The 122,351-nt window shown below is 44.1% G+C and overlaps 1 protein-coding gene, 3 long non-coding RNA genes and 1 other non-coding gene across 9 annotated transcripts; 2 read left to right on the top strand and 3 right to left on the bottom strand.

Moving 5' to 3' along the window:
* Nucleotides 1–7,393: 7,393 nt before the first annotated feature.
* On the top strand, nt 7,394–11,553 carry LOC132692521 (uncharacterized). Of its 5 annotated transcripts, none has more exons than XR_009616406.3 (5): nt 7,442–7,657; nt 7,868–7,949; nt 9,662–9,796; nt 10,417–10,547; nt 11,229–11,553. It is a non-coding gene; the product is annotated as an uncharacterized LOC132692521 (long non-coding RNA). The 5 variants fall into 5 exon arrangements; XR_009616405.3 differs by having other exon boundaries at nt 11,226–11,553; XR_014137574.1 differs by lacking the exon at nt 10,417–10,547 and having other exon boundaries at nt 7,394–7,506; nt 11,226–11,553.
* Nucleotides 11,554–14,124: 2,571 nt separating this feature from the next.
* LOC132693108 (uncharacterized) lies at nt 14,125–16,589 on the bottom strand. The gene is made up of 3 exons (XR_013555282.2): nt 16,184–16,589; nt 15,776–15,913; nt 14,125–14,904 (listed from the first exon to the last, which is right to left on the bottom strand). It is a non-coding gene; the product is annotated as an uncharacterized LOC132693108 (long non-coding RNA).
* Nucleotides 15,374–15,495, bottom strand: LOC132693489 (small nucleolar RNA SNORA26). The gene has a single exon (XR_009616856.1). It is a non-coding gene; the product is annotated as a small nucleolar RNA SNORA26 (small nucleolar RNA).
* Nucleotides 16,590–29,926: 13,337 nt separating the features above from the next.
* On the bottom strand, nt 29,927–36,764 carry LOC144616184 (uncharacterized). Its single transcript, XR_013555283.1, has 2 exons — nt 36,441–36,764; nt 29,927–32,189 (listed from the first exon to the last, which is right to left on the bottom strand). It is a non-coding gene; the product is annotated as an uncharacterized LOC144616184 (long non-coding RNA).
* Nucleotides 36,765–48,612: 11,848 nt separating this feature from the next.
* Nucleotides 48,613–110,637, top strand: USP46 (ubiquitin specific peptidase 46). Its single transcript, XM_060655046.3, has 9 exons — nt 48,613–48,788; nt 73,190–73,270; nt 76,294–76,507; nt 77,950–78,179; nt 91,296–91,372; nt 100,109–100,192; nt 102,254–102,451; nt 105,606–105,684; nt 106,725–110,637. The coding sequence occupies exons 1-9, from the start codon at nt 48,753–48,755 to the stop codon at nt 106,824–106,826; spliced, it is 1,101 nt and encodes a 366-aa protein (XP_060511029.1). The 5' UTR covers nt 48,613–48,752; the 3' UTR covers nt 106,827–110,637.
* The last annotated feature ends 11,714 nt before the right edge of the window (nt 110,638–122,351 follow it).

The following is a 122,351-nucleotide window of genomic DNA, read 5'->3' as shown; positions in this document are numbered from 1 at the left end:
TCAAAATCACCATTTTTATTAAGTGAGACGTTTATCAAGAGGGGTATCATTTGTATCTGACTTGATAATGCTTTTAGTGTTCCAAAGAGAAAGATGAATTGAATGGAAGCATCTCTGATTGCTGTCAATTTTCATGAGATAAATGAGGCCATTTAGAAATGGCCTCGACTGAAAGAAACGGATCACAATATCAGAGAAAGGCTCTGATTCACAGTAGTTGTGATGATGTGCTTCAACAGAAGATACGTGAGCTTTCTTGGCTTGGTTTTCCTATGCAAAAGAATCGTATCCCAAACCCATGTTGGATACAAGTAGCAAATCACTAATACTTAGAATTTCTAAATTTTGAAAGATGCGGTGTCTAGATCTATCATAGATACTTCCTCACCAAGCAGAGGATTCTAGAACTGCACTGTCCAGCAGCATGCTCCTGAAACGTGGCTAGTGCCACTGTATGAATTTCCTACAACTGCTGTAAGAAATACCACACATGCAAGGGCTTAAAACAATGCATGTTTATTGTCTTACAGTTTGAAATCAGTTTCACGGGCTAACACTAAGCTGTCTGCAGGGCACACGTCTTTTGTTGGCTCTAGGGAAAAAGCCATTTCTTTGGCTTTTCCAGCTTCCAAAGCTTCCTTCCCTGCAGTCCTTCCTCCATCTTCAAAGCCAGCAGCATAGCCTCAGCTGGAGCGCTATTTTCTTCTGTTCGGCTGTCCAGTCACTCTGTGTCTCCTTCTTATAAAGACACCTGTAATTACGTTTAGGGTCCACTCAGATCAGCCAGGATCATTTCTCTGTCTCAAGATTTTTAGTTTAGCCACATCTGCAAAGTCCCTTTTACCACATAAAGTTCACAGGTTCTGAAGATTAGGATGTGGATATGTTTGGAAGCCATTATTCAACCTACCGTATCGAGAAACTGCACTTTGAATGGAACGAAATTTGATTTTATTGGCCATGTGGATAGTGGCTACCACATTGGACAGTACATTTCCAGACTCACCATAAGTTCTATAGACCCCGCTGCTTTACAAGTCATCTAAAAGCCAATATCAGTTATAAAATAAATAAGTCACAGAGATGAAAAGTACAGCATAGGGATTATAGTCAATAATATTGTGATAATGTTGTGTGATGACAGATGGTACATACACTTGCCATGGTGAGCACGGTGTAATGTATAGAATTGTTGAACCACTATGTTGTGCACCCCAAACTAATACAACATTGTATGTCAACTATACTTAAATAATTAAAAAAAAATGTTTCAAGCTACTCATGACTGAAATGGAAAAAAAAAAAGGGGGGCCAATCCCAGATGCTTCATTTCATAGCCATCTTAAGTTTATTGTTGGTCTGCTCTTCAAAAAAAAAAAAAAAAAATCTACATAAGTGTATTCTTCAGAGATTTGGAACACATCATCCCATCGATAGAATGAGGAAAACTCTTAGTGATCCTTCACCATTGAGCAAAATTTAATGAGTATTTATGATGGGCCAGGCACTGACCTCCAAAAGTAGTTCACAGTCTACAACGTAACCGATCTACATTGTGATAGCAGGAAGCACTGGGAGCATGAGATCAGAAACTGACCCCAGGGAGGCCCAGGAAGGAATTCTGGAGGATGTGAAACCTAAGTAAAGGGATGGCCAAGCCAAGAAGGATAAGAAAGAACACAGGCAGAGAGAAAGGGGTGAGAAAGCTACTACGAGGAGAGGAGGAAGCACGCCCAGAGGAGAGGTTAAGAGAGGGATCTGGGAGGACAGTAGTGCTATATGACTGAATGTGTGGGGTCAGAAGGGGCAAGGCAGGAGAGAAGGAGGGGGCCAAATCTTGATGGGCCTGGTAGGTCATGATGAGGAGTTTGGACTTTATCCTGAGTGTCAGTTAGTATTGGCTTTAATGCAGATAAGACACAGCCAGTATGTGCCTAAAACAAGGCAGGTGATTATCTTTATAGACACCAAGGCTGGTGGGGATTGTGCTCCCTAAAGCACCTCGGGGGCTCAGATTCCTTCCACCTCATTTCTTTGCCATCCCTAGTGTATTTATTTGTTAGGGCTGTCATAAAAAAGTACCACAAACTGGGTGGCTTAAACAACAGAAATTTATTGTCTCACAGTTCTGGTGGCCAGACACCCAGGATGAAGGGGCTGACAGGGTCAGTTTCTTCTGAGGACTATAAGGACGAATCTGTTCTAGGCCTCTCCCACAGCTTCCGGTGGATCTCTAGAAACCTTTGGCCTTCCTTGGTTTGTAGAGGCACCTCTGCTTTCATCTTCATGTTCATATAGTGTTCTCCCTGTGTGTGTATGTCTCTGTGTCCAAATTTCCCTTTTATATAAGTACACCAGTCAGATTAGGATGATACTTCAGTACAACCTCATCTTAACCAATTTACATCTGCAATGACCCTGTAAGATCACATTCCAAATAAGGTCACGTTCTAAGATACTGGAGGTTAGGACTTCAACATATAAATATGGGGGGCAGGGGATGGACAGAATTCAACCCATAACACCTAGGATGTGGTCCTTATCCTTATGGTCCAAGATAGCACCAGAGACCCAGCCACTATGTTCAGAGGCAGAATCTCCTTTAAGGGCCCATCCTTGCGGGTCCTTTTTCCACATTGACTCAGAGATTTGCTCTGGAGGTACTAACAGATTCTGGTTCTGAGCGATCATTGGAGTGTTGTACTCCTAAAGAGGGCACTGACCATTTGTTAGCAATGCCTCTTCCTCAGACGTAGGGTCAGAGAATAGCTTGGCTGCAGAATGAAGACAGGGAGAGGAAATGTTACTTCTCAGATCATCCTAGAAGGAGTTCAGGAAGAAGAAGAGATTTCAGGACACATTCACAAGACCAAGTTGCTGGGCAATGTGGCTCATTTCCCACAGGTTGACTACATGTACATCCCCCTGCCTTTTGTAATGTCTGTTCTCCTATGGGTTGTGGTTATCATGTTTGTCTCCTTTACAAGACAAGGTGTTCCTTGAGAGGAAACAAAGCTCCTTTGAAGTCTGAAGGGTCTCACAGAGGTGGGAGAGAGGTTAGGGATTCAAAGCTTAAATCTCAGCTCTAGCACCTACTGGCTGCAGAAATTTGACCTCCCAAAACCTTAGCTTTATCGCCTGAAAAATGAGGTAACAGTATTTACCTTATAGTATTGTTATGATCATTAAAAATAACAAATGCAAGTGTGAGAGCTCTCATAGATGCTCAGTGGTAACTATTATCTATTATTCATCATAGTGTCTCTCCAGGGCCTCTCTCAGGGCACCTCGCAGAGTAGGTGCTCCATAAATACTCGTTGCCCCAGTGGAAATGTAGACTGCCAGTAAAGCCCTGTGCTATACTCAAGTCTGGAAATTGAAGACAAATTAAAATAACCATCACAGGAGGTACCTGGGGGGCTCAGTCAGTTCAGGGTCCAACTCTTGATTTCAGCTCAGGTCATGATCTCATGGGTCGTGAGTTCGAACCCTGCAATTGAACTGTCAGCACAGAGCCTGCTTGGGATTCTCTCTCTCTCTCTCTCTCTCTCTCTCTCTCTCTCTCTCCCTCGCCTGCTCACACACACATTCTCTCTCTCTCTCTCTCTCTCTCTCTCTCTGTCTCTCAATAAATAAATAAACATTAAAAAAATAAAATAAAATAGCTATCACACTACTATAAAACAAAAGACATTAAAAAAGAAAGTTTTCAAATTCAAGCATTGTAGGGAGAAATAATACATCTACTGTAAAAAGTAACACCTGAAGTACATAATAAGTACATGTGCATCATTTTATGTCACAAGACTGGTGGAATAAACAGGACAAAATGGTTTGAGGAATTCCTTACACACAGGAGCCGGATCTGACTCAGCCTTCTGATGGCAGGTGTAAGGGCAAACTCTCTCAAACACAGCTGTGACAGCCCAGAAAAGACCTCTAAAAGAGAATTAAGTGTGACCTTGGACCAGAACAGATAGTAAACTACATGTAATGGTGCTACACAGGTATCTTTTCATATGATTTGGGGCTACATATTTTATGGTGTCTCATCATAGGAAATGTCTCCCAAAGCATATTTTCATTGCTAAAAGTGCAAGGTCAAAAGAGCTGGGTGTCTTACCTACATGTGGGAAGATGTGTTTTGAATTTCTAAAATGCGATTATACACAGATATTTTTGAAGAGCAGTCCAGCAGTAAACTCAAAATGGCCTATCTGATACGGAGGATCTGGTATTGGGCTCTGGATGTCTTCCAAAGCAGTACTATCAACAGGACCTCCCATGGGGATGGAAACGTTCTGTATCTGTGCTGTCCAATTTGGTGGTCACTAGCTACATGGCTAGTTAGATCAAATTTAATTAAATCAAAATTTCAGTTCAGTGATGTACTATAAAGGGTCATTATACAGCAAATAGTAATGAAGACTGGGTGGTCTTGATGCAAAGATAGACAAAGCAAATGGATCAAACACAATAGCAGTGCAAAATAAGTCTACACATGGCTACCTGATTTATGACACTGCAAGTGGGGAAAATGATCTTTTATTTTTTTTTTAATTTTTTTTAACGTTTATTTATTTTTGAGACAGAGAGAGACAGAGCATGAACGGGGGAGGGGCAGAGAGAGAGGGAGACACAGAATCTGAAAGAGGCTCCAGGCTCTGAGCGGTCAGCACAGAGCCCGACGCGGGGCTCGAACTCACGGACCGCGAGATCATGACCTGAGCCGAAGTCGGACGCCCAACCGACTGAGCCACCCAGGCGCCCCGAAAATGATCGTTTAAATTAACACGTTGGATTAATTGGATATCCACATGGAAAAAAAAGCATCTGGATCTACTTCTAAATCCCACCACTTACAACAGTCAATTCCAAATAGTTTACTGTTCTTAATGGGCAAATTAAAATAGTAAAATTTTTAGAAGAAAACACAGGAGAAATCTTAATGACCTGGAGTAAGCAAAGACTTCTTACATCAGAAACAGTCAACATAGAAATCAACAAACTGGAAGATTACAATGAAGAACTTGTTTATTTCTCAAAAGACTTCATTTACTAAAAGAATGAAAAGAAACCCAGAATTGAAGAAGATATTTGCAACACATATACCTGACAAAGGATGCATACAAGAAAACCGCTTACATATCAACAGACTGTGGTATATGTGTCCAATGGAATACCACTCAGCAATTAAATAGATTACTGACGTATGCAACAACATGGAATGAGAAATACAGTATGCTGAGTGAAAGCAGGCTTACACAGGAGTACACACTGTTCAATTCCAGGATTATGAAATTTTGAAACACATAAAGCTATATAGTGGAGAATAAATCAGAATGGAGGTTGTGCCCAGGAAAGTGGAAATGAAGATTGACTGGGAGGAGGCATAGAACTCAAGACTCACTTGCTCAAAACTCAGCAAATATACAATAAAGATTTGTGAATTTAATTTCACGTAAGTGATATACAGGCTAAAGTATTTAGAGGACATGTATTGCTATCTGCAATTTACTTTGAAATGCAACAACATTCAGATGGATAAAGGATAGAAATTTAATAAAGCATGTTTCATAAAATGTTATTCATAGGATCTATATGGCAGATTTATGTATGTTCATTGTAAAATTCTTTAAACTTTGCTAAGTATTTGAAATTTTTTGTAATCAAACGTTAGGAAAAATACAAATAAAAAAGACACTCAGCTGACAAAAATGAGTAAAATTTTAACAGACACTTCATAAAATTATAAACAACTAATAAACATATGTAAAGGTGCTCAACCTCCTTAATCATCAGGGAGATGCACATTAAACTCGCATGAGACATGATTATCATCCACCAAAATTGCCAAAATGAAAAAAGATGAAAAATACCAAGTGTTGATGAGAATGTGGAAAAGATGGAACTGTCATATTTTGCTGATAGGAATGTAATTGGTGTACTTTGGAAAAGTTTAAAAATACCTAAATATGAACACGGCACAACCTATGGCCCAACATTTCCATTTCTAGGTATATATCCAAGAGTAATGCATTCATCATGTTCATCAAAAGATTTCTATTACAATGTCCATAGCAGCAATATTTTTAATAGCACCAAAATATACCCTATTCCAATGTCTATCAACAATTGATTGGGCAAATTGTGGTGTATTCACACAGTGAAATGCAATACAGCATCCTCATGAACAAACTATAAATGTAGTTAACGTATGGATGAACCTGATGAACATAAAAGTGAGTTAAAGAAACTCGACATAAAAGATTACATGCTGTAATGGACCCCTTTGTATAATGTACAAACACAAGGTTGCTACTCTACTGACCACTTAAACAATTCTAAGGATAGTGGATAACTCTGAGCAGGGAAGGAAGTGGTTAGTGATTAGAAACACTTCTGGGATGCTGGTTACATTGTTTCTTGAGCTGGCTGCTAGTGTGATCTATTTGTGAAATTTTAGCAGGCTGCACATTTATGATTTGTGTACTTACCATAGATATGTCATATTTTGATAAAAAGCAGCTTCTGCCAGAACCTGTGGACAACACAGGGCCACAGAAGGATTGACATTTGAGAGACCTGAGAAGGATTTGAGACATGATTAGATTTGCATTAGAAAGTTTAATCCTCGGCTTTGTAGAGGATAGCAAGAAGAGGAGCTAAGGGGCTGTTTGTAGAAGTAATCCAGGCAAGCAATTATGAAGGCGTGAATTAAAGTAGAGCAAAAGGGCTGACAAGGACAGTAATAGTACCTACTTCACTGGGGCTCTTCTGATGAGTTAATGGGAAGGCACAATGGGTTTAATTATTGTTCCAAATCAAACAAACAAATCAATGCTCCTTGCATACCATGCAGAGCAAGATATAAGGTATTCGGATTAGAAAGCTTTAAGGGAAACATCTTAATTAGTCCATGCAACCTTGCCTTCTTTCAAGCACAGGTAAAATCACCTCCCTGCCTAAGACCGGATAGTGTGGAATACAGAGTAAATGGCCGAAGTAAGGAATACCACGGAACATGTCAGAACCTGAGCGTGACCTGTTCCTATGGTGCCCCAGGTAAAGGGTTAGGACCATTCGGGCGCCTGAGCTCCAGCACCTGGAGCCCAGCGCTACTGTAGGCGTTTCCCCTCCTCCCTACCCACTCAGTTCAGAGGTGGGGCCATTGAAGGGGGCGGGCATTCCGGTCGAGGGGTGGAGTTGGGGCCAGAAAAGATGCCAATGGGACGCGAGCTTTCCCATGGTTAGCCAATTGAACGCGCCCTGGGACCGCCCCCATCCGCTGATTGGCACGACGAACCTCCCAGGAGTCCTGTGTCTCGCGAGAGTCCCGGTTTTCGGCGGTGCTTTGTCAATTGGTCTGGCTCCTCCGACACTTGGAGCCTTTTGCCGGGTCGAGGCTGAGTGGGGGGCTGTCTGGTGTCGTGGGTACGGCCAGGGACCTTGACGAGGCGCAGGCTGGGAGCTGCGTCTCCTCCCACCCTGGAGCCCGAGGCCCAGGTGAGGCGCGGCCCGGGCACTGGGTTCTCGGGCTGGACCTTTACCTGCCTTCTCCTCCGCCAGAGCGGAGATGGACTGGCAGAGACGCTCTGCTGCCACTTGGCAGAAGGACGCCGTGGTAGGAAAGCGAGACCCGATTAAGCCCTGCCAGGTACTGACTCACTCCACCTATGTGGAAGGGTGTGCAACCTTGAAAGGAACATTTGGATTAAAAATAGTGGGTGAACTTGTGGTTCTAATGCTAACGCCCTTTTTTAGTTCATGGAGTATACAGTACAGTATACTATGCTTCTAGGGTTTAACCGCCTTACTTAAGTGTCCCAGCCCGTTTTTAACACGTGCTTTTTCTGCTAATTTACAGAGTTCAAGTGGAGTCACACTTACATTTTGAACTTCGTTTCTAATGCAGACACTTAAAGCAGCTCTATTCACCTCCCAAAAAGGTAATGCGGATTCCTCCAGTAAAGGAGCATGTCAGTATTTATTGAATTCTTGTGCTTGTCAAAAACCACAACATTATCTGTGTTTTCACTGAAGGAAAAGCACTGCCAAAAAAGCGGGGGGCCTGGGGAGATGGGGAGGCAAAGGAGGATTGGGAAGCAAATACTTAACCCTATAGATACCGGAATTTTCACCCACCGGTGTGAAAGTTTGTAGAAAATAATTGTTGGTGAGGATATGGAGGAATTGGAACCCTTGTGCATTGCTTGTGGGCATGCAAAATGGTGTAGTTGCTTTGGAAAACAGTTTGATGATTTCTCAAAAAATGAAACACAGAGTTACCATATGATCTGGCAATTCCACTTACTGGTATATACCCCAGAAAACTGAAAGCAGACACTCAGTTACTGGTACATCCATGTTCACAGTAACATTGTTTCTAATAGCCGAAGGGTAGAAACAACCCAAGTAAATGTAGAAAGGAATGGATAAACAAAATGTGTATATACATGCAATGGAGTATTTAGTCAACCTTAAGGAGTCAGTAATACCTGCTACAACATAGGAGAATCTTGAAAACATGCTAAGTGAAATAAGCCAGACACAAAGACAAATACTGTATGATTCCAGCGATATGAGGAACTTAGTCAAATTCATAGAGACAAAAAGTGAAACAGAGTTTACCAGGGTCCAGGGAGAGGAGAGAATGGGGAGTTACTATTTAATAGGTACAGAATTTCCGTTTGGGATGATGGAAACGTCCTGGAAATGTGATGGTTGTACAACATTATGAATGCAAGTAACGCCTCTGAATTACACACTTAAAAATGGTTTATGGCCTGTGTATTTCACCATACACACACACACACACACACACACACACACACACACGGCAGAACTCATCAAATACAGTCTATATTTGCAACCAATCATTGGATAACTTTAATTCCAGCATTTGGGTTGTACAAACATAATTTGTGAAACCTTTCAAGTTTTGATTTGAGAACTAAATGAGAGAAATTCATGTTCAAAGCTTACAAGATGCTGTTTTTCAGTGTATGTGTGTTTGTTTTAAATTCTGAATACACTAGATAGTATGTGCAGGATGAATATAGGTAACGATGTTTAAATGTTAGAATTCCTAAACACTCAACTACATACATTGTATTATACACACTGGAGACAACCAAATCTATTCTCATTATGTACTTGGAAATAAACTATTTTGATATCTTACATTTGACCTATCAATCAACATCATTAGAAAAACCATAATTTCAGGGCACCTGGGTGGGTCAGTTGGTTAAGCATCTGATTCTTGGTTTCAGCTCAGGTCATGATCCCATGGTCATGAGATCAAGCCCCCATCAGGCCCTGGGCTGAGTGTGGAGCCTGCTTAAGATCCTCTCTTTCCCTTTGCCCCTCCTCCCTGCTCGTACTCAAAATAAATAAACTTAAAAAAATAAAGTGTTAAAAACAAACAAAAAAGCCCCATAATTTCAAACTAGCTCTTTCTAAACATACAGCCAAGACAAATGGCATCTTCCATACTGTTATTAGGATGGATTTTATCTTAGGGTTTTTTTGGGGAGGTGGGGAGGCTAAATGCTCCCTGCGCATAGTTCATATATTTCAAATACCATTTTCTTAGCCATTCGACAAGTAAGAAAATGCTGATTTATTTTCTCCCCTTTTGTATATGGGAAAATACAAGGTGTTCAAGCTGAGATGGTATATATATGATGCTGAAACCTTCATCAACTCCTCCAAAGATTGTTTGCACTCTTCTGTTTGGACTGTTTTTCCATGTGTGGCTTGTGAAATCACAGGAGGAGTGACTGTTGCCCAGGTATGTGTTTAGCTGGCACAGCAGTGCTTTCCAGGTTGCCCACTAACCTTGTGAGTACATGTGAATAGAATTATTCTTTTTTCCACCATCAAAATGAGTGACCGTTATTTAGAGCAACCAATTCATGTTAAGTTTTGTGTAAAGTTAAATAAATCTGCAAGTGAGACACTTGAGATGTTAAAAGTAGTTTATGGTGAAGAAGTAATGTCGAGAGCAAGAGTTTTTGACTGGCACAAAAGGTTTAAAGAAGGCAGAGATGATATCCATGGTGATGTGAAAAGTGGCTGTCCAGTTATCCACAGAACACAGGAAAACATTGAGAAGGTCAGAAATCGGGTTGGCTCAGATAGCTGAAAAGTGAAATGTAGACTAAGAAACAAACTCATGCTGAAAGAAAACTTGCACATGAGGAAAGTTTCTAGGAGGATTATATCTCATTCTGTTGTGGTTCAGGACCCTGCCGAGGCCAAACGATAACAGAGCTGCACATGAACCTGACACTTGGGTATATATTCAGGGCACAATCCTACATACAGTTTAGTTTCACGGGTCTTGGAGTAACTTGTATCTGAATCTCAAGTGAGCTGAGCTTTTTCAAACGTGTTCCGTTGGCTTTGTAGGTACATGATTTGAGCAGAGTCAAACCTGTGGAGTTGAGTGTGACAAAGGAGAGAGCGTGGAGCCTAGAGGTTTATTGGGAACCTGGCCCTCTGTTACCGCAGTACCTAAATTTCTACCTTGTCTTTTCAGGGTGAGCTCATTTGAATAATCAGTAGGTTACCTACAGTGTGGGCAGTTAAACTTTCAACAGGGAGCTGGACATCAGTGTTACTCTGTATGGAAATACTTCATGTTATTTTTTTAATGTTTATTTATTTTTGAGGGAGAGAGTGTGAGCGGGGCAAAGAGACAATGGGGGGACAGAGGATGCAAAGCGGGCTCTGCACTGACAGCAGTGAGCCCGATGCGGGACTTGAATTCATGAACCGTGAGATCATAATCTTAGCTGAAGTCGGATGCTCAACCAACTGAGCCTCCCAGGTGCCCCTTTATGGTACTGTTTCAACAACGATAAGAAAAGAATGGCCATCTTTAGGCAGAAATATTCAGACGTGTAATAATGGAATTTTTGTGGTGGGAGATTGAGGTCAGATGTTGGAAACTGGAATTCAAATCTGTCAGCAAGAATGAAACAGAAGAGGCTGTAGGAATAGTGGGCAGTTTTAGTAAAAATATACTCTTCCCTTCCACTCCCCCCACCCCCAAATCAGGACCTGATTTTGGTCAAAAGCCCACAAAACTTTCTATTCTTTATGTAATCTAAATTTTAGTTTCAAATGGATTCTTACATATAAACTGTTTGGGTCTGGAATTTGGTATGAAGGGTAGACAAATAGAGTTCAATTTTGTTCCTAACTTCTTTCACCAGGAGAACGAGATTCCACGCTTCAAGTTTTGAAAGGCGTGACTACAATTAGCAACGTATGAATAACAACATACACAATCTCTTCATCAACAACAAGGAACTGCATTCTGACCTTCACATTGTCTACGTGTGCTACTGAGCGTGGGGTCATATCCTAAGCTTCAGCTCTAATAAGCATTCATCAAAGGGAAGGTATGATCTTGGATATTCAGTTGGCCACAAATAGCTTTAAGTACATTATGGTCAAGTCCAATGGTAGCTTTGCTGAAACATTAATAGAAAAGCATTGGTAATTCATGTCAGAATGAGATACAAAATAATAGGTGAAAAATGATTTCACATAAAAGAAATTTTGATAAACCTAGAAAACAATTTATTTTTGTCCATTAACATTAGCATTTTAGTTTAAAGAGCTACTTGAATCACATGTTGTTCCTTCCCATAAGAAGAGATTTTGAGTACAACAGGATGAATTTCTCATTGAGAAACTTGTTTTTGCCCCAATTTCCTTCTAGTCTCCAGTAGGACACTGTCATCATTCAGTATTGGTATTGTAGCAACTTAGATGCACCAAATTGCAACATATAGGACTTAAGTCAGAGCCCCATGGCAGTGACTCTGAAAAGATTAGTTTTGTTATACTATTAAGGGTTTTTTGTTGCTGTTTTAAAAGACTCCCAGAGGGGCGCCTGGGTGGCTCAGTCGGTTGAGCGTCCGACTTCAGCCCGGGTCACGATCTCGCGGTCCGTGAGTTCGAGCCCCGCGTCGGGCTCTGGGCTGATGGCTCAGAGCCTGGAGCCTGCTTCCGATTCTGTGTCTCCCTCTCTCTCTGCCCCTCCCCCATTCATGCTCTCTCTGTCTCAAAAATAAATAAACGTTAAAAAAAAAAAAAAAAAAAAAAAAAAGACTCCCAGAAATCCAAATTTACATTTTGTGGAACATGAGCCAAAACTAATTGAGGTTGTTATGGAAAAATGGTCTCATTTTAATGGTCTATATTACCTCTGGGACCCTGCTGGTCAAAGCTGTGTGGCCCACAAGGCAAAAATTAGAATGATGTTTTTCATATTATCTTAATTTTTTATTACTTTGTTACAGCTTGATCTTTGGAGGTGCTTTGTACTGTGTAAATGAAATTTACTGAAAATGTACATAAATAACTGACGTCCCAATAAACCATAAATTGATTTTTATATTAGTGTTGATCATCTGTGTTGTTTTATGAGGCATTTGCTAATCCTCCATATTTTAGCCACCTGCTCAGGTCTCTAATGGTTTTCATCTAAATAAAGTTTAACTTCATTGCCATACCTCAAATTTTTTAAAAATCGACTAATGGATAGATAAGATCTAACCCCCCTGACCCGCAGACCCATAACCCATAATAAAAACACAGCGTAGGAGGCAATGTGGTGAGGTTCCAGCTCCAGCTAGACTTGTGATCTGAAGCTTTCAGTCTAAAGTATTAGTTACCAGAGGCTAGCTACTGCAACCAATTACAAGCTCGGTGGCTTAGAACAACAGAAGTTTATTCTGTCAGTTTTTGAGCCCCAGAAATCAAGTATATGCTCTGGGGAGGAGGGGGTCAGTTGCTTGAGTCTCCCAGTTTCTGGCGGCTGCCAGCCTTACCTAGCCTGAAGTTGTATCTACATCATCTTCAAGGCCAAAATCAGATTTTTAAAAATTTTTTTTTAAATATTTATTTTTGAGAGAGAGGGAGGGAGACACAGAATCCGAAGCAGGCTCCGAGCTGTCAGCACAGAGCCGAGGTGGGGGTCAAGCCCACGAACCATGAGATCATGACCTGAGCCAGTCAGTTGCTTAACCAACTGAGCCACCCAGGCATCCCTAATCTCTTTCTACTTGTCTTCACACAGCCTCCTCCTTTGAGCATGGAATCTTCTGCCTCCCTCTTACAAAGGCATTTGTGATTAGACTTAGGGCTCACAGATTATCTAGGATAATCTTCCCATCTCCAGATTCCTAATCTAATCACATCTGCAAATCACCTTTTCCAAATACAGTAACATTTACAGGTTTGAGATTAGGACTCGATTATCTTTGGGAGTCATTATTCAGTCCACTATCCCATAGATTTTTTTCTGTAAAACACCCTATAACCTCTAGAACAGTACTGCCAATGAAACTTTCTGTAGTAATGGATATATTCTGTATCTGTTGCTAGTACAGTAGCTTCTAGCCACTTGTGACTACTGAGCATTTGAAATGTGGCTGACACAACTGAGGAGCCACATTTTTCATTTTATTCAGTTTTGATTTAAATTTAAATAGCCCCATGTGACTAATGGCTATCACACCGGACAGTGTCTACAGTTCTAAGTCCTGGTCTCTGTGGCACCTTAAAAAAAATGAGTTCCCCATTTTTCCGCACTGTTTCACTGCCTGGCTTAAGACTGCTTACATTTTTCACCCAACTACACACACACACACACACACACCCACATCATCTCCTTCAGGTTTTTTATCATCAGCACTCCCTGGCCAGCCCTGTCTGAACTTATAAATGTCCTCCAGTCAGTGCAAATACATGTACTTCCTATCCCCCCTCCCACTTTTTCCCCTCTAGCAATTTTGGCCTTCTAACACATTTGTTGTGTAAATTACCTAAAAATCACAAGGCTGGGTTTTACAATGTAATAGGTAATATTAAAAAATGCAATTTAGATACAAAGGCTGCAACAGTGTTATGAAATAAGCATTAAGAGGGATTCCAAGGTGGGGATGTCCGGGTGGCTCAGTGGGTTCAGCATCCAACTCTTGATTTCGGCCCAGGGCTGTGGGATCAAGCCCTGCATGGAGATCCGAGCTAAGCATGGAAAGTGCTTGAGAATCTCTCCCCATCTGCCCCTCAAAAAAAAAAAAAAAAACCAAAACTCCAAGGTGAATATTAATTATCTTTATTTAAAATTACTGGAAAATGAGGTATTTACAGACAATCAGGGCAGGTCAGAAGGAAGAACTAGCTGATACTAGGCTCTGTTCATCTTGCTACAGTTACATTTCTCCCCATACAAAACCTTCCCCCATCACTCCAGTGCAATACTTTCACGTTCTAACAATCTAGCACAGTCCTGCCCTTTAAATCCCCCCTTCATAGCCGTTCTGCTCATTCATCAAAGCCACCTAACATGCTGACAGATGCTCCCTTTGTGCCAAATTGCAACTTCTGTAGGTTCAATGTAACTAAATACTATGAAGAGCTTATATTCTTAATACCTCTGTGCTCTCCCCTGACCAAACTGGCCTCATCTGTTTCAGCATTTCTACAGTTACACTACAACATGAAATGCCAAGAGAGGGAAGTAACTTTCCAAGAGGTCACATAGCCAGAAAGTTACATGAGGATCCGTGTTCAGGGCTACACATGTGACAGGACCTTGAGTCAGTACCTAACCTGTGGTTGCTTCCATCTGTAAAATGAGAGCACAGCGTCACCTTCACAAAGTTGTAAGAACTAAATGACAAGATGAGAAATCGAACACCTGCTGTGCTGCCCTCACTGCCAGCGCTGTCCTGCACTGGATACATGGTTGCTACAAGTGAAATATTTGACCTCATTAGAGGCATGTGTATGTTGTAAACTGCAGAGTTGGGATAAATCAGTTAAAATACCAGCATTAGAGTATTCCAGCTTCCATGGCTTGTGCCTGTAGTTTTCAACCTACAAAAAAGAAAAATTTTCAAATGACCTTTTACATTTTAAACAGAAAGCAAATTTTGAGGTACATTCTTTTCAGTTTGTCTCAAAGGTGGCGCAGGAAAAAGCCTTGTATGCACTGTTCCAATACCCAGGTTTCTCACCTTTAAAAATAAGCTGCCCTTGGGGCACCTGGGCGGCTCAGTTGGTTAAGCATGGGGGTCAAGATTTTGGCTCAGATCATGATCTCACCATTTGTGAGCTTGAGCCCCACTTCTGGCTCTGCGCTGGCAGCGGAGAGCCTGCTTGGGATGTTCTCTCTCTCTCAAAATAAATAATCGTCAATAAATAAATAAATAAATAAATAAATAAAAGGCATCTCTGAAGGTATCGTCAAAACTAAGGTTAAGGTTAAATTTATCACTGTGCTATTATTAACCGTATAAAAATATCACAAAGGTGCTGAAACTTCAAGAAAAATTTCCTCTGGTTCTGCTGTGACTCCAGACAGGATCCAGAGAGGAGTTTTACAGTCTCGTCCCCGGGTTTTATGGAGACTTACTTTACCCTTCTGTGTTAGCCTCTTAAGGCACTGCGTCAACCTTAAAAGGGCACAGGAAAGGGCGGTCTGGGGTTTTACAGGCTTCTCTACGACCCCTGCTCTCCTCTCCCGACAACACCCCCTGCACCTCAGCGGTTTCTGGGGCCAAGTCCGAAAACCCACCGGAAGCAGTTGTCCTGCGTGGGGTGGGGGAGCCGGGAACTTACATGCCCTCTATCCGAAGGGGCAGCCAATTGGGGGGCTTTGGAAGCAAGCACGTGGGAACCCCCGGTCGCCATTGGCCACGTGCTCCGGGCCGAGCGCCTCGCTTTTCCCTCCAGGACGGGGACATACCTGCGCCTGGAAGTCAGGCCGCTGCAGCCCCGCACACGTCGGAGACCGACTCCGCAGGCCCCGGGTCGGGCTCCCGGATTCGCAGGCGGGGGCCGGGCCCCGAACCCGCCGCAAAGCAGCCGCCACTGCGGCCGCGCCCTGGGGGAGCAAAGCGCAAGATGGTTAGGGCGCCCGGGCCTGCCCGCGGGAAGCCTCCCGGCGGCTCTGCGCGGCGTCTGTGCCTCGCGCGGCCCCGGGACGGGCTGGACCGCCCGCCCCCCGGGCCGCCGAGGGCTGCTCTACCCCTCCGTTCTGGCCGCCGGGAGCAGCGGAGCTCCGGGCGGGCAAAGCTCGAGGGGACGCGGGGCGAGCGCAGCCCCACCCGGGCCTGGAGGCCTGGCACCCTCCCCCATGCCCACCGACACTTACGGCTCAGCTCCGCGGGACTGAAGCCGACGCCTCGCGTGCGGCACAGAGAACCCGGCGGTGGCGCGGCGACGAGGTCGGCGGCACAGCGGGAGGCGGGCAGCCAATCCCCTCAAGTCTCCGGCCAGGGGGCGGGGCGGGCCCGGCCATTGGCCCCCGCGGTTCTCGGCCCGCCCCGGTCTTTCGGGCTCCTTCGGGCTCCTTCGGGCTCCTCCGGGCTCCTCCGGGATCCTCCGCGCTCCTCCGCGCTCTTCCGCGGGCGGAGGATGCGCTAGGCCTGCAGGAGCATCTTTCTCGGAAGCTCCGGAGCCCTAGCGCCTCCCCTTGGCCCTGGGGAACGTGGTTCTCACAGGCGCTGTGCCTTCCTAGGGGCCCCTCCTAGGGAGAGTTCGTGGTTACTCTAGGGCTGTGCCAGGATCCAGATTCCCTTTCCTACAACTACACCAGTCCAGTATGTGTCTTGAGTCTGTCCTGCTAATCTGGAAGCTTAAAGAGAACCCGGACCTTGTCTCTTTGACCAGGCGCACCCAGCGGCTCCTCCTAAACCTGAAAGGACCACTGTTCCTTCATTTGTTAACCGCGTTCAAAGAGCGGACTTCAATCAGCAAGCGGTTGGGAAGCACCATAAACCTTCCCTAGGTGACAGACTCACACTTGACAAACAAGCGGAATAAAATCGGAGTATGTGCTAAAGTAACTTGTATTACAGTCCTGAGTTTACCATCCGTTGTCAAATTTCGTCCTCAAAATATCTTATCAGCCCCACATTTTAAGTGGATAAACAGACACACTGAGTAACTTTCCAAGGTGACAAATTAGCTAGTAAGTGGTGGACCGGGGATTTCAACTCAAAAAGTCTGGAAGTATAGCCCCTTAAAACACCACACTGCCTTTCCACAGGTGTGTAAGGTGGGGCGGGAAGGCAAACGTAGCATCTACATTTGATGGGCTGATCAAGATAAGCCGCCTATGTGGTTGGGGTCCAACAGGCACAAAGAACAGCTTGTGGAAGAACAGGAAAGCACTTGACCCGTTTAGGGAGCCCAGAATGTAAATGGAACTTAAGGATGTAGGAGCAGAGTGGTCTGAGATGAGGGTGGCTCCGGCCAGACGAAGCTTGAGGCCCTGGTGGAAGGCATATTACATGCTAAGAACAATGGAAAGCTGTTCTAGCAGTTTTTAGGAGTGGAAATGATAGGATCTGATGGAGGGTGTGGTTTGAGAGTCAGTAAGTTGCTTTTGCTGAGAAGAAAAGGAGTAAATTTTATTAATAAATCGTGGCAGCCAGCCACTACTTTGCAGATATTCATAAGATCAATGTAAAATGGGTTAAAGTGGCAGAGGGAACACCAGTTTGCTTGTGCGTTTACCTTTCTTATCTCAGATTCTTATGAACATGTCTCTGGTTTCAAACCTGTTCTTGTTTTAGTCCTTTTGGATGTCTGAGAGGCATTAACCTTTCCTTCGATTATGTATGTCAGTGAATGTGGACAAGTTGCATGGCAAGAATCTTAGGACAGAGAAAGAAAATCTCAATAAAGAGACTAATGTAGGAATCCAGTGGCGATCTAGTGGGGTTGGCAGTAGTTGTGCAGAATGTCTTCCTCCCCAACCAGGTGATAAAAACTGAAAGAGGTTATGAAATCATTACAAAGAGTGTTTAACTTGAACTTGGGGAGAAACCCACCTCAGTCCGAAGGCTTCACACAACTCTGGCCAAATGACAACTGCAGCTCATTGGAGAAGGCGAAATCATTCATTTTGTGTAGAGGAAAAATGGCTTCTCAACTATTAAAAAAAATTAATTAATACAGAGACGATGGAGTAAAATTAACTCATTGTATAAGTTCAGGGTAATCTGTATGTGGTATTAAAAATGCTTCTAATTCGGTTTAAAGAAAATGGAACCAATTGGCTTTATTGCCAGATCTGATTGAGAGAAATCTGTCCCATCTGAGAGAACTTAGCTTGATCCAGAGGACCAGGGACCCAGGTGGAAAGGCACAGGAGAACTGATGGGCTTCTGCTGTCTTCCTAGTTCCCCAAACTCCCTCCTCAATAAATAGGTTCATCTTCCCTAGACCACCCTGAAGTCCCTGCCCCTGAGCTCCAGGCTGCATTCTTGCCAGCCTGCCACAGCCTCACAAGCTATCCATTATTTTGGGGTTTTTCCCCTTCCTGTCTCTTCTCTCACTTCTGCTTGGCTCTTAGCTTCTCTATGTATATATACTCTCTCTCTCCCAACCTGAATAAACCTTCCCTCCATCAAATGTCCCCCAGTCCCCCAAACCACACTCTCCTCTCCTTCCTAAGAGACTTCAGAAAGACCACACCAACACAGGTCTCTAGCCTTATTCAGCCTCAGCCTCATGCAGCCCTCAGGTCAGTATAGTCTGACTTTCCTCTTCCCAATTTCCCTGACACTACTCTCCAAGGTCACCAGTGACCTCTCAGCGACCAAATCCAATGCTCCTTATCTCCTCTAGCTTCTCTGTGGCATTGGGCATAGCCGACCACTCCTTCCTTGATTCCTTCTTCCCTCTGATTTCTAAGTCTCCACTCTTCCCTGCTTTTCCTCCTACACCTTCCTCCTCCCTCTTTTGTCCTACCCTTTCCGGCGACATTCTCTCTCAACTCTCTTGCCTTTTCGCTGTTTGCTCTTGCTGACCCACCTCCCAGGAATGATAGTAATACAACTCATTAATTGAGTATCAGACACTTTATACATGCCATCTCTAATTCATAAGACAATTCTGCAAGGGAGATAATGAGAATATTATTAGTATCACTGAATGAGCTTATGAACCAGTCATAGTGTTTAGTCTTTTACATAAAAATATCATTATCATCACTTTAGAGATCATAAACGGAGACCAAGAAAGCTTGAGTGATTTTCCTAGACTGCACAACTTTGGCAGAGCTAGGATCCCCATGCCGGGCTCCCAGCCTGCCTGCTTCCCCCCTCACCCCCCCCCCCCCCCCATGCAGAGGTGATCCCTCAGCCAAGACTGCTCTCCCCAGCTTCAGGTACCAAATACCCACAAGCCCTGCACACATCCTCATCCGGTGGACCCAGAGACACCACAGATCAGCTTGTCTCAAGCAGTTCATTCTCTTCTTCCAACCCCACACTTTTGCGTCCTCTTGATGAATAACACTTCCTTAGCCCCCGCGGTCCAGGATTCAGCCCAGATGACTTCCTCTTTCTGCCTCCTCTCCAATTCTCAGCACCCTGCTTCCTCACCTCCTTTCATTCGGTCAGTTCTCTCTATGGATCATCCCTTGAGTCTCCCCTCTTGTACCCACTCCCTGTTAAACTTTAGTTCTAGCTTACATCATCTGCTTTCTGGCCCACTGCGGCAGCCTCCATTCAGCCTCCCTCCCTCCAGTCTTCCCTCCCCCAGTATAATGCCCACACTGCTATCATCTCCATTGGAAATCCTTAAATGGCTCCACACTGCCACCAGGATCAAGACCAATGCCCTATCTTTCGACCTCCCCCCATCCCACGCACCTGTTATGATCCAGCCATACTGAACTATCTGTATTTCCCTGAATGTTCTGTCCAGCACTGTTCCATACAACTCTCTGTGATAATGGAAATGTTCTGTAACTGTGCTGTCCATTATGGCAGCCACAAGTGGCTAGTCAGTCCTTGAAATGTGACTAGTACAACAAAGGAATGATTTTAAATTTTTATTTACTTTTAACTGATTTATTTTTAAATGTTTTTGTTTATGTTTCAAGAGAGAGAAAGCATGCAACTGTGTGAGCGGGCCAGGCGCAGAGAGAGAGGCGGTCAGAGGATGCAAATCAGGCTCTGCACTGTCAGCAGAGAGCCCAATGCGGGCCTCGAACTCACAAACCATGAGATCGTGACCTGGGCCAAAGTCAGATGCTTAACGGACCACCCAGGCGCCCCTACTTTTAACTAATTTGAGTTTTTTTTAACGTTTATTTATTTTTGAGAGACAGAGACAGAGAGCCCGTGGGGGAGGGGCAGAGAGAGAGGGAGACAGAATCTGAAGGCTTCAGGCTGTCAGCACAGAGCCCAATGCAAGGCTGGAGCCCACAAACCTTGAGATCATGACCTGAGCTGAAGTCAGACGCTTAACCGACTGAGCCACCCAGGCGCCCCTAATTTAAATTTAAATAGTCATGTGTGACTGGTAGATACCATATTGCATAGCACAGCAATTTATATCTCAAAGATGTCCAGCAGTGTGGACATCACCTGAAATCTTGTCAGCAGTAAAGGCTCTCAAAAAAACAAACAAACAAACAAACAAAAAAAAAGGATCTCAGGCCTGATCCCTGATCTGCCGATTCATAATCTGCATTTCAACCAATGTAATTTATATGCACGTTGAAGTTTCAGGAAGCACTGCTCTAAGAGCTCTTGCTTCCTTGCCTTTGCACATGCCGTTTTGTCTGGACTGCCCATCACATCTCCTCCTTTGTTCCTTGATTCCTATTTGTCCCTCAAGACTCATCATCTGCAAGCACAACCTATTCTTAGTATGGTTTTCTGGAGGACAGAGAGTGGTGGGAAGGAGTGAGAAGGAGAGAGAAAATGTCTATGATAAAACTACATGTGTCTTGTAATCCCAAGTATCTATGTATCTGTATCTATGCTCGTATATACACATATTATATATAGTCCGTGTGTCTACATGAAAAGATGGTTACTGTTGGTAGTGCTTCTCTCAAGATGGTGGGATTTCACGTAATTTTTTGCTTTCAAATATTTCCGAGGTGTCATTCAAATTCTTTACAATGAGTATATATTATTTGTAATCAGAAAATAAAATAATAATCAGGGGGTGCCTGGGTGGCTCAGTCGGTTGAGCATCTGACTCTTGGTTTTGGCTCAGGTCGTGATCTCATGGTTCTTGAGTCTGAGTCCTGGGCTCTGTGCTGGCAGAGTGAAGCCTGCTTGCGATTCTCTCTCTCTCTCTCTCTCTCTCTCTCTTTCTGCCCCTCCCCCACTCGTTCTCCCTCTCTCTCTCTCCTTCTCTCTCAAAAATAAATATTAAAAAATTGTTTAAAAATAAAATAATCATTTTCATTACAGAAAATAAAAGAAAGCCTATTTTACCCTTCTGTAGACACCTGTATGAACGTGATATCAGAATAGAGTACAGTGGAACCTTGAACGATGTGGGGGTTAGACGCACTGACCCCAGCATGGTCAAAAATCTGCATATAACTTTTGACTCTTCCAAAACTTAACTACTAATAGCCTGCTGTTGACTGGAAGTCTTACGGATAACATAGTCAATTAACACAATCCTGTATACTATAGGTTTAAATATACTGTATTCTTTTTTTTTTTAATTTTTTTTTAACGTTTATTTATTTTTGAGACAGAGAGAGACAGAGCATGAACGGGGGAGGGTCAGAGAGAGGGAGACACAGAATCTGAAACAGGCTCCAGGCTCTGAGCTGTCAGCACAGAGCCCGATGCGGGGCTTGAACTCACTGACTGTGAGATCATGACCTGAGCCGAAGTCGGCCGCTTAACCGACTGAGCCACCCAGGCGCCCCTATACTGTATTCTTAAAATAAAGCTAGAGAAAAATGTTACTAAGAAAATCGTCAGGAAGAGAAATACGTTAATAGCATCACACTGTATTTATCTTAAAAGTCCACACAGAGGCAGCCCTGGGCAGGCCAAACCTGTGTTGGTGAAGGGACACCTGTATAGTGCTTTTCAAAAGGACAGCTGACACCTTCCACAGTTAGAGACGCTCATTTGATTAATGGCTGGGAGCAGCAGGGCAACCGCTCACTGAAATCAGATGAAGAAAACATCATGGTCTCCCTTGCGACGCATTTGCTGTTCTGTCTCATGTCTACCCTTGTGCCCCAATAGACATGATCCTAACAGGATAAAGACAATCACTGCATCCCCTGCCTGGGTTCCTCTCTATGGCTGCAGCCTCAAAGCGGGGTCAAGTGTCCCGAGAGGGTCACCTAGACTCATTACAAGTATCTGCGGAGGCATTTGGGCACCTTGGGTGGCATCTTAGCTGGCCCGAAGCATCACGGATTTGCTCTATTAAGAACCGGTGTTTTTGTATATTGCATTCCATTCTTTTCTAAGTTTTGGCGATGTTTTCTTCACTGGAAACAGTGTGACAGTTACCTATAGAGGTTATTTTAAATTCGTGGCAAAATGTGTTTGCTGAGCAGTGGGAGGCAATTTCTGCAAGGCTTAGTGGGATCAGCTGTGGAAATCAATGGGGTCCAGTTATAGAGTAGGGCCACAAAAAGCCATCAGCGCAAACAGAGGAGGCAACATAGCCTGGGGCCAAAACACTCTGCACAGCAATTTATCTGCAAAGTCAGAGAATATTGTGAAATTTGATTAAGCAGCAAGATGAGGTGGCATTTTTTAGACTAGAGAGCTACCTATTTAGGGTATGATGCAAACATTCATTCAATTCTAAAGACAGATTAGAAGAAAATTTATAGTCTTTGTTTTGGAGCAAAGGTGTCTCATCTAAGCGAATGACACCATTTAAAGTCAGCCTTTTTAACGTGTACGATCATATTTATGAGTCTATACCCATTTATCAATTTCCCTGCTGTCAGCACCCATCTGGCCAGATCGTGGTTGCTCCAGAGATATAATATGACTTGGGTACCAGATGGAGCCAGACTTTAGGAGGCCTGACAATGAGACAATTTGAGTGGTCCTTCTTAAGGAAAAGAAGGCAAAAACATCCTACTCTCAGGCATTGAACAAAAATACTCAAACATGCGAACACATCGTAGGGCCCCTCCCAAGCCTGGAACCTAAACTTTAGCAGCTTCATTCTAAACCGGCCTGTGTTGCTCGGACGCGTGAGAAAAGGTAAGCTGTGGCTCTCCTTCAACAACATCCCTAGCACGGCACAGCTAGGCAGAAAATTCTGTGTTCGTACCGCAAGGCCTTCTTGCTGAATCAGCAGAATAATGGCCAGCTTTTATTGCACACTTATTATTATGTGTCGGGCACTGTTCTAGGTTTTTGATATATGTGGTCTCCTTGAATCCTCATGCTAACACCGAGAAATAGGTAATGTGATGGTTTCATTTTATACATGTGGAAACCGCGACCCAGACAGGTGATCACTTGCCCCAGAAGATGAACCAACTGTGTGTTGAAACGCAAGTAGAGGCGGGAACTGGTTTCTAGCTTTGGGATTCCTGCTGCAGTGCTCTCTCTGCCTGACTCCAGAACTGGTGGGAGAGAGCACACTGGGTCACCACGCTGAGATTGACCACGTGACCCTGGCTCTAGGAAGAATTTGGTAAGAACGGGCAGGTCTCCAAGTGACCAGATGGGTCACTAGAAGGTGGACCCAGTTACCGGAACTGGGCAGAAGGTCTCAGCCAAGTTTGGAGGGCAGGTGTGGAGAAGCTTGGTTTTGAGCTCCAGGAATCTCTCCTACACAAAATGAGATTGGTTTTAGAGGCTCCGAGAAGATGAGTCAACCTGCAGAAAGGTTCCCTAACAGCCACAACCTCAAGCATAAAAATGGTCAACTGCCTATACTCTCTGAACAGCCACCAAGCCCTCTGGATAAAAAAAGCTGCTGGGAATGATTGGGGAACAGTCTGACACTGCTTTTCTCCGCCGTTTGGGATGGAACATACCTCACACACTCGTCTTGCATGCACGTGCGTGCACACACACACACACACACACACACACACACACATTACTCTCAAACCATCTCTGTAAGGCATGCTTTTGGTTTCCCAATGTAGGAAAGTCCTAATAATATATCGAAAGCCCTCTGAGTCTTGCTCTCTCTCCATTCTTTTTTTTTTTTATGCTTATTTATTTTTGAGAGAGAGAGGGAGAGGGACAGAGTGAGTGAGGGAGGGAGGGGCAGAGAGAGAGACACACACACAGAATCTTGAAGCAGGCTCCAGGCTCTGAGCTGTCAGCACAGAGTCTGACGTGGGGCTCGAACTCAGGAACCTCGAGATCACGACCTGAGCCGAAGTCAGATGCTTAACCAACTGCGCCACCCAGGTGCCCCTACATTCGTGACATTTGTGGTAAACCCCAGCTCTGTTCACAGGTGATAAATGTCAGAAGGGAGCCAGACATCCATATATAAAGGAAGAAGGCAGTACTACAAGTTAAAAAGTGAAATGGTGTTACCCAAGTACTTGAAAACAATTTGTAGTTATTTGTAATATTTTTTGTATTTGTTTTTGTATTTGCTTATTTGTAATTTATTCCTTCTTTCTTTCTTGTTTATACCCCCATGTTAGTCCAAAGAGGACTTGGCTGTAAGTTTACAAGAATACATTGCAATGAGATTTAAAAAGGAAAAAAAAAAAGTGAGGAAATCGGAGTGGGGGGTCTAGCACACAAAATATACCCATGAGGCTCTGTACACTTTGCTGGAAAAAGGCCAAAAATTTTGCTCTGCACTGCCTGGCAGTTGATGCAAAAATCAGAAAATAGAAACCATTCACTCAAGAGAAACACAAATATTCCTGAAACAATTTCCTCCATGGCTCTTCATAAAGAGGGCACTGGAACCAGCCTCCTCAGTATCAATAACCTGAAAAGAATGTTTATGAGCTCTCAAACTTACACATGTCCAAGATTTTTGGTGTCCAGGTAGAGTATTTCCTAGTCGATGTTTTTTTCCAAAGCCTAATTAACATGTGGCAAGAGGGTTATCAGTCAGGCCAGATGACATTGGAGAAGAATCTGGGATTTTGATTACGAAGCACATAGGCCACCCTCCCCTGGCACACTGAAATCAGGGGCTGAAGACACATGGTATGCTCCCATACGAAAGATATGATAATCTGGGTGAATTCCCTGGTCAAAAGCCAGCCTTAAGTTATATATATATACATATATAATTTTATATAATATTAAGTCATATATGCGTGTGTGTGTGTGTATACAGTGGCAGGCAGATCTTTGAGGCATGTAAATGTCTCTAGTAAGACTGTAAGAGTAAAATTCAGTTCTGAAGCAATCGATCACCACAGGAAGTCTTACACAATAAAATGTGGAGCCCAACCAATTAGACACAAATTGATTTTCATGTGAAATTAACTCGTTGCTTAAAGTATCAACTGAATAGTTAACAATAATTTCATCCTCTTAGAACTTCAAGAGGCTTGGGAGGAATGTGAATAGGTGTTTTCTTTTTTAAAATGACCAGAGAACTTTGAGCCCAGTGCCTTTCTATTTTGTCCATTCATTTCTCTGAATTCAAGGAGGTATTCAAATTCTCCCTTTGGCCTTTCCTTGCTGGAAAGTTCAAAACTAAAGACTTACCTCTAATATTTTCCCTTTAATCTCATCCTGACACTGTAGTGTGTAATCCTACAACTGAAAGTTTTGGAATCAAAAAAAGTGAAGATAATCAAGAAACCCCAAGTTCCTTTATTCTTAACTTTTTATCGTGAAAATATCCAGGGGTGCCTGGGTGGCTCAGTCAGTTGAGCGTCCCACTTTGGCTCAGGTCATGATCTCACAGCTCGTGGGTTTGAGCCCCGAGACGGGTTCCGTGCTGACAGCTTGGAGCCGGAGCCTGTTTCAGATTCTGTGTCTCCTTCTCCCTCTGCCCCTGCCCCCCCTTGTGTGCTCTCTCTCTCTCTCTCTCTCAAAAATAAATAAACATTAAAAAAATTAAAAAAAAGAAAATATCCAACTATGCACAAAAATAAAATTCAACACACCCCTGTGTATTTATTTTTCAGTCAACAACTATCAACTAAAACCATTCATTTTGCAGGCTAATTTGCAAAATTATTTTAAAGAAAACCCAGATATCATGTTATTTCACCCCTAACTATTTCAGTATTCATCTCAAAAGAAAAGACATAATCATACCTAACAATACCAGTATGATTGCTAAGAAAATAAACAATAATTCCAAACTATATTCAACTTTCCCCATTGCCTAAAATTGTCTATTTTACAATTTGTTTGGATCAAGATCCAAACAAGGTCCACTCACTGTATTTGGTTATATTTTGTTTCTTTTAAGCCTCCTTTAGTCAAGAAAAAAAAAATGCCCTTTTTTTCCACAGCACCTTTGTCAAATGACAAAATCAAAACAATTTATTTTTTCTAACTTTTTTTAAACATTTATTCATTTTTGAAAGGCAGAGAGAGACAGAGTGCAAATGGGGGAGGGGCAGAGAGAGAGGGAGACACAGAAATAGAAGCAGGCTCCAGGCTCCGAGCTGTCAGCACAGAGCCCGACGCGGGGCTTGAACTCATGGACTGTGAGATCATGACCTGAGCCAAAGTCGGCCGCTCAACCAACGGAGCCACCCAGGTGCCCCAAAATCAAAACAATTTAGTAACAAGTTTGATGTCCTTTGTTCAAGGGAACACAGTCCATGGTTTGGGGGAGTACAAGAGTGGGGCACTCTTCCCAAAGGATTTTGGGCAAAAGTGAGTTTTATAGAGCCTTAGAAGGGGCAACAGAAACAGGGCATGAGTGGCTAGGAAGTCAGAGATTTTAAATAAGACTAGCAGGTCCTATTTTGTAGGATAAGGTAAGCTCACTGAGCCCGAGTTGGAGGGTGATGACTAGAGTGGCCGTTTACGTTAGGTTTCTTTGACAGGTGCTTCCTGTAAGTGCAGGTTGACCTAGGTTTTGATTCATGAGGAGGGCCAGGCCCCTGGGGTGGCTTCCGTTCTGTGGGTCCTGATATAGGAACCAGCTTTATCAACTTCGGCTTTTCTATCGAACGGTTTTTGAGACATAACTCAGATACAATAAAATTTATCCCTTTAAGGTGCACAATTCAGTGGGTTTTAGTATATTCATAGACGTGGGCAATCATCAGCATTATTTGATTCCAGGACATTTTTAGCACTCCAAAAAAGAGACTGATCCATTAGCAGCCACTCCCCAGTCTCCCTCCCCGTGTCTTCTGGCAACCACTAATCTACTTTCTGTCTCTATGGATCTATGTCGGACATCTCGTATATGGAATTACACAACTTGTGGTCTTTGGTGTCTAGCTTTTTTTACTTAGCCTGATGTTTTCAAGGCCCAACAGACAGGAGTACCGCTAGGCAGTGCTGGACTCCTTCATCCCTACCGATGGCTGCGTTGATTGGATATACGGCATTTTCAAATGTATTTACCATGTTGTATGGAAACCAATTTGACAATAAATTTCATATATTAAAAAATAAAAATAAATAAATAAATAAATAAATAAATAAACAAACAAACAAATAAAATGTATTTACCAGCCGGTGGCTATGCCTTTGGATTTTTCTAGAAACCAGGCCAGTTGTCTTGCAGAGTGTTCGGCCAGCTGGCTGACTGCCTCCTCTTGATACCGGTTCACTTGTTTCTCTACCCTCTGTTCTTCTCATAAACTTGAAGAGCCACCTCCATTCTGGAAAGTCTCGTTGTCAAATTGTGTGTGGAAGAACCACCGGGCACTCTTGCTTTAAGGAGCAGAAATCTAGGCCCCAGCAGCAGCAGAAAGTCTCACTTAGTAGACTTGAGAGGGGGCCCGGTTCTGCAGATTTGAACACACTGGTTGATCCCGATGAGGGTATTACCAGAGCACATTCTGCGAAACTCTGCTCATGTCCTTAGAACTTGGCTTTAATGGCACTGGATGCCATAAAAGCAACCGGTAGGTCATTGGCTGAGATTTTTAAAAAAACAAAGTTGGAGGTATTATGGAATTGCTCAAAAGAGCCTAGGTTAACATCCTAGCTGATGTCTGGTGGCTTGGAGATAGGCATTTGAAGGAATCCTGGCCAAGAGAATTGTGCTGTGGGTGTTAATTAGCCGCCCCGAGTGAGCGAAGCCGCCAAATGTGGCTGGAAAGGCAATGAGTGCCAGAGAGCCTTTCAGAATTAAAGTACTGCACGCATCTTTACAGTATTGAGCTCAAAATTTACAAGTGTGCCCAGATAATTAGAGTACTTTTTGGTTCAGGGATTTTTAATTCTTAATCTGAAGCTATCATCTTTTTGGTGACCAAGAGGCAAGTCCGTTGTGTATATTCTAAGGCGGCTCTCCGTGTGCTCTAGAAAAAGAGCTACAACAAAGCACGAACACTTTTGCTTCACTCTTTTCATTATCTAGTGCATTTTACACCCAAAACTCCTGAGTGGGAAGAGTTGTCTTCCCTTAACTTAATGATGAGTTTTCTTTCACTTAACAGATGAGTGATGCTTTTAAAGGTCTTTTAATGGTTCTCTAGCAGTCAAAGCAGCAAATGAACTTCCATTTATGCTCTTCGTCTCATCAAGCTATCACAGAAGAGGGTAATGTGGCCGAGGAAACACCGCTGTGCTTTGCTGGGCTGTGAGAGGGGAAAGAAAATGGACTTCTGGATATGAAAACTGAGTTTTCACTTTCAAATGCCCTTCTAAGAGCGTTTACAGGGGAGTTATCCTTAGAAAGGAATGTTAATTCCTAAATAATAATCACCCCTGCTTCTTGACTTAGTAGCCTGACTTATAGGGGGTGAGTGCCGACAGTAAAAGTATGAGTTTTTTTTTTTAACGTTTATTCATTTTTTTGAGAGATAGAGACAGAGCATGAGCGGGGAAGGGGCAGAGAGAGACAGGGAGACACAGAATCCGAAGCAGACTCCAGGCTCTGAGCTGTCAGCACAGAGCCCAACGTGGGGCTTGAACCCACCAACCACGAGATCATGACCTCAGCTGAAGTTCTATGTTTAGCTGACTGAGCCACCCAGGCATCCCAGCAAAAGTATGTTTTTAAAAAACTTTTTATGGTGGAAAATTTCAAGTATTCCCAATAAGGAGAATATTGTAAAGCTTCACATACCCAGCATCAGGCTTCCGCAATTAGCCATGTTTTGCCAATCTCGTTTCATCCACCCAAGGATTTAGCTTTGCTCAAGCATTTTCAGGAAAATCCCACACATTGTGTCATTTCACTTATAAAAACTTCAGTATGCATTTCTAATCTACAAAAACATTCTTTTTTTTTTTTTTTTTTTTTTTTTTTTTTTTTTTTTGAGGGAGAAAGAGACCGAGTATGAACAGGAGAGGGCCAGAGAGAGAGGGAGACACAGAATATGAAGCAGGTTTCAGGCTCTGAGCTGTCAGCACAGAGCCTGACGCGGGGCTTGAACTCACGAACCATGAGATCATGACCTGAGCCAAAGTCGGACGTTCCACCGACTGAGCCACCCAGGCACTCCTCGATAAAAACATTATTGAATGTAATTGTATGTTACTTCCACACCTAACCGTACTCATTTTTATCATCGAATACCAGGTCCATACTTAGATTTCCCCTATAGTCTCTGAGTAGTCTTTTTACAGTTAGCTTCTTCTAATCAGAATCCAAACACAACCCATTTGGTTATGTCTTTAAGTCTCTTTTATTCTATAACAATCCTCCTTCCTCACCTGACCGCTGATTTGTCACAGAAATTGAGTAATTTGTCCTGTAAAACGATGGCACTTTCCGGATTTGTCTTCTTTCTTCCCTTTGGTGTCACTTAACTTGTTTCTTTATTTCCTATAAACCGGCTTGATGAGATTTGAGTTGAATGTTGGGGCAAGAAAGCTTCACACTTCCTAGTGCATCACATCATGAGGCACATAATGGCACAGTTGTGCCATTTTTCTAGGCTTCCTTAGTGGGTCCGGATGGTGTCCATGCGATTCCTCTGTTACAAAGTCAACAATCACCCTTTACTTCATGTCTTAAGCTCCCACTTATAAAAAAACAGTGCATACAGGAAAGGCAGGGCACGTTCTTTTTCTTTTCCTTTATTTTTCGAATTTCAAAGTAATACAACCTCTAATAAGAATAAGAAGGTTTCATACTATTATGAATTCAGGATTTTTATGTTTTACATTTCTTCAAAAGTAAGTTTTTAAATTGTTGCTGGGGATGGAATCCTGAAATGTGGGCATCAGCCTTCTACGATAGCATTTCTTAAGGTATGGCCACAGACCATACATACATCAGAGTCCCCTGGGACATTATGTAAATACCTGGTCCCCACCAAGACCTCCTGGGTTCGAGTCTTTGGGAATAAACCCTGGAATCTGCATTCCTAAAAAAACTCCTCTAGGGATTTCTAAAATAGCTATGGAATGGATAGCCTTTTGGGAGCACCTCATCAGAGTTTGGGGACAAAGCATCAAAGTGGGTACACACCTAAGCAGTTACTCCAAAATAAGAGCATGAGATTAACCACTGATAATTCAGGAGAAGGGAGGGTGGGATAAATTAAGTCCTTGAAGAAGGGCTCGGCAAACACGAGGAGTGCTATGCAGTGCTGGCCTCCCTACACAGCTTTATCTTGGTTGAGACAGTCTGGGTTCAGACTACACCTTATAATTAGGACTCTGGGAAACTTTCATAACCCTAAATCCTGTACAGTGTGGTTCTACATGGCATTGAACTAATTCCTCCTGTGGATTCCCGTGGACCTCTGTTGTTCACACCCACAGCCTCAGATCCTACACAGCTGCTGTCCACTGGGCCCCCGAGATTCCCCCTGTGTGATTTGTGTCATCTCATCAGGGAACACAATTCCTCATCCATTAGGACATGGAGTGCCATTCATATTTGAAGTATCAATTAGCACTGTCCTCATATGTTCTATTTTTGAATTGCTCATCTCCTCCAGGGAACTCACTTTTAATATTTTATTAAAGTCCCCTAGTGCCTGACATTTTAAGCAAAACATTTGTTTAGTTGGTTTTCCATAAAAGTGATGATCCATTTTTGTAATTTCATTTGCCTCGATTTATTGAATATTAAATAGCGTTGTTGAATGCACTGACCCACGGGGCAGAAAATACAGATGTTTGAAAGAAGAAGCAAACTTGCCTGTCAATTGAATTTTTCTGCAGATTTGGAGACCATTAAAACACATCACTCAGCACTTTTCTGCCCTTGTATCTGGAAAGAGAGAATGGGAATCAGGGTCCTAGAGCACAGTGGAAGTCCCAGATCTCCCTCTGAATGAAATCCCACTGTATGCCGGTGAAGCTCTGTGTTGTGCCAGTATCCTGCCAACAGAAAGGGTGTGGCAAAGGACAGGGTTGAGCGATCCTGCAGGGAACCAGAATTATTATATGCAGCCTGTATGGAGATTCTTCCAGCTGCTGCCCATGTCTAGCATTGTTGCCTCCAGGCAGAATCCTGGGCTTCGGAGGCTATTTGATGAGGGCAGGCTTCGCAAACCCAAATGCCTATGGGGGCCAGGAATAATGGAAAGGAGTGAAGAGACTTGGATAGGAGACTGGTGAGTTATGGAGACTTGTCTCTGCTGAAGTGGGTTACTCCATTCAATTTCTTCTGGCTGTGGCCCGGAATGTGGACCCTGAATGGCTAGGGCTTTTGACATTTTGAGAGGAGCCAATAAGCTGAATTTTTATGAGAACTGTCTAGATTTCAAATGTTGGCATTAATTCAAACAGGTTTTAAACATAGCGATGATTAAAGTAAATATACCCATGGGCCACTATTTTCGGGCTTGTGATTTAGGGGATACAGTACTTTGAATTAATACCACGGTGAAACAGAAGAGAACTTATGTTTCCCAGATCAAGACGAGTAAAAGTTAAGAGTCTAAAGCCAGTTTGCTGATGCCATTAGCAGAGACTTAAACCATAAATCTTATAGGGATAAATTAGCTCTATTCTGGTCAGTGGCCAGAGGCTGGAATTTTGCAGTTGTGTGCCATTTGTCACCTAGAAGCTCTGGATGAATGCTTATGGATCAGGGCAGAGCCACGACTCAAAGTTCACACTCTAATGATTGTGGGTCAGGGGTGACCTCTTCCTACAAGAAAGCGATCATTACAGAGCTGGCCCCCCTTTTTGAATCCTCGCAGGAAAACAGAGCTGAGCATGTAGGCTGCTTTCTTAAAACCCAAAGGTCTGACTTGCAGGAAAAGAAGGTAGTGGGAATTTAGACGGGAGTGCTTTCCTCTTTCTGAAGAGTGAGAGCCAGATAGCGTATTCTGCTGGGAGTAGATTTCAGGGTCAAGTTGTCTTCTACTTAGTCAGAAAGAGAAAGCATGACTATATAATTACTGCATATGGACTGTTCAAAAGAAGCAACAGGTCCAAAATGGAGTCGCTAACATTAAGCCCCACCAAGACTTAATACCTTAATACTTAGTGCAGTTTTGGCCTCTCCTTGGAGTAGAATTTAAAACTCATCAGTCTGGAATTTCCTGATCAGCATTAGTGAGGTAATCTGCCTAAGACCTCCTGTTCTTCTCCCTAAGGGAAGGTGACCTTGCCTGAAACAATCCTTTTTTTTTTTTCTTTCTTTTGCAGATAACTTTCTTGTCCTGCCCTATTTGTGTGTATGAAAGCCTTCCATTTTCTATAGCTCCTTGGAGCACCCTTCTAAGGGATGCTGCCCGATTCATGAAACATTGAATAAATCCAATTAGATCTTTTAATTTACTGGGTTGAATTTTTATTCTTTAACCGATTTGGTGGCAGGGGTGGGACTGAAGAGAACTGGCAGATTTGGGAACAAGAAACACAGGCGTGGCACCTGCACACCCTTTGAGTTCTCCTCCTGTTTCCAAGGGCTGTTGCTAAGTTCTCTGTTCTGATCTCTTTTCTGTTTGCATTGAGCTCCTGATCTAATTGACTTTTCACAGTTCTCTATTTGATTGGAAACCCCAGTCCTTGGTTCTAGCCCTTGACCCCACACTGAGACCTGTTGGTGGCAGCTGTCTGGAATCAGTCCACAGTCCTGTTCTTTGGGATCTGCTGGTTCAAATCTTTCCCCGGTTCCTAGGTTCCATACACGAAACTGTTACTGGTTACCAACCAAAGTTGGACTGGGTCCAGGATCAGACTGGGTCCAATTTGGGCTAGACTGGGTCCAGTGGGAGGCCTTAGGTGAATATTACACAAGGGCTAGTTGCTAATGGGAATTTCAGAAGTCAATAAAGTTGGTGGGCACAGATCCAGCATGTAAAGGTGGTTAGAGGATGTGCCACCTCAAGGACTCCTATGATAGACCCTCTTCGGTATTAGTTTGGCTCCAGGAAATACAAAGACCTAGCTAAATTAAGAAACGGGATCCTTGGGATGCTTGGGTGGCTCGATGGTTTAAGCATCCAACTTCGGCTCAGGTCACGATCTCGTGCTTTGTCAGTTTGAGCCCTGCATCCAACTCTGTGCTGACAGCTCAGAGCCAGGAGCCTGCTTCAGATTCTCCCTCTCTCTGCCCCTTCCCTGCTTGCACTCTGTCTCTCTCTGTCTCTCAAAAATAAATAAACATTAAAAAAAAAAAAAAAGAATTTAGAGTCATTATCAGGGTCGATGACCCCAGGTGTATACAGCTCGTATACATGTTGGTAGGACGTGGTAAAGGCCAAATATGGATGCAGGAAGCAAGATGGCAAGACGCCAAAGATGATATTTGAGATCTTTGGTCTACAAGGTCTCAGGGCCCAGCAAAAGCTCACAAAATAGCAGCTGAACTTTTACAAGCCACTCCTAGAGTCTTTCCTGCCCGTCCTCATTGGTCTATTATACAAACTTGCAAACCAAAAAAAAAAAAAAAAACCCAGTGAATCTCTGGCAGACTTTGAAGGCTGTAGCTCTTTCTCTATGGCATTTAGGGTTCCATGCAATAAATAGGGTCACCCAACCTGTTTTGGCTGCCCTCTTTGTACATGGATTATCTCTTGAGATTAGCGGATCAATAAAGAGGCAGAAAATAGGAAGGGAAGCCACTACTCTACCTGAACTCATGACTATAGCTGAGTATTTTGAAAGCACCCTGGAGCAAGATCATCAACAGAAATCCACCAAGCGATTAGCTTTACAGCTCCAAGGCCAGAGACCCAAACAACACCTGGGCGTCTAGCACTGCACCTTCCTAGGGGTCCATTATCAAAATGCTGGTCCAAAGATTGATGTCGCAGCTGTAATCAACTGGGGCACTGGAAAAGAGATTGTCCTCAAAGGTCCCATGCAAATTCTTCTCAAATGCCCTCATACTTACCTTCAAAGGGGGGCCCCTCACAGAGTTGAAGGGACTCTGAGGGGTTCTCTGCTAAACTATTACCAGAAATTCCCTTAAATAGCCAAGGGAAAACTAATGTTAAAATTAATAGGAAACCTTGCCAAATTTTAATAGATACCGGAGTTATACGTTATACCTTAAACCCTACCCTCAAAGCAAAGAGGAGGTTTCCACAGTTGGAGGAGAGGGTGTCTAATAAAGTTCAGAGAGAATTTTTATCTCAACCAGTACAAATGATTCTGGGACCTTTTACTGACAAACATTCCTTTTTACTGTGCCAGTCAGTTCCAGATAATCTATTAGGTAGGGCTCTCCTTTCTAAACTAAAAGGGCTAATATATTTTGCCTCCAATGGAGACTTTGTCTTAGAATTTCCTGACCCACCAGAACCTGATCTTTAAATTTTTTTTTTTTTTTTTAACGTTTATTTATTTTTGAGACAGAGAGAGACAGAGCATGAACGGGGGAGGGTCAGAGACAGGGAGACACAGAAACTGAAACAGGCTCCAGGCTCTGAGCTGTCAGCACAGAGCCCGACGCGGGGCTCGAACTCACGGACCGTGAGATCATGACCTGAGCCGAAGTCGGCCGCTTAACCGACTGAGCCACCCAGGCGTCCCCAGAACCTGATCTTTTATGTTCCTTATAGTCTGTCCTTGACACAGAAAAGGAAGAATTCCAACAAAAGTCCCCGAATTTAATGGAGGAGCCCGAAAATCTGTGGACTACTTCTGATACTGACACTGGAAGAATAAGAAGTATAGAACCCATAATGATTCAGACAGGTATAAATAAAACTCTCCCTATGTTGTCTCAATGTCCCTTCAAGCGTGAGGCCATCCAAGGCCTCACCCCACCTAACAGAAGGCCTAACTGCCCAGGGGCTAATCATTCCCTGTACCAGTTACTATAGATCTCGTCTGTTCTGAAACCCCCAACGGACAGAGAGGGCAATTCGTTCAGGATTTGAGAGCTATGAATACGATGGTCATTCCTGGTTTCCCAGTTGTGCCAAACCTGAACACCCTCATGTCCCAAGTTCCACATGACTCTGTTCATTGCTGCTTTTGGGGCATCTCTAGAGACATCATCAGCCAGTTATCTATTTGCCTTTACCTGAAACTATCAACACTGGACCCGGGTAGTTATGCCTGAAAGGCTCACCCAGGCCCCTTATTTCTCTCAACTAGCTTCACTGAGCTCTAAGTACCCTCCAGTTCCCCGGGAAACCGAGCCTTTTATGGTATGTAGACAAACTTTTTGCTGTGCGTGGTTACCAAAGAGGGATCCTCTATCTATTTGCTGCAACAGTTAGCTGAAAAGGGACAGCAAGTCTCTAAGGAAAAATTACAACGATCTCTAGACATTGTTTAGTACCTAGGTCATGATCTAAGCTCTGAAGGAATTCAGCTGTCTCCAAAAAGAACTAGGCCAATTCGGGAATCTTTTAGACTTACAAGTTAAGTGACAGCTTTGTGGATTTATTGTAGACTGTGGGTTCCTAATTATCCTCTTTTAATTTCTCCAACTCCGTGAACTCCCTAAAATTTCAGTCCCTGAACCCTTTGCTTGGAAAGACAAATGTGAGAAGATTTTTATAAGACTAAAACAAGCTCTGTAGGAACCGCCTGCCTCAGGGTCACCTAACTATTCAAAACACTTCACCTTATTTGTACAAGGAGGGGATAATGAAGTCGTGGGAATGCTCACGCACGGACGTAGTGGTAACGTAGGCCTGCCGCCTATGACAGCATACAGTGTGGCTCAGTTGCTCGCCCCTGTCCCAGCTGATGTGAAGCTAGAGCCACAGCTGCTAGGGGAGTGGAAGCCTGCGTGGGCCTGACCCAGGGGAACGACATCTACTTGGAAACTTCACACTTTGTCCAAAGTCTTTCTCGCTCTGCACTGACTCAACGTTTCTCTGCAAGTCGACTGACTTCCTGAGGTCCTTCTGCTTTGACCACCTAAACTACATCTTCTACGTTGCGACACCCTTAATTTGGCTCCGTTACTACGTCTATCTGATGAAGGTGAGCCCCCGGACTGAGGTCTTAGCTCCCGTTTTGTGACGCCTCATCCTGACTTACGAGATGCCCCTTTAATCCTGATCTAATCTCGCTTAATTGATGGGTCATCCCGTAGAGGCAAAAAAGGAAATTTTCATGCAGGTCGTGCTGTTATTCCTCAATAGGACCAACCAGAAAGCAGAAACCTGTCACAAGCCAAATCCACAGAGCTCCACACCTCACCTGAGCTCGCCAGTTATCCGAAGGACAAACTGTTAATATTGATATGGAGAGCTGGTGTGCCTTTGGAGTCATCCGTGATTTTAGAACGTTCTGGAGACAAAGGGATTTTTCTTGCGTCCTCCGGGACTCCGGTCAAAAATGGGCAGCCAGTAAATGATGTTCTTAGTGCTTGCTATTCTGCCATTCTCTTACCTTCTGGAATTGCTGTTGTCAAAACTGAGGCTCACTCTGAAGGCAGGGAGTATTGGAGCATGCCCTGGCTGGCTCTCGTGCAAAGGCAGAAGCAGCTGAGTGTACAGATTGTGGCACATGTGGAAGAAGTCCATTCTGGGGGCGCCTGGGTGGCGCAGTCGGTTAAGCGTCCGACTTCAGCCAGGTCACGATCTCGCGGTCCGTGAGTTCGAGCCCCGCGTCAGGCTCTGGGCTGATGGCTCGGAGCCTGGAGCCTGTTTCCGATTCTGTGTCTCCCTCTCTCTCTGCCCCTCCCCCGTTCATGCTCTGTCTCTCTCTGTTCCAAAAATAAATAAAAAACGTTGAAAAGAAGTCCATTCTGCTTCTGTGAAAAATGGCTCGGCATTGCCATAGTTTTGCCATCCCGATGTCCTTGTAACATGGCAGCGGTCTGCTCCTGAGTCAGAGAAATGGAGATGGGTAAATGATGGCTGTAGATTAAACAAACAGTCGGAGCTAAATAAACCAAACCCCGTTTTTCGGTTTCTGTATTCCTTCGCCCACCTTAGCGCATTTAGGATGACTCAAGTTATAGACTGATATTGGTAGGGACGCTTCTGCAAGATTGCAAAAAACAGTCTACCAGCAATGCCTGGCCTGCCACGGCCATAATCCTGGCAAGATATTTTTGTCCCCGGAAGCCTCAGCCCTCCTTCCTCTGGACTCTGAACACCCGCAGCTGCTCTCCATTCAACTGCTACTTGGTACGGGTTATCGATACGTTGTTATCGTAAGTGTGTTTTCCAGGTGTGAGGAAGCCATCCCCTGACATCGGTTGGTGACCTCACAGCGGCAAAGAAATTGTTGGAAAGTGTGTTTCCCACTTGGGTTATACCTTCTATAACTCCAGTGATCGAGGCACCCACTTCACTGGGTAAACCATATGAGCCTTAATGAATACCTTGCAGACCTCTTCGGATACCACTGTCTCTATCCCCCTCAATCGTCGGGCAAGGTTGAGAGAATCAATGGATCCTCAAATGTAAAATGTCTAAACTTGCAGAAACCACTGGATTTCCATAGCCTACAGTATTGTCTTTGGTCTTGCTGACTGTTCACAGCACTCCCTTCGGGAAAATCCGTCTACACAAGATAGTCATCGGCAGACCAGTGTCTATTGTTATACAACCTTCTGCTGAAGATACACAACTTTCAGGCTAGTATGACCAGCCACAGTGAGTCTTAGGTTTGTCTTATGTTTAAGCATATCGTCAACAGATTAAAGAAGCTTTCCCGGATCCCATTTCAAGGGATCCTGTAGTTCACAGTCTAGACCCTGTTGATTATTCTGGAAATGTCATCAGAGGAAGACAACCCCATTGTTCCTCATTGGAAAGGACCTTAGCAAGCGCTCCCAATCACACACTACTGCAAAACTAGAACACACTGAGCCTTGGGTACATGTTTCACCGATAAAGAAGGTTCCGCCTGACATGTGGGCAGATGATGCAGACCTACAAGTTGACTTGACAAGGAAGAGAGGTAGCTGACATGGAGGTAGACTGCCTTCACTTCACCCAAGACGCTGGATCAAGATTTTATACTTTAACTAAACATGAAACCCTTTCTCCTTTTTCTTTTCTTTACTCTGGCATTGGCATGGAGAGACAATGCTCTCATTCGTACCCCCCAGGCCATTGCTAAGGGGGGTAAACTCTCAGACTGCAACATTTGTCATGATGCAAGAGATCCTCCCTGTGACCAATTTCTCTTCAATTCCCAATGCCAATGCAAACTATGTCTGAGACACCCCCCTCCCCCACCACTTAGAAGTATGTACCAATTAGACATGTTTACCTATGTGAATCTTAGCACATTTGGACCCTATGTTCCCATGATTATCTAGACCAGATCTGCCCCCGGTCACCGAGAGATCTCACCAGCAGCACCTGTCTTTCTAAGGCACTTAGGATGACTATTTCAGGGTTGGAGATTCTCTTCCCACACAGGCTAAAAACCTGACTGACCCCTAGTTTAGGAGTAAATACAAGAAAATGGTTTGAGCCCTCTCCTTAACTCTTAGACACACTGTAGATTCTGTTGCTAAGATGCTAGCTGCCCAGCAAAGACCCTTATACTCTGGCCAAAGCTCTTCTGAGCAAGGAGGTGTCAGTGCTGTAGCCAACACAACGTGCTGTACCTGGATTAACACTCCTGTGGAGGCTGCAACTCTGTTATGTAAGATCAGTGGGCAAGCCACATGGCTTAAAAGGGGGACTTCTTGGGGCGCCTGGGTGGCGCAGTCGGTTAAGCGTCCGACTTCAGCCAGGTCACGATCTCGCGGTCCGTGAGTTCGAGCCCCGCGTCGGGCTCTGGGCTGATGGCTCGGAGCCTGGAGCCTGTTTCCGATTCTGTGTCTCCCTCTCTCTCTGCCCCTCCCCCATTCATGCTCTGTCTCTCTCTGTCCCAAAAATAAATAAAAAACGTTGAAAAAAAAAATTAAAAAAAAAAAAAGGGGGACTTCTTCAACGGGGTCATTCTTTGATTGGTTTGGTCTTGGGGACCATGGCTCTGAAGTGCACTCCAAATGTTGGGACTCATCCTGCTTAGAGTTATAATGATCTCCCTGTATGCTTCATCCTCCTGAAAGACTTCCATGCGTTTTTGCAGCCACTAGCCACCAAGGAAACGATGTCCCTAAGATTGGGATAACAAAAAAGGAACAAAGAAAATGAGCAACTGGAAAATCGCGAGCCTGAAGTCATGACCTGTGAGTACCACAGAGTCAGCAAAATCCAGGATGAATGAACGCTTCGAGAACTAGAGCGGCCACTGACAGAAGCGCTAATGCCTTAAATTTTGATCACCTCTCTCAGTGGGGCTGAGAGTTTGATCAAAAGGGGGGAACGGTTAAAAGGAAGCAACCGGCCCCAAATGGAGTCACTGGTGTTAAAGCTGCACCAAGACTTCATGTCTAACCTGCCGTTTCAGCCTCTCTTGGTTTTAAACTCAGTCTGGAATTTCCTGATCAGCACTAGGGAGGTGATCCACCTAAGATCCCCCTGCCCTTCCCCCTAAGGGAAGGTGACCTTGCCAGAAACAACCCTTCCTTTTCTTTTGGTGGGAACTTCCTTGTCCAACCCCGGTTCTGCCTATCAAAGCCTTCCATTTTATGCAAGTCCTTGGAATACCCTTCTGTTAGTTAGATGGGATGTGAATCTTAGATAAAGCCACGTAGATGTTTCAACTTACTCCACTGAAGTTTGTTCTTTAACAAGATGTGGTGGTCTTTTTCATGGTTAACTTAGCGCACCTAAGAAATAAATCTGAAGTTGAGGAAATCAAATTTAGTTCAAAGAGAAAGTATAGATTTCAGAAAGTACACTAAATAAAATTCTAGGTATCCTATAAAAGGCTAAGGGTGTACGGACCAGAATTTTACTTCTGGCTCTGTCTGCAACTGAACCAGAATAGTAACAAAACAGCATACAGCATCTTTAACTATTTACGTAGGACTCTTGAAAGTTTTGAATTCATTTGCTTGGTTCATGCAGCTTTTGAAAGGTCTATTCGATGAATACAGCATTCTAAGCCAAGCAGTTGCTCACAGCCTATCTCTTTTAGGCCATCCTGATGGTAAGTGATAGGTAGGATGTGGACGGTGTTTTACGAGGTAACAGCATCACATCCACTGCCATGCTGCTCAGGTGGCTTTGTCAGTGGCACCCTGAATCTGGCCCTCTGACTCTGTTCTCCAAAAAAGGAATGGAAGAGTAGAGTCTCTTTGTCCCTGAATGGGGACCAAGCTGTATAGTAAGCGAGTTCAGGATGGTCGTGTCTTGTTTTCAGTGGCTGCCAACTCTCTAGAAGGACAGGACCAAAGAGGAGAATTATAGGTACTGCCCCTTGAAAGGAAACTCATTTCGGGTGCCACACGTGAATCCCTGCCCTCCTACCAGGTGGTGGTGGCAGTGGGGTTTGTTAAAGCTATGGAAGTGATCACATATGGGCTGCTAGGGCAGGAGGGTATAATTTGGCAAAAAGACCTATGTTCCCTTTATTGAAAATAGTGTTTATGAATGGAAGGGATGTAAATGCTCCCAAAAAAAGCCTGTGCTAAGTCTGATCAGACTATAGAACAAATCACCTGACTTCAAGAGTCCATACTTGGACTTCTTCCAGTCTTCTTTCACACACATTCAATCCTATCCCCATTCAACACTTTATTGATCACCTACTATGTCTGGTACTGTTCTGAGGGATATGGCAGTGAACAAAGCAGTCAAAACCTCTTAAAAGTGATGGAGCTTATATTACTCCTTACTTCACTAAGAAGATGGGGGTTATTTCATGTTAATTTCCGCAACCTAACAGATGGATTTTCCAAAGCCCTAAGGCTTCTGATCTGTCCCTCTACCCTTCTAATAACTACCTTCATCAAGCTGCACTGCTGGGTTCACTAGCCCCTCATTTTTTGATGACAAACATACACAGGGTCTCCCCAGACTAATAGTCATGAAAAAAGGGACAAATAATATGATCGAAACTTTCCACTGTTCTCTTGCCTCCCTTAAGCTGCTGAGATCTCTCCTTATTTTATCACCAAATCTCTCTAGAAAATCTCTTTTCTAAGGGAGGCTCATTTGCTTCAACTTCTTTACTGCCCACTTACCTTCCAAACTCTGTCTTCGCCGCACCCAATGAAGGCTGTTGGTTCTATAGAGTTCAGATCAGAACCTGGAGAAAAGAGAAAACCACCAGGAACACAGGATGGTGAGGAAACAGTTCTGACCAAGTGAGCCAAGGGTTTCAGGTAAAACAATTACCTGCTAATTATCTGAGAGCCTCCTGTTGTATGCCAGGCATTGTGCCAGGAATGTTAGGTTTCTAGCGAAATACAAAAAGTGACCTTTGATGAAAAGTTACAAGGAAGACGCGGCTGAGAAGACTTCCTCTGGAAGTAAGGTTCGAGCTGAGTTTTTGGGAATGGGTGGACTTGAAACCGAAAGAAGAATAATTGGCTGAGGGAGGGTAGAGGGGAGCCATGAGCCTGAGGACCTGGAAGCAGGAAATGGGAATGCTGTGCTAGTTTGGTTTAAAAATTTGGCAGAGGCACATTAGGAAAGTCCTTGCAAACCAGGCACAGCCACTCATTAAAGGTACCTTTGAGCGCTTCAATCTTCTACTCCCCCATCTCTCTTTCCCTTCAAAGCCAAACGTCTTTGTCTTCTCACTTCCCTTTCACTCACCACCTGGTTCCAGTATGTGTTCTCTGCTAATCATTCCCTGCAAACTGCCCTTGAGACAATTCAAAGGACTCCTGAGTAACAGGTCCTGCTGAGAGAATACGTACACGAATCAGGGCACATTACTTAACACTCTCTGAGCCTCAGTTTGCTCTAAAATGGGAATTATAATATTGCCTTCCTCAAAGGGTTGTCGGAAGGATTAAATATATCTTAAAGCCTTGCTCAAGAATTGATCATTGCTACTATTTTTATCTTCCTTGATCCCTTAGCTATCTCTGATGCATTTGACTGCTCCCTCCATCTTGAAACACTCTTTGGCTTTTGCAATGTTGCACATTTGTTTGCTTTCCCTCTACCACTTTAGTTTAGTTTAGTTTGTGTTAGTTTTCTTTGGGTCCTCTTCCTCCACCTGGTCCTTCCATGGTGGAGCCCTTCCTGACTTTCCCCTTGTCTATTCTCACTCTAGACACTCTCCCTACACAATTTCACCCATAAATGCATGTCCTGCATTATCTTCTATGTATTAACTACTTTTAGATGGATCTCCTCCAGTACAGACATTTCTTCTGAGCCCTGGATTTGTACTTGATACAACTATTCAGGTTTTTCATGGTTATCTGAAACTCAACACCTGTGAAACCAATGTCACTTCTTCCCAACCATCTACCCCTGAACCTTCTCCTTCAGCACTCCCTACCGTTAAAAAAAAAAAAAAAAAAAAAAAGACATTCTTTTTCATCCTGGTCGGAAACTTGGGACCCATCTTTGACTCATCCTCATCTCTCATCCCAGTCTATCACCAAATTCAGCCGACTACCTCCCAAAAGCGTCTGCAATCTGTCCACTTTTCTGTTTTTCCACTGCTGCTACTTACGTGGACTCAGGCTACCAACAATCTTCTTGCCACAGATTTCTTTTCTTTCTATCTTTATTTTAAAGTTTATTTATTTTGAGAGAGAGAGAGAGAGAGAGAGAGAGCACATGAGCAGGGGAGGGGCAAAGAGAGAGAGGGAGAGAGAGACCCAAGTAGGCTGTGGGCTGTTGGCACAGAGCCCAATGCTGGGCTTGGTCTCATGAACCCTGAGATCATGACCTGAGCCAAAATCAAGAGTCAGATGCTTAACCAACTGAGCCACCCAGGTGCCCCTTGCCACAAATTTCTAAATAGCCTCACAAAGAGAGCTTTTGCTCTCCTTCGACCCTTTCTCCAGATGGTAGCCAGCTTTCTTTCAGTCAATCAAAATGTATAAGCAAATAGCAATCTAATCTTGTTCCAACCTAGTTTAAAAATCCATCCATGGAGTTTTCATTTGACACTTCAAAATAAGCCAGTTGTTCCAAAGGCTTAGGGAATCTTAACCACCCACAGATACACTCATGATCTTCGATGCACTTTCCCTCTTGTAGAAACTCTAAATTGATCTTCACTCCAAAGTTAGCTTGTCCTTATGTTATACTAATTGCATGCAAAAAGTAACAAAGACATCCATAAACAGTGCCAATGAACACTGCATTAGAAATCAAACAGTGCAAACACTGTGACTGGCTTCTTTTATCCTAGGATCACCAGTGGCTCACAAAGCTTTTGGCACAAGGTATGTGTTTAGTAAACAGGTGTCTGATACATGGTGAAAAAGGAAAAAGGCTGCCATAAAGTTCCTCACAGAACTGAAATATAATCCACAGAAACCACTTTGGTTGCAAACTCTACAGGCAGCAAAATATTTTCCCCGTGGACAGCCAAATGTTTACTAGCATTTGCATAGCAAATGAGCTGCAATAACCTATTTGGCAATGAGGAAAAAAAGAAAGGAAAGAAAGCACCAGGCACAGTGCCTGAGGCCGGATGAGATTTTTACAAACTTGCAGACGAGCCTCCTCCCCTCCAGGAGCTTCCAGACCACTTGGAGAGAGGCAATCGCCCTAAAATTTAATATTCACTCTCTTGACTCTCCCTATGGATAAGGCATTGTGTCTTTCTTTGGGTGTAAAATGGTGAATGAAAACAGGTCTGTCTCTCAGTCTCCTTGTGTCTGATAAGGATTGGGAATTGGACATTAATCAAATAATCACATGTGCAATAATAGCAGTTATTCTTGGCATGGTGGTGAGTATGTGCCAGGCATATTTTTAGTAGTCTACATAAATTAATGCAGTCACAGTCTATGAGGGGTACTCTTACCACCTTCATTTTATAGAGACAGAAATTGCAGCAAAGAGAGGTGAAGAAACTTACCCAATGTCATACAGCCAATGCCATACAATGTCCAGGCAGGCTGGATTCAGGGCTCATTTTTTTTTTAATTTTTTTTTTTTAACGTTTATTTATTTTTGAGACAGAGAGAGACAAAGCATGAACGGGGGAGGGTCAGAGAGAGGGAGACACAGAATCTGGAACAGGTTCCAGGCTCTGAGCTGTCAGCACAGAGCCGGACACGGGGCTCGAACTCACGGACCGTGAGATCATGACCTGAGCCGAAGTCGGCCGCTTAACCGACTGAGCCACCCAGGCGCCCCAAGGGGTCATTTTTTTTAGCCACCCATTCTACTGCCTCCATGCTGTGTGCTATACAGCAAAGACATATTTACAAATATGAGGTCCATGAAGGGAAGATGGATGGTGCTATGAGGACATGTAACAGGGCATCTCAATTTTTCTTGGCTTATCTGAAGGCTGAGTAGTGGTTGTTTTTTAAAATTTAAAAATTTTATTTTTAGATAAAGAGAGTGAGAGAGCACGAGAGGGGATAGAGGGGGAGAGGGAGAGAGAATTCCAAGCAGGCTCCAAGCTCAGTGGCAAAGCCCCATTTGGGGCTCCATCCCATGGCCCTGGGATCATGACCTGAGCCAAAATCAAGAGTGGGAGGCTCAACCGAGTGAGTGGCCCAGGCACCCCTGAGGGCTCAGTAGTGTTAACCAAGCAAAAAGGGGAAGTGGGAGAGGGAAAGACATGAAACTGGTCACAACGGAGGGGAGACTATGGAACCACCTGGATATAGTGTGGTTCATTGGTAGCAGTAGTGGGTGGGAGGAAGGGATCTGGAAGGCCTCATGGAGGAGGCAGATCTGAAGGAAGACCTTGAAATATTGGTTTAGTTTGTAGGGCAGGGAAGAAAAGGAAACATGAATTCAGATTGAACCTAATTAATTTGGGGGACAGGAAGACACTGGTTTTTAGGATTCTTTCAGTTGTGAATAGCAGACACTCAATTTAAACTGGCCCAAGAAAGCAATGGCTTTACTAGCCTAAGTTGCTGAATAGTCCAGATTATAGATCTAGCAGCAAGTAGATAAAGATGTTGTTAGGATCTCTCTTACATTCCTCAGTTCCATTTTTCTACGTTGGCTTCAGTCTCAGGCATGGAAATATGGAAGCTCTAGACTTTATCCTATCAGTTCAGCAAACTCAGGAAGGGGAGCCCTTATTTTTCCAAAGGCCCGGGGTAGACTCTCATTGGCTCCGCATATATTACATTCTCCTTGTTGAACCAATCACTGTGGCTGGGCCATGAGGCGCTCTCATTGGCCAGCCCTGGATCATGTGCTTTCCTCTGGAGCCAGGGGGCAGGGGCAGCCACAGTTGAACCTTAGGTTCTGAAAATGAGAAAGTTTCCCGAAGTAGAATCTAGAAGCTGGACAGGTAAACACTGGGAATGGCACCACAAGTGATTGGCTGGAGCAGTGCTCCTCACACTTCATTTATTTAAAAAAAAAATTTTTTTTTAATGTTTATTTATTTTTGAGAGAGAGGGAGACACAGAATCTGAAGCAGGTTGCATGCTCCGAGCTGTCAGCACAGAGCCTGTCGCGGGGCTCGAACTCACCAACCGGGAGATCATGACTTGAGCAGAAGTTGGACACTTAACCGACTGAGTCACCCAGGCACCCCATCTCCTTGCACTTTATATGAAGAGTCTCATTTAGTAGGTCTGGGATGGGAACCTAGAGTCTACACTTCTTTCTAACAGCCTCCCAGGTGAGACTAGTGCTATTGGTTTATGGACCACACTTTGTGGAGCAGGGCCATACGATCTGGAGTGACTGCCTCCCTCAAATTTACTTAGACTGTTTAGGACTAGCCTGTATCCCATCCTTCCATTTGCCCACTCTCCTGTTTTAACTCCATACCTTCATATTGGCTGGCCTATATGTGAAATGCTTTTCCTCAAATTTCTCTCATTAATTTGTCAACATTTTTATGACTTTACCTCTATCACCTCCAAATGTCTCCTCGATGAGTGACGCTGAGGTTAGGATTCTTCTTCAACTGATGCCTTTTCCAATTTAGACCTGTGAACACTAACCTTGTGGCAGTATAAAAATACATTTAATTATTCATGAGTCTGACAAGATCTGCGGTGTTCATTGATCTGTTGTGTATGTAATTCACTGCCTGAGTTTCAATCTGGGTGTTTGTCTATATCGAACACTTCGGTTTTAGGCTATAGGCTGTTAAAAGGCATGCAAAAGATCCTTGGAACTTGCTGATATAGCACTCAGTAACCGGATGATGTTCAATGCTCATTATGTCATTGGTGTTTTCAATCCTCTGGCCTTTGCAATCCACTGTGCCGATGTTGGCAGAAATAATGCCTCTAGTATGGTATAAAATTTCCATATCATTTAAGGCTTTGGATTAATGCCTTTAGAATGGAATGTCTGTGAAATTGAGTCCTGAGGCCTGAGTTTTAGCCTCAAGTGTGTTTCGTGCACTTATTTTGTGACTTCCTCCAAGCCCTCAAACCTCTTTAGGCCTTTTACCCAACTGGCCATATTGGGTGTCTTGTGGTCCTCTTCTCTCCCATGGTGCTCTGCCAGCTTTTCAGACCTGCTTCATTTGTAACGCGTGGGTGACACCACGGCGGTAGGATACTTGACCCTCTGAGTCTTATTTTACCCACTTGCAAGAGGCAATAATAATCATCTGATAGCTATGGTGGTGACTGACGGCCATGACTGCATGGAAGATCATGGCTGACGATGGTACGACGTCATGGTCGGCTATTGCCATCATCAGGATCCGTTTGGAAGCAAGATGCTGCCAGGATGACTTAACATAAGCAGGAATATTATTCCTTAAATCCACTGAAATATACAGAGCGGGGGGAGGGGGGGGGCGCCTGGGTGGCTCAGCTGGTTAAGCATCTGACTTCATCTCAGCTCAGGTCATGATGTCACCACTTGTGAGTCCAACCCCAATGTCCGGCTCTGCCCTGACAGCCTGGAACCTGCTTGGGATTCTGTCTCTCCCTCTTTTTCTCTCAAAATAAATAAATAAATAAATAAATAAACTTAAAAGAAAAAAAAAAAGAGAGAACTAAACAGAGCCAACAGGATCCCACAGAACTTCAGGCAGCAGTTGTCTGTGTTCTATTTCCACCTCAGGTCCTCGAGATCCCAGCCCTCAATGCTCTCATCCCTGGCAGCGAAACACTACCGAAATAATGGAGGTTTGGAGGCATGGTATTTTGCCAGTATGTCAGCCTTGGTTAGTAAAAAGCTACCTTCAATTGTATTCGTTTCTCTTCTAATTCGATCTGTCATTAAAATACATCGGTTTCAGAATTATCACGGGTTCCACCTCTGTAACTTCTCTGTTGAAAGCACTGAACTGCAACTTTGTAGAATTGTTTCACTCATTCGGAAAGCGGCTCCCCCACTATAGGCGAACAAATCGGCTAAGCGGTGTAGATCCGCATTTTGAGCCACCAGCCACGACCTTTTATGCCGGAAAGGAGGCAGCACCCTCACCAAAGCCTAAAGAGGCTGCGTGCCCGAGAGGTCTGTGTTTCCTGAAGATGCGTAAAAGTTTGGTTCCCATTCTATCCGTATTCAAATCGCTCCTTGGGCAGTCTCTAGTCCTCGGCCAGAACCCAGACTTCTCTTTTGTACCTGCTAATGTCACAAATTGCCCGAGCGCGCCGTGGCTGGCCTCCGCCCAGCCCCAGATTCTTGTCCCCTCCCGGCGCCTTTTACCAGGCGGCCGGCCCGCTGCCGGCCAGGGCTTTCCAACAACCCCATGACCTGACCCCATTTACTTCTTGGGTCCCCGCCGGTGCCATCTGGCTGGAACCATGGGGAGAAACCAACAGTTGGACGTGGTCATCCCTGCCCCTGGCTTTCTCCACTCGCCCCAAATGAAAAACCCGGGGCTGTTGGGGGGGGGGGGGCGAGCGGCAGGAAGGAAAAAGCGAAGACGGCAGACGGCCCCGGGTCCCCGCCGGCCCTCTAGGCAGCCCCCGCCTCCCCGGCCCTCGGACCGCGGGAGGCGCGGCCCCTCCAGGCGCCCAGCGCCCAAGGCGGTCCCCGGTTCCCCGCGGGCCCCGGACGGCCGCCCCCGCGCCGGAGTCAGCCCGGGGGACCCGCGCGGTGTGGTTGCTGCAGCCACGCGAGCCAGGGCCTGGCCGTGCGCTCCAGCCCAGAGAGGGGGAAGCCGGAAATAAAGAGGCCACGAGAAAGGCCGGGCCGGGTGGCCGGGGGCGCGGGCGGGCGGGGGAGCGGCGCGGGCGCGGCGGGGGCCGGGGCCGGGCGCGCGGCGGGAGCGCTCGGAGCGCGGGCTGCACGCGGCGCGTTCGGGCCGCCCCTCCTCCCCGCGCCGCCGGCCGCGGCCCAGGCTCCCTCGCTCCGCCACTCCCCGCCCCTCCGCTCTCCCTCCCGCCTCCCCGCCTTCCCCGCCCTCCCCGCCTCCTCCTCCTCCTCCCCCTCCTCCTCCTCCTCCTCCTCCTCCCTCCCGGCCTCCCTCTCCCAGCCAAACTGCTAGCCGGACCCCAGGCCGCCTCCCCGCAGCCGCCGCCGCCCCGCCGCCCGGCCTCCCCGCGAGCGCTCCACCATGGACAGTCCTGTTTTCACCTTATAAAGATGGCGGTGCGGGATCGCTGCAACCTTTAGACTAATGACTGTCCGAAACATCGCCTCCATCTGTAATATGGTGAGTGGCGGCCACCGCCGCCTCGGGGGTCGCGCCCGAGGCGCGACGAGGCGAAGAAAGGAAAGCCCGAGCCGCACACCCGCGGGGCGCCGGGGTGGGGGCGGGGGGGGGCGCGCCGGGGTCCGTGCGGCGCGGCCAGAAGTTCCCGGCCCCTGCTCTCGGCCGGCGGGCCGCAGCCCCCGGGGCGGCCGCGGGGGAGGGGCCCGATCCCCCGCCCCCCTCCCAGCCCGGGGACCCGGGAGCTCGCCCGCGCCGCCGTGCCTCCGCCCTCGGGCTGCGGTGGAGGCGTCTGGGGGGGGGGGGGGGTTGGGGGTTGGGGGGATATGCCGGGGATCGGAGGCACCCATCCTGCCCTTGCGGTAGATAAAGCCCTGCCGGTCTCCCTGACCGCCCTCATCTCATTTTGAGTTCACTCCTTCAACTGTATTTAAAATTCACTTTGCAAAGGCAGCCGGTTGTATCTGGAGAAATTTGAAATGCAATAAAGCTGTAAAGAAGTGCAGAATTGTAGGTACAGAAGTGAACTTCTACCTGGTTGGGAAAGCACGGTAATTTGTGGTGGATGCCTCAATTTCCCCACCTGTGAAGGAGGGTCAAGGTTATTGGCGGTAACGCGTGGAGGCCCAGAGGGTGGGGCGGTCTTTGGGCCTGGAGGAGGTCTCCAGGGTTATCCTGCCAGATGCACTGCCAGACCCAGTAGAGGCTGGTGAGCAGGGGCGCAGGGCAGCAAGGGGACGCCATTGGGCTCTGGTGGGGCTGGGTCCATGATGTGGTGCTCACTTTAACTTGGGTTTCTCCCTTGGCTCTCCCTACCTTTTCAGTTTCTGTGGGAACAGCCTCCAGCCCTTTGGGTGCCCAGGGTGCGTCCTGCTGGCACCCCCCACTTGTCAGAGCTTTGCGAAGCCTCAGCTTGACCCCTGGCATAAAGCATTGCCCTCCTGTGCAGGGTGAGAGACTGTGCTTTGCTTCCATTCTCCAGGGTCCCCTTCCCTTCCATCAAAGCGTCTCACCCCCCCCCCCCCCCCAAGCTGGAACATGTGTTCTTTTAATGCCAGTTGGGGGAGAACCTCCCTTGAAGCTAATAATACAGGCCCCTAAAGGGAATCTGAGAAGGCTTGATTGAGAAGCCTTGGGGTAAGGTGATCTGGCTACCCTGCCCCCGTCACACAGCTTTTTAAATTTTCTGTCCCACATTCTCCTACAAGATTAACACATGGTCAAGGAGCATTACGGAGCCCTGGGTTGTTAGCTCAGGACCCACTGGCCCTGGCTTCGGTTTTCAGCACCGTTGGACGTCGCTGCTGCCTTGGCCAGCAGAGCAAAGGCTGGGGCTTCCCAGAGTGATAGCTGCAAAGGTATTGGCGCAGGACCAGTTAGATGTGGTGGGTGGCCCCTGAAGCCGTTCCATTTCCTCCCTTTTCCTTCCTTCTCCACGCAGAGATGGGTCTCCTGCTCCTTCCTGTCTAGTGGCATTAACGTTGCTTGGTGCAGTGGAAAGGTGATGCCTTTCTTCTCTGTTTCTCTCTCTGCGAAGACCAGCTCCTGAGGGGAACTGTGAAACCAGAGCAGCTCTAATACTCTCTCGTGCTTGCTGTGTGGCCTCGGGCTTACAGGGCAGTGAGGCATGGTCCCAGCCCTTGGTGGCGTTCCTCTCCTGCTTGGATGTGGTGACACCTCTCTGTATTGAAGTAGGCTGGGAACTTGAGAGCTTACATGTCCCAAGAGGAAGCCAGCCTCCAGCTTTCCTCCCTCCCCCCGCCCCTCCGTGCTGCTGGGGCTTCTTGGCACACCTGGGTGGAATGTCACAACCAGTTTCCAGTAAAACTCAGGGAGGCGGATTGCAGGGAGGACGTGAGAGGTGCAGGCCAGTATTGTGTCTGGAGAGTCGACACCGTAAGTGCAAACAAAGGCATCATCACCCGGGTGAAATGAGGATCCGGTAATTCCTAAAAAAAGGATTTTTCCGCTCCTGTTTAGACACTGTCTTGAGCGAGTGCAAGTCCTGGCTCTAACATGTACCCGTTTTTTGTCCTTGAATGAGTTGCTGTCTTCCTTATCTAGCAAAAGGGGATGACAGTGGCTCCTACCTCATCAGGCGTTGTATTAAATGAGCTCCTGCACTACACGGCCTGGTACCTGGCAAGTCCTCAGTGAGGGGCAGCTGCTATTATTAAGCTCTTTGTCGCTATTATGGCACCTTCCAATGGTTTAAAAGACCAATGAAGATGATGCGTTCTTGGACCTGGTGGAAGCAGCCACTACTGTAAACGAGCCCCAGGATCATTTATGCAAACCAAGCCGAGAGACTGTATGGGAAGGCTGGGATGGGAGTCCTTTACCCCGCCCCTTGTAAAAGGCTGCTCAGATCACCCCTGTCCCTCCCAGTCTTCCTTCCCACGCGAAAAGGCTTGCTGATGAGGCGGCTGCTGTCTTTTCACCTGGCCGCACGTACCTTTGCACCGGATCCCCCTTTAAATTCTTCACGATTATGAATTGTTTCCAGGTAGGTGTTGTCTGAATCTCTCTTCACTATTTAGCTTCTCTCTGGGGCTCTGACTGGTCTTTTCCACTCCGAACGTGGCTAGGTCCTCGCTGGTTTGAGTAGTTGTAGTAAGAGCAAGTGGCAGCTTCATTTTTTTTTTTTTTTTTTTTTTTTTTTTTTTTTTTTTTAGCAGGTCGTTTGGCATATTTTAAACAGGCTGATGTGTCTAGAAAGGGTGTTAAAAGATACCATCCATCCAGGTAAGACTTGAACAAGCCAAAACCTAGCACTGAAAAGTAGATTTGTTTCCTCTACCAGACAAGAAAGGACCCAACAGAGCAGAAACTAAACTTGGAGCAAATCCTTTATGTGATTGAGAAATGATCACCTTCTCTTTCCCCCCGCACTTCTCATGCCGGTTTTAGATACAGGCGTTCTGGAGAATATCCGCACCCCTCTGCCTGTCTCCTTGCCCGCTGAAATTTTATTGTCTCTTGCAAGTTTCATGCTAGTTCCTATTTGTTTTCCTTTTACTTCCATGTGAACTCCTGCCGTAGTGATTCTTGATCAGCTTGCTTGTGTCAGCTTCGCCACACCGCGCATCTGGTTCAGAGAGAGTAAAGCTTGTTTGGCTGGTGTGTTGTAATTTTGAAAATGTACTAGCTGCTGCCAAGCATGAGGAAATGTCCCTCGTTGATAATCCTCTGATTTTTATCCAGATCAATGGATTTAACTTCCTGTGTATTTTTATGGCTCTACGAATGGAAAGGTTTGGTGTGGGTTTGTTTGTTTGTTTTTTTTCCTGTTTTCAGTTTGAAGAGCTTGAGAAATTTTTCTAAAGAGGAAGCATTTGTTAGGAGAAACCAAATGTGCCCTCTAGAAATGGGACTTGTACCGATGCAAATTGGTCTGAATCATTGAATCTTCATTTGTTGGGAGCGCTCTAAGATGTACCATAGAGAAAATGCTGTGTGTCAAATAGACTACAGTTTCGTTCGCATAAGCAGCCATTTGTTGAGGACCTGCTATGTTTGGGTTGGCATAAACTATGTGTTGGTGCTTCATGAATGAGGGGAGTCCCTATCCCCACAGAGCTCAGCAATTTCGTATTTTGTGGGCATAACATTGGTAAAGATGAAACAATTTGCATACGGTGTGGTATCTGCACAGATGAACGTTGAACAGAATCTCAGAAGCAATACAAAGAAAAGGCTGATGAACACAGCAGGATGTTTCTTTAACGTAATTTGCATTTGACCAAAGTTGGGTTATTTTTTATTTTATAGTAGCGTAGCTTAGACCTGGCATCTGTTCCATGGCTGTCTCTTTTTTTAGGCATGAGTCTAAGGGTGCCTTTGGACAAGTTGTCGTATTTCTTGGGACCTTAGTCTTTCTCACCTTGTAAAACTCATACACTTTTTGGGGTTGTCCAAAGCTTCTTAGTGAACGGTATTTCTTAGAGTCTTTATAAAAAATCTCCATCTCCTAATTGGTTAGCAACCATTTGAGGACCGAATCAGCTTATTTAAAACTGTGTGGAATTTACCACATATTAGCATTTTTGTATTCATTCAACAGTCCCAGGATATTATTGGACACCATAGTGAGTGCCGTATTTGAATTGTTTTGAATAAATGAAGTCACCTTGTTATGAAGGGAAAGTAAATTGAGTAGCAATTTGGAACAGAGCTAGAGAATTTTATAGAGATCATTTTATCTTGCAAGTCAATTGCCTGAGGCAGTATTTTGAGACTAGTTGGAAAAAATTTTTTAAACTATTCAAAAAGTATGTACATCTTATAATATGGGAGAAGACATAACTTATCTTTTCCTCTAGTACTGTTACTGTTGTTTCCCCTTCCCAAAGAGAATTGAAGACTCAGTTTAATATTAGCTAGGGGTCTTTAAAGTCGTGTGTGAGGGTCTACTCCGATAGTGGTCAGAGTTTAGAAATTGCAGTCTGGGGTGGGGTGGGGTGGGGTGGGGTGGGCTGAGGTTTAAAAAAAATTCTCATCTTCTGGCCTCTTGGTCTAGTATGTAGATGTTTGTGTTGGATCAGGACCTGACAATTAGGCCTATAGATTTTTCTCTGTTTTTTCTTGGATTCCTATATGAAAACAAACTTGAATGCCAATATTTAGTTAGCGTTATAGATTATAATATTATTTTCTAAATATCAACTTTGTGTTCCAGTTCACCCACAGAATAAAACCTGTTTTTTCTTTTAATGTTTATTTTGAAAGAGAGAGCATGAGTGGGAGAGGGGCAGGAAGGGGGTGGGGGGGGAGAGAGAGAATCTCAAGCAGGCTCTGTGCTATCAGCACAGAGCCCAACGTGGGGCCTGAACCCGCAAACTCGAGATCATAACCTGAGCCGAAATCAAGAGTCAGTCGCATAACTGACTAAGCCACCCAGCCGCCTCCAAACCTATTTATTTTTTAACTAATGTGGAATTTGGGTATTTGGGGTTGTAATTGAAAGTATTTTTCAATTTTGATTCTCTTAGCAATTAAGAGAAATCTATAGTCACATGTTTCCTTTTTCCCCAGCTTGTTTGTTTGAATGACTTCAGGCTTTATAATCGTGTTCAATTCTGTGGTATCATCAAAAGGTGTCTCTGGGTGGTTTTATCTCTAGCCTTCTCATGGAGCTAGCCCAAAGCAAACAGACTGGAAGAGTTTGGTGTATTTTAGTCTAGTTAGTGCTCTGGACCAAATATTTTAATGCAAATTAAATTGCAATTGTGGTGAAACCAATGCTAATCTAAGGGTTTGAAAGGCCTTGCTGATCTTTTAAGAGAAAAAGCCACTCCATCATGAACAAGCAGATACTTTTTTGAGACAAATAAATTCTGTATCAACAATCAAACCTGGCATTAAAGACTTTTTGGAATGTTTGTGTTCGGAGATTGTTGCCAAGAATTTTGGGTATGTCATAAGTCCTCTACATGAGATGTTACTACAGTTTTAAGAATGGTTATTTGTGCTGGATATTTTTAAGAGCGTGTGGATGGAAACCTTGTTGGTTCCCAAAGCTTCACGTTTCACCTGTCGGTCCATTCTTCTCCCGCCCGTCCAGTTTTCATGCCACTTGCAGAGCCTGAAAATGCTTTAAAGTTGTTCAGACTTGGGACTCTTTTTCTGGGTGCTTACCTGGGTGGTAAATTTCAGGCACACAGAAAAATACGGAGAATACTAGAGTGAATGCCCGTGTGTTTCCATCCACCACCCAGTGAAGAAATAAAATATAAATACAGGCAAACCCTTCCTCATTTCACTCCCCCCTGCTCCAGATGGTGACCACTCTTCTGCATTTGGTGTTTATCCCCCGTTTGTATACTTTTACTAGATACGTGTATGTTCATCAACCACATGTAGTGTCACTTCCTCATGTTTTAAACATGCTCCCTGATAGTGAGATTGCTTTTGTTTTAAACTCTGATTTCGAGGGGCGCCTGGGTGGCTCAGTCAGTTAAGCGTCTGAGTTCTGCTCAGGTCGTGATCTCGCGGTTTGTGAGTTCAAGCCCTGTGTCGGGCTCCGTGCTGACAGAGCAGAGCCTGGAGCCTGCTTCAGATTCTGTGTCTCCCTCTCTCTCTGCCCTTCCCTAACTCGTGCTCTTTCTCTCAAAAATAAATAAACATTAAAAACAAAACAAAACAAAAAAAATAAACTCTGATTTCGAGATTCATCCATTAAAGTCTACGTGATTCTAGGTTATTAACTGCTCTCCATGCGTATGCTACAATATACTCACTTTATTGTTGATAAGCACTTGGCTTTACACTTTTCTGTGTTTGTCGTGACATTTTGAACTTGTCTCCCTGTGCATATGTTTGAAGTTTCTCTGTGGCATATACGTAGAAGAGAGATTGCTGGGTCAAAGGAAATGGGCATCTTCAACTCTTAATATATTGCCTGGTTGCTCTCCAAAGCAGTCGTGCCGATTTGCATTCCAACCAGCAGCGCTGGGGAGCGCCAGCGGCTGCACGTGCTTTCAAACACCCGACATTGTCAGACTTGATGTTTTGCCAGTCTGAAGTGGGATCTTTGTGGTTTAAAATGTGCACTTTCCTGTTTACTAATGAGGCTGGACATCTTTTCGTGTGTTTATTGTGCTGGGTTGTTTTTCATCCAGCGACTCCGGGGCAGTTTTCCAGGGCTTGAAAGTCAGGATTGCATTGGTTTTGTCTGAAAATAGGGAAAGGGAGGATGCAGGGGGAAAGTGGGGAGATCAGAGAACAAGTTGAGAACGGTACGGGTGGAATGGAAGATACAGGTTGACGGAGTGATAGAAAGGGGCTGAAGACTTGCAGCGACAAGGCTACAGACTAGAAGGGAGAAGATACGTTGAGTGTTGAGAGTAAATTCGTGATACGTCGCCGGTGAGAACGACAGCGAGGCTGGACTTACAGAGTTTTCCTGTTTACCCAGTTGCTTTCGGAAGTTCTTTTAGAAAGGCGGTGTATTTCTCTGGAAACAGTGCTGCCGTGAACGTGCTCACGCCTGTCTTCTTTGCACACGTGCCTTCGTTTCTCCAGGATGTAGGCCTCGAAAGGAAAGTGCTGCTCTCGGAGTGCCCATCCGGGGCTTTACTAGGTGTCGCCAGATTGCTCACCAAGGTGGTTGCATGAAATGGAGCTTTTTGGATGTGTAGCTTCTGGGGCCCTAGTCTCAGAGTTTGTGACTGTACAGAGGTGTAGGTAGGTCCGCGGTGGGTTTTAATCACCCGCGAGTTTTTTAAGTGCCACCGCTGATTCTGAGGAACATCCCAAGCTTAGACACCAGGGTGTTAGATTGGCGGCTCCTCAAGGTTATCTTCTTCACCGGCATTCAGCGCAGTGCCTGGCACATACGTGCCAGAGGCTCAACCAATGATTCCTGGCTGATCGAATGAAGAGCTGGAGCCTGGGAGAATGGGAGAATTGCCTTGGAGGGAGGTAGTGCTCCTCGGATTTCGGATTCCATCGTCCACCGGAATTCGGAATTCGCTGGTGAGCTTGTTAAAATGCAGATTCTGATTCAGGAGGCCTCTAGTGGGGCCTAGATTTTGCATTTCTAGCGTGGCCAGATTGTCCTGGTTTGGGAAGCAAGTCCCCAGGGAAAAAAAGAAAAAAAAAAAATTTTTTTTTTTTTTCTAAAGTGAGGAGTTTGGGATTCGGAATCCTGCTTGGTAAATTTCAAAGCCTGTCTCCTCATCTCTTGATAACACAAAAAGGCAGGTGATAAAGTACCTTTCTCACAGCATTCTGGGGAAGAATCAAAGACGATCTTGCTGCCTGTGGAAGCATTTTGTGAACTGCGATGCCCTCACACATTCTACTTTTCATAATTATTCTCGTTCTTTTAGGGAATTAATGTTTTCCCTCAGGTTACCCAAAGCACAAAGCTGTTGTTAAAAGAAGTTGAACGGCTTTAGGGAAAGCAGCTGATAAGTTCAGGTAGTTTATAGATACACTGAAAACCACAAAGGATAACACGCTGACGTCTGAGAATCACTGGTTTGATGGAATTCTGCTCTCATTTGACCTGCTGTCTACGTTTAGTGGGCATTTTGGGAGGAGTGGAGTTGGGGGAAGGAGGTCAGGCAAAGAGCAGAGGCAAAATTCACCTTGTGTGGTTCTGACTGCGGTGCTGGGATGTGGGGTTCCCTCTTCACTGGTTTGTGGTAGGGGGAGGAACGGGACTAGAGAGAGGCCCAGAACTCTCTCCCACTCAGCTCTGCACTGTAGCAGGTGATAGGACAGTAGGGAGGCTCTCTAGTTTATTTCCCCAAGTCAGACACTTCTTACAGTGAGAGGGGGATGCTCTAAATAGCTATTAGGCATTAATTGATTTACTGTAGGTGTAATCAAAGCTATTCAGGGCAAACCAGGCCTTGTGGTCAACCCAGGGTTAAGCCACCAAAGGACACTGTCATTTAAATGCAGCATTTCAGGGTGCTTTATTTATTGGGGATACTGCCTCATCCACCTGAGAAGAGGCAGTGTGGTGTAGAGAGAGGAGGGCAAATACAAATAAAATAAAAGGGACATTCAGAGCTAGTGTGTATTGTATACTGCAGTTTTTTTTTGTTTTTATTCGCAGTCTTCACTGTATCTTTTTTTTTTTTTAATGTTTATTTATTTTTGAGAGAGAAAGAGAGAGCGAGAGAGGCGGTGGGGAGGGGCAGAGAGAGAGGGAGACACAGAATCCAAAGCAGGCTCCAGGCTCTGAGCTGTCAGCACAGAGCCCGACACGGGGCTTGAACTCACAAACTGCGAGATCATGACCAGAGCTGAAGACAGACGCTTACCAATCGAGCCACCTGGGCACCCCTTCACTGTATCTTTGAACCACTTGAATTTAGTAGTAGTTTTCCTTGAATCTGTCCAACTTTTAATTTGGTCTCATTCTGTGCTAAGACATCTGTGAAGTAATGGGTTTGGTGAGCTAGTTATATGCTTTTGTAATGCATATCAGAAACATAATCGCTATAGATACAAATATCAGATCATTATGTTGTACACCTGAAACTAATTTAATGCTGTATGTCGATTATACCTCAATAAAAAATGCATAATTGCTAGAGTTAAAAGTGTTCATAGTTGTGCCACCTAAGATTATCTAACCTCCCACTGGGATTCATGGTTCCTAGTTTGGGAGGCATTGGCTCAGATAAGAGGTTCTTTATGGTGGTTCAAATAACCGACTATTGGAGGAACACTTGTGGTTTTGTTGTTGTTGTTGTTTGTTTGTTTTTTAAGTAATCGCCATGCCCAATGTGCGTCTCCAACTCATGACCCCAAGATCAAGAGTCCCATGCCCTACCGACTGAGCCAGCCAGGCGCCTCTGGAGGAATACTGTTACAGTGGTTTGTAGGTTACAGGTTGGCGAGCTTCCTTGGGGGGCAGGTTAACAAGTGGAGTAGATCTGGTTGGGGTTTCCACACTGTTGGTGGTTGAGTGTGAGAGTTGCCAATGCTCCCCTTTCAGAGACTCTGCTTGTCACCCATAATGTTGGTGGCAAGAGAACTTCCCTCCCTGTGGTATTGTGGGGCTGAAATGGACTCATTAATGTCTGGTGCTTAGCCCAGAGCCTGACCATTTTACTACTCTTGCCTTCTAGTGCCCCTGTTTTTCCCACTAGCACTGCAGTCCAAAGGATGGAGTGGAGATTGCCTTGGGATCTGAAGTCTCAGGTTCCAGTCTTGATCCTGCCACTTTGTAGCTTTCCTAACATGGGCAGGTGACTTAGACCTCTTTGGGTTTGCACACTGCAATCTAGCACGGCTTCCAGTCAGAGACTGGACTTGTGGGGAAAGCCGGGAGGGGACAAAAGGAGGAAGAAGCTGTGATTTCCCACTGAAAGGTCCTGGGGAGGCACAGTGCAGGCAAAACTTTTGTAATCATCGGTCAGGATACAATGTTTTTCCCTTTCCTGATAATGAGAGCCCGTCATCTAGTCAAAGACTTTTCATCACCTAATAAGTGTCTAACATACCCTCTTGTACTACCTGGCATCTGCAGTTAGGTGTTCCTACCTGAGAAATACATAAGTAACTGAGCTCAGTTTCTTTTTAAAAAAAAATTTTTTTTTAAGTTTTTAAAAAGGTAATATGAGTTCCTATGGTAGAAATTTCAAATTGTACAAAAGGATATATCTTGAAAATATAGCCAGCACCCAGTTGTTATAACTGGCCTGATTAATATTTGCAGTTTCTTCTGCTTCCATTCAGACGTATCCTATGCATATACAAACGAATATGTTTATATTTCTCTCATAGTTTTTATTTTTATTTAAAAAATTTTTTTCAATGTTTATTTATTTTTGAGACTGAGCGAGAGCATGAATGGGGGAGGGTCAGAGAGAGAGGGAGACACAGAATCTGAAGCAGGCTCCAGGCTCTGAGCTGTCAGAACAGAGCCCGACATGGGGCTCGAACTCGTGGACCATGAGATCATGACCCGAGCTGAAGTCGGACACTTAACCGCATGAGTGACCCAGGCCCCCCCCCCTTTTTTTTTTAAATTTTTTTTTAACTTTTATTTATTTTTGAGACAGAGCATGAACGGGGGAGGGTCAGAGAGAGAGAGTATTTTTGTTTTTTAAAAAATGTTTATTTATTTAGAGAAGAGAGAGAGAGAAGGGGCAGGGGAGGGACAGAGAGGAAGAGAGAGAATCCCAAGGGGACTGACTGTGCTGAGCGCGGAGCTGATGCGGGGCTCAGCCCCACGACCTGGAGTTCATGACCTGAGCCGAAATCAAGAGTCGGGCGGTCAACCAACCGACTGAGCCACCCAGGCGCCTCTATATTTCTCTCATAGTTTTTAAAAACACAGGTAGTACCTCCGGCATATACTGATCTATCCTGATCTGCCCCTTGCTTTTATGCCTTGAAGGTGGGTCTGTGCTAGTAGTAAGTGAAGAGCATCCTCATTCTTTTTTAATGGCTACAGAGTATTCAGTTGCTTGAATGTATTGGATTCACTTAAGCACTAATGGGCATAAAGGTAGTTTTCCACCCTTTGGTTTTTACAAACAAGGCTATAGGGAACGTATATCCTTATGTCCATAAATCATTTTACATGTGTGGGAATATAGCTGTCGGCTTACTTCTCAGAAATGGATTTGCATTTGTAACTTTGACGGATTCTGCCAAATTGCCCTCCACCAGCAATATGTGCGACTCTCGTTACCCACAGCCTTGCCAAAGCAGTGTGCTATCCAGAAACCTTTTGATCCTTGCCAGTCAGGGGAAAAATGGAGTCTTAGTATATTTTTAGTTTGCGTCTCTCTTGTTAGAAGTGAGCTTGAGCAGCTATTCACACGTTCAAGAAAACCAGCTCAATTTCATTTAACTGTTTTGTTGTTGGCAATTACTTTCGAAGTCTGTAGAGAAGGACCAGTTTTATTTTTATTTTCAATCTGTGGCAGACTGATATTTTTATAAAATACAATAAAAAAGAATTATTAGCAAAACAGAGTTAAAAACTCCAAAGATACATAAGCACACAAACCCCTATTTTTTTTAATGTTTATTTATTTTTGAGAGACAGAGCACGAGTAGGGGAGGAGCAGAGAGAGAGGGAGATACAGAATCTGAAGCAGGCTTCAGGCTCTGAGCTGTCAGCCCAGAGCCCTATGCAGGGCTCGAATTCACCAACCATGAGATCATGACCTGAGCCGAAGTCGGACACTTAACTGACTAGGCCACCCACGCGCCCTCAAAACCCCTATTTTTTATGATTAACTTGACAGATACAGAATTACTCTATCCATTCATTATATCTGTTTTTACTTTCTGAACTTAGCTCATGGCACTATCAACACTTTGGGTAATATTGCTGTAAAGAACTCCTGTCGTTTCTTTTTTTCCATTGCAGCCCTGTTTGGGGATGAGAGAAGAGAGCACAGAATTCTATATTTTATGTTTCACAATCAGTACTAGATGTTTTCGCTCCATTAGAGTAGAATATCTCTGGTGGTGCAGTACTGATCCAGAAGGGCAGGGTGCCATGCAAACCCATCGGGTACCTTAACCCCTTCGGTTCTCCCAGGCTGTAACATGGAATACTGGTGTCCTGGTTTTTCACTGGATGAAGACCTTGAACTTGAACTACTAGACAGGGTTGGGTGGAGCTCAAAATCACCCGATTAGTCCAATTTGCAGAGTTGACCTCTATGACCTGGGATTTTGCCAGTATCCCATGCCATTCATGCTGCTTTTCTAGGAAGTGATGGGAGGGGTTCCTGGGTGAAGTAAGAGCTTAAGAGACCTCATAATCAAGGTGGCACATTGGTGGCTTTGCAGAACGTTGGATTGGGGATGAGTTTCTCTTCTAGCACACTGAGTTAGTGACTGTGGGTGAAATTTCCTTTTTCTCCCCCTTCAGCCAGAATATAGACACAGACCAGTATCTTTTGTTCTGCTTTTGAGTTGAAATTTTATCTTTGCATGAGGACTTTGTTGCGCTGTCTCTAGGCATGAGGAGAGCTATTTTACAAACCAGAGTCTCTAGCTGCTCTTTAATGTCCCTTCCTGTGATGACTTGGGATCATTATGTATCCCAGGGTCATCTTTCTTCAGTAGCAGACGTTTTTGTTTTGTTGTGTCATGATCATTAAATTAAATCCTGTTGAGATGTTTTTCTGCGTGTTTCCCCCTACCCAATATCATAGAGGGCATGGAAATGTCATGCTATCGTGGTGCAGAATGAAGATGTGTTCTCACTGCCTTCCGTGGATGATGGCTCCTGGGGAAAGCCGGCAGAGGTCCGGGAGGCGGGTTAGTGCTCGTGCCAGGAGTTGGGGCTGCAGCGTGTCAGGATTTAGGTCGTGGGTTCACAGCAGACCTCTGCTTCATACTAACACCTGACCTTGGCGAGTTCCTTAACCCCCCACTAACCACATTTCCCTCACCTATGAAATGTGGTCCCCGGGAGTGGTTTACCTGGAAGGAGAGTTTGGTTCAGTGTTGCTCACTGGGCCTGGGTGACCTGTCTGCTCTCTAAGCAGAGAGGTGTTGCGTAGTCGGTGGTTAGCGTTCGATGGTTAGGTGATGAGGTGATGTGTGACCAAGGGCCAGAGAGCACGTGCTCAGGAACAGCTCTGGCTCCCTGCCTAGTCCCTATAATCTGCAGCTATGGAATTATGAAAAATACAAATGAAAAGATCATCTCCCTTGCCTGGGGGTCAGGAGTTTGGGCTCTGAATCTGAACGGCCTATGTTCAAGTTCTGTCTCCTTTACAGACTGAGTGAAGGTGGGCAAGTTCCCTCCATTTCTTCATAAGTAGAACAGGGGTAATAAACATAATCTGGCTTGGGCTAGTGGACAAAATTAAGTGAATATATAGACATGAAGTTTCTGAATGAGTGGCACCTACCACTTACTCTTCCCCATTTGCCAAATTTATTCAATTAGCAAATTTATTTAAGTGCCTTTTATATGCCAGGTGCTCTGCTAGGTGCTGGCAAAGGAATCAGATGTAATAAGAGTCTGTTCTTGTCGAGTTTATGGTCTAGTGTAGAGATTAGCAAGCTTTTCGGTAAAAGGCTCCATGGTAAATATCTTGGGCTTTCTGGGCCATAATGTCTTTGTCACAACTACTCTACTATCATATTGTGAAAGTAGCTACAATAAGTAAATGGATGACTGTGTCTGTGTTCCAATAAAACTTTATTTACAAAAGCAGTTGTGCCAGATTTGGTCCATTGATCATCACTTGTCAACCTGTGGTTCAGTGGGAAAACATGTTAAGTAAGCACAAATATGTTATCAGAAGTCTTGATAGGTTTTATAAAATGGAAATCTCACAGGATTACATAAGAAAAAGGTCAAGAAAGGTAGCTTTGAAGAAGTGACATTGAAGCAAAATGGTAGGAAGGTAGCCAAAGGAAGAAAGGGCAGCTGCAGCAGGCATAGCTCTAGTGGCCAGTTTTAAACTTGCCACACCAGTTGTTAGCTAAGAGGCTCAGAATTACAGCCTGCATTTCTGTCTTTTGGAGCACATTGGATATTTTGAAGTTTTCTTTGAATTAAAACAGAAATGGGTGTCTGACTTTGGCTCAGGTCATGATCTCACGGCTTGTGGGTTTGAGCTCTGCATCGGTCTCTGTGCTGACAGCTGAGAGCCTGGAGCCTGCTTCCAGTTCTGTGTCTCCCTCTCTGTCTGCCCCTCCCCCACGCATGCTCTGTCTCTTTCTCAAAAACAGGTAAACATTAAAAAAAAATTTAAACAGAAATGGGAAATTTCCCCTGAAATATAATTCATGCCACTTGTCTTCCCCTTCCCACCTCCCTAACTCCTGTTATAATCTTAACACTGAGAGATGAGCTGTATTAATATATTAACACATTTTGGGGCACCTGGAGCATGTGACTCTTGATCTCAGGCTTGTGAGTTTGAGCCCTACATTGGGTGTAGAGATTACTTTAAAAAACTCTAAAAAAAGGGGCGCCTGGGTGGCTCAGTCGGTTAAACGTCCGACTTCAGCTCAGGTCATGATCTCGCGGTCCGTGAGTTCAAGCCCCGCGTCGGGCTCTGTGCTGACAGCTCAGAGCCTGGAGCCTGCTTCTGTTTATGTGTCTCCCTTTCTCTCTGCCCCTCCCCCATTCGCGCTCTGTCTCTCTCTGTCTCAAAAATAAATAAATGTTAAAAAAAAAAAACTCTAAAAAAAAAAAAGGTGTAAAAAAAGGTGTGTGTGTGTATATATACACATATATAAGAGATCTATATAAAGTATATATACAAGGTATACATATATACATATAAGGTATATATACACATATAAAAGATATGTCTGTATATATAAACAAACACATTTTGTTATGCATTCTTCTGGTAGGTTATTTTCTCTATGCAGGTGTTTTCATTATATTGTCAGTATCTAAAAATTCAGAAGTTAGAGTAGTAAGATTGCACATTATTTCATTATTAGGTATAAAACGTTTTACCCCTTAGAACTCATTTTTACTTTTTGATGTAGTTTTTCTCTTTTTGCCTGGTTAAACTTAAGATTCTTTTCTTTTCCTATTTGGCTAAAGATTCACAGACCTTAAAACCATTTTGGGAAAAAAAATCTGTTTTCTTATTGACTACATCCTGAGTTTTTCCCGATTTCCAACCTCAATTGTACATTTCCTTTAATTTTTTTTTTTTTAACGTTTATTTATTTTTGAGACAGAGAGAGACAGAGCATGAATGGGGGAGGGCCAGAGAGAGAGGGAGATGCAGAATCTGAAGCAAGCTCCAGGCTCTGAGCTGTCAGCACAGAGCCCGACCGACATGGGGCTGGAACTCACAGAGCGGGAGATCATGACCTGAGCCAAAGTCGGACGCTTAACTGACTGAGCCACCCATGCACCCCTGTACATTTCCTTTAGACGGGTTGTAGCATCTTACAGTATTACGTAGAGATTTTACGGAAAAGGGCACGTATGTTGCTCACTGTGGACTATTTGAAGGGGTGCCTCAGAGTTAGGGGTTTGTCTGTACAACTTTGTGACCCCATCAAGTTTTCTCTTTCTGCCATTCTGGGATTCCGAGGGGACTCTGCCTGCATGAGAGTCATTGCAGTGCAGTGTTTAGGAGCATACTGGTGTGAGTTAAACCCAGTTCTGTTCCTTGACTGTGTGAACTTGGATCAAGTTACTTACCTTCTCTGGGTCCCAGTTTTCTTCTCTTTAAAATGGGAACAATCGTGGCATTAACCTCATGGAGTTAAATTTAGAGGATTAGAGGAGTAAAATGAGTAAAATACACATCAGGTCCTTGGAGCAGTGACTGCAGTAGGGAGGATGATTTGTGTTATCCGTTGTTATTATTACTAGTTACAGCTGGGGAACCAGTGGCCCTATTCCTCCTTAACCATCCTTGAATTCTGGCAAGTGGCTCCTGACTCATCCTGAGATCTTGGGCTGTATCACTTCATTTTTGTTTCACCCTCTGTGTAAGGCTGTAGGAGTGACTTTAATCAACAGAAGTCAGGGAAACCTAGTTTTTTTGAAATCTAGTTCTTTATGTACTTTTGTACTTGGAAAACTTACTTGATAAGTAGAATAGCCTTTTGAACATAGACCTAAAAGTATGTCTTTGGCAACAACATTATCTTCTTCTGTCACATATTTTATTTTATTTAAAAAAATTTTTTAATGTTTACTTATTATTGAGAGACAGAGAGAGACAGAGCACAGCTGGGGGAGGGACAGAGAGAGGGAGACAGAATCCGAAGCAGGCTCCAGGCTCTGAGCTGTCAGCACAGAGCCCGACGCGGGGCTCGAACTCACAAACTGGGAGATCACGACCTGAGCCAAGTCGGGTGCTTAACCGACTGAGCCACCCAGGAGCCCCTCCTGTCACATACTTTAATTCCGGCTTTATAACTGATGACTTATTCTGTGTATACTTGGAGATTTTTACATGTTCTCTTTGGCCTTTTTTGTGTGTGGCCCTTCTTTACTTTGTAAAAACTTGAAAGAGAGGTTGCCTAACCTAGGATGCCGACAAATGGGCTGTCCTGGGGTTATCTTGGCCAAGTAGGCTTACTTCTCTGGGCCTTGAGTTTTTTCATCTGTGAAATGGGTCTAGATGATCTCCAAGGGCTCTTCCTGGTCTCTGTGGCTTTTGTTCAGGCGCTCCCATAGTCTGGCAATATTCTCATTAGCTTTTATAGACCTTGCAGTGCTGCTGTTCTGATTATACCATCCTCCTGAGCAAGATTCTATCTCCTTTGTCCCCCACTGGAAGAAGTCCTAATAGGCTTTCCTTATAAACTGCCTTTAAAATCACTTTAAAAAGAAATGCCTTTCTATATCCATCTATGCATTTACGATTCATCCTTCCCGGTGGCGGTGGTTGTTTATTTGGTGGTTCTGTAGCCCCCCCTCGGCAGGCACAGGATTGCTCTCAGAAGTGCTCTGAAGAGCTAACATTACAGTCTTCTTGTTGGAACTTGTCCCAGTTCAGATTCTATTTTTAATAAAGTGTGGTGCATTGTTTTTCAAAGGTTACCAAATTTTTTACTGATGGAAATAAGATCTTTATGTTTCTATACCTCCAGACCCTGTGATTTACCACCATTGATAAGTTCTTTTGTTCAGCATCTGGTCATGGAGTAATTATTCTCAGTGCCTTTTGTGCCTTTTGTGCCTGTGGGCTGGGTGCTAGCAGTGGGAGTGTAGGCGTTGGGATTTGTAGTGTACCTTGCAATTTGCATGGTGCTGATGACATTCCCAGTTTTGCTTGATTCTCCCTGTTACCCTGAGTAGTGGGTTGGCTGGATTCCAGCTCCTCCCCCACCCACACCCTCCCTCCCCAGCCAGGAAACCAAGGCCAAGAGGCAAGAGTGACCAAAACCAAAGGCAAATTCACACTGGGAGGAAAAAATGGCCAAATACAGTCTGAATTGTGTGCTGTGGGCTCGAGATAACTGGTCTGCAGGATATTAGTTTGCTAATTTTCACTAACTTTCTTTTTTTTCTTTTAAAATTTTTTTTCAATGTTTATTTTTGAGAGAAAGAGACAGAGTGTGAGTGGGGGAGGGTCAGAGAGAGAAGGAGACATAGACTCTGAAGCAGGATCCAGGCTCTGACTTGTCAGCACAGAGCCTGATGTGGGGCTTGAACTCACAAACCATGAGATCATGACCTGAGCCTAAGTCAGACACTTAACCGACTGAGCCACCCAGGCGCCCCCATTAACTTTCTTTAATGACAAAAATAACAATGCCCAGTGTAAAAAGGGTGAATAGTTGGGAAGAGAACACGAAAAGCCCCTTGGTGGCCTCCTCAGTTCCCAGCCCTGCTCCTAGACCCTGGTGACTAGTGTTCATAATTTCCCAAGTATTCTTGAAGGGGTTTCTATTAGAATGTAGGCACGGAGGGGCGCCTGGGTGGCTCGGTTGAGCATCTGACTTTTGATTTCATGATCGTGAAATCAAATCAGGTCAAATCGGGGCATGATCTCTCAGTTTGTGGGTTTGAGCTTCACGTCGGGCTCTGCGCTGACAGTGGGAGCCTGCTTCGGATCCTCTCTGTGCCTCCCTCGCTCAGGCACGCACATGTGTTCTCTGCCTTTCTCTCTCGTTGACAAAAAAGAAAAAATGTAGGCATTAAACACAGGCCTGGTCTGCGTGTGCTGTGTGCCTCAGATATAAGTGCTGGGCACAAAGCAGGGCTCGGTGTCCGTTGATTAAATGAGTGGCATCTCCAGCATCATCCTGCACATTGTCACTCGCCAGCACGTTTCTACAGATTTTCATAGCGGGACTTGTATGGCAACTTTACTTCTTTAAATAGCTGCATGGTATTCCATTGTATGGATTACTATAGCTTTTTAACCAGTTCAAGCTGTTTCTAACTTTTTCTGTCACAAACCTTGCTCTGAGGGCCCTCTGAGACATTGACTGAGGGCCCTCTGGGAACAACATTGGTTGTTCCCCCGGTATCCATTTTTCAGTTCTTTTTTTGTTTTTTGTTTTTTAATGTTTATTTATTTTTGAGAGAGAGGAAGAGAGAGAGAGAGAGAGAGAGAGAGAGAGAGAGAGAGACCGAGCAGAGGAGGGACAGAGAGAGAGAAGGGGTCAGAGGGTCCAAAGTAGCCTCTGCACTGACAGCAGACAGCCCGATGCAGGGCTTGAACTCACAAGCCGTGAGATCATGGCCTGAGCCGAAGTCAGACTCTCAAACGACTGAGCCACCCAGGCACCCATTTTCCATTTCTGATGTTAGCTGGTCATGGCCACTCACACCTGCCAAGTCCCCTTGCAGTAGGTACGGATACCATACAGGGTCCCCGGGTGGGGGGTGGAGGTTGTGTGGGCGAAGTTTCCTATTGCTGCTGTAAAAAATTACCACAGACTTCAGAGCTTCATTTGAAGCTCCAGAAGTCAAAAATCCTAAAGTCAAGGTTCGGGCTAGCAGCACACCTTCTAGAGGCTCTAGGAGAGAATACGTTTCCTTGCCTTTTCCAGTTTCTAGAGGCTGCCTACATTCCATCGCCCAGGAACTCTCGGAACTCTGCTTCTGTTGTCATGTCTTCTCACTGACTCTTGCCTCTCACCTCCCTCTCCTGAGGACCCTCCCTTGTGGTTACACTGGGCCCACCCAGATAATCCAGTGTGATGTCCCCATCTCAAGATCCTTACATTAACTGTACCTGCACAGTCCCTTTTGCCGTGTAAGGTAACAGAATCACAGATTTCAGGGATCAGGGTGTGGAGGGGCCATTATTCTTTCTGTCACAGGGACTACCAGAGCCTGGGGGTAGTCAGTGAAGAATGCCCTGAGAAGGATGATGGGGTACAGCCAGGTGAAGAAGCTGAGGAAGAACCTTCAGGTGGTGAGTGGGATGGAATTTGAGGTGTCCTGATCTGTATGAGGAATGGAACGAAAGGCTGTTGTGACAGCCAAGTGTACAAGGGAGTGGGTGGTGAGAGGTGACGCTGGAGACAGCAGGGGAAGTCACTGGAGGGTTTTAGAGTAGCTTTGTATTTACAAAGAACACTTGTGCTGCCATGATGACGGTGGGGTTAGAGGTGGGTATGGAGGGTGTTGGAGGCCACATAGGAGGCTGTCGTAATTCAGGTGAGAGATGCTGGGGGCCTTGCCTTGCTCGTGGCAGAAGATGAAAGAGAAGCGGATGGCTCTGAGAGATTGAAACCACAGACATGGTAGTGGGTGGGTCGGGCAAGACCCCCAGGCTAGACCAAGCGTCGTCCAAGAAGGTGGCAGCATTGTCATTTGTGGGGAAACACCAGGAAAGTGTTGGAATTGGGGGGAAAGAGAAGGGAATGCTCTAATTTGGAGTAGATTGATTTTGAGGGCCTATGAGACAAACCAGTGGAAATGTCAATATTCATCCAGTCTGAATGAGCTCAGAAGTTTTCTGGAATGAAGATGAAATTGGAAATGGTAGCTGCTGATTGATGCCACATGAGTGGTTGTTGCCTGGACCCTACAGAGAGGCATGGAGAAGAGGGGAGAGGGCCTCAGTGCTTGTAGAAAGCCCAGGGTAGCTAAAAGCGCCCTCTGTAGTTGGCAATGTTTCAAGCTCATCAGGGGTGAAGTGGCGATAGAATCCAGATGAAGAAATGTGGAGGTGAAGAAACAGAAGAATCTTAAAGAGTATTATGGAAAACTTCCAAAAATTGTATTAGCTTCCTATTGCTGCTATAAGAAATTAGGATTGACTTAGTGCCTTAAACAACACAAATTTATTGTCTTATAGTTCCGGAGGTCAAAGACCTGAAATTGGCCTCCCGGAGCTAACATATAGGATGTATAAGTTTGAGTTCTTCCTGGAGGCTCCAGCAGAGACTGTTTCTTGCCTTTTCCAGCTTCTGGAGGTTGCGTGTGCTCCTTGGCTCCTGGTCCCCTTCCTTCATCTTCAGAACTAGCAAGGGCCAGTTGAGTCCTTCACACATGGCATCACTCTGATCTGTCGGTCTGCGTGTTTCCCACTTTTAAAGATGCTTGTGATAACATTGGGCCCGCCAAGATAATCTGGGACAGTCCTCCTATTTTTTTTTTTTTTAATGTTTATTTATTTTTGAGACAGAGAGAGACAGAGCATGAACGGGGGAGGGTCAGAGAGAGGGAGACACAGAATCTGAAACGGGCTCCAGGCTCTGAGCTGTCAGCACAGAGCCCGACGTGCGGCTCGAACTCACGGACTGCGAGATCATGACCTGAGCCGAAGTTGGCCGCTTAACCGACTGAGCCACCCAGGCGCCCCCAGTCCTCCTATTTTAAGGTCAACTCATAAGCAAATTAATCCCATCTACAAGCTGAATTTTCCTTAGCCACGTAAGGTAATGTATTCACAAGTTCTGGGGATTAGGGCATAGATATCTTTGGGGGATCATTACTCTGCCAGTACACATGTATGTTAACGTATAAACAGAATAGTATAACGAGCCCCACGTACCCAGCACTCAGCTTCAACAACACAGGGTGTCCTCACTTCTCCCCACCTCACCACTGGTTATTTAAAATAAATCTTAGAAGTTATCTGACTCATCTGTAGATGTTTCAGAATAGAGTTCTTTAAAGAAGTTGAGCTTTCATGGGACAGTGATGAGGGGGAGGTCACTGGGGAGATGTGTGGGAGAGTGTGCACGTGTGCGTTTTTAGTGGGGGAGGCAGTTAGGCATGCTAAATTCTTCACTTTGACATTTGCAGCACTGGGCAGAAATCACATCATGTTAACACCCTCTACAGGGCCCTGTAGTAGGAATGTTAAATTCTGACGGGAAGGATCTAACAGTGGAGGAGAGACGGGCTTGGACAAGAGACGTGTCCGTCATTAACAGAGGGAGGCATGTAGGTTTGAAGGTTTGGGAATGAGAGTTCCTCTCTGCTGGTTTAATTTAATCCAATTAAAAAAAATGTTCCCCTATTGAGTAGGAAGCCAGTGAGTGGGGCAGAGGGGAACTAGGGGATGTTAAAGATTTGAGGAGCTCCAGGAAAGTTGGAAACAGTCACTGTGGAGAGAATGAGTGCACTGAAGAGACATTATTGGAGGCGGGACATGTTCGGGGCCTGCTTGGTGAATTCAAGTGAGTCCAGCCGGCATCGTTGTGGGACTTCTTCCGTTAGCATTGCACGTCTCTATGGGTGTATGTTCAGAGATGGCGGACCATTTGGCTCCTACTGGCTTAGTTTTTTGCCAGGTGGTGTGACCAGAGGACAGGGTTTTTTTTTTTGTTTTTTTTTTTAAATTTTTTTTTAACGTTTATTTATTTTTGAGACAGAGAGAGACAGAGCATGAACGGGGGAGGGGCAGAGAGAGAGGGAGACACAGAATCCGAAACAGGCTCCAGGCTCCGGGCTATCTCTGAGCCATCAGCCCAGAGCCTGACGCGGGGCTCGAACTCATGGACCGCGAGATCGTGACCTGAGCTGAAGTCGGACGCTTAACCAACTGAGCCACCCAGGCGCCCTGAGGACAGGGTTTTTAAGAGCAATTGAAGTCATGCTCCCTGGGCCCTATGCTGAATAAGAAAGAAGAGGCGTGACAGGATCAGGTGGGGTGAATGTAGCCATGGTGCTGGGATGCTTGAGGAAGCTGGCAGGCAGAGCGGAGCCTGGATTGATTGTAGGGTGGTGACCAGGTCCAGAGGAGCTGGAGTGGAGTGGAATAAAAAGCCAGCTGGTAAAGAGGACATCCAGTTACCGAGAGAGCAGGCTGTGGGAATGCTCCTCCACGGGGGTATTGAGATGACCCCGGATGACAGCAGGAGGCCGAGGGGAGCGTGAGGTCAGCTGTGAATGGAGGTCAGCCAAGAAAAGGAGATGGGAAGGGCCTTGCACAGACCTGGGAGGTGTGGACCTCAGGAGGGCAGGTGTTTAGCACAGGTTATTCCTCTTAAACATTGCCCTCCGTTTGGGTAATCACCTCCCCAACTCTCTCCCTCCAGTGGGAAAATATTAAGTTAGGTAGAAAAAAGCAGACTCGATCCAAGAATTCCTAAATAGCGAAAATCATGGATTAACTTGAATATATGGCTACCTCATAAAGAGAGATTTAATGAGCTCTGTCTCCATGTGCTATACTTTTATATCTGAAATTCCTCCCGGGCTCTAAGCCATATATTCTAATGTTGCTTCAGATATGGCCGTGGGTGTATTTAATATGCATTATTTATATTGATTTATGATTGGGATGTGGCTTTTTTGAAAAATTTTAGTGGTTTTTGTCTATACCATAAAATCCTGCTGTAATATTATAACTGCTGTTTAAAAGACTCAGCCTTGTATATGGCGTCGCTTATTGTGAAAGGTGATGAAAACCGCGCGCGCGCACGAGAAGACAGTGAAACTATCAAATATGCACAAATGACCACTGAGCTCAAAGTCTCAGCTGACAGGAAAGGGAATTTAGATTGGTGGGCTGTATAATGGACCTAGAAAACACATGAAAACAGGATGTTATGATAAGGGAATAGAATTGGCCATTTCTGCTGCAGTCCCGTTTGCTCAAAATTGGGTTATTTTACATTTACCATTTTCTTGCTGACAAGTGACCATTTTTGTCTGGTTCTCAGTCCACCTTTTGGCCATTTCTTCCCATGACAGGAGATGCCAATTATATGGATCAAGAATAGATATTAGCAGCAGATTCATTTTTTTTAGAAAGCACAACGGTGTCTCTTCCTGTCTCCCAGATCTTTGAGATTCTCTGAACGGAGTCCTTCTCTGATAGCCTGAGAACGAGAGAAGGCTATAGAATGATGACAGAGCCACAGGTATATGTGGAGCCTGATCCTCGCACCCCAAACAGCTTACCTTGTCGGACTGGACTTCCGTCACTTTTCCTAATTGCAGCGGGCCCGTCTGGGCCTTCCGGGAGAAATGGGTGTCGTGTCTCTAGTGGCCACTTTGCCCTTAGCGGTGCGTTCGATTGCCCTGCATAGCATTTGGTTAAGCTCAGGGGCTCCCAAGCCTGACTCCTGGGTTCAAGTCCTAGCTCTGCCGCTTACTGCCTGTGGTTCTTGGGCAGATTTTTAATCATTGTAAACTTCATGCTCCTATCCGTTAAGTAGGCGTTGTAACAGTACTTACCTCTAGGATTGTTGTGAGAATGAATAGTGCGGTCCCTGGCTCTTAATAGGAGTACCCAGTAACTTCTCATCATCACGTTGGAGCTTTCAACTTGGGTTCACATGGCTTACCAATCTGATGCATTTGGGAAGGGTTTTAAAGTATATCGTTCCATTATTCACAGTATTCCTTGGACGTTTCACTTTCCCAGTTAAGGCATTTCTCTGAGCGCCACATTTAAAGCTTCAACTATGTACACTCCCCCCCCCCCGCCCCCCACCTTCATTTCTCTCCTCCCTGAGGTCCACACCCTCATTTCCTGATTTGTTGTTCATCACTGCGCTTACCGCCTTCCTGTATACTGTCCATTGTATTTGCTTTTTCTTTCTGGCTGTCTTCACTAAAATGTGAGCTCCGTGAGTGTGGGCTTCCTTGTCTGTTTTGTTCACTGTTACATTGTCACTGCCTGGAATAGTACCTGGCACATAGTGGGCGTGCAGTAAATCGTTATCAGAATGAAGACGTTGACTTTGAGAGTGGTGATATGATTCTCTACACCACCAAGTATTATAAAAGCTGCTGGGCTTACAATGTTTTATTCACAAGCTCTTAATGATAATTTGCTTATTTGCCTATCTCAAACCAACTTTACTAATAGAAGATCATCGAAGTCAGGTAGAATGGGTTTGAAGGGATGATTACATTGGATGAAGAGAAGAATAAGGCTGACATTATTAATTCCTTTACCGACTTACTTCTGACACTTTTTTTTCCCAGCACAAACAGCACTAACCACCACGAGACCAGCGAGAGAGATGCTGATCTCAATAGTGGACTCTCTTAAGAGTCTATTGTCCATTTTATGTACAATAGAAACTTTGTTATTTTTCTCTTTCAGGGCACCAATGCCTCTGCTCTGGAAAAAGACATTGGTCCAGAGCAGTTTCCAATCAATGAACACTATTTTGGATTGGTCAATGTAAGTATATAAAGATGTCTTATTTTTATCAAATGTTTTAGAGTACTTGAAGCAACTCCATGGCAGTTTCTCTTATTACCAATTTTTAAATAATTGTTCATGCGCCCTAGTTCCTAGAAATGGCGGGTGTTGGGGAGGAGAAATTTAGTTCAGTTTTTCAAAGTGTCAGTTGTCCCAGAAAAAAGGGTTTAATTACTGCATTGTTGGGTCACATTCTTACTTTTTTCCCCGGTGCTCATGAGATTTCCTTTGTAACTTTTGGAATAATTTTATTAGCCTTTATGGCCAAATCTGCTTGTATCATGTGGGTGAGCTGGTCTTTGGCCAGTCTCTGTTTCAGTATGCATGAGTACAGAGTTTTAAAAGTGTTACCAGCTCATCACCAGGAACTGTTTAACAATCAGACTTGATGCTGGTACTGAAAGCAGGGGTGGATTGTGGGGGGGGGGGAAGACTGGGACCAATTTATCTCCCAATTCCTGGGCCTTGTCTTATCTGTGCTCAGCAATGCTGCCTTGCATGTGACCACACTTAGGCTCTGCTTCCTTGATGAGTTGGTTATGACTAAGTCGTTAGGCGATGTTACCCAATACCCTTGTGAGCTTTCTTCCTCACCTGATCCGTCCCCTCTGGGGTAAAGGTTTTCCACCTCATAAGCACCTGGTTTTCTGGTACAACCGCTCTGAGCAGAATCTGTCAGTACCCAGGTGTAACAGCTAGTAATTTCCACTGGGGAAGCCAGAAGTATTCTCAGTGAACAAATGCCCCTTGTGGCATAATGGAAAGAACATTGGCTTTGAAGTAATATAGCCCTGAATTCTGCCTGTGCTGCTCACTACCTGTGTGATCTAGAGCAAGTCACTGGGCCTCTTTGAGCCTCCATTTCTCCATCTGTAAATTGGACACCATAATAATATCTTTCTCTTGGGTTATAATGAAGGATCAGCGAGCAAGCTCCTACTGAAGACCCTGACACAAGGCTGAGGCACATTGTGGACACTCCGTAAACGTTAATTCCTTTTCCTTCCCAGAGTCATCCACTGGATCGGGGCCAAGTATTACTAAAGGGTGTCTAGGCAAAGGCGGATACACTGAGTCAAAGAGAAAAGGATGGAAGAAGGAAGGCTAAAGTACTAGAATATAGGGCATTCTGTTGGCGAAATACGGACTTCCAATTTAAAATGTTTTTTTTTTTAACATTTATTTATGTTTGAGAGACAGAGAGAGACAGGGCATGAGCAGGGGAGGGGCAGAGAGAGAGGGAGACACAGAATCTGAAACAGGCTCCAGGTTCTGAGCTGTCAGCACAGAGCCCGACGCGGGGCCCAAACCCAAGAGCCGTGAGATCATGACCTGAGCCGAAGTTGGACACTCAACCGACTGAGCCACCCAGGCGCCCCTGGACTTCTAATTTTAATACAGTTTTTTTAGCCATTATGCACAGGCCTCTGCTGAGCTCTATGAAGATAGTTGTTCAAGTTGTGGAAAATTCTGCCCTGGCTGGGGAAAATACAAACGAGGAAAAAAAGAATTAAGTCCATTTCCTAGTTTGTGGAAGCATTGTGAGATTACATTTATTAATAGCTTCGTTTATGTTCACTTCAAATGGTAATTCATGAAAGTTCCAGCTTCTCTTTAAAAAGAGGTTTGTCTCCTATTACATAATTATGTCAAAGTAGATTAAAATATGTAAAAATAGGAAATGTTCTCTCTTAGCATACGTAGAAATGTCACATTAAGTATGGCGGAGCATCTGTCTCACCCTTGGGAAAATGACACACAAGCCAACAACCAATCTTGAGAAGATGTTCATGTTCTATTTTAATCTTACAAAGGATTTTGAGATCTATGTTATTAATCTTGTGGTTTCTTTAGATTTTTCCCTTTTTATTTTCCTCTCTGTGAAGATTCCTAAAGTGATAGTCTGGGCTGTGTTCTTCCACAGAGTTGGTGTCACAGTCTGTTGAAAACCACTGAGATGATGACTTTTCCCTTCTTTAATCATAATCTGAGTATCCGTGGTTTTTGAGAGGAACAGAATATTAGGGTGTGAGTCCTAATGTGATTGTAGGTGACCAGGAACTGAGTGCCGTTGTGTTGGGACACTTACCATCATGGCAGAAAAAAGACTGAGGGTGACTCAGGAGTTGGAGGGGAAGAAGCTGGTGAGATGACCTAGGGAGGCACCTCTTTGCCCCATTGCTCTGGAGTAAGTGAGGACATGGGGTCTGAAGCAATGCGCAGGGGCGCCAGAATCTTGGGAGAGTAAGACTAAAACAAGTCCCCATGTAGATGAGGCTGCTTCAGCTGACCAACTGGTTCTTTTTCTTGGATTCTTTCTGATTTGGATTTTTATTTTCCACCATAGGAGTTTAGATATGTCGTAATGTGGCCTCTCTTATTTATTTAATTATTGTTACTTTTCAATGTTTATTTATTTGGAGAGAGAGAGAGACATACAAGTGTGAGTGGGGTACGGGTAGCAAGAGAGGGAGACACAGAATCCGGAGCAGGCTCCAGGATCTGAGCTGTTAGCCCAGCGCCTGATGCAGGCGCTCACACCTACGAACCATGAGATTATGACCTGAGCTGAGGCTGGTCGCTCTACTTACTGACTGAGCCACCCAGGCACCCCCTACAACATGGCCTCTCTTATTTAGCCAGCTACTTTCCTTCGTCACCATATTATGTCAAGTTTTCTTCTTTTCTTTTTAAGCACCAGAAGCTCCCCTTAGATTTTTTTTTTTTTTTTTTTTTAATTAAGGCTGAGAGCTTATCTATTTTGGGGACTTTCATGGGCTAGAGAGGCACCAGGCTGATATAAACCTGTATTCGTTTCCCTGTTGCTCAGATAGTCACTGGTGTGTGTTTAGAGTGGTTTGCTGGTTTTCTAACATGGCGAGCAGGCCTCCGATACCGGGAAATCTGGGCTGGCTCCTGGAGGGTGGGCTTCTCCCTCTTCCCACCGGAGGTGGCGCGTCTCCAGACCATGAACTTGAACCATCCCTGTTGTCCTTTGTCAGTTCGGAAACACGTGCTACTGTAACTCCGTGCTTCAGGCATTATACTTCTGTCGGCCGTTCCGGGAGAATGTGTTGGCATACAAGGCCCAGCAAAAAAAGAAGGAAAACTTACTGACGTGCCTGGCAGACCTTTTCCACAGCATTGCCACGCAGAAGAAGAAGGTTGGCGTGATCCCACCAAAGAAGTTCATTTCGAGGCTGAGAAAAGAGAATGGTGAGTAATGTGTTTGAAGGTCCGAAAAAAGGAGTATTCGTAGTTCTGTGTATCCTCAAAATGTACCTCCCCTCTTGCTTTTTTTCATGGGAAAATGGTCTGGCCAACTACTCATAAAGGCAGATATAATTCTCCTTTTCCACCACGTATACGTAAAATAAGACTGGATAAAAAATATGCTTACAAATTCGGATTTATCATTTCGTTTTGGAATGGTCTTTTTATTTGCCGTGCATCAGGAGGGGCTTTTTTCTGGATAGGACCCATGTAAGAGAAAACTTGCCCAAGGCAGCCTTCTAGGCCGGCACACTGATTGGAATAAATAAGTTGATGCAGTAATTGAATAAAATGGTACTCTTATAAAGTTGTCGTAAGTGATTAAAATAAATGTATATTCTCTAATTGGAGACTCTGCTCTTTTAAAAATAATACCTCTGATTTTTATGCCTGAGACAATTGAAGGATATTAAGTTGATATCTGTATACTATAAAAATGCCTGGCTGTCACCTGATTTTTTTTGTCTTCTGATTTTTTTTGTTTTGTTTTTTGGGTTGTTTTGTTTTTTTTTTTTTTTTTTTTTTTTTTGGTTTTTTTTTGGGGGCGGGGAGTGGTGGTGGGGACTAGGTTATTCCAGAAGATTTGCATTGGTAATTTCTATGACTAGAAATAGTTGGTATGGCAACTTGTGTTTATCCTAGATTTCAGCCTTACTCCAACAGACTTGCACAGTTAATCAGATGTTTGTTTTATAAAGTCTCATTTAATTTGATTGCTGTCTCTTAACGTTGTTGTAGTTTATACGTGCCAGAATAAAAATAATGTGAGCAGGAGGCAGAGCGCCCCCGAGTCTTGTCGCGAACGTGATTAATAACGAAGTTTCACAGCTGCATTCGTCTCTTGATTGTCCCTACGGCAGGGAACAGCAGTAGGCTTCTGGAATCACTCGTATTTGGTTTCAGAACACTATCAGATAGACACATATATCCCTCATCTCCCATATGTGTTTCGTTTAAGCTGCTTCCAGTCTGGTCCAGGGCTTAATATGATCTTTGGGAAGAGACCCCTTTTGCTCTAGATAAAAACCAAAATGAATAATTGATCATTGGTGGTCACATCATATTAAATATTGATATTTTATCAGGGAGCTTATCAAATAATTTCTTGGGTTTTTTTTTTTGTAGAACAAATAAAAATTTTGGTAGCTTTTTATATACATGATGACTTTTAGGAGACATGGGAAATTTAGTTCTTGGTGGGTGGTGAGAAAAATGAACAAGATTCTTTTAAAATGTACCCATTAAAGTTGGAAAATAGAGATGAATATATGTGATACCTGTCCACTGGACATTTCAATATAGAACTGAAGCGTGGTGTGTAAAATGGAGCATCGTGTTTGCTTTTCAAGAACCAGAGACTGAAACGATGACCTTCTCTTTTCCAGATCTCTTTGATAACTACATGCAGCAGGATGCTCACGAGTTTCTAAATTATTTGCTAAACACTATTGCGGACATCCTGCAGGAAGAGAAGAAACAGGAAAAACAAAATGGAAAACTAAAAAATGGCAACATGAATGAACCTGCAGAGAATAATAAACCAGAACTCACCTGGGTCCATGAGATTTTTCAGGGAACGCTCACCAATGAAACTCGATGCTTAAACTGTGAAACTGTGAGCATTATGAGGGCTTTCATGTAATTCGCTTGTGCGTATTTGTACAGGCCGTGGTGTGTGTGAGTGCATTGTCTGTGAGTGCAAGCACCTGGCACTTGTCTTCAGGATATACAGACAGTTCTATTTATGTATATGAGCAAACTTGTGGAAGCGTGTCTCCATCCAAGATGTCTCAGCTGTGGCTAAAGTAGACTGATGAGGGAAAATCTCAAAACTTGGATGTCTTTGGATCATGGGCAGATTAAGGGTGTACATATTGAACAAACTAAGGGTGCACAAATTAAGGGTGCCAATTAAGGGTTAAACTAGACCTCCACCAGTTACCTTGAAAAGGTTTTGCTCGTGCGGAGGTCATGTGAGGCTTAGAACAGACCATCCCTCCAACTTGAAAGGAATCAGCTATGGGATGGTGAACTTGAAGTTGGAAGTCGGACTCGGCTTCTGATCCTGCTGCAGTTAGCTGGGTGTCTTTGGGGCGGGTCCCTCACAGCACTGTTGCAAGGGCTGGGTGGGTTCATCTGTCTGGAGGAGTCTGGCACATGGTGGGCACTTACTGTTAGTTGAATTTGAAGTCATGGTCTCCGGAGTGCGACTCAGGATGTCACATTTGCTTGGTATATTTGACTTAACTCTATGAATGGTCTCATAATTGGGAAGTGAAAAGCCCAGCTCTAGAGCCGGGCTGCTGAGTTTGTATGCTGGTTCTGCCATTCCTTAGTTATGGGACCCTGGGCGTATTATTCAGCCTCTCTATCTTCACTCTCCTCATCTGTAAATTGGGGACGATGAGAGCACCTATGTCATAGGGTTGCGTGGGAGGGTGAAATGAGTTAACAGTTGGAAAGCACATAGGGCCATGCTTGGCATGTAGCAAATATGCCATAAATGTCAGCTGTTATTTACTATAACTGCTAACAACGTAGAAAGCCTCCGAGTTCGTTAGGAATCTCAGAGTTTCTTCACATCATATGAAAAATTCTGTAGGATTGTGCATTTTTCTGGGGGGAGAGAGAGAGTCGCTCTCACTAGTTTTTGCTAAGGGGCTAGGACCCAGAAATGGTTAAAAAATGTGGATTTAAGTGGGAGGTTCTTTGGTTTTTTTTGGCAGTCTTTCTTCTGTCCTTTTAAATAATTTTTGAATCAACATTCTGATCTGTTCATTGTAGAAACAACTAGAAAGCATAGCTAAGCAAAAAGAGAAAAGAGACTAAAAGTTACCAGTGATCTCCCTACCCAGAGATGATAAATTTGTAACATTTTCTAAAAATTGTGATCACATTTGCCCAGAGAGAACCACTTGAACATTTTGAGATACATCCTGCCAAAACGTTTTCTACACATACTTTTCTATCTAGAGATCTTTCCTCCCTCCCTTTCTCCTTCTGTCCCTTTATATTTTATATTCCAGTACAATCCAAATGAATACGGAAGTAGAATAGTAGAGTAAATCCCATATGAGTATTACTATGATTGTTAACACGTCGGCCTGTCTTGATCATTTCTTGTTTCATGCCTCCCCTACTCCCCCCCCCCCCCCCCCCCCCCCCGACCCTTGGCAAACTGGTCATTTTAAAGCAAATCTCAGATAACATATCACTTCCTTTGTAGTTCCTTTACTACTTTGTTACAGATCTCTAGAAGGTAAGAAAAAACATTTTAAACAAAAGTACAATACCGTTATCACACCTAAAAAGAATTCCTTTAAATCATTATTAACTTAGTGTTTAAATTTCTCAGTTTATGTCTCTGTCTTTTTTTTTTTTTTTTTAAAGCAGTTGGTTAATTCACATCAGGATCCAAATGTCCACACACTGCATTTAGCCAGTATGTGTCTCAATCTATAAATTACCACCCACTGTTCCCCTTCCTTCCTTCTTTCCTTGCAATTTAGTTGTTGAAGAAATCAGGTTTGTCTTGTAGAATTTCCCACATTCTGGAAGCATCCTGGGGTGTTAACAGGTACAGGAAAATGGCAGTAGGTTTCTACCGTCCTATTCTTTGTTCTTATTTAACCCTCCTATTTTATATTCCTTTTTCTTCCTTCTGTTCTTTTATATCAATGAATTCTTCTCCCCCACCCCACCCCCCTTCTGCATCTTTTGTATTGTTAGTTTTAACTTCTCTCAGAGGTTACTCTGAACTCCATGATATACATCTTTGCCTTAATTTTTTACCACTTTCCCAACATGGCTAGAACCTGTGGCATACTTCATTCCCTTTTCCTTCTTTTGTGTTACTGTTTTCTGATGAACTCATGAATTTTAGCATTTTACATGTTTTAATCCATTGCGGTTTTTTATTCTTCTTGGTAATGTATTTTTAGAATACCTTCATGTCTTTTAAACATCAAAATTAGAGCTATATTGTAAATATTATAATCTGCAGATGTATAGTCTGTTTCTTTCCTTCTTCCCTCTTTTTAATAAGGGAGGATTCCTTGGTACCATCGTCACCTTACCTCTCATATCTGTTCTGTCATCAGGTTCTGTCTGTTGTATCTCTTTTTTCTTTCTTTTTTTTTTAAAGTTTATTCTGAGAGAGAGAGAGAGAGTGGGTGAGCAGGGGAGGGGCAGAGAGAGGGGGAGAGAGAGAATCCCAAGCATGCTCCGTACTGTCAGCACAGAGCGTTGTATTATTATTATTTAATTTTGATTTTATCTTATTTATGTAAGTAAATGTATTTATTTATTTATTTATTTTTTAATGTTTATTTTTGAGAGACATCGGGGGGCGGGGTGCAGAGAGGCAGGGGGACAGAGGACCTGAAGCAGGGCTCTGTGCTGACAGTGGAGAGCCCGGTGCGGTGCTCGAACTCACGAACCATGAGATCATGACCTGAGTCGAAATCAGATGCTCATCTGACTGACCAGCCAGGAGCCCCAAAATGTTTATTTATTTTTGAGAGAGAGAGAGAAAGACAGAGCATGAGCAGGGGATGGGTAGAGAGAGAGGGAGACACAGAATCTGAAGCAGGCTCCAGGCTCTGAGCTGTCAGCGCAGATCCCGACTCAGGGCTCAAACCCATGAACTGTGAGATCATGACCTGAGCCAAAGTCAGACGTACAACCAGCTGAGCCACCCAGGCACTGCTCTTTTTAATCCTCTACTTCTCTCAGCCCCCACTATCACACCCTGGCTCAGGCCCCCTCAGCTCTTGGCAGGTGGTCTCAGTTAAATTGCAGTAACTTCCTATTGGGATTTTCTGCCTTTTCTCTTGCCTCCTGCGTGTTACTGTCCTACTAACCTATAGCAGTCTATCGGTGCTTTGAGTGTTTGGTAGAACTTGCAACTTACTTTTGCATCCCTAAAATGTATCATTCCATTTGGCTTTTTTTTTTTTTTTTTATCTTGATATGAATGAAATCATACAATATGTATTCTTTTGTGTACTGTTTTTTGGTTTTGCATTGTTGTATCCCTGGTAATATTCTTTTGTGTTGTTGCAGGATTCTTTAGTTCATTCATTTTCATCACCATATAGTATTCATTCCATTGTATGAATATACCACACACCACACACTTTACTAATTCATTTCACTCTTGGTGGATATTTGGTTGTTTCCAATTTGGGGCAACTCTGAGCAATGCTGCTGTGAACCTTACAGTACATATAATCTAGTGGACGTAAATCTCCCTCTCTCTCTCTCTCTCTCTCCCCCCCCCCCCTTCCCCTCTCTCTTTCTCCCTCCCCCCCTCCCCCTCTCTCCCTCCACACACACACACACACACACACACACACACACACACACACACACACGTATATGTATGTATATATCTATGTATTAATCATACGGTATGCTAATCAGAAAATGTTAAATCCCCAAAATGGTTGTACCATTTTACACATCCAGTATATGACCATTCTCCTTTCTCCACATTCTTGTCTATATCTACTATCCTTTGAGAGAGCCTTCCTTAGATGGCTTCACTTTGGATAATACAGTGACTTTGTAGCTGAATACTCTTTTATTACTCTCCCTACCCCCACCCACCCCCAACCCACCTCACATCTGCTATGTAAAGTCACAGATACTGAGGATATAATGAGAGCCTTGCCTTTCTGGAACTTTCAACATGGAAGACAGGCATTAATAACAAAATAAATAATTAGTTTTGCAATTAAGATTATAAAATGCTGTGAAGGAGAAGTACCAGATACTCTGCGAACTTATGCTACATGAACCAGAACAGTGGGGCATCACATGTCTTCATTTAGCCAAGAAGCCTGCAGCAGACAGTGTGGCTGGTCTGGTCCTTTTGGTTATCTTGGAAATTAACACGGTTACTAAATCTATCTTGTGGAAAACTAAGTGAGAGTTTTAAGGAAGGCTCAGATAATAGGCTTAGTCACATTTGTAGTTTCTTTTTTTTCTTTTTGTCTGTGAACAGTTATTTGAGCCCAACAAATGCAAATACCGCACTCTCAGACATTTGTATGGCAGTAACTATCACTTAGCCTGTTATTTCCTAAAGGGTTACCATAGATGTGATGCCTATGCCCAAAGATACCCTTCAGAACTTTTGGGTGATGGGTGCCTGGGTGGCTCAGTCGGTTGGGCGTCTGACTTTGGCTCAGGTCATGATCTCACGGTTTGTGGCTTCAAGCCCTTTGAAGGGCTCTGTGATGACAGCTCAGAGCCTGGAGCCTGCTTTGGATTCTGTGCCTCCCTCTCTCCCACTGTTCCTCCCCTGCTCGCACTGTGTGTGTCTCTCTCTCAAAGGTAAATAAAGATTAAAAAACAAATTAAAAAAAAATTTGGGGTGAGACCAAATTTGTTTGGGATAATGGGATTCTAATTATACAACCATTATACTTGGTGGAAGTGAATGGGAATGTGTGAGTGTATCGTTTTGTTTTGTTTTGTTTTTGTGTGAGTGTATCTTTATGGAGGATGGCACACTCTGAAAAACCTGTGTTTTTTAAAAAGGGATTCGATTTGTGGCAGGAGTTTTCTGTGGAGTTCCTTAGGTGGTCACCTTCATTTCATAGATCCTTTAACTGGATGGGATCCTAGGAGTCATCTAATCCTTCCCTACCAGTGCCCGAGTCCCTTCTGTGACATCCTAGCCAGTTGGTCACCAGCATCTGCTTGGACTCTGTCCAGAGATGGGGAACTCAATCTTCCCAGCAGTGCATTCCATTTTTAGAAAGCTTTAATTGTTAGAAAAGCCCTCTACTTTCTAAGAAAATACAAAGCCTGCGGGCTTTTTTTGTGTGTGTGTGTGTGTGTGTTGTGGTCATCGTGTCGTAGTCGTCGTCGTCGTTGTAAAATGTCGAGGACTTAGTGTAAAAGAAGACCTAACATTTAAGTTTTCCTTCACTGGCTGAGAAATAGGGGGCAGCCTTTGAGTCAGGTCCTCTGTCCAAGGCAAGCAGCCTTTAGATGGTGCTTGAGTCACATTTGTGAAATCTCACAGTGGGATTCAACTGCACTAGATCCTAAGCGGCAAATGAGCCCCTGGGGGAGCAGGGAGGGAGCCTTGCCATTGTAGCCACCTCAGCCAATTGTGCAAAAAACTCTTTGTGCGGGCTTTCATGCTTTTAGAAAACAGTGATTGTTTTTTTTCTTGGTCTTACCCTTTGTGAATGTTGCTTGTGATTGCAGTGCAAAATGTCAACTGCGAGATTTATGGAGACAAATAGTTTCCCTCTTCAATAGACTTGGAGAAACTGTTTTAAGGGGGGTAATTCAGTGCAGACTTTCCCAGATAACCTTGATCTAGGCACTTCAGAATTGCAGCATGGGGATTTTCCAGCCTAGTCTCAGTGCTCCTTTGGTTGTCCTTTGCTTGGTTTATAAGATTTGCTGGGCCATTTGGAGCTTAATTTTGTTGGTGTTAATTTCCCCCCTTTCCATTTAAGCTGGGGTTTTGCTTTGCAAACTGGTGGTTTTTAGTGCTTCTCGGGGGCTTTAAGGCACATTTATATCTGTCGCTGGAGCCAAAAGGGTGTCTAAAGAACTGCTTTATTAAGTACCAATTGTACGGCTCCTTCTGGCTTATTTGCAGAGGTTAACACTGATTCAGTAGAGCTTCTGAGCTCCTCTGTAAGAGGAGGAGTTGGGGTGGGTGGTGCGGCCAGGTGACATCACTCACTGGTGCTTCTGAGTCCCTCAGGTGGGCTTTTGTTACCACTTTTCCTAAGCCCACTGCTTTGGCACTGCTCTAAGGTAGCACATCTTCAGTTCCTGGCCGATGGGCGTCGCATAGCCCCCTGGCCTTTTCCAACAGGCCAAGGAGAGGCATCTGGGGACTCGAAGCACATTTGAATATGATGTTAATTACTTAGAGCCCTTGGAAAGCTCCTAATTTATATGTATACCTTATATATTAATTTGTTTTATGAATTGATTTGTGATTTGTTAAAACGAAGAGCAGGTAGGGTCACTTAATTTTCCTAGATACCTTTTCAACTAGTTTTTGGGGGAACTCCATGCCCAGAACTAGGGGAGAAGAAAGGAGAAGAAGATGTAGCCTGTGCTTGCTGAGAGTATTGGAGCCTTAGTGACATATATGTTTCCTTGGAGACAAGCTGTATTTTCACTTAGACCACAATGAGATCCTTGTGTGTGGGAAGAAAATGGTTTCATTATCTGGCAGCTTTCTGGGAAGATAGAAAGGGAAAAAAAAAAAATTGCTTGATCACCCATTGCTTTTGAGTATGTCAGTCTGAGTCAGAGGGAAGAAGAATCCTGATGGAAGTGGTTTAGAGCCATTTTTTCATATTCCCCACGGGGATGATCTACCTGAGCAGTGCTTTCTGACACTGTAAATTCTGGAAGCAGGTTACACTGGGAATTGGGAAAGTTACAGTAAGCTTCTTAATTTCGCTAATCAGGCTTGTACCTTTCTCCGCTCCCTAAAATAATTAAGTAGAGAAAAGATTGGCATCCAGCAGGAAACCATGTTTCTTTGTTTTTGCCCCCTTCAAATAAAAGCTTTCTTAGAACCTGATCCTCCCTCTCTAAATGATGTATGATTTCAGTTAGCCGTAAATCTGTTTATTTTCTCCCAGACAAGGACCATTTAGGTTTAAAAAGTTTTACTAATTAAAAAAAAAAATGCAATACCTATGGATTATTATTATTATTTATTTATTTTTTGCAAATCATACACAGGCATGTTTAAAATGAAAATCATTTATAATTCTGTTTTCCAGATGCCACTATTGGCATTTAGATATCTTTCCACTTGTTCAGTTATATATTCATTCATTTAGTGAATATTTATTGGGTAATAAATATAAATATTACCCAATAAATATTTATTGGGTAATAAATGCTGGAAATTATTTTAAGTACTAGGGATATAGCATTTAAAACAAGCTGAAAAGATAGTCCCTGCTCTTTTGTTTACTAAGATGCACATTTAAACCTATACATTTCCCTTTACTGCTTTAGCTAGATCCCACAAATTCTGATTTTTCTTTGTCATTAGTTGAGAATATTTTCTAATTTCTCTTGTGCTATTTTCCCTTTGATCCATACATTACTTAGAAATGTGCTGTTTAACTTGCAATTATTTAGGATTTTCCTGGACACCTTCATTTTATTGATTCAAAACTCAATTCTCTGTGGTTAACGGGAAGATAGCCTGTGTCATTTCAGTCTTTTAAAATTAATGTGACATGTTTTGTATCCTAACACATGGTCTATCCTAGTAAATGTACCTGAAAACGAGTCTCTCAACCTTGGAACTATTACTATTTAAAGTCAGATAACTCTTTGGGTGCTACCCTGTGTATCATGGGATGTTTAACAGCATCCCTGGCTTCTACCTGCCAGATGCCAGTAGCATTCCCCAAGATGTGACAGTGGAAATGTGTCCAGATGTTGCCAAGTGTTCCCGGGAAGGAAAAGTTTCCCTTGCTGAGAACTACTGGGTTGAACAGGATATAGATATTGCAGTTATTGGATATATTATTCACATAACAGAGTTCTTCACATTTTCTATGATTTTTCTTGATTTTCCCGCCTAACCTTTCTATCAGCTGCTGAGAAAAGGGGTTTAAAATATCTATGATTATGGGGTTATTTTATTTCTTCCTCTAATTCTGTCAGCTTTTGCTTCATAAGTCTTTTACTTTTTAAAAAACTTTATTGAGGTATAACATGTGCCATAAAGTTCATCCATTCAGTAATTTTTAAAGTAATTTGGTGAGTTGGGGTACCTGGGTGGCTCATTCGGTTGAGCATCCGACTTTGGCTCAGGTCATGATCTCGCGGTCCGTGAGTTCAAGAGCCTCGTCAGGCTCTGTGCTGACAGCTCGGAGCCTGGAGCCTGTTTCAGATTCTGTGTCTCCCTCTCTCTCTGCCCCTCCCCCACTCATGCTCTGTCTCTGTCAAAAATATATAAACATTAAAAAAAAATTTTTTTTAAGTAATTTGGTGAGTTGTGCAGCTATCATCATAATCTGTTTTTAAAGCATTTCTGTCACACTAGTAAGATCCCTTGTGTACCCAGCAATTAATCTCTGTTGCAAGCCCCAGGCCACCACTAATGTTTAATGTAATTATTGGTGTGGTTGGGTTTGGGGCTCCCATTTTATTATTTGTTTTCCATTTATCTCCCCTCAGTTTTTTATTCTTCTGTTCCTCCTCTGCTTTTTTTTTTTTTTTTAATTTTTTTTTTTTTTTTTTTTTAACATTTACTTATTTTTGAGACAGAGAGAGACACAGCATGAACGGGGGAGGGGCAGAGAGAGAGGGAGACACAGAATCGGAAGCAGGCTCCAGGCTCTGAATCATCAGCCCAGAGCCCGACGCGGGGCTCGAACTCACGGACCGCGAGATCGTGACCTGAGCTGAAGTCGGAAGCTTACCCGACTGAGCCCCCCAGGCGCCCCCCTCCTCTGCTTTTAAAAAAAAAGTATTTTAATACATGTATATGTTGAGTATATGTACATATACTCATATGTTCATATATGCTTATATGAACAATTCCATTTTAATCTTCCTCTTAGTGTGTACTTGTGTGTGTATTATGGTTTGGTTGTTTCTCTAGAGATTACAATATATAATCTTTACTTTTCACAGTCCACTTACGACTAATAATGTCACTGTGCACATAAAACATAGCTTGTTACTGTACAGGCATATGCCTTCCGCCTACCCCCACCATACCTTGTCCTTATGCTGTAGTTGTTATATGTTTTACATTTATGCACATTATAAACCCCACAGGGCAATGTCAAAATTAGTATATATTTTTTTAATGTTTATTTTTGAGAGAGAGAGGGAGCGGACAAGGGACAGAGAGAGGGAGACAGAAAATCTGAAGCCGGCTCTGCGCTGAGAGCAGAGAGCCCGACGTGGGGCTTGAACTCATGAACTGCGAGGTCACGACCTGAGCTGAGGTCGGACGCTTAACTGAATGGAGCCCCCCAGGCGCCCCCAAAATTATCGATGCTCTTCACTCTGTCTTGAGGCTCTGGATTTCCATCTGGTATCATCTCCCTTCGGCCTGAAGAACTTCCTTTAGCCTTTGTTGCAGTGCAGGTCTGTAAATAATGAATTCTCTTTGTTTTACCTTCATTCTTGAAGGATCTGTTTTTGGACTCTTAAGAGTTCTGCGTTGACAGTTTTTTCTTTTAGCACGTTAAAGATGTTGTTCCACTGTCTCTGGCCTCCGTAATATCTGATGAGAGAGCAGCTTCCAATTGAATCATTATTTTGTAATGTGTCATCTTTCTCTAGATGTTTTTAAGATTTGCTTTTTACCTTTGGCTTGTAATGGTTTGACTGTGATGTGCCTTGGCTGGCCTTCTCTGTATTTATCCTACGTGGTCTTTGTTGAGCATCTTGAATCTATAAATGTATATCTTTTACCCAGTCAGGAAATATTTAGCCATTATTTTTTAAATAGCTTTTCTGCCCTATTCTCTCTCCTTCCTTCTGGGACTCCAGTTATATGTATGATATTTTCTAACAGTTCTCTGAGTATCTGTTAATTTTTTATTCCAATCTACTTTTTCTTTATTCTTCTCATTGGGTAATTTTCATTGATTTGTCTTCAAATCCACTTTTTCTTTCTTCTGTCATCTCCGGTTCATTGTTAGGTCCATCTCACATATTAATTTTTCAGTTCTGGAATTTCCATTTGATTCCTTTTTTTTCTTATTTCTCTGCTGAGATGTCTTGGTTTTTTTCGTTCATTGTGAGTATATTTTACTTTACTGAGGATAGTTAGAAGAGCTTCTTAAAAATTCTTATCTGCTAAAAAAAAATTCTTGTCTGCTAATTTTAACATCTGCGTCATCTAAGGATTGGTGTTAGTTGTCTTAAGAATGTCTCCCATTTTCCTGGTTCTTCACACACATTGTAAGTTTGAGTGATATCTAGGACACTAAGGATGTAAAATTTGAGAGTCCTTGGGTTCTATTATTTTTTCTTCAGTGATTATCGTGTTTCTTGAACTTCAGCAGGCAGTTTTTCTTGGTTGGACTCCAACTACCGATCTGTTTCTTACAGCCACTTGAATCTTGGGTCAGCCCTTTTGTCTGTAGCCGAGTTGCTGAGAGTGTATCCTGTGCATAATGTGCTCAGGAGTCAGGCAGAGATGAGGACAGACAGAGTCGGGGATACCTTCCCAGACTCATTCCCTTCTTGCCAGTAGACATGGCTTCCCAGATTCAGTTTTCTGGTTCCAAAACCAAACAGACTGCATTTGTTTCCCAGATAAAGGCTGTGAAACCATAAGGTTATTGTATACAACTGTCTTCCTTCAGGTACGGACTTCCCTGTGTTTACTCTCTTAACACTTTCAGGTAGCTTCTTTTATTTATAGTTCTCTGAGCTTTATATAGTTTTCTGGAGGAGCGTTGAAATCATAAGATTTTAGTCATTACTAGAGCCAGTCTTGAACTTTCATTTTAGTGAGGGAGAGTCAGACAATAAAAAAAAAAATACAAATAAAACATTTATAATGTGAAGCAGTTATATCAGTTATCTATTGCTTTGTTACAAACCACCCCAAAACTGAGACTTGAATCAACTCTTGTTCATTGTAATTCATTCAACTGTGGGTTGGCTGAGGGTCACCTGATCTAGGCTGGACCTGGCTGAACCCGGGTATTTCTGTTTCAGCTGACTCACTTGTATGTCTACAGGCTAGCTACACGTTTTGTTCTAGCCTGGTCTTGTCTGGGGCACCTTAGTGAGAACGGCTCTCTTCCATGGGTCAGTCTCTCATCTTCTTCCTGGGGATGGTGGGCTACCCTGGGCTTATCTTTCTTATGGCGCTGACAGAAATGAAGTGAGCGATTTCATAAGTCCTTGTTCAGGCTTCTGCTCATAACGTGTCCTCTAATATCCCACTGGCCAAAGCATTCAGATGGTTGAACTCAGAATCAAGGATAGGGAAGCTTGTCTCTTGATGGGAGGATCTGTAAAGTCATATGGCGAAGAAGCCAGTATAGGCAGTGGTGAAGATCTGGGGCTTTTTATGCATCCTACCATAGCAGTAACAAGTGCCATTAAAAAACAAAGGGGGGGGGGGCAGAATGACGTAGTGTGTGTATATGTAGAAGGGCATGTATATGTGTGTAGATGTATATGTGCCTTTTTTATACAAAATTGGAATTAGCCTATAGATGGTAGTATAGCCTACTTATTCATTTAATGTGGTACGCACCATGCAGTAAACCTTTCCCAGCTCTTAGACCATGTTAGGCCATTTATAGTTTTTATACCCCTCTCCGACTTAGTGACTGTTTTCCTTTTTTTTTTTTTTTTTTTGTAAGTTTATTTATTTATTTTGAGAGAGAAGGAGCACAAGCACGGGAGGGGCAGAGATAGAGAGGGAGACAGACTCCCAAACAGGTTCCGTGCTGTCAGCGTAGAGCCTGACGTGGGGCTTGAACTCCTGAACCGTGAGATCATGACCTGAGCCGAAATCAAGAGTTGGACACTTAACCAACTAAGCCACTCAGGTGCCCCGACTTTTACTTTTGAAAGCACTTTATGTGTGTTGTTTTATCCTTTCGACAGCCCTATGAGATTGATATTCTTACTGTCCCCACTTTACAGATGAGGAAACTGAGCTACACCGAGGCTAAGTGGCCTTAAGTCATCCACTGCATGGTGGCAGAGACAGGATATGGAACTGGAAAGTTCATATCTTGCCTCAATACCCTTCCTTGTGTATACTAATGGAAATATAAAAGAGTGTGCCCACACTCTGAATATTTCTGTAGAGAATGGCCTAGCGGTAGAGTGTTGGGTCATAGGGTAAATGCCACACTTAAAGGAGTGTTTTCTCATTTGGTTGCCAATTGGCGGAACACTTCAAGGTTGTTGCTGAGCTAGTTTGCTCCTCCCACTGCCAGAGAGTAAAATGCCAGGCTGCCAGTGAACTTCTGGCAAGTGCAAGCACTTACTCGGTGAGCTTGGATAGGTACGAGAGCCAAGATCGGTGTGGTGTGAACCGTAGGGGCTGACAAACAGCTGGGCCAGGGAGCCAGCCCCCGAGAGCAGGCCGCAGCATGGGGCCCGTGTGAGCCAGGGCCCCCGGCCAGCTCCGGGCCCAGCTGTTACCACAGACAGCACAGGGCTCTGCAAATGATGGCCACTTCCCAAGCTGAGAGACAGGTGCACGTGCCGTTAGTGTGACTGTCCAGCCCGGCTCACACTAGGCTCCCTGGCCCCAAACACAGTTTGGATGACGAGGCGCAGGAGTGAGTGATTTCAAGGGATTGGCAGTTAAGCGCAGACAGCGTCACGAAGAGGTGACCCTCTGAGCCGGGGGTTTTCAAAGTCTCTTGTCCTTTCTCCATTTCCGTTTTTATCATTGTGCCAGTCTTGGCCATGCGGGTGTTTATTTGATAACTTCCTACTTTGAAATGATGGGGAAAATGAATAGAGAGGAAGAGACATCTGGTTGAGTGTTCCCTGCTAAAAGTTCTAGATCAAAGCTGGAATGGGACCGTGGGTAAATTGAGAATTTGCGATTTTCTCTAGGTCGTCTTCAGCGTAGCTGGTTGCCAGCGACTGTACAAAACCGTACGTGGCTGTTTCTGCAGTCGTGGGGTTTGGTTGCCTAGGAGCATTCAAAATTTTATCTATGTCTATTATGTATTTTGTACCTAATACTTTTTTTTTTCTTATTTTGCTTCAGGTTAGTAGCAAAGATGAAGATTTTCTTGACCTCTCTGTCGATGTGGAGCAGAATACATCTATTACCCACTGTCTGAGGTAACCTCATGAATTCTGACTGTGATCTGAGATTTGGATCAGACCGGTAAATAAGTGGGGGGGAGGGGAGGAGCGGGGAATCCTGTATTTCCTCAGGAGGTAATCTTCCTTTCTGTTAAACCCATATAATCCTATTATTTTCTGTTTCTTCTTTCCCAAGAGAGATTAAAAATAAATATATGTGGTCTAGAGAAGGATCCTGCTGAGAAGAAAGAGGATCAAGTGGAAGTCATTAGTCATTAAGTTTAAAAATAAGTTTTAGTCTTTAACACAGATGTGGGCTTTCGGCTTTCATCAGTTTCTCTCTCTCTCCTCTTTGTCTCCTTGACACAATCACACAATTAATAAATGCTGCACATACCTACCGTTACCCTTTTTTTTGTTTTTGTTTTTGTAAGCTAATATTAAAAATTATGTACTTTTGAGCGGAGACCCGGTGAGGGGAACTGCCTCTCCTCTACCTTTCGGCATTCTGTGGAGATCTTTAATAGAAGGAATTCTTCCTTGTTAGGGTTGAGAGAAGGTACGAGCCTGGAATGCAGGAACAGCTCATGTCCAGGGTTCCATGCGTGTCGTGTATTGACTCGAACATTGGAAATGTGCCCAGAGTTGACACGGAGACACGATTCCCTTTTCCCTACTCCATCCCTTCTTTCCTGTCCTGTTTTCAGTAGTTCCGGAGGGCTTAGCAGCAGCCCAGCCCTGCTATAGCCACTAGGCATGGAGGAGTGAGTGGCAGACACATTCCGGGCCCTCACAGCACTTACATCCTGGGGGGGATCCACAGGCAACGATTGGTGCCTCGAAGAAATTTAACAGGTCCACAGAGTGCGTGGTCATGGGGGTGCCAGTGTAGATAGACCTCGTGGTCAGGGCAGGCTTCCCCGTTGCTTAGGAGCCCAGAGCTCTGAGACATTTTATAGTGTCTAACAAGGCACTGTTGATTTTTACCAATGGTGATTGGGTGACAGAGATGTTAGTCCAGGTTACTTGGGACCTTTTAGAAGGATAGGTTAAGGGGACTCGCTGTGGTGGTTGGCTGTTAGAAAGTCATCTTGCAGGGCAAAGGCACCAACGTCAACATGGGAGAGTTTCTTGCTTCATCTGGGTTTCATGTTTTGTGTGAGCGGGTGGGGAGCTGATTGCTTTCTGATTTCCCAGGGCCCCAGGTTCCCCTCCGCTCCCTCATGAGTGACCAGTTACCCAGCACTTCCTGTTGGTGTGGCCCACCGGCCCTTGTTCCAAGTGCCTCAGGCCCAGATGTCTAGGACAAGTGTGTTAACTCTTTATTTGCAAAGTGTTTTGTAGGCCAGGGTGGCCTCTTTCTTCTGAATGGTTCTGTTTATAGCATGGGTTCCTAATATTCCTGTGACAAGGAGCCATTTTTTATTTCCCCAAGGTCTTATGATCACAGGGAGTGGGGAAAGTTATGATTTTGCCAACGTCAGTTGCAGACGAAGGACTGGGAGGAAAGGTATCACTTGCCCATCCCGCCCCTTTTTATTTTATTTTTTTACGTTTACTTAATTTTGAGAGGGAGAGAGAGCACAAGCAGGGAAAGTGCAGAGAGAGAGGGAAACACAGAAACTGAAGCAGATTCCAGCCTCTGGGCTGTCACCACAGAACCAGGGCTGTCAAACCTACAAACCCTGAGATCATGACTTGAGCCCAAGTCAGACGCTTAACCACCTGAGCCACCCAGGTGCCCCTCATTCCCCGCCTCTTTTTTTTTTTTTTTTTTTAAACAAGTGGGCGTTAGGGAGCATTTGGAGTTAGATTGACTGCTTCCCCTTCCTTCTTAGAAATTCCTGGGCTGCTCAAAAGGGCAGATGGCAGTGGCTGTAGCTTTGAGATCTCAGTCAACCAGCTAGAGGAGGGCTAACTTGTTAGTTACAATTTTAATCTTTGGGGAACCTTGTTATAAAGAAATGTAACCCAGATTTACGTTTCTATTATTATCATTATTATTTCGAGAAATGTATATGTTAGTCATGCATACCTGATGTAGAGGTGTTTGGAGATGTTAAAGCTGGGATGGATGAGCATGAAATAGCTTCAGAATGCCTTTTTAAACATTAGATTGCCATCCGATTGGGCCTTCTGGGCTGACATTCCCGAATTGCCTGCCCTGCCGCCATTTTACATCATCCCTAAAGTAGACCTTGACTGACTTCCCCACGACTGACTTCCCCACACCTGCCCTCACGCAGGCAGGCCTGACATCACCCCCACAACAGGAAGACAGGCCCTGCCAGGCCCACCCACCCCCACCCTCACCCTCCCAGAGAGTATTGTGCTGGGACTGGCGGCTTTCTCATCTGCCCCAGAGGAGTGAAGGGGGGAGCCAAGGCCCCAGGGGAATAAATGATATCAGCTGATCGTTAGCATTTTCTGTCTGAGACAAGGGAGAAGGAATGATTACAGATCTTGATCTTTTGGGCCTCATTCATGGTTTAATTTCGTTTGCATTCTTAAAGGTTTGTTTTTAAAATTAGAACTATGAATTTTCTTTTTATGTTTGCACCTCTTCTGATATTTTATCTTTCCTTCATTTTGATGGCCAAAAAAAAGTTAAAAATCAAGCTAAAATTGTAGGACTTTTTTTTAATGTTTGTTTATTTTTGAGAGAGAAAGAGCGTGAGTGGGGGAGGGGCAGAAAGCAAAGGGGACTGAGGATCTGAAGTGGGCTCTGTGCTGACAGCTAGGAGCTCCACTTGGGGGAGGGGGGGCTTGAACCCAGAAGCTGTGAGATCATGACCTGATCCGAAGTAAGACCCCTAAAATTGTAGGATTTGAATGCAGGGCCTTTGCCACCTCCTTTCAAGGGACTTTAGATGACCGATTACGGTGTGTTTTCACTGCTTTTGTTGCAGAGAAATGATGAAATAGTGGTTCTATTCAGGGTACAGGCCTACAGAAGCCATTAAATCCATACTATAACTGACCTATATTCCAAATATTTCATATGTCAGTGCCTTGTCTTAGGCCGGGGAGCCATCGGTATCAGAAGTGAATACCAAGATAGTTTTTTCTTCTTTTGAAAAGTTCAGGGATGGCCTCAGGCAAAAACTTCAAATACGTGAAGTTTATCTTAATTACCCTTCTATGGCCTTTTGGGTAGTTTTTGTCTTTCACTTCAGTGCCTTAGTCTCCCCTGTGGCTCCTTTACGGAAACCTTCTCTTGAAGCGGAAACCTTCTCTTCAAGCGGTCCACTCTCTGAAGCACCTTTTTTCCCTTCCCCTGTCCTCCTCTCATATTAAATGTCCATTCTTCCAGCGCTGCCGAGGTCAGCTGGGAGGAGAGTAGCTTTTCATTCTCCCGTAGCTGTTTTAAAAATGTATCCTCTCTAAAACGAATTATTTTTCTACTTCTTTTGGAAAATTTCTTTTAAGTACTAAGTTCATATATCTCCTGTCCCCACCACACATCCATTGCTGCATGCTTGTTTATTGGTTTCTCTGTTTTGTTTCTCTGACCTGTGTTGGGTTATTACTGATATAAAGTATTTTCTAATAGTTGACATCTAAGTGTTTCTTGTGGATTTCTTTTTTCAGTCTTCTTTAATACTCTGCTCATTGGTTCTCAAACTTTGGTGTGTATGAAAATCACCTTGGGGAAGTTTATAAAAATGGGGGCCTAGCCAGTATTCAACTTCAGTGAACCCAGGCCTCTCTCTCCCTCTTTTTTTTTTTTTTTTTTTTTTCCTTTTCAGAGCCAGGGCCCAACAATGATTTATTTGTTTTGGGCATCATATTCTTTTTTTTTTTAAGTTTTTAATTTTAATTCCAGTATAGTTCACATCTAGTATTATATTAGTTTCGGGTGTACAATATAGTGACTAAGCAATTACACAACACTCAGTGCTCATCACAACACTTGCACTCCTTAACCCCCATACCTATTTCACCCAGCCCCCCACCAACCTCCCTTAGTAACCATCAGTTTGTTCTCTGTAGTTGTGTCTTTTTTTCCTTCCTTTGTTTTGTTTGAGTGAAATCATATGGTATTTGTCTTTTTTGACTTATTTCGCTTAGCATAATACACTCTAGCTCCATCCATGTTGTTGCAAATGGCAAGATTTCACTCTTTTTTATGGCTGAATACTATTTATGGCAGAAATACACACACACACACACACACACACACACACACCACATCTTCTTTATCCTTCATCAATCGTTGGACACTTAGGCTGCTCCCATAATTTGGCCCTGGCCATATTCACCTTCAGTGAGCCTTGGCCACTATTTTTAATTAATTTTCTTCGTGATCCTAATACCACCAAAGTTTGAGATCCGCTGCTCTAAATCTTTGCTACTCAAACAGTGGTCTGTGGGCTAGTGCCATTGACATCACCTGGGATCTCATTAGAACAGCATCTCAGGGGGCGCCTGGGTGGCTTGGTCGGTTAAGCGTCCGACTTCAGCTCAGGTCATGATCTCACGGTCCGTGAGTTCGAGCCCCGCGTCGGGCTCTGTGCTGACAGCTCAGAGCCTGGAGCCTGCTTCCGATTCTGTGTCTCCCTCTCTCTCTGACCCTCCCCCATTCATGCTCTGTCTCTCTCTGTCTCAAAAATAAATAAACGTTAAAAAAAAAAAAAAAAAAAAAAAATTAAAAAAAAAAGAACAGCATCTCAGGTCTCCCCCAAGAATGAATGAATGAACCAGAATCTTCATTTTAACAGGATCTCCATGTGATTCAAGTGCATGTTAAGGTATACAAAGCACAGACCACAGTGGCTCTCAGACTTCGAAGCATATTCTTAAAGGGAAACTTTAAGAACAATAATGCCTGGATTCTACCTGGAGAGATTCTGGTGTAATCAAGTGGGGGCCAGGGGGAGGAATTAGGCATTGAGTGTGTTTCGAAAGCTCCCCGGGTAACTCTAATGGGCAGCCCGGAGACCCGCTGATGTTGCTGATGTCAACCCCAGAACAAAGTTTCCCAGCTGGTGTGCACCAGGAAATAGGTTATAGGTGTGGATTGATCCCCTTGGCTCCTGGGAGGTCAGGCACAGCCTGGAGCTGCTCTGGGCTAACTCTTCTACAGGGTAACCTTTTCTGTGGGGATCATGACAGGACACTTATCGGGAAGTGTTGTTTGAGAATTAAAAAAAAAAAAAATCAATTTCTGAACTATTGCATTGAGTGGAAAAGTTAAGACTGTACTAAAAAATGTGTCAAACATGGATATAACCTTGGACACAACGGCTGTCTTTACAACAGTCTTTCCACCCAGAAACATAGTCTTTCTTCAGGTGTTCAAGTTTTCTTTCATACATTTTTCTAGAATTTCGTAGTTTTCTTTATAAAGACTTCTATTTCTTACTAGATTCATTTCCAAAGTGTATTTCTGAACGATGTTTTATTGCTATTGTAACTCTTTGTAAAGAAATACAGTTTTGTGCTTTCCCCTAACCATACCTCTGTGCTTTGGTCATTTATCCTGAGCATCAGAAAGGCCTCTCTACTCTCTCCTTCCTCTTTGACTTTCTCCTTGAAAGGTTTCCTCACCCCTTGTTGCCTGCTTTGATTCCAACAACTGTACAGCCTCTATCGACAGACCTGCTCTGCCTCTGAGTCTCCTGCTGTGGTCAGCCCTTTTCCCTGATGTAGCCTCATTTTCCACTTCTCAACTCACAGATGCCCCGGAAGCATTGCCCTGTGTCTCGTGGCAGTAAGCCCCCAGCCAGCCGGGGTGTGGCAGGATGGAGGTGAATTTTAAATCAGGTCTTTATATTAAGTACTAACTTTTGCTATATTTCCACTCGTGTGGGTCTGCAATCACTTCAGAAAACTTTCTTTGAAAAGTAAGAGTAGAAAGTATTTAATTCCTTATTCACTGCTGTGCTTGCCTTGGTTACTCTGGCTCTTGAGCTGGATAAAGAGCTGTATCTGTGGTAGAAATCCCATGGGTATGAACCTCCACCATCACCTACACATACTCTCCTCCCCCCCTCCCTTGTCTCCCCTGGCCCCATTCCACCCCAACCCTGTGCAGGCCAAGAAAGGATTTCACATCAGTTACTTCATTAAAGAGTTAGTCTGGGGGCGCCTGAGTGGCTCCTTTGGTTGAGCATCAGACTCTTGTCAAGTCTCAAGTTGTTTAAGTGATCACTTAAGTCATGACCTCACGGTTTGTGAGTTTGAGCCCCACGCCGGGCTCTGCGCTGACAGTGCGGAGCCTGCTTGGGATTCTCTCTCCCTCTCTCTACCCCTCCCCTCCTCATGCTCGCTCTCACACTCTCTCCAAATAAATACATAAACTTAAAAAAAAAATAAAATAAAAAGGAGTTAGCCTGTGTTCATTCAGTTAAGTGTGAGTTTGTATTACGCACCGAGCAGTTGAGATCTGAGATTTGAGTATAATTGTCTTCTAAATCATTTTCTTGCCTCTCAACACCTCCTGTCCTTCCTCTGTAGTGCTGCCAGAAATGGTTACTCTAGAAAGCACTGTCTGGTTACATCTTTTCCTTGCTGAGCCCCATCAGTGGATTTCCAGAGTCACAGGGTCCACACCAGCATCTAAGGCACACCCACACCTTGCTTCCGTCTCCCTATGCTGGAGCGTTCCCTCTGTCTGGAATGCTTGCCTCTTACCCACCTGTACACTTTCCTTCTTCGAGAGCCTGACTTCCACATCACCGCTTGGAAACAACTCACATTACCCCAAGTTCATTTCTCCCTCCTCTGTGCTTTCCCCTGGACTTTATACACGTGCTTCTGTCTTCACTCAGCCAACAAATATTATGGAATGCCGTGCTGCATTGGGCCTCTTCATGGTGCTGGGGCTGCGGCAGTGAGTGAGACAGAGTCATTGCCCACATAGAGGGAAGGCATGTAATCAAATAGGAGGATGGTTTCAGATAAGGGTAAGTGCTCAGAAGAAAACAAGACTGCAAACCAGATAGAGGCTGAGTGGGTTTGGAGAAGGTGGACAAAGAAGTCTCCCAGGAGTTGACATTTGTGCTGAGCTCTGAGCAATGGGCAGAGGCAGCCATGGAAGCATCTGGAAATGAGCTGTTAGTGCAGAGGAAGCAGCACCTGCAGAAGCCCTGAAGCAGAAAGGGTATGGCATTCTGGAGGGACAGGAGAAAGCTGCTGGTGTGGCCTAAGCCAGGTGAAGGAGGTGAGGCAGGGTAGGAGATGAGGTCAGAACAGCTAGGGGTATGGGGACTGAGGGCCTACTGGCCATGGCAAAGAATTCGAGTTTCATTCTGAATTGCACTAAAGAACTGTTGAAGCATTTTAGGCAGGAGAATTGTATGAAATTATTATTATTTTTTTTTTTTTTTTGAGAGAGAGATTGGTGGGGGGGCAGAGAGAGAGAGAGAGAGATACCACAAGTGTGGAGCCTGACTTGGGGCTTGATCTCACAAACTGTGAGATCATGACCTGAGCCAAAATCAAGAGTCTGACACTTAACCAGGTGCCCCTGAAATGATTTTTCTTTTTTAATGTTTACTTATTTTTGAGAGAGAGAGAATGAGTGGGGGAGGGACAGAGAGAGAGGGAGAGAAAATCTGAAGCAGACTCTTTGATGACTGCAGAGAGCCTGACACGGAGCTTGAACCCGCAAACCTTGGGATCATGACCTGAGCTGAAGTCAGACACTTACCCGACTGAGCCACCCAGGCGCCCCTGAAATGACTTGTTGACCTGCACTGAACACATAAGCGGCTCGCTCGCATGTGTGCGTGTTAGACTGTGAGCAGTGTGAGGGCAGGTGCCTCTGTAAACCCCTGGCACCAAGCCCAGAGTGCTGTCAGTAAACATTTGAGTAGTGAATAAATGAGCAATCTATGTTTTCTTTTGGTAAGCTCTGTTTATGTGTGTGAGTCCATAACACCATGTAAATAACACTTTCTGTTTAATAAAATCTGATCATTCTGGTGCTAGGATACTCCCTATGAATAAAGAAACATCACAGGCTTTCTCAAGACTCTAGGGTATTATTATATTCTGGATGTTCTTCTCAGCCTTTGAAGTGGTACCACAGGAATGTTAAGTAGAATCTCAATGACCAGAAAAAGAATGAAAAGCCATGACATTTAAAAAAATGAAAACTTACAAGTAGTGCAGTAAGTCTCATGGTAGGGGTGAATACAGATATAACATCACAATGACATTTGTTCTCAAAGGGAGCCGGGTGGGGGGGGTGGGGGCGGGGAGCTGGGGATTGTAGAAAGCTGGCATCTCCTGCTAATTTGGGATTTTCTTAGTTCAATATAAGGGCAGTTGTATGTGATTTAAATTTCATTATCTTTACTTTCGTAATCTTAGAAAATACAGACTCCTGAGATACCCTGTTTTTCATTAACTACACAATAATGTCACCTTGCATTTTATGTGATTGAGGTTTTTGGACCTGACTTACAGTGTAATGATGGACTTTTACAATAGTATTTTCTGTTATAATTTTTAATCTCCAATTTATAGGTAGTCTTGTTAAAACTTGATTTTTTTTTAATCAGTTGGAAACTCTAATTTATATCTATTTGTGTCCCACTTAATAAAGCTATCCTTGGAAATCTCCAAAGGTGAAACCATAACCCAGTCCAGCAGACATGCTGTAATGGCAATCATAGCCCCTACTCATAAGAAAAGTCTTTTCTCATTACTTCTTTCCCTGCATTCACTTAAAAATTACCCTGCAGGTGATAAAAGGTTTAAAACATGGTGTATACTAAGTACATTTTGGACTGTTTTTTGAGTTGAAAATATTTTTCTCTGCAGAGACTTCAGCAACACAGAAACACTGTGTAGTGAACAGAAATATTATTGTGAAACGTGCTGCAGCAAACAGGAGGCCCAGAAAAGGTGTGTAAAAGGGTTTAGCCCAGAGGGTGGCTTGGTTTTGAGGGAAGGAACCATACCTGATTTTGAATCCCAGTTCTGTGGGCTCGTGGCCAAGTAGCTTTGAAGAAGTCAATTGCCTTCCTCCCTGGATAAACTAGGATAAGAGTGCCTGCCTTGGAAAGTTGTCCATTTGTCTGATCGTTTGATCATTTGTTCATTCGTTCAACAAATATTTATTGTGTGCTGTGTATCAGATACTATGCTGGGTAAATGAGTGGTGGTCAGATATAATTACTATTTTCTTGTGATTAAAGACAGATTATAAAAAGGATTTAGCATAGAGTATAACACATAGTAGATATCTAGTAGAATTGTTACTTCATATTGGAACTTCTTATTTAGAGGCACAAGAGGTTTAAAAAGTTAATGATTTAATGTGGAAACACGAGGAAATCAATAACACATCAGTTGCATGGATAGGTGATAAGAAGCATCACATTCTGAATTGATACAGGATCCATGGTTGCCTTTTTACAAGCACCGGCAAGTTAGAGCCCCTGGACAATGTGTGCGAATCAGTGATTCTCTGTTATCTGCCCCCGGAAGCCAAGAAACTTGACATTTTAATTATCGTGTGAAGCCTTACTGTGAATTGAATTTACCCTGCCCATGGTTGTGGAATATTCAGAATAGTTCACAGAAGCTCATTACCATCATCTAAAACCTTCAGGGGTCTTGAGCTGAGGTTGAAATCATTTCTCTGCTCAGCCTTCCCTGCTCTTCCCCCCTAGACATGCACACATGCACATCTTTCCTTGCTGCATCAAAACTTACAAAAGGTGACTCCTTGTGGCAGATGGGAGTGCAGTGATAGCTGGTTAACTTTTGTGAGTCATCAGGGGAGCTCACTTCTCCCTGTCCTTACAATCTCAGTCAACCCAAGGCCAGCCCAGGCCTTCCTATATGGCATGAAGGCATATTCATTAAAATAATGTGTGTTCCTGTAAAACATCAGGCTTCCCATGATTCTTCTGTTTCTGCAGACGTTATTTTGCTTATTTTTACAAACAGGGTTTTACCTCAATAGATTCCTGAACAACAGTCTCTTAAAATTTGTCCTTTTCAAATAATATGCATTGAAAATGTGTGCATGCTGAACAGCATTGACACTGACTCAGGGCATTCCTAGAATGGGGGTCCCGGAAGGGGACCAAAGGTCTCTATTCCAGCAGAGTTGGTCTCCATAAACTATTGTTTTTATGAATTTTTTTTTTACCAAGGAATATTAATGGTCACCTAGTGAAAAAAGATTTCTGTGTTCATGTAAGTTTGGGAACTGCTACATCAGACAAAAGAGAACAGTTCCTTTACTGTAGGATTTCTCAGAACCTCTCTGCCAGTGCACAGGGAGGAACTTTGAAATAGAAAGTAGCTGTCCAAACTTGGCCCCAGGAACCCCGCCTCTGCTGATGTCTCCAGTGCTCCACAAGCCCAGTTTGAGAAGTGTGGCCCTTAAGCCAACCCCTACATTTTACGAGTGGGGAAACCAAGAGCTAGACGAGGGGAAGGACTGACACACGAGTGAGTGAGCATGAGCCCAGCGTGCTTGGTTTCCCCAAGCGCCCCCCCGTGGTCCTCAGACCCCAGAAGTCCATACCGCAGCCTTCTGCTTGTCCTCTTCCCAAAAGTGGTCACCCCTCCTCTCCATTATCTCCAGGCGGGGTGGAGGGGGGGTGTGGCTGTCCAAATATTGTTCCTTTCTGGAAGGCAGGGGGCAGTAATGGAGAGCAGTTACACACCGTATTTGCACTGGTATAAAACTTCAGGACTGTCTCCTTTGGCCAGAGAGAAACAGAGCTGCTGTTGTCCTCCTCTCCTGCTGGCTGTGCCCGGTTAGCCAAGCAAGCAGGTTAACCAGCTGTATGTGTGCAAGCATCCTTTTATTCTTGCGGGCGGTGTGGTTACTTGCTGACCTGAAGTCTGTTAGACCCCTTCTGCTCTCCGTTTGTGTGGCGGCAGTGTATTCTGCCCCCCAACAGCTCTTAGGGGGTACAACTTCTTTTCTATTTCGTGGTTTCTTAGGATGAGAGTAAAAAAGCTGCCCATGATTTTGGCCCTGCACCTAAAGCGGTTCAAGTACATGGAACAGCTGCACAGGTACACCAAGCTGTCTTACCGGGTGGTCTTCCCGCTGGAGCTCCGGCTCTTCAACACCTCCAGCGACGCCGTGAACCTGGACCGCATGTACGACCTGGTCGCTGTGGTGGTTCACTGTGGCAGGTGAGGGCAGGCGGAAAAGCGGGCGCACGGGGGGGTGCACGCGAGAAGGGTGCCGAAACAGAGGCAGCTATGCCTTTCCTGGGCTGTGAGACTCCGTAGTAATGGGACTTCTGAGAACGTCTTCCAGGCTCTTACCTATCATCTCAAAATAAATCCAAAATGTACTCTTCAAGATATTCTTCATGCAGTTTTTAGCCCTTCCCCAACCAGAAAAAAGAGAGTAGGAGAGAAGGCTCCTAGATACGGAGAAGAAAAGTGTTTTGCTGAAAGTCCTTTGAGCAGATATTTTTTTCTTCCATAGCTATAGATACAAGCATGGAAAAGTCCACTGAAAATACACCTGTTTGTTATCCTTTGCTCAGCTGGAAGAGATTTGTGTTCTGTCGTTCCCCTACCCTTCTGGGTTTTAGGTAGGGGTGTGTCACTGAGCAGGATTATTTTCCTCTCCATCTGCCTGGATTGGATTTTCGTGCACAGACCATAACAAGAGGATGCGTGGTTCCACGCAGAGGAGTAGACTGATTTCCTTTTCCCCCTGCACGGCGGCGGATGCTTCGCCTCTGAAGCACCTTATTTGTCCCATGCAGAGCGGACTTGAAGTCACAGGATCCTTTCTTACATTCCCAGTGTTCTGTGTTTTGGTCTGTTATAAGCCAGCTCTGTGGTTTTCCTGAAGAGGAATTCCACCAGTTATTTTTCTAAAGAACACATGAGGCCCGTGATCTGGAAACTAGCTGTGAATGCTGGGTGGGACCTCGTGGCAGGAACTGGAAGGTCTTAGGGCTGGCAGAGCCCGGTACCTGGAGGGCATTGTGGCCGAGGCTGGCAGTGGGCTGATGTGGGCAGGTGATGGGGAGACAGAAGGTGCTCAGAAGTATATACATGTTTTCAGTACGGATCTCTGTGGGTGATGACTAATCCCTAGAGCATTGGTGAGGATAAGGCGGCGACCCCTATAGGGGACCTGGAGGACAAGTGAGGTTGGGTTGCAGAATAGTGACTTTCTGTAATGAGGGCTCAAGGTCAGAGCGGTCCTGGCAGCGAGGGCCAACTGGTGCCGAGTCACACGTGCTACTAACTAGCATTCATTAAATTCTCCCCCACTAGAGACAGGACTGTCCTCCTACACAGAGCAGGGCTGGCCTTGCACACGGGGATCAGGTGGCTCTGGGCCGTGGACGCTGGGGATCTCCGAGGCTGGGGAGCTGAGCATTCCCTCATCCACGCCAGGACCTCCTGGCCCATGGATGCAGCTGGTGCGGTCTCATTCTCTGATTTCGACTGCAGTTATTCTCTGAACCCTTGTTTCTTGGGTTCGTAGCAGAGTCTGAAGGTACAGCAGTGATGAAGATCCACGGGCCCTGTTCTCATGAAGCTGAGCCTCTGGCGAGAAAGATAGATAATTAGCAAGTAAGCACACCGCCTGTCAGCACCAAAACAAAAGCACTGGGAGATGACTTCGAGTTTGAGGAACGCTATGAGGAATGAACAGGGCGCTGAGAGAGAGCAGTTGAAGGTTCCTCTGCAGGGATGGGGACTGGTGAAGTGAAGCTACCAAGGTGACATTGGGGCTGAGGCCTAAGGGCTAAAATGAGCCAGGAAGGCCCACATCGGAAGAGGATCATTTCGGGCAGAGTGCCTCCAGGGCAAAGGCCTGCCGTGTGAAGAACGGGAAACCTGGGGTCCTGAGCCCAGGGAGGGGAGAGAGTGGCTGGATAGCGTTGGAGAAAGGCAGGAACAGTTCGCGTGGCTCATCTTGTATTTAAAGAAAGCGGACAGGGTCACCTGGCTGGTTCAGTCAGTACAGCATGTGACTCTTGGTCTTTGGGTTGTGAGTCGAGCCCCACATTGGGCACAGAGGTTACTTAAAAAAATTAAAAAAAAAAAAAAAAAAAAAAGACAGAAAACAAAGGCAAATTTGGCTTTTGAACTTTAGTGGTACACTGAAAAAACAAAACGGAACTCTAGATTTGGGGTTAAATTCCCTCAGTTGTGCAGATCTAACTAATAGTAACAGCTGTGTAGTTCTACTTTTCCCCATATTATGTGATACATACCTTTTCCTTTGAGCACGTGTTATTCTATATTATAGTTTAATATATTTCTAAAACTTAGATGATGCCACTCCTCAGAGTTCCCCAGTGTCTTCCTGACTGACTCACCGCAGAGTCCAAAATCCAAACCACAATACCCCATGCCCCACCTCTGTGGCCTCCTTCCTCCCCCCGCCACCCCCCGCCCCCCTGGGCTCAGGCTTCCTTGCTCTTCAGTGAACCCCGCAGGAACCCCCCACCCCCCACCCCTGCCATGCCCAGTACCTTTGCACCTGCTGTAAACTTCCATCACATGGTCACATGGCTCGTCACCATCACCTCGTCTCTCAGGGAAAGTTCCTTCTGCTCAGATCTTGGGTTAGCAGAGGACTGTCACCATTGTGTATCAAATAGTACTTCCCTCTGTCACTCACCATGCTTTATTCTGCTTTATGTTTCATGGCACTTTTTTTTTTTTTGAGTTTATTTATTTTGGGAGAGAGCAAGCGAGAAGGAGGTGGTAGGGGCAGAGAGAGAAGGAGGGAGAGAATCCCAGACAGGCTCTGCGTTGACTGTCCGTGCAGAGCCCGACGCGGGGCTCAAACTCATGAACTGTGAGATGGTGACCTGAGTCAAAATCAAGAGGCAGACACTAGACTGACTGAGGCACCCAGGCGCCCCTTCATCACACTTAGTATACATTGAAATCTATTTTAGTTTGTTCAGTGCCTCTCCAGCCCTCATCCCAAGAAAGTGGGGACACTGTTTTCTTCACTGCTTTTTTGTCTGACGGCCAGAAGAGAGTCTGGCACATAGTAGGTGTACGGTAATTATTCATTTATATCTGTTGAATTTGAATATCTGCTTTCCCCACTGGACTGTGGGTCTTTAGAAGCCTCACTTTTTTGCATCTTTGCAGAAGATTCCTTTATGCTCACCACAGCACCACCACGTGGGTCTTCCTCCATAAATTGTGGCCAAATAAATGTGGATATAGACGTGACCTATACCCATTCTCCTGCTGAGAGAGGTTGTTCAGGTAGATCACTGCCTAAAAAGAAGTACCTAGTTTTTGAAAGAAGTTAATGTTAACTTGATAACTTGTGTTTGTTCTTTTCCAGTGGTCCTAATCGTGGGCATTATATTACTATTGTGAAGAGTCATGGCTTCTGGCTTTTGTTTGATGATGACATTGTAGAGGTTGGTATGCAGATTACTCTATAATGGGGCTGCAGCGTAGACTGTATTTGGGGGAATGTGTATGTGCGGACATTTCCTAAAATAGGCCTGTTTTCCCATAACCTGGCTTAAAAACCATTTACATTTCTCTCAAGACTAAATTCTGCTGTTCTTTATTCTCTTTAGAAAGGGAGAAAGGGGTGTGACTGGGGACTAATGAGTTAACTGCGTTCTTGTTAACTGATCAGCCATAGATGTGGGATCTCTTTGTCCCCTGAAACCGTATTCATATGTAAGTCTCATTTTCCACTGTGACTAAAGCCCTCTCTACTACAGACCAAATAATAAACTCTTTATTTTCATTTTTTAAATTTTTATTTTTTTTTAACGTTTATTTATTTTGGAGAGAGAGGCAGACAGGGTGCGAGCAGGGGAGGGGCAGAGGGAGAGGGAGACACAGAATCCGGCTCCAGGCTCCAGGCTCCGAGCTGTCAGCACACAGCCCAATAATAAACTTAATAAAAAGCTCTGTAAGCACTCTTTCATTATGCCAGATTCTTCTTGTATGGATTGATATTTAAAAATATGTTTTCAGTCTGTTGGACCTGGAAATCTTTATATTACACTCAAGTGTTCCCATATATTGATTTTGTTGTAAAGGAATACTAGCCAGAGAGAATTCCACACTCAGACAAGGTCCATTTTAGCTCAGAGGGTGACACTAATGGGAATGAAGTCTGACGACCTGCAAGAATTAAGGTTATTCCCCAGACCCCCCAGTTTACCATTTGAAAGACGGGCGTCCTGGCTGCTTCAGAGCATGCCCACATATGTTTGCCGATAGCTTGAAGGCTGGCCTCCCTCCTCCAGGATTTGCAACGTATGTAATCATGCCCCATTGCCAGGTCTGTGGAATTAGCTGTTTGCTGTTGAAAGTTCCCAGTTGTGATTTTGTAGCAAACAGTGTTTGCTTCAGTCTTCTCATTCATTCCATTTGTTTTTCTTCCCTTCTCTCAGTCATCCCATTAAACAGTTGTATTGTTTTCTTTCTCTTATTGCAGAAAATAGATGCCCAAGCTATTGAAGAATTCTATGGCCTGACGTCAGATATATCAAAAAATTCAGAGTCCGGATATATTTTATTCTATCAGTCAAGAGAATAACTTGAAGAACTGTGGGACGAATTCACATGGGGGGAACTGTTCACAGCACTATTCCCTGGTTTCTCTGCAGACTTTCCTCCCCAGTGGCCCCGCCAGTGGTACTACGCCAAGTGTAATGGTCTGGCTGGGTTAGACTTTCTCTCCCTTTGGTTTTTTACATGCAGCACTACTTGTGGTTTTATTTTAGTCTGAGGTAGAGTTAACTGCAATCAGATTGTAGTAAGATTTGTATGAGTAACAGTTGCTAATTTTAGGATTGGGTAAACGCTACGCCACCGGCTATGTCTGGCTGAATTAGAGTGACATTTCCTACGGGAAGGTCTACAGTCTGTTTTGGGTCCCTGCTAAACGTCCCAAGTGGCTTCCGGGATCTCATGTCAATGCATTCCTTTAACTTGTCCCGGGAAGCACTGCTACCCATTTGTAGCTTCTCTGCCTCTTTTCTGACGCAAGGACAGAATCGGGTGGAAGTTCACCTGTTAGGGCTGCAGCTATAGCTTTAAGTTTGTGCAAGTGAAAACGTTTAAAAGTGAGTAACCTCAATACTAAAATCATCCTCCAGGCGGAACAGGGTGGAGAGAAGCTGTTCACGGTGGCTAGCGCCTGCCTGGGGCTGTGCTCCCCTCGCCGCCCGCCGCCGTTAGGACCCCAGAGGCTAAGAAGGCACGGAGCTCAGGGCAGGCAGAGCCCAGAGGAGGACGCTTTTGTGGACAGTGAAAACTTACTTTTCTTACCTTTCTACCAAAACCACGTTTCAGGAAGATACCCCTACGCCATTTGTTTTTAGTGATGCTCTACTTCCGTAAGGTCCTGTGAGTTGTATCTGTCCTTTATCTGGCGCTGCTAAGCTTTCCAAGGCATCTGCCCGGGCCGGCTGGTGTTCTGCAGGCTGTGGCCGCAGGGCTGGGCTACCGTGGTGACTGCTTCCGGCACAGCTCTCCTTAGCCAGTCAGTACCCACCACCTTCTCGGTCAGGAAGGACCCAGACACTGCAGTGTCACCACCATTGGCCGCATTGTACAGCTGTTCACCTTTTAACATTTCAGTCTGTTGACTGAGGCGCTGGCGAGTCCCAGGACTAATAAGGAACCTTCCCTAGAGGGACCACTGGAGTCAGCTGGGGGTAAAGGTGGGTCAAAGGAAGTGGGAGCGAGCGGGCGGAGGAATGAACAAAATGGCAACTTTTCTTTGGCTCAGACTCCTAGAACGCTTGACAAGACCGTTTTTTGGAAGAACCTCATCTCACTGTAGTTACTTTTACTTTTTTCACTTTTGTTATGTATGTATTTATTAGATCACTTGAGTATTGGTACCTTTTATTAAAAGGGTCAATTTGGCATTTTGCTGTTGAGCTGGTTTTTGGATTCTTACAAATACTATGAGGCATAGATCTTGGCTTCCTTTGGGAAGTCGGTTGACTTCCATACACTTCTAAGATACTGTGAACATACTATTTTGTTACCTAATAAATCAGCGAATGAACATGCAAATGTTTGGCATAATGTGAACTAAAATTGAAATTGGAAATGTTAGCAGCCATTTTGTAACAATTAAGAGCATAGCACTTTATCTAGATGAAAACTGGATTTCTTGTCTTTAAGATATCTTGAACTGTTTATTGCTCAGAACTTAAATAAGCATGCCAACACTTCATTTGTTCATGCTTGAAGTGAAATGTTTTACTTTTCACTGGAGAAGACAAAAACAGGGTGATCTTCACGTTATTTTATACAAGTGATGAAAATATACCTTGCCTTATTTAGAGGCAAATTCATATTTATAAATATTTTGTCTTTTTTTTTTTTTTCCTCATGAAACATATGCAGTAATCACTTACCTGGAAGGTGAGTATTTATTCCGTTTTTAAGAGGAGACACTTTGCAATTGAAGGCAACTGATCCGAGGAACTGTTTGTACTATATATAACCCATATATTTGACTGTAGGTTGCAAAGTTTTTTTTTAAAAAATGATGGTTCATATCTAATATATTTGGAGCTGGTTCATAAGAAAAACTATTAAAATTATCTTTGGAATGACTCTTGAGGCTAATTTGTTAGAGAAAGAAAGTTTCAATTGGAAGCCTACAGAGGTAACATCTAAATGCTAAGTCACAGATTCACTACTGTTTTTGTTTGTTTGTTTGTTTGGATTTTTTTGTTTGGTTTGGTTTGGTTTTGGGTGTTTTGTTTTGTTTTGTTTTGTTTTTGGTCTGTATGTGTGAAGAGTTTTTCCCAGTGACTTAACAGAAGTAATTGAAAGGGTCAGTTAAAATTCTGAATTCATGGATAGAGTTTAGGAATAAAAACAAGTATGGAAGATAAAATGCGAAGGCATTAAAATGGTTGTGTGATGCAGGAGAAGAAGCTTGGAGAAAGACCAAAACACACTTATCCACCAACACTCCATCAGAGCTTTTAAACTTAGAGCTATCTGGTAATTTCTTTCCTCTTCAGTAAATGGAACAAACACTAGGCAGCTACATTTCCCCAGAATCATTTCACTTTATGTAAAGACAGTAGCATGCAAACACTTTCTCTTTCACCCTTGTTCATCGTGCAGGGCAGGGAATGGTGTGAGGTAGGTGAGACCATTCTGAGGTCAACGATAGCACAAAGGCTCAGCAATATTCCCTCAAATGGCAGGGTTTTTGTGGGTCCTTTTCTGGCAGGAGTGAGTAGTCCTGCTGTATTTCTTTTAACTGCTGCAGGGTTTTAAAATAAGTTACAATATTTTACACCTAGAGAAGAGAAGAGTATTTGCTCTATTGGTGACTTACTGGCTGAGCATCTAGATTATGGTACAGTTTGCTAAAAAGGCATTTGTTTAAAAGTCACTTTTTGGCAAAATGAGCTGACATCCAGTCCTGTTACATGGATGCATTTTTCCTTCCAAGGCAACATCAAATGGACTGGTTCTCAGAGAGCCAAGGAACAGAATGCAGGAGGGTGTTGGTTTGACTCGGAAGCCAGTCATATTTGGTTTTACCGCCTGGTATATTTTGGATTTCAGATGAAATGGGAAAAAAAAAAAAATGACAGGAGTGGTCCCTATGCATTTATTTTCATGGATATGCTTAATTTCATGGGCATGCCTAACAATGAACTATGTTCTAACTGGAGCTTAGGGCTTATTTTAGATATTGGAGTGTAGCTTTATTACAGATGGATTTTATCTTTAAACATTGCATTTTGATCAACTTTGTATATTTACGTGTATTAAAATATTGTGCACTAAATGTTTTGCCCTCATTTGCTATTATATGGTCAAGGCATTTATCGGCACTATTGTGATTAACTCATGTAAATGGCATGGGTCAGGGAAAATTATTTCCTACTTTTCTGCCTAATTAAATTTCTGTTTTCCAGTATTACATTAATTTATTTTTGGCTTCCATTTCTTTGTAACCAAAATAGTTACTGTATTTGTGTGGCATTCGTTTCATTTTGTTGCTAAAGAAAACAAGTTTAGTTTTTATTTAAAATGATCTGTACCTTAATCTTTTTTTTTTTTTTTTTTGTAACCAAGTCAAGCACTTTAAGCAATAATGTCAATCTTGTGAAATTTCAATCAGTTTAACACCCTGCCTCTAAAATTGTTTGCAAAAAAAATAAATAAATAAAATAGGAATTCCCTTCCTAGAGAATTATATCTTGGTAATGTTACACACATGGACTTAAAATCCTTTTTATAAAATGTGAGTTATTGGCAAGTCTCATGTCTGGCTAATCATTCCAAATGTAATTTTGAAGCGGTGGAAATGTATAGAACATTCTGGTCATTGTGACATATAAAGGCAATGCTACTGTCAAGGTTCTGGAGGTAACTCATCCCTTGCGCCGAGTAAAAAAGATCAACAGAAGTAATCCAGAAACCTGTATTTGGGGAATAGCAAATTGAGGGTATCAGTGGGTAGGGGGTGGGGAGAATTGGGGGCAGTATATTAGGCATCACAGTGAATTCCTTAGCTGGGACTCTGCATATCAACACGTCCTTTCCCAGTTAGGAAATAAAAGGTCCGTTCCTTAAGTAAGAAAGTAGCTTCCGGCTTCTGGCTTCTAGGCAAGAGCGGGCAGTGTGGCCCTGGCCCTGTTGTATTGACAGCCAGCCCCGGACCTCTAGGTGGTTTCCAAGCTGAGGTGGGAGGGACCCCAGCGAGGTGCACACCACTGCCTACACTGGCCTGCCAGAGTAGGGGCAGTATGTGGCTTCCAGCCCCAGACTCAAGGTTGCTGTTAAAAAGCTCAAGGCTTCCCCACCGCACCCCAGCCCCCCGCCCCCAGCCAGTCACTTCAAGGGGCCATGTGTGGGCAGGAACTTGTCATCTGAATGCATCTGTCTGGGCCCAATTATGAGAAATGCAAACCCACAGGCCAAGAGTGGGACAGTGTGCCATTAAGTCTCTCAGCTTCTGTCTCTCTTCTCTCAGGTCAAGTCAGCTGAGTGACCGAGCTGGAACAACAGAGGCTTGTGGGAAAGTCATCTGTATCCTTCATGAAGGCTGTAGGAAGGAAAGACCTCGGGAAAGCCTTTTTCTTTTCTAGGCCTGGTGTTGGCCAACTGTTAAATGGGGTCTGTAGGATAGGTCTGTCACCGCCAGAGGAACCCAGTTCCTGGGGAATAAGGAGTGTTCTCCATTTATCCTCCATTTCTGTATTTTGATTCCTAAAACACCTTTAACAGAGAAAGAAGTCTCCCTTTGCCTCCTATTTACATGAAGATAATATCTGCTAAGTAGGGAGGGTTTTGATTGTGGGGGTAGTACTAAAAACAAACCACTTAGACCTGTCCTAGAGATGCCCCCAGTGGAGAGATTTCTAATGAAGCCATCATTTAGCACCTGTTACATGCCAGGTGTGTTGGGAGTTAGGGGACAAAAGGAGGAAACAGAGGATCTCTTTTCTCATTTCTTAACCTCAGAAAGAAAAGATTTGTGGAAAAGAGATTTAAATTGTGGAAGTACTGTGTGTGAGGGGAATTCACAACTGAGCACAGTTTGGCTTTTGGCCTGGGTCTCCAGCAGCAGGGGGGCAGTTAGATAAGGCAGGCGGGTTCCTCTCTCCCCTGGGTCCCATTCTCGGAGTCCCAGGTTCCTCTCTGCCTGCTCCTTCGAGGGAGGGACAGCACATCTTTAATTTTTTTTTTTTAATGTTTATTTATTTTGGGGAGAGACAGAGACAGAATGCGAGTGGGCTAGGGGCAGAGAGAGAGGGAGACACAGAATCGGAAGCAGGCTCCAGGCTCTGAGCCGTCAGCACAGAGCCTGATGCGGGGCTCGAACTCAAGAGCCGTGAGATCATGACCTGAGCCAAAGTTGGACACTCAACCAACTAAGCCACCCAGGTGTCCCAGCACATCTTTAAAAACAGTGTATAAATCTGTTATGCTGCAGCAATGGACTTGAACATTTTGCCTCTTAATTTCATGTCAAAAGAGCCAGAATTTTGAAAGTCTTAACAGGATTTTTGAATAAGATAAACAATCCCTTTACATTATTACCAAATAATTGGAGCCTGTCTGAACTTAGCAAGACCGATCAGGGCAGGAGAGTTTCTAAGCTATGCGACTAATGACTTTATTGACTTATCAACTGTGTTCCCTTTTTTGAGTTCCTTTATGTTTTATTATTTTTTTAATGTTTATTTATTTTGAGAGCAAGGGAGCACAAGCAGGGGAGGGACAGAGAGCAAGGGAGAGAGAATTCCAAGCAGGGCTTCGTGTTCAGCGTGGAGCCCAATGTGGGGCTCGATCCCATGACTGCAAGATCATGACATGAGCCGACATCAAGAATTGGACGCTAAACCAACTGAGCCACCCACGCGTCCCAAGTTCCCTTCTGTTTTACAAGTGCTTTGAACAAAGCACATTAGGTGGGAGCTTACAAACAAATGAAAAGCTCCATTTTGGTTGTGAGACACCAGAGTCAGAAATGACATTAAATGTTGTAAAAAGGATTCCTAATTTTGTGCTTATTTCCCACATGATCATTCATGATAAAGTTTTTATTGATAACCCTGGCGTCGCATATCTGCGTCGTAAGTTAACGTGGACGCATCTTCACAAGCGAGCACACAGGTTCTACTAAGGCAGTGTGGGATTCCACAGAAACTCCGAGAAGGTTGGGCGCTTGTGTTGTGGGTTGAGTTCTTACTTTGTTTTTACCTCCTCCTTCTCACAGGAGGGAGCTTGGAGAAGAAAACAGATGTAGATTTGACTTGGCAAGAGGCAATGTAATTTAATAGTTGAAGCCACCATTTCTGTGTATTTAACCAAGTCCTGAGATCCAACTCAACTGTATTTGTATTCAAGAGGCTCTTAATCCACCTTACCTGAGAGAACATTCTGTACTGGGATAACTGAAAATAAACACACAATTTAAGAGTGAGCCTTCATCCTTCCTGTAGCAAGCTGAGTCTCTTCACTAAGGAGGTCTTTTCCAGGTGAAAATTCCCTGTTTCCCATGCTGAGGGGTAGAAAAATATCTTTTTTTTTTTTTAAGTTTATTTATTTATTTGGAGAGAGAGAATTCCAAGCTGGCTCCGCTCTGTTAGTGTGGAGCCAGACGCGAGACTGACCCACCCAGGCCCACTGGAAAATATTTTTAATGGGTGATAAAAGCTGCGGGAAGACTCATTCACCCCCACCCCCAGAATAAATTGTTTGGGAAAACTCTGAAAAGAGGTTGCTTCTGCTCATTTTTCCATCTCTGCAACCCCAAAGCCCAGAGAACGAAAATAAGTATGAGCTGCCAACCTAAGTTGGTTCTCTGTGCCAATCTGGACTTTGAACAGAAGGAGGGGTGAAGGCTGTGGAGACGATCCCTCTTCCTGGATGTTCATTGATTGACCTGGTCCCTCAATTATGTCCTCTGAGGAGTCTGGAAGTTTGTGAAACTTACCTCAGAATCTGTCTTCAAGTGGGAATTTGTACAGAATGTAGAAGAATAAGGGGGTGTGGCTCTCAGGAGGGGAATAAGACCCATCTACCAGTCTTCCAGCCTGGGTCTCACTGCTGCACCTGCCCCAATCTGCATTTGCCATGCAGGATTAGATGAGCCCCAGGGAACCCTACAGGTGCCTCTGGCCCATGTACAGCCTACAGATGCTACGCCATTTTCGTTACTGTCCTGATCTCTGACGAGAGAATTTTAGGCTCAATTCAGTGGCAATGTGGAAAGTCCTCCCGGACTCGGAATCCGCTCCAGGATCTCGTGTGGGTTGGTCGCCAGTTGGTGCCCTCGGCAGAGCATGTGGGGAGAGCAAGGGATCAAAAGCCATAAAATCTTTTTTTTTTTAATTTTATTATTTTTTTTTAATATATGAAATTTATTGTCAAATTGGTTTCCATACAACACCCAATGCTCATCCCAAAAGATGCCCTTTTCAATACCCATCACCTACCCTACCCTCCCTCCCACCCCCCATCAACCCTCAGTTTGTTTTCAGTTTTTTTTTTTCTGACAAATATGATCTTTTTTTTTCAATATATGAAATTTATTGTCAAATTGGTTTCCATACAACACCCAGTGCTCATCCCAAAAGGTGCCCTCCTCAATACCCATCACCCACCCTCCCCTCCCTCCCACCCTCCACCAGCCCTCAGTTTGTTCTCAGTTTTTAAGAGTCTCTTATGCTTTGGCTCTCTCCCACTCTAACCTCTTTTTTTTTTTTCCTTCCCCTCCCCCATGGGTTTCTGTTAAGTTTCTCAGGATCCACGTAAGAGTGAAAACATACAGTATCTGTCTTTCTCTGTATGGCTTATTTCACTTAGCATCACACTCTCCAGTTCCATCCACGTTGCTACAAAGGGCCATATTTCATTCTTTCTCATTGCCACGTAGTACTCCATTGTGTGTATAAACCACAATTTCTTTATCCATTCATCAGTTGATGGACATTTAGGCTCTTTCCATAATTTGGCTATTGTTGAGAGTGCTGCTATAAACATTGGGGTACAAGTGTCCCTATGCATCAGCCCTCCTGTATCCCTTGGGTAAATTCTTAGCAGTGCTATTGCTGGGTCATAGGGTAGATCTATTTTTAATTTTTTGAGGAACCTCCACACTGTTTTCCAGAGTAAAAGCCATAAAATCTGAGTTCAAGTCCTAACTGCCATCCTAGTTGGATGGTGCTAGAGATCTGTCGCCTAAGTCAGACGTCGGACACAATGTTGGGGTTAGGGTGCTAATGAATGGTATTTGCAAAGGGGCCCTTCTCCACAGGCCTCTAAGGCAGATAAAAACACAACTGCTGACAACAATGGAAAGCATGTAATTGCTAGTTTAAATTTTTTTTTTAATGTTTATTTATTTTTGAGAGAGACAGAGACAGAGCACAAGTGGGGGAGGAGCAGAGACCGAGGGAAACAGAATCCGAAACAGGCTCCAGTCTCTGAGCTGTCAGCACAGAGCCCAACGCGGGGCTTGAACCCACGAACTGTGAGATCATGACCTGAGCTGAAGGCAGATGCTTAACCGACTGAGCCACCCAGTTTCAATAATTAAGTTCTGGGATACCATGCTGTATTACTTTTTTTTTTTATCTAACCACATCTTCCAGACGTGAAAGACAAGACTAAACAGAGCTGAGAACAAGAAAAACAGCCCGGACAGGTGGGAGCTAGCTTGCGACAGATAACATTTTAGATGTTGTTAGGAGCTGACCTGGCACTCCGGCTGGGCCACCGTGTTTTCTGGTTGGACGCACCCAATGTCACAAAACACCAACCTCAAACAAGGTTATGCCGTGACCACGATGAAGTGACACAAAAAACAAGACCACGTCATAATTTTATCTAAGCCCAGGCAAAAACAAGGTCACTGCAAGCCACAAACTACCAAACATTCATTTCTCCCACCGAAGTCTGAGTCACTGCCGCTGCTCTACTGGTGACAGCATTAGCTTTGCTCTCATCTGTCCTAGGTGAGATTTATTGTGATACGCCATCAAAGAATTATCCCCACTTCCCGACAGCACTCGTTCCAGAGCAAACCCCTGTTCCTTGGACCTTCCCCCAAATTACCAGACCAAAGCCCCAATCCCACTGGATCTTTCTACACGCTGTTCCCGAGGGCCCCACGCTTCCGCACCATGTGTGGTCTTGCTGCTGTGAACATTAAACACGATCCATTCAGCTTCAGTCGTGTTCCTGGTGGTCCGGCTGGAGAGCATCCACACAGGAGTGTCCTACACTGACAGATACGCCACTTCCTGGGGTTGGCCTGCATCAGCTAGCCTCCTGGCTGGCGAAAATGAGCCACACACGTTCAAGGTTATCATTACGGGAACTTAACAGTTCCTATAGAGGCTTCTTACAAGTGACTTCGGATAAATCTAGACCTCAGTTTTTCCTAACCCGTAAAATGAAGTTAGAGCAGGACTGTGATGAGCAGAAAACCACTGGAGAGTATGGTAGGCATACAACGTGGGGATTATGAGCAGGATAGGATATATATTGCTCATTGTTCATGGATCCCTGGTACCTGCATATTTGCCCACACTTAGAATTTCTCAGGCTCAGGTATGACTCTCTCCAGAGCCCCCTTGAGTTCACCCAAGTGTCAGAACCCCTATTTTGAGGCAGGGTCTGAAAACTCGTGAGATGGGCCTGAGTTCCATCTGCAGGGAGGGTGCAAACTCTACTTGAGGAATTCCCATTCTCACCAACGAAGAAGGTCTCAGTTCTGTCTGGACCTTGTTATGTATGCTGAATAGCTTTTTAGAATTACAGAGGCAGTGAGGGGTGAGGGCCACTGAGAGGTGGGGAAGCCCAGGGTCCTAGAGGTGATTGAGAACCTGGTGCAGGGTCCAGTGCCCCCTAATGGGAATGACCTAAAAATACCCCTGAATTTTCTCAAAAGAATTACTGTTTGTCTGCTTTTATTTTATATACGTTATTTGTCCATGGGTTTTTGTTTATTACAAACAAACCCTAAACCTGACAATAGTTACGTTGAATCCACATCGAGGCTTTAGTTAAACAGGCCCTCACTTTTCTGCAAGATGGCGCAGTGGAGCAAGGTATGGGCGGGGTCACAGGAGAGAAGAAAATGATCTCTTTGGAGACAGAGGAGTGTTGCTTTCACATCCGAAGCTTCGTGCCTGGAAAAGGCTGTAGAGTGAAAACAAGCGCTTGATATCAGGCAGGAGCTAGAGGAGAGGAACCTAAGACAGGAGAGCAGAGGGCAGTTGATTCCTGGTCCTATGTAGCTTGTTAATGTTACTAAGCAGGAAGGGAAGAATAGAAAAAGAAGAAAGGAAAAAATATGGCATCACTGAGGAACTGATATAAAGAGTTCAGTGAAACATCTGACGGCTACTTTCATGTTTGGAAGGTAAAAGGACGGAGTGCCCCACAGCAAGCCAGCTAAGGTGACAAGGCGTAATTTTAATCCTTACAGTTTTGCCCAAGGGAAAAGATACTGTTCTCTCTTTTTTCTGCTATTCACATTTTGGTGAACGTTCTTTGCAAGCTATTGATTTTTGTGCACAAACACTGTAAGACCTCTGCAAGGGTGATATGGGGGTAGGGATTCATTTATTGTTTTAGAGTTTCTGGAAAACTCTTTTGCATTTGGGGCAGCCTTACATTATTTTTTCTGGAGGTGTGTATTTGTAATCATGTCTGCTGACCCTCAACTATAGGGTATAGACAACAGAACTTTAATTACAATTAGGCTCAGGGTTTTTCTCTTCTGCATTTAGACAAATGAGGGAGTGACGTATGGACAGAACGTCTATAGTGACATTTGGGGACAGGAGCTGTGAATAAGAGAATGAGGTGTGAGAAGAACATCCAGGAAGAAAAATTGCATCGCGGAGCCAGAGGGAACAGGGAGAGATAACGGTTATTCCTCTCAGGCATGGCTGGTCAGTGTGTGACTTCTGTCACACTGAGATTCAGATGAAGGTGACTGATAGGATCTATTCTAAAAGAGATTTCAGGGAGGATCTATTCTAAAATAGATTTCAGATTTATTTCAGTACAAATAAATACATTTATTTAAACTTTATTATAAGAAAACTTAAAGATGTATAAAAGTAGGATAGAATACTGAACCTCCATGAACCCACGACCGGTCTTCAGCAGTTAGTTATGGCTGGTCTTGTGTTAGACTGATAGAGTTTTCAGATCGCACTGGAAAGTTACCCAAACTCACAAGCCTCCAACTCTTCTGGATATCTAATAAATATATGAGGCATTAGTACAGTTCAGATTAACAACCTGCTCTAAGGGATTACCTGTCTATCTTGTCATTCCTCTAACGTCATTCCTTGAACCTGAAATGTTTCTGCATACAAGTGGAGACATTTTTGCAATACAGAGATTTATGGTGGAGGTAGGCTTAACTTGTATAATGGCTAAATAATATGAAATATAATGCTGAAGCTGCAGGGTTTGAGGGTGACCACATTTATTTGGAAAATAATGATGAAAATAATGGTCCTTCTATTAGTTATAAACTAATCTAGATTTTAGAAGACGGTCCTCCGTATGTTTATGCAAAAGTGAAAAGTTTTATGGCTCCGATCTCTCTCATATGCCTTCTCTTCTAGGTCTTCACTTTTCCATCTACCCCTTCTCTTTCTGGAATTTTCCAGAGAAATGGGGCCAAGCTCAAAATTTCTATTTGCCTCCATCCTTTCCTGTTGGTATTTTCCCTCCCGCCAGCTCAAGAACAGATCTCGCCGATAAGTGGAGTAAACGGATGAACGCTAACGTGGAAAGGAAGTTCCGGGTTAACAAGAACCGGAAGCCCTGAGCTCTTAGCAAGACTTGCTTGGTTTGCTTTCCAAGCCGGTGTGGCCTAGCGTCAGGCAGGAGGGGCTGGCCGCAGACAGGACTTCAGAGCTGCAGGGTCTGAGCAGGGAAAGAGAAACAGGTGGTCTTAGCAGTCGGGGTAGAGCAGAGACCTGAGGGTCTTGTGCATGAGACTTCTCCCTCCCCACCCCGTTGTCCAAATGGGCTAGGGCTGAGGTTTTCAAACTTTTCACTTAGTAGCACGATCTTTTCTGAAAAATAAAATCTTATGTAGAACCTCACTGTGGGTGTATATAGTAGTTTATATCACATTTTATTAGTCTACATTCCTTTTATAAGTTAGGTTTATAAAGCTAATGAGAACAATGAGACTACTTGATGAACCTGGGATTTCGAAAGTGGCCGCGTTTTATTGGTCCCGGGACCCAGCTTTACGAATTTTGTTTTGCTTGCATAGGATTAAGAAAATCCAAGCTCACACAGATATATGATTACAAATAATGTTTTGGGTTTTGTTTTTGTTTCTTTGTTTCTGTTGTTTTTTAAAAAGCTGTCTTGCAAATTCCAGTATTCTTTTCAGTAAAGAAAGTGAGGGAATTTTATTTTTGAAATCTTCATAAAAATAAGTTAACCTCTGAAGTTATTTCAGCTGGAAGTCTCCAGTGAATTTAAATTTGATTTATAACACACTTGAGTATGTCTGTTGATTATTAAACCACATTATATTTAAAAAGTAAAATCCTAATGGGGTGCCTGGGTGGCTCAGTGGGTTAAGCATCTGACTTCAGCTTAGGTCATGATCTTGGGGTGAGCTCAGGCCCCCATCTGGTCTCACACACTCTCTCTCTCCCTCTCCCTCTCTCTCTGCAACTCATGGGATTCTCTCTCTTCCTCTCTCTGCCCCTTGCTCACTTGTGCCTTCTCTCTGTCTCTCAAGAAAAAAAAAAAAAAAAAAAAAAAGGAAAATCCTAATGAAAACATTTCTGGAACCCCTGAAAACAGGGTTGTGTGGAACACAGTTTGAAAACTACCAATCTGGTCTTCAAAAAGTAAGGCTTCCTTTATTTCCTTACCCAAACGTCTTTCAGCCTTTAATGCTGCCCTTTCATGGCTCTCACCCCCCCCCACCCCCAAGATTAGCACATTGAGCTGATTTTCCCCCAAGCTTTATTGAAATGTAAATGACGCACAACACTGTATCCATTTAAAGTATACCAGGTAAGGGGCGCCTGGGTGACTCAGTGGGTTGTCAGACTTTGGCTCAGGTCATGATCTCACACTCTGTGAGTTTGAGTCCCACATCAGACTCAGTGCTGACAGCTCAGATTCTGTCTCCCTCTCTCTGCCCCTCCCCCACCTACGCTTTGTCTATCTCTTAAAAATAAACATTTAAAGAAAAAAGTGTACCAGGTAATGATATAATACACATATATGTGGCAAAATGATGACCACCATTACCTTAGTTAACATCCATCACCTCAAATAGTTAGTGTTTGTTTGTTGTTGTGAGAACTTAAGATCTACTCTCTTAGCAACTTTCAGATAAGGTTGATTGAGCTCATTTTGACTGTTTCCCTAAGATAGCGCTGTTGGTCAGAGGATGGAAAGGAGGATAAAGTAGTCAGCTTGTTCTGCCTGGGTGGGTTCCAGGGCCAAATAAATCAAGTAGGTGAACTTGATTCCCATGGCTTCTTCAGTCCTTCCATCAAGACTTCTCTCTGTTCAGTATTCCCTGACTCAGACCCTATTTCTGCACAGAGTTTGTTGGCTATCCTGGTAAACCCATTTGGCTGCTGTGTCTACTGGTACCCTTTTGTAAGTACTAGTTATTTGTATTACATATTTATTGAGCAACTGCTATGTGCAAGATACTAAGCCAAGCACATTACATGAGTTACCGCCTTGGGTTCCCACAACAACCCTGTGAGATGGGGTCTAGTATTATTCCCATCTAGGGATGGGAAAACTGAGGCTGGCACTTCTGAAGCTTGCTGTTCTGCCACCAAAGCTACCTGGTTCGAATTCCAGGTACAAATAATGAGGTGGTTTAGAACCAAGCTTTTGTTCATCTGAAGAACAGATTTTCTTTCAGTAACAGAGCAGTTAAGAGCACAGGCGTTGAAATCAAATTACCATGAATTTGAATATAGGCTCTGCCACCTACCTGCGGTGTGTTCTTTGTCAATCTCAGTTTCCTTATCTGTAAAATGGGGATGAGGATAATAATAGTACTTATGTGTAAACATTATGCAGATTAACTGAGATGAAATATGTCAGACAGGTAACACAACTCTTGCCTCTGAGTTCAGTGCATTCAATACATTCGATGCTATAAGTGTTCAGAAAGTATTAGTTATTATTTTGTCATTATTAATTCATTAATAGGTCTGGACTGGCTGAACACGATGGTACCAGTCAAGTCTTCCACTTATGCACATATTTAAAATAGGAACAAACGAAGTTGCCTGGATTAATTTCAGAGAAGAAGTGAGACTATGCTAATACCATTTAGATGACTGGTTTTATTCTTTTAAGGTATGATGGCCTCTGAGAGATGCTAGCTCATGTTTGGTGTCTTCTGTGGCCTAGTTCCTTTTTGTCCTTATAGTTTTTTTTTTAACATTTATTTATTTTTGAGAGGGAGAGACAGAGCATGAGCAGGGAAGGGGCAGAGAGCAAGGGAGACACAGAATCAGAAGCAGGCTCCAGGCTCTGAGCTGTCAGCATAGATCCCAACGCGGGGCTCGAACCCATGAACTGCAAGATCATGACCTGAGCCGAAGTCGGATGCTTACCGACTGAGCCATCCAGGTGCCCCTGCTGTGCCCTAATTCCAAGGTTACTGCTCCTCCTCCATACCCGCCATGTAAACCTTTTGTTTTAATAAATAAAACATATTCATAGCTCAGATTTTATTTATTCATTTTTAAAATATTTATTTTTTGAGACAGAGAGAGAGTGTGAGTAGGAGAGGAGCAGAGAGAGAGGAGAGGGAGACACAGAATCCAAAGCAGGCTCCAGGCTCTGAGCTGTCAACACAGAGCCCGACGCGGGACTCAAACTCACAAACCACGAGATCATGACGTGAGCCAAAGTTGGACACTTAACTGACTGAGCCCCTCATAGCTCAGATTTTAAATCACATTTACAGATGAGGAACACTTCTGGGCCCAAACAGGTTAACAGTGAAGCTACTATTACTAGAAGGAACGCATGCCCCTTCCCCCGACCCAGTGCAGTTTAAGCCTAAAGAGCAGAGACTTAGTGTCAGAGAACATAAGGTTAGTGTTTTATGTCTTCTTTTCCTTTAGGGCAACAAAGTCAGCAGATCAGCGTCTGGGCATAGGTGCTTGCTGCTCTGGCCAATCCGTGGAAAGAAAGGGCAGAAGGAGCTGAGGTCATCAACTCATCATTCCTGTACTTGAAGTGAACTTGGCCCGTGAGCAGCTTTGGGACAAATTTTGCGCCCCTGAGAGCTGTTTGTGCTGCTGGTGTCTAAATAAGTCAGCATTTTCTCCATAAGTGCCGTTTCTGCACTTGGGAAAGGACAAGGGGCCTGCCGGTTGCTGGCTGCCCTCGTGCATGCAGCTGAGCCTCAGCGGGGCTTGCAGAGGCCCTGACTCACAGATACTGGGATCTCTCCCTGGCCTAAAGGGACAGTCACGGGGGCCCACGTGGAAGGGCTTCTCACTTCCTGTCCATCCACTGAAGACTGGCCCAGCTGCTCCAAATCTATAGCAATTTTGCAGCCCCTTTTCTGAGCCAT

The sequence above is a fragment of the Panthera onca genome, chromosome B1, assembly GCF_046562875.1.
Source record: "Panthera onca isolate mPanOnc1 chromosome B1, mPanOnc1 haplotype 2, whole genome shotgun sequence".
Classification (NCBI taxonomy): Eukaryota; Metazoa; Chordata; class Mammalia; order Carnivora; family Felidae; genus Panthera; species Panthera onca.
This window is presented reverse-complemented; position numbering and strand designations above follow the sequence as displayed.

Excerpts from the sequence above, each read along its gene's own strand:
- USP46 (XM_060655046.3), top strand. The coding sequence starts at position 48,753 with ATGACTGTCCGAAACATCGCCTCCATCTGTAATATG. Across the intron at positions 48,789-73,189 it reads TCGCCTCCATCTGTAATATG|GGCACCAATGCCTCTGCTCT; the intron begins GTGAGTGGCGGC and ends TTTCTCTTTCAG. Across the intron at positions 100,193-102,253 it reads AAACAGGAGGCCCAGAAAAG|GATGAGAGTAAAAAAGCTGC; the intron begins GTGTGTAAAAGG and ends GTGGTTTCTTAG.